Genomic DNA, 121,896 nt, shown 5'->3' with positions numbered 1-121,896 from the left:
TTTTTTTTTTTTTTTTTTCATTCAGTGTTAGCTTGCTTGCACTAATGCTGTGACCGTGGGCCGTGTCTCACCACCCAAGCAACTAGAAATGGGGTACCTTGGATCGGCATGTGGCTGCGACATTCTCTTGGAATAGGGAAATCCTTCTCTGTAACTAGGGAGCCAACAAACAATAGAAGAGGCAGATGCAACCTGACACCCTCCAAGAGCCCAAGAACCAGCAGGCCATGCCTATGGACCAGGGAGCAATGAAATGCATTGTGGAATGTGACAGACAAAAACTGAGGTTATTATGATAGTAGTAGACCACGATTTGGTAGCAGATGTAGTTTTTATTCATAGGAGAATGCAATTTTTAAATTTTATTATTGTTATTAATGGCAGAAATAGTCATGATGACTGGAGGTAGTAGGATAAAATTAAGTATTAATGTGTTTTGCGTAATTTGTATAAGAATCAACACACCTTGTGTGTAAATTATAGGTAATAAGCAGCAATAGAATGGAATAAATAAGGGAATGCTTTCAGGTGTGCCAGTTTCCCCTGAATTTATGCTCTCTGTAATGTTGGCTAGTCAAAATTACAATCTCGACAGTAATGAGCAGAACTTATACACGTGACACACACACACACACACACACACACACACACACACACACACACACAGAGAGAGAGAGAGAGAGAGAGAGAGAGAGAGAGAGAGAGAGAGAGAATTGGCTACTGGGATAAGTCGTTATCAAACAGAGGAAATAAAATAATATGTTTTGTACTGTCAGGTAATAATGAACATTTTATTTGAAATACATCAGGACTGAATTTATACAGTAATACTTCTTTTGTGATGCTTTCTCTGGTAGTGCCATGCAGGCATTCTGGTATGATTTGCGGCGCTGGTTTAGCGCTGCACCTCACTGCATGGGAACTGTTCACATTTTCCCGCTGTCAAACCAACGTCCGAAGCTTGGGTGATCCTCTTCTTGACAGCGTCAGGAACAAGTTCGTTTGAGAATATCTCTTCTTTTATCCTGAAAAAACAGACAATTTTTTTTATACAGTCACTGGTGAGAATAGTTTGTGACAAGGGTTTTTAATGTACTGACTCAGTTGTAAATATCGATTGGTTTAAGACTGCCCTACCGCTGGCACTGAGAACAGTGGATTTTCCTGGGCAATACGTGCGTTTCTTGCGGTGTAAGTGGCCTGTCAATAAAGCCCACAGTTATGCCTTACCCTGCAAATCACCGTAAAGTGCGCGGCATAGAATTCCTTTTATTGTACTATGTATTACGATATCTTCCTCTTCCATTCTCAGGTGGGATATTACTAGAACAAGTGTGTGCATCTCACATTCTTTTTCCCCCTCATTGGTCATTTCATTCCTCTCCTCCCCCAAATTTGGAGGGGCTGGTACCATACATGTTGATACTATTCAGCCGTATAATAATACATAAACGGAAGTTTTTGCGTTAAAAGAATAAAATAATAGGATTAAAATGGAATAATATCATTCCTTTTGGTGATTTAGCACAAACCACAGTTGGTGAAGGCATGGCTGATGCTGAGACAATAATGAGGATGACGATGATGCATGTGGCAAGTCCCCCGAAGTCCCAGTAAATGCTGTAGGGGTAGGAAGGAAGGAAGGAAGGAAGGATGGGGAAATAGGATAGTGACAGATAAGTAGGTTGCTTTGCATGTGGGGGTGGGGGCATTACATTGGCCTGGGAAATGGGATCTGTAAATGAGGGCTGGAACTAGAAGAGGCGCTAGTGGGTCAGGTGGCAGGGGAGGCCTTAATCAAAGGGAAGGATGTGGGGACCAGGGCTATAAGCTGGTGGAATGGGTAATTGTTAAGGGGGTTTCTGCACTGAGAAGAAGGGGGTGTGAATATTGCCTTGGTATAGAACGTAGAGGGTTATATACCCCTCAGCGTGAAGTACTGAGAGAGTTTTTTTGTTTTGTTTTTTTTTTCAACGTCCGATCAGGCGCGAAATTAAAACCACAGTGAAAATCTGCTGAATCTTCGCACATATGTATCACGCAGTGTCTCCAGTATGCCCATTCATCGCATTAAGTAATACTTTTCACTTCTCAGTGAACACGCAAAGACGCCTGGGGAATAGCGTCTTCCGCCAAGTGTTAGGTGCCTACTGAGAGGTTTCGCCTCTTTGCATGCAGCCCACATCACAATTCTCGTCCCCACACTGCAGGAGCAGCCCTCCTCTCTGCAGCATTTTCCATGGGAAGTGTTTGATCACGGTACAGCATGGACTTGGCTCCCTCTGATTTTTATCTCTTCGCTCGCTTGACCGGTGGCTATGAGGACAGCATTTTGGCACAGACGCCGAGCTGCAGAGCAGAGTAGGGAAACAGCGGAAAGCACAAGTAACTACTTTCTATGACGAACGTATAGGGATGTGGGTACCATGCTACGACAGATGTTCAAGTCGGAGCGGAGACTATGAAGAGAAACAGCTGGAAGGTGTAGCTAAATGTTGCAAACAAAACATCTTTTATTTTCACTGCGGTTTCCAATACGCAACCAAACGGAGGTTGAAAAAAAAAATAGCCTCCGTATTAACTTAATTTTCTTTTCAACCTCCGTAAAAACACGCTATATGGCGGGTGAAGAAAATTCGTTGATTTGTTCTGAATACAGTCTCTCACAATCTTGTTAGTAGAGTTCCGCAAATTACAGTGTCAGGTGTTTTGTTACAAGCGTCTTCCAGTAACGATTTTGAAACGTTTCTATACACTTTGTCATGAGTGAAACAAGCTTGTGACCCTTTTGAGCGACCCTTATTTCTATACACTCAGTATCTTCTGTTAGTCCAACCTAATTCATTTGTCTGATGTTAGGATAGAATTCCATTGTGGCAGTGTTTTGTAAGCAGTTCCTTGATTACAGGTTCCACACGATACTGTTGTATCCCACATCACTACCCCTGCTGGGTAGTCTGCAGTTCTGAGGTAGTGGTGTGTCACCACGCCTATATTGAGGCGAGGACGTCGGCAGTTGTCCCCAAGTGCCACTAGGGACGACCACACTATTTCGTCACGCACGCCAGTCGCGCATCATGACGACATCACCCCTCTCGTAGAGCAACAGTCTGGGCGCACGTTATTGACTGCAGCACCAGCCAGTGTGTGGATGCAGTATAGTAATGCGTGAGGCTTTATGACCTGCGACTCAGTGATTCAGCGGCAGTTCATCGGAGGAGCTCATCTTCAGCGGAGCCAAGAATTGATGATCCCTCGACAACCAGCAGCTTATCATCGGCAGCCAGGAGTCTGTCCTGACTAGTCCTCGGTCAGAGGGCATCAGCTACATAGGCTGGTGATCATGTTAGCAAAATGTGGAAGAGAGTTGCCACCAGTCCGAAATCCGCCATCCACATGTAAACTGGCCACGAGGGTAGTGACCACCACAGCCTGGGCAGCGCGTGGTAACTGATTTCGACTGGACAGTTGTTCACTTCTGTAAGTGACTGTACGTTTCTGGAACTTAGTTCTCGGACTGGACAGTCTCAGAGGTGTTTAATCTGAACTGGATACACGTTTGTGTGGGTGGTGCAGTAAACAGATGTTCATGTACTTGTTTTAATTACTTACGTGTAACGTGATGCAAAAATGAAATGTTCGTATGGCATTGTTGGCTGGGAGGCCCCATTCGGGGAAGTTCGGCCGCCAAGTGCAAGTATTATTTCAGTAGACGCCACGTTGGGCTACTTGAGTGCCGCTGATGAAATGATGATGAGAACGACACAACACCGAGTCCGGGAGCGGGGAAAATCTCCAACCCGGTCGGGAATCGAACCCGGGCCCGCTGCAGGGGAGGTAGCACGTTACTACTCAGCTAATCAGGCGGACAACGTGATGCAGAACATATAGCACGATACTGCAGTCGTACGGATTAACTAACCTATGAAACACTCGCAGTCAACCAGGTACTTTGAACCGGGAAGAGCACTCACTGGCAGCCATTGAAGAGGAAATAGAGTGGATCACACTGATGAGCTGTTTCGCGTTTCGAGGGTGCACTGTACAGTGTATTTTCACGTTTTTCTAACTCATGGTGTCGACTTGAGGACAGTATTACAGGGCATTGAGCTCGTTATATTTCCGAACTCGGGAATTTATAAATTTTCTTGATGGACCGTTTTCTTGTTGGAACTTTTCTTTTTGGAACCAACATTCTTGTTGGGTATTTTTCTTGTTGGAACCTTATCTCATTACTCTATCAAGTTGGCTGACAACTGATCTATCGGCAATACATTTCAGATGGCGCAGCAAACTGATTTTACCTTGACAATGTTGAACGTATTCCAGTCTGTTATTTCTACAATGGGAAAGGTGAGTGCTACCCAAGAAAATTTATTGTAACGTTTCCAGGAACGGAAACGACAGCAACAAATTTACGGACGCCATCAGCTGTCCGCCCATTTGACGCGGCAAAGGTACAATGAGTCAACTACGCCGACAGTCTATGACAACACTTTACAGCATAAGGAACTTTAGTTGATTTTATCAAACTTGCTTTTTTATTATCAAGTGCTTCATGCAACAAAACTTTCTGGGGAAGTATCTGAAAGCTGAATGCTTTGAAAATAGGATTCTGGTGGTGGCGGCATGCCATAAATTGTGTAGGGCAAACAGGGTTATTTCGTTTTGATGTTACAAACTTTCAGGGATGATGGAAATGGGTAAGTGTGTCAATTTGAGGTAAGGGACTGTGGTCTGGAAATGACCGAGTCAAAATTTATAAGAGAAAATCGTTTTGGCACCTCTGACAGTGGAGCTCTTCTACTGCAACCCTTCCGTATTATGAGAGATGGTGGCATGGACCAAAACAAGAAAAAAATGTTTATTAAACATGGACTGTAAAGCGGATATCTTAAGAGCTATGAACACTTGTTCATTTTTGCTACTGTGATACACGTCTCTTCTGCTCCCCTTTCCTCTAACCTGAGATAAGCTACCCATAAGCAGTAGTTTAACCGCAGTTTTTAATTTATACAGAATACTGTTCATATAATTAACACACCTTGAAATACTAAATGGGTTATTTAAACATTTAAGATTTAGAAAACTGAATAATTAAATATCAGTGCAAGGTTAAAAACAAAGAATTCCCTGAGATTTCCTTGATATTTCCAGGTAAAATATTCTCGGAGAATACTAGGTTTTCCAGAAACTCGCATAGACAACTTTTTCTTATTTTGGCCCATGCAACCTCTTCTCAGAATGCGGAAAGCAAAGAGCTTGCTGCAGGAGACACCTACTGCCAGAGGTATCAGAACGATTTTCGCTTGTATCTTTCAGCTCGGTCGTTTCCGGACCAGGATCCCTTACCTCAAATTGAGACATTTACCCTTCTCCATAATCCTTGAAAATTTGTAACATAATCATAGAATCACTCTGTATGCTCATTTTTATGCTTCAGGCATAGGAGTGCGCAGTGATTTTATTCGCTTGAGTAATCCCACGTTTGCAGAGTGTTCATCTGTTACTCAAACCTTTGGACAGGCTAAGGAAACGAGTGATTTCTCCAACACAGAGGACGTTCAAAGCGGCACACCTCAGTCACAACGGTCAACAGGACGGCAAAACCTGCCATTGGTCTTAGAACAGCTCCGCTCCTCAAACTGGAGGCCAATCAAAATCCTTAGGACATCAGCCTCCTAAAGTTAAATTTTGTGTTCAGAGGGTCCTGTGTCATGATAGACAGTTGCGTTTTTACAAAAACGTTAAGTACTTATGTTGTCAGAAACAATGTCAAAGGCATTGTTTACAGAAACAAAGACGAACCGTCAAGTGCTTTGCTTGTACTGGTGATGAGTTTGAACCTGATGTTCACTATTTTGAAAACAGTGTTTTCATATTCGTTTTTTACATCAATAAAGCAATGTTAGTAGGCGTTGACTAAATGGGCGCAACATTCAGTTCCAACTTGACACCGGTTTCGCGAAAATTATCATAGCAGTCAGAAATTTGCTTTTATTGGTAATCCGCAGTTATCCAATTTTCACGGCATGCCAAAGAATTATAGTGATCAGACAATTAAAGTCAAAGGTCTTTCTATGGTGAATGTCTTGTATAAAAACAAAAAAGTGCAGGATCCGCTCCTAGTAGCGAAATCATACGTGTGGGACCGCGCGCTGCGGAATTTCAAATCCCCGCCAGACGTCATGTACGCCGAAGACCCCTAGAGGTCTCTGCAGCATTGCGCCGTAAGCTGTGGCGGCGCGCGCCTTCTGGCCCGCATTTAGTGTGAGGGCGCCACAGTGGAACACGTGGTTCCAGCAGCCAATAACGGCGCCCCCGATAGAGTATTCAAGCGCCTGCATCTCTCTCATCCAGCGAGTCTAATCGTTGCATCAGTCTTAACATATCGCCTCGATAAGAGACAGCGTGTTTACCGTTCTTTGTTTTCATTACTAGTGGACGTCTTGGATTCGTTTGGTTGTCTCTGTCATTTCGTTGCTTCTTGCGTGTTGTCGTCGTAAGGTTTCTTTCCATCGTCCGTCGTTGTTTCATGTCCGTCCTTTCCGTTTGTTTGTTTGTTCGCGGGCCGCTCTCCGTTTGGTCCCGCCGCATTTTCTCGGCCATCCCGCGACCGTTCCGGTCGCGGTTACAACAGGTTACAACAATATGCTGTAGCTAATTTCATGGGACTGGACTTTTTCCCGCAGCTGAGCTTCATGGTACAAGATTTGGGCAAATACATCTGCTTCATTGATGAGAATGTGGATCGCGTACTTTGCCTTGGCTTGAGGCAACGGAGCCCTGGATTCAGCTTCAGCTCTGTTACACCATGCCCTACATGAGGACAAACTGGCTCATTCTTGTGGTCTGTGGATACCTACACCAATTACTGCTATGTTGTCAGGATGAACAGTACGGGGACACCTCAAACGATCCGTGCTCTGGAAGAGATTTTCGCCCTGGAGGGTCTCCCTACAGCCATTGTTACAAATTATGCCACACAGTTCATTAGTCAATAATTTGAGTCTTTCTGCATGGCCCTTAATATTCAGCATCTCCACAGTATCATTTCAACAGGGCAAGGTGGCGTGGTTGAACGCTTTATTTGGACATTCAAGGAGAAAATGAAGAAATTCATGGCTGTTATGCTTTGGAGGACTTTCTACAAATTTTCTTTCTTTTTACAGAAACTTGCTCCACAAGGACGCATCTTCAGAGCATATGTTGCATCTTCGGTAGATGAAGTCCGTCCTGCCCCTCGTGGCACCCTGCCAGTGGGGGAATACCGTCATCAGAGGATTTGGCAACAGAAAACGGTCTTCAGGCCAATGCCAAGATCTCATATTCAGAGGTACAGTGGAGAAAGGAAGAATGGTAACTGGGGATGGTGGTTTGCCATCCAAGCAACCCATATACTTTGTATTGATGGCAGATGGAGACACACTGTGGAAACATGTCCACCAGCTCTGGACAAGTGCCAATACATCTCTTCATTCCGAGATCTAGCCACATTTCAGTCCCACGTGCTAGCAATGTGTCTGTCTCAGAAGGGGAAGCTTCAGCAATGGAGCAGCCTCCCAGCCATCACACTCTGCCACCATCTGAGCCCTTGGATGCAGACTCCAGGAAAGTCAACACAGTGGCAGGATGGGGGTGAACTTTGCCCATTACACCACAGCACCTGCCAAAGAAGAAGAGGCTTCTCCTCCCTCTATTGAAGGGGAGGGATGTTGTATCTCACATCGCTACCCCTTTTGGGTAGTCCAAGTGTCATCATGCCTACATTTAGGCAAGGCCAAGGATGGTGAGAGTCACGGCAGTTGCCCCTAGATCCGGCCAGCAGAGAATGCACTGTTTTGCTATACTTCGTCACTTCCACCAGTCATGCACAACGATGACATTACGCCGTTTGCGGAGCCAATGAGCGAGGCACATGTTATCGCTTGCAGTGACAGCCAGTCAGGCGGATTTAGTGTAGGAACCCACACTGCTTTATTACTTGTGAACCAGCGATTCAGCACCAGTTCCTTGGAGGACTTCATCAATGGCGGAGCTAAGATATGAGGAGTCCTCGACAACCAGCAGTTCATCATTGACAGCCAGAAGTCTGTGTTCACCAGTTCTTGGTCACATGACATCGGCTATGCAGGTCTGAACTGTGGTTAGCAACCAGTCTGGAATCTGCCACCCACAGCTAAACTGCCCACAAAGATAGTGATGACCGCAGCCTGGTCAGCGAAAGGGTAACAGGCATTGTGTGTGGACAGTTCTTTACTTCTGAAAGAGACTGTTAATTTGTGGAACTGAGTTCTCAGCCTGGGCAGATTCATATGCGTTTGATCTGAACTGAATGTACATTTGCCTGTGTGTTGCAGTAAGCAAATGTTCATATACTCGTTCTGATTATTAGCACGTAGTAGTGTTGCAGAAGCCATACAACAGATACAAGCATACAAGCTTGTAGTATAGAAACATTACTAATTAAACTATTTCAACTTTTTTGGGATTATTCATTATGAAACAGAAAGTATGGAGTTAGGCGGCCGTGGTTGATAGGAAGTCGATAGCAGTGGAGTTTTAAGAGGAGACTGGAATGCCAGAGAGTCATAGGGTTTTTCGATGTCTAGGGGCAGGAAGAGGGAGAGACGTCTTGTAGCGTCGCTGCTATTATGCGACTGCAGATTTTTGCAGTGTGTTAGGTTATGGCAAGCTGTTTTGGGAGCCTGCAGTATGGCGGCCGGCATGTGGCCTGCCGTATGCGTCATAGCCCCACCTGTCGCTAAAGAGGACCGTGGGAATGCTCACTGTGGCGCGTACTAAAACCACTTATTTACCTCACCTAAGAAACTAAATAACTACGTTAAATATTAGCTGTTTTATTCCAAATTAGGTACATGACCTTTTGTTATTCAGACGAGCTTTGTGTCGAAATTTGATACCGCTACCTATAATAGTTTCACAGATATAAAAAACCTATTAAAAAGTACCTAACTGACACTTACGAAATAAATTCAGATAGTAACAACAGCGGTTTACATTTCTTTTGTTATTTGAAAACAGTAATAGCACTCTTAGTGTGCCGATTTATTTTATGATGATTTTCAATTCTAAACTTTCGATAAGAGTTTAAAAGGTAATATTTATATTTTGTGTTAGGGTGAGAGTAAATGAGAGTGAATGTGAGTGTGTATGTGGGACATAAGTCAAATTTCAATCCTGTGTTGTATTACACCTTACGTAACTAGCAAGTGTTACGCCACCAGGATGTCATGAAAAACTGTGAATCCCCCTAACTGGCGGATGACGTATGTCTATGAGCGTTTGCTTTTGTAATAAGGCAGCCAGAAAGGTAGTAAGATGATAATCAGTTCTAAAGTATATTTCAAGTATAGTTTTCTCTTAGTTTTCGTTTGGTTTGGTTTGGTGGAACATTTGGTTAATACTTGCAGCATGAAATGAAGTAGAAGCATCTGCGAATGTTGATTGGAGTAAAGCAGATTTGAGCGCGAGTATGATCATGAATGATTAATCTGATTGGCTGTTCGTTTTGATCAACCAATGAGAGTGTTCAGTATGCATTTACAGAACATTTTTGGCTTGCATCTTCATTTGAAGAATCCACTGAAAAGGACCGAGTGTGAAACTCATTTCGTAGCAGAGTATTGACTGTATTAACCTCGTAATATTTCGGGTTGGACTTAGCACATTTCTGGATGTCTTGATGTGACATAAGCTTGCATGCACTATAGTTCAGTTCTTTTATCTTGGCGGTTCGCGCACGCCCGCCCAGACGCGGGAGATTGCTACGTTGCCAGTTGTACGCGCCAAGAGAAACAGCGCCGTAGTATAGTTCACAAACTTACATTTAGGGGAGAGCGTGCAGTTTATGAAGTAAAGCCACCACGGCCGCATTAACCCTTTCGCTGCTACAGAGACGTGCTCCCAGCATTTCGCGATGTGCGCGATTTTGTCATCATTGCACTGCTCGCCTGTGCAGACACATGGTGTTTCAACTGCTTTGACACACTTTATCATTCGATTTCACAAAAACTATTTGGCCCAAAAATTTGATTTTTACACATCTTCTTGACTGATACCTTCCCCCCATAAATGACTTAATTTTGTTTCGATGTTCAACGCAGTTATTGTGCAGCATTAGATGTAGTAAACCATTGCACGAAATTTTGAAGAGTTTGCAGAGGTAAAAGTCCATAGCGTATACTTTCCATATGGTCGATTTTAGTTGCCACTAGAAATTTCAAAAAATTGCATTCAAACGAATAAAATTCATGAAGTAAGACACTTCGATATTGTTTTCAAATACAGAAAATATTAACCACCGATCAAGGTTTGAACTCAGAACGTTCCACTTAGCACCCATACACTTTAACCATTACACTAACACAACTTGTCATTCAATGTAACTCCCGGAGGACTTTAAAATACCGCGCAAAATACCGACAAACACTGCTGGTATGATTATGAATTACGTTTCGTCGAAGTATAACGGGATATAAACAATTACCGCTGTTCTTTATTGCGGAAAAGCGGCTAGTGAGAATGATACAAACACCTTTCCTTGGTATCGCCTGAATTAGGAGGCTTATTGCTTGTTTGGTTTAATTAATTAATAGAATATGAAGCAATTGGTATAAAGGATGCTTTTTCCAAACTTTCTATAAAAGAAAGTCTGCTATCAAGACATTGCTTTTGTTCAATTACTTTATTTATGACTGAACGTTTCTAAAACTGAGGACACTCATCCATGCTCTGCACTGCAGTCAAGGTCTGGCAACGTCGTTCTCTGCTCATTGGCTGACTCTGTTTTGTGACGTCAGATGCGCAGAACGTGACTGCTACGGTCGCAGGTTCGAATCCTGCCTCGGGCATGGATGTGTGTGATGTCCTTAGGTTAGTTAGGTTTAAGTAGTTCTAAGTTCTACTAAGTTCTAGGGGACTGATGACCACAGCTGTTAAGTCCCATAGTGCTCAGAGACATTTCAACCATTTTTGAAGCGCAGAACGAACCTAAACTCGGCCGTCATCATAAATGACGCGCACTTTAGTAGTGGTTGCGCTATTGACGTAAATGTGGGCTTGTTGACACAATAGCTAAAAGAGAATAATAAACATTAGTATCGATAAACGAACATTTTCAATGAAGGAAGGAAGGATCCCCCTATGCCCGTTAATACTAGTAATTTGCAGGTTTATTTTGTTACCTGAGTTACGCGGACTATGCAATCGTAAGTATGGACGATGGTTTTCTTCAACGCTGATTTTAACATCGCCTGCATAGTACCTACGAATGCAGAGCAGCGGTTGGTGAACGAACGCTATACTGAGGTAGGCGGACATTAATTTTGCAGCTTGCTTCACTCAGTGCTAGCGAACATAGTGGCGAATCGCCCCGCCCCAGGCTTTTGTTCTATACTAGGTGATGAAGCTGATCATCAGAAGGGAAGCTATCAACGCATGACGATTTTTATTTGTTTGGGTTAAGTCCTTCTACACATACCAAGAATGAAATAGCAAATAACAGCTGAAACACCAAAGAAAATACTTCTACTGAGTTATAGACATCTGGTGAGCCAAAAGGATGTTGGGTGTAGTATGTATGAAAGCTAAGTACTTACACATCCATGACTCGGCGGTCGAGTTCTGGAGCATCGGGGCGCTGCATCTCGCAGACGAGTCGCTGCAGACACGAGGACTCGCGCTGCCCTGAGCAGCTGAGGTAGCTGGCCAGGAGGGAGCGCTCCGCCCTCTCCTGGGGGCCCACCTGGGACACAGGAGAAACAATGTGGCTGAAGCATCGGGTCACCGTCTACTGCGCCCTGGTGCTCCACTTATAACAATCGGGGCGATGGTGGAAAAAGTGAAAAGCAGTCGTGGATCAGTTATCAAGGTCTTGCACGACATTTTAAACATCACAGAAGTCACTGCCCACTGGGTCCCGTGAATGGTCACACCCGTTGGAAGAGACCGTCGAACTGGGGCAGCAGCTGAAATATTGCCAGTCCAGAAGATTTTTCAGCAGCCTAATCACCAAGGACGAGTGCGGGGTGTATCATTACGACCCTGAGACAAAGGAGCGTAGCAAACAGTGGAAACAAGTGGTTCACCACCGCCTAAAATGGCGAAGTCTCAAACGTGATTGGTCAAAGTGCTTCTGTCATTTTTATCTTTTGGGGTGGGGGGACTGCCATGGTGTGGTGGAAACACATTACGCTCTTGAGGGACAATCTCTCACAGAAGCATACTGCCGAAATCTTCTGATGAGGTTTCATGAAACAGTCAAGACGAAACATTGCGGAAAGCTGTGCAAGGTAGCGTTTTTGTTCCACGACAAGGCCCCAGCTCATTCCGCACAGGATAGTCACATAAGCTGCTTCTTTGGGATGTTCAAGTATTCGCCTGTCATGGCATCCAGTGAGATCTTCCCTCGGATGAAGAAACCATACTGTGATAGGCATTTTCAGAATGACATTGAAGTAATTTTCGAGGTGGACCGTTAACTGAACAGCAAAAATACAGTTTTGACAACCAAGGTGTCCCCACCAAGTCATCCATCGTTGGGAAGAACGTCTCGGACTGAAGAGCAAATATGCAGGGAGAGGCTAACATCAAGTTTCATGGTTGTAGCTTGATTTCTCTCGAGGTGATAACTAGAGCTTTGTAACTACCACTTGTAATTAATTTACGAAAGAAGTGGCTTACAAAAACGCTCGTTCGACCTATTCTTGAATAGGGGACAGCATGGCAAAATTGCGCACTTAACACTTAATGAGCGTGTACTCAAGGAAACTTCATCAATTATAATAACACTTCAACTGGCTTTTCTTCTGAATATACCGAACAATGGGGTAAGAGTGCATTTATAGTGGGGTGAACCTGCGTCTGATTAAAAGACAATTTCATTTTCCACCTTGGCTTTATTGTGATCGCAGTCATTTATTTCGCACGGTCAACTGATTTTTGCCATTTTCAAGTGCTTACTCATGTTCGAGATAGCGTAATATTACTAGGATATGCGTAATGAGTTGAAAATGGTGCACCGCCGAGATCAACTGATAATAATGAAATTAATGATTGTGGTCATAACACAGCCAGGGTGGAAAATGGAATTGTCTTTTAATAAATTTATAGCTGTGGCACCAAATAAAAAATTACTGCACGTTATTATTAAAAAGAGAAAACAATAGTGTCCTTCATTTCTTCTTCTACATTTTACTTCGAGTACAGTGCACCTTTATATAAAGTACCTTGTTTCTCATCATATTAATAGTTACTACTAACACAAAATTAGATTTTGTGTACGCTACCGAGACTCGTCAACAAGGCAGAATAAAAAATTCAAAAACCTACGAAAATATTCCTGTCAGAGGAAATGCTATTCAACAAAGATCACAAATTCAACGTCCAGAATCTTCAGAATAAGAGCCGGATGCTTGTCTACATCTACATCTACATGGATACTCTGCAAATCTTATTTAAGTGCCACTTTCACAACTCTCTATCATTTCAATCCTCTGGTAGAACAGCTAATGTTGAGGGCAAGTTTGATTCACATGCCGTGCAATTGCCTTCATTTAGGCATTATACACTCCTGGAAATGGAAAAAAGAACACATTGACACCGGTGTGTCAGACCCACCATACTTGCTCCGGACACTGCGAGAGGGCTGTACAAGCAATGATCACACGCACGGCACAGCGGACACACCAGGAACCGCGAAGTTGGCCGTCGAATGGCGCTAGCTGCGCAGCATTTGTGCACCGCCGCCGTCAGTGTCAGCCAGTTTGCCGTGGCATACGGAGCTCCATCGCAGTCTTTAACACTGGTAGCATGCCGCAACAGCGTGGACGTGAACCGTATGTGCAGTTGACGGACTTTGAGCGAGGGCGTATAGTGGGCACGCGGGAGGCCGGGTGGACGTACCGCCGAATTGCTCAACACGTGGGGCGTGAGGTCTCCACAGTACATCGATGTTGTCGCCAGTGGTCGGCGGAAGGTGCACGTGCCCGTCGACCTGGGACCGGAACGCAGCGACGCACGGATGCACGCCAAGACCGTAGGATCCTACGCAGTGCCGTAGGGGACCGCACCGCCACTTCCCAGCAAATTAGGGACACTGTTGCTCCTGGGGTATCGGCGAGGACCATTCGCAACCGTCTCCATGAAGCTGGGCTACGGTCCCGCACACCGTTAGGCCGTCTTCCGCTCACGCCCCAACATCGTGCAGCCCGCCTCCAGTGGTGTCGCGACAGGCGTGAATGGACGGACGAATGGAGACGTGTCGTCTTCAGCGATGAGAGTCGCTTCTGCCTTGGTGCCAATGATGGTCGTATGGGTGTTTGGCGCCGTGCAGGTGAGCGCCACAATCAGGACTGCATACGACCGAGGCACACAGGGCCAACACCCAGTATCATGGTGTGGGGAGCGATCTCCTACACTGGCCGTACACCACTGGTGATCGTCGAGGGGACACTGAATAGTGCACGGTACATCCAAACCGTCATCGAACCCATCGTTCTACCATTCCTAGACCGGCAAGGGTACTTGCTGTTCCAACAGGACAATGCACGTCCGCATGTATCCCGTGCCACCCAACGTGCTCTAGAAGGTGTAAGTCAACTACCCTGGCCAGCAAGATCTCCGGATCTGTCCCCCATTGAGCATGTTTGGGACTGGTTGAAGCGTCGTCTCACGCGGTCTGCACGTCCAGCACGAACGCTAGTCCAACTGAGGCGCCAGGTGGAAATGGCGTGGCAAGCCGTTCCACAGGACTACATCCAGCATCTCTACGATCGTCTCCATGGGAGAATAGCAGCCTGCATTGCTGCGAAAGGTGGATATACACTGTACTAGTGCCGACATTGTGCATGCTCTGTTGCCTGTGTCTATGTGCCTGTGGTTCTGTCAGTGTGATCATGTGATGTATCTGACCCCAGGAATGTGTCAATAAAGTTTCCCCTTCCTGGGACAATGAATTCACGGTGTTCTTATTTCAATTTCCAGGAGTGTATATTAAGGATGAAATGGTATTTTTCAGTAGCAAGTATCAAAATGTAATTTTAACAAGGGGAAGACATATACATATATATCGTATAAATGGTAGGGTTGAGAGACTAACGTTGGATAACAGGGTTAACAGAAGGTTTTTTGAGGTACAAGGTAATATGGGAAAAGTTAAATTGTGTGTCAATAATAAACTAGGGCGTTTTAGCTGTCAAGGTTCGATTGTAGTGGTGTTCCTTGGAAGAGATATACTGGTAAAAATTCGTATCTTTTGTTACCTATAGTAGACCAGAGAAATCAATGCCTTTGGATAAAGTAACAGATTGGACTAGTATTAAGAGACAATGTGGTGCAGGTAATATTGTATTTCAGATTAATTCATTTTATGTTGGAGTATTTGTTAGTGGTAGTGAACCTAAAGCAGACGATAATGTTCAGGCGGAAGTTAAATATGTATCATTTATGGCTAAAAATATTGTTACGCTAACGTTTTGTAAAAGGGGGGGGGGGGGAATGTATCGTTCTAAATAAAGGCATATTATTCCAGCTTATGTCGGCGTTATTATTATTTTACGAAAACTGGGAGCACACCAGACACTATCCTCATTCATTCCGGCTTGCATTCCAGATACCTGACACGGAGGCACAGATTGATATCCTCGCAAGGATTTTTTATGGAAACAAAATAATTGCGTCGGCTGCAGTTATTGTAATAGAAGAGTTGTGGTACTACAAACCTAATCTAGAACAGTTGTTAAGACAGTTCAGGGACACATATAGAGAATATGTGTTTGTGCCTAATGGTATAAGATGTGCTAATAGTTACTATGATTTTAGACAGGGTCGTTATCGACCTCTGTGGTTTACATATTAGAACCTCTATCTTTCCGTACGAGCTCTGATTTCCCTTATTTGGTTTCTCCCATATTTCGCGATATACAAAACTTGCTGCCCTTCTTTGAACTTTTTCGATGTACTCCGTCGGTCCTATCTGGTAAGGATACCGCACCGCGCAGCAGTATTCTAAAAGAGGACGACAAGCGTAGTGTAGGCAGTCTCCTTAGTAGATCTGGTACATTTTCTAAGTGTCCTGCCTTCCCTACAACGTTTTCTGTGTGTTCCTTCCAATTTAAGTTGTTCGCAGTTGTAATTCCTAGGTATTTAGTTGATTTTACGGCCTTTAGATTTGACTCATTTTGTCACCAGTCCTCTCACTATATACACAGACTCCATCCTTCTGCTGATGTGTTAACTGAGTTTTCACTATAGCCTGAATAGTGATATGCTCGTAGAGTTTTTGTCGATCTTTATTTATTGCTTTGCTTGATCGGAATCAAACGGTTTCCATTTTGTTTTCGTTCTTTTATGTTTTCTTAATTGCGATTACAGCTGATTTCTGAATGGGGTCACTGACGCCATTTGTGACGTATTTCCTTTTTTCTGTATGTTTTGGCCTCCTTTTCTTCTTTTGGAGAAACAGAGGTACCTGGTCCTGTTTGTGGGTTAATTGTAGATGCCTATCAACTTTGGTTCTGGAGAGACCTAGCTAAAGCTCCGGATGCTCAACTAAATCACTGATAGGAAATCTTTCTCGGTGAAAATGTGACATCCGTGAGATAAATCATGAGCGCTTTTCTTGCAGTCGTCATTGTAGCCGTCCTTTGACAAGCAGTTCCAAAAATACAACAATACATTCTTGCGAAAATAAATACCCAGATGGTTAATGAATTATGATCCTTCAATGGCTTGAAAAAAGCAGAAATCCGGTGGTACGTTTTGTGGCTGCTATGTGGACGTTTCGGTAAATCCATGAATACTGAAGTCCCTGCAATAAAAGATAGCGTCCATACTCAAATGTGGTAAGTGATTGTCCAAGATCAACAAAAACTGATTTTCCTCAGCTGGCTGTCTGTATTTCTTAATATGTTGTAACCATGTGAGATACGGATCTGAGTTGATGCATCCAACAATCTTCCATCCTGTTCCGAGGAAATATTACTCCTGGAAGGGCGTGTCCTCCCCCATCCCCAACAGTCCCATAAGACATACAACCATAATCAACTGACCTTTTTCTGTGGCGTCTTCCTGATGCTTGTTTCCTGACTGTTGGAGCCCATCACTAGTTTTGTGTGCTGTCCTAAGGCTAAATACACGAAATCAGAAGCCCACTCCTTCCCAGCCATCTAAATGTTTGTGAAACACATGTTTCATTTTCTTCCTCTCAGAACAATCATAAACTAATTTTCTGAGGTCTTTGAGGGTCACACAATAATATTATCTGTCCCGACATTTGCAGTGTGCCGCTGTTTTGAGTTCCTGCTCATCATTAAAAGTTATTCTGAGTCTTCCCAGTTTGTTTCCTCTAACTCCGTGCGATAAGAAACAGACGTAGGAGTTTTAATTGCAAGCTTGAGTTTACATAAGCAAGAAAATGGGTGTAGCTAGATCTGAAATGGACTCGTATCTTTTTAAGCAGGTTTCTGTGTGAAGCTTCACTTATTTGCACCTCCCTCGTTCTTGTCATTGAGACTTCCCTTTTTTTCAGGACCTGTTTTGCAGCTTTCAGCTCTTGTACAGTCTCCGTTCTGTTTTTCTTTTGTAAATGGAAAAGTTGCCTCCTAGGAGGTACATAACATCCACTGGTAACGCTCATAGACACTTATAGATTTGTACCATGAAACGCGTGCACGATTATGCAAGATTATGCACTGCAGAAGTTTGACACACTTGCAACGCATAAATTTGCCCTGTTTTCCACGTCAGCAGTTTTTCTTTACTTTGTAGGAACGTTGGTGTGTTAATATATCACAAGAATGACATTGTAGCACATGACAGTATGGAGTTAAATTTCGTAAGCACATTATTGCCTGAGCTGTAGCCTATTTTCGGAACACAAAATTTTATATGAAAGTAACGTGAAACTGATCTTGAAGCGTTGCACAATGTTTTGCGCCAGGACAACAACCATACTAGGGACACGAAGAGACAGCCACAGAAGTCCTTTCATGCCCAGAAGAGTAACTAAGTGCTGCGTGATTACAAACTGAGATAGAGGCTTTGCGCAGACTTAGCCGCCACTCAGACGCACCCCACTCTGCTCTACCAGCACACTCAATTCTTTCAAGAATAGATCTCCCATTTATAAAGGAGCTTCAAACGACTAATTATTGTGTAAATGAGTTAATTTGTTAAATTTCTGATGTTAAGCATGTAAAAGCTTTATAGTTGAAGACGAAAAACTCTAATTAAAGTTGTTTTTATTACTTTCAGGTTATTCATTCATATCTCCTGAACAGTATGTCATACAATGATATAATTTTGTAGGCAGATTCAGTGGTACATGGAAACACTGCGCTCAAAATATGTTGCGAACAGAGTTAGTAGTAAATAAGTAAGAACTTAAAGCGACACACCTGATTATGAAATTTTATTGCATGAACAGCGAAAGTGTGTAAGAGCGATGAAAAACTTCCAGATCGAAGGCCGTACAGTACAGAATCGGTATGCCAATCAGGCAAAATCGCCTTGAGCATTGAGGCAATCATCCCGCTGACGCGCCATGTTGAAGATACCCGTTTGGTAAAACACCTTGTCCTGCTGTGTGAAGAAGTCTGCAACTGTCTGCTGCAGATCCTCGTCAGACAGGAATAATCGACCATTCAAGGCCTTTTCTAAGGGACCAGAGGCTTGGCAACAATATGGAGCGGGATCAGGTCTATAGAGCGGGTACCCGAGTGTCTCCCAGTTCAGTTGGCGTAACTTATGGATTACCATATTTGCGATATGGTGACGTGCGTTATCAAGAAGCAGCAGCAGACATTGTCGCTCACCATTCCACAACGGTGGTTTTCTACAAACAAACATGCCGTCCCATACCTATTTGTTGTTCTCCTTTGGATTGTTACCAGTGTTTGTCCTTTGGCAGCTAAGATAAGAACAACAGCACGTTGGCCTTATGCAGACGCATTTGGTAATGACGTCGTCTTAGTTGACGTTTCCACATTTACCGCACGCGCGTCGGAATGTCACGAATGCCACACTAGTCTCTTGGCTCAATGTGGGTGCTTATACAGGGCGTTTCAAAAAAAAAACGTTTACAAACTGACATGGCACCACAACAAGCATCAATAATCACATACGAACCGGGAGTCGCAAACGTCACGAGAGGGCGCTACGGTCACGAGATCGAAGTTTTACAGCGAGTGTCCTCTTCACTAATGTACCTGCGTTCTCACTCGAGGGTGTAATAAACATTTACCACCCACATACGTGGTCGGATGTGAGCCCACATGCTACACGTACGCATGCCTCACAATGTGTGGTTCAAATGCCTCTGAGCACTATGGGAGTTAACATCTGAGGTCATCAGTCCCCTAGAATTTAGAACTACTTAAACGTAACTAACCCAAGGACATCAACACATCCATGCCCGAGGCAGGATTCGAACCTGCGACCGTAGCGTTCGCGCGGTTCCAGACTGAAGCGCCTGGAACCGCTCGGCCACAGCGGCCGGCTTAACTTGTGGGCTGTCATCGTCGGAGACAGTTTAATTTGGCCGTACTTTCTTCCGGACCGACTTGATGGTAGCACCTATCTCATCCTCCTGCGGGACGTTCCTATTCGTCGCCGCATTCGATTTCAGCACGACGGACTCCCCCGCGCATTTCAACAGATGGGTGAGGCCACATCTGCAGGTAACCTTTCCCGACCACTGGATTGGTCATGGTGGGCCAGTTCCATGGTCATCACGATCACCTATTCTGTTCCCAATCGATGTTTTCCTGTGGGGGTATCTGAAGGGCGCTGTATGTGTGTAGCTCTTGTTAGATCGACGGAGGACCTAGTGGACAGGATTGTTGCGGCAGGAGGATGTCTTCGAGATGCACCAGGTATGTTTGAGATGGTGCGTCGTTCAATGCAGTGTCGATGTCAGGCGTGTCTCGATGCATCAGGACTAAGCTTTGAATATCTCCTGTACTGGGCGTCAATGGTTAGCATGTGACTAAATAACTAAATGGCTCTGAGCACTATGGGACTTAACATCTATGGTCATCAGTCCCCTAGAACTTACAACTACTTAAACCTAACTAACCTAAGGACAGCACACAACACCCAGTCATCACGAGGCAGAGAAAATTCCACACCCCGCCGGGAATCGAACCCGGGAACCTGGGCTGACTAAATAACTGCAACGCTGTTTAGTAGCCCCGGATGGCCTTTGCGACCCCCCTCCTCTTGGTTCCTATGTGATTACTGACCTTTGATGTATGTCGGATATGGCATGCCCGTTTGTAAGCGTTTCTTTGGATCACCCTGTACACCCGTATCGTAATCGCGTTACGTTGCATATACGTTGCGGCAACACCTTCAGATGGAAACTTTTTGATCTCCCCTTATTTTAAGCGATAAACTTCTTTCCTTTCATTATTTTGTGAGGGATGACCAAGAGGAAAAGTTCCGAAAACTTTAAAATTGAGTGTGTAATTTTTGGAAGTCGCTACGTGCATTCTTTCTCAAATACAGGATGAATCTAGTCTGCGTAATTAGCGCGCTATGAGTTACACTGGCCCAGAACATATACACAGTTTCTAAATTTAATTCTTGACTTATTGTGTTAAGCCTTGAACGTAAGATTATGCCACTTAATAAGTAGTTTATGACGTCACTTTAAATTTTTTTATTATGTGATATAATGAAAACGACATGTCTGTTGCCGCTAAATAGAAAACGGTCAACTGGAAGCTGGTGACCGTTTTAGACGTTTCTTGACAGTACTTACCGGGTAGAATCAATAGAAGAGGCAGAGAAGATCCAAAGAAGATTGATGTAGTAAGCGCAGGTTGTTACGATGAATGTCCAGTGCCATACTGTACAATATGAGAAGCAACGTACATCAGGGTGAAGTTGGTTATTGAAATTCCGAGAGCGTAACTGTCAAGAAAATCCAGACTGAAAATTACTTCGTTCCACATAAATCTTACGCAATGCTCAAGACGAGAATATAAGAGAAATACGAAGTTCATATGGAAGCATCCAGGTCGACGTTCTTAGAGACTGGTCGAAGGAAAGGGGTAATGATAGTGGTATAAGATGTATCCCCCGTCAAGCATTGTAAGGTGACTTAAGTATTAACGTATAACCGTAGATGTAGGTGAAGAAGACTGTAGAGAAGAGAAAACATGTTAATTTTAGGTACAGAATCCTTAACTGGAGATGGCTGAGTTGAAAGCCTTAAAGAGAAACGTTTTATAGGATAAACTAGCCAAAGGAATAGTAGTACCTATATTTTAACTAACTTGATTGTGGGTTCCTAGCATTATTGCACAGGGAAACACATTGTATTACATTTTCACAACGTTTTATTTTACACGTCATAGGTTTCGAGTAACAAGCCAGTTTTATAGTTTTATTGTTTCATATATCCTGTGTGTAGTATTTTGATACAGCTCCGGACAGAGAGAACTGATACTTTTAGGACCTGAGATATTACATTTAAAAAAGGAGAGAACGGCATCAGAATAACAACCCAGAACTGCTACAGAATGACCAAACGTACTTTTCTTACTAGCTACATCTGGATACTGTAAAGCCAATAAAAGAAAACCTCGTTCTACTTTTTCCCTCTCCCATTCTTCCTGTAATGTTCTGTTAGATTATTTGTACCAAGATCTTGATTCTAGACGCTGTGGTCATTATTCAAACATTCTTTACTAATTGCTCTGTAGTAAGTAGTGTCCCATTGTTAATGTTACTTAGTGAGACATACTTATTTAATCTGTAATCTATTTAACCAATTGGCAATATTGTATAATGAGAGTCTCTATTTTTAACGAGGAATCTGTTAGATTTCACTTAAAACTTCCCGGCTGAGGGCCAATAGTTGAAGCACAAAACTTTCCCCTAATGTTTCACCTCCGACTACGGCAGACATCTTCGCAGGTAAAATGGTGAACTGCAGTTCACCGCTTTACCTATGAAGATCGGACGTGAAACGTAAGGGGAAAGTCTTATGCACTGACCACTTCCTATCAGCCAGGAACTTTCAAGTGATGTCAGCACCGGCCGTGAAAGCCTACACTGTATAATCTGTTAGATATTACAAGAGCAATGATTCGTATTATTATTTAATCTTTTTGTGATAAATTGTAAGGTGATGCATGCTGAATTAATTACGTTTACCAAGAAAGAATAAACACAAAACTCAAGACAGCATTTTCTGCCAAGAAATAAAATTGTTCAATAAATTGTCCAAGAAGAGTAAAGAGCCTACTAAAACAAATTTAGTTTAAAAGGGGGTTTAAAAAGTATCTGTTAATCAATACATTCTATACATTGAAGGATTAATCGGGCAACAAAGGTTCGGTAAAAAAGGAACACATGTAAATACTAATAACGTTAATCAAACATATATCATTTCAGCTACCACTTTCACACTATTTATTGATTCCTTTTACTTTTCTGGAAAAAACATGATCCCAAAGCTATCCAGTGTATAATACGCACGCCTTTTTCTCTTTCTTAAGTTAACATCTAACTCGCTATAAAGGAATGCTTACTCAGTTTTTTCAGCCTACCGAATGGCAGTTGCAGTTCACAAAATGGAAACAGACATCGTCGCTATGACCATGACATTAGCTGATAGTGTGTGTAGTGATATGTTATGAAACAACATGTGTTTAGAGTGTGTAGTGTATGCGGCAACTGGGAGTGAGAAATGAATGAACAGTGTAGCATTGGCTTTTTCTTAATAAATAAATTCTTTGCAAAATGCTATTATATACTAGGGATAGACCAAATGAGGTAGAACTGTTTTAAACATACTGTTCTTACATTCGGGAGGGTGTAACTCCAGTCTTTATCTGGCCATCCTGATTTAGGTTTTTCCGTAGTTACCCTAAAGTACTTCAGCCAAATGCCGGGATGGATCCCAGTATAAGGCCACGGTTAACTACCTGACCTGTGGGTATGTACACAGGGTGTATCATAATTAATGACGCAAACGCATTCAGTTGAAAGTACACGATACTAGAAACAACAAAGAGTAGCAAACATAGACTCTAAAATTCATACCTTAAGAGCTATGAGCACTTCTTCATCTTCTGTACTATGAAACAAATCTCTTCTATTGCAGGCTCTTTGTTTTCCCTACTTTGGGAGGCGGTAAAACACACCAAAACAAGAAAAAAATTGTCAAGCAAACATGGGCTCGAAAATGCATACCTTCAGAGCTACGAACACTTGTTCAGTAGAAGGGATATGTTTCACAGTAACGAAGATGAACAAATGTGCTCATGGTTCATATAGCATGCACTTTATAGCCCAGCTTTATTGGACATTTTCTTCTTGTTTTGGTCTATACTACCTCTTCCCAAAATACCGGAGGAAAGGTGTTCCCACGTGGCGCATCCCAAGTGGCGAATAGGGGCTCCTCAAGAACTTCGCTGGCGGACTTGAGCGAAATAAAATAGCTCTCGCGGATTAAACACACATCGCATCAATCTCATTTTTCATCCTTCCATATTTCATCCGTCACCGTTCCAGATCACATCTGGAATTGTAAGCCCTGACCTTGGAAAGACACTTGAACGTTGATGGGATAATCAAATGAACATGAGGAGCCTTCTATCGAAAGAATTCACCGGTGTGGATAGTCACATCAAGATTACCCAGGTGGAGACACCATTCAGATACGGTGGGGCGTCACCTAGAGGACTAAGGTGAGTCGGAGCACCTAGCGACGCCTTGAATAAACAAAAAAAAATGCAACATATTGCACGCAAGAATAGACTATAACAAACTAGGATGTTTTGCGTATTTTGCAACAGTAAGAAGCATTTCTTTAATGAAAGTCTGTAAGTCGAAACATCTAACAGCTATCTTATATCAATGTAAGACAGTTATAAAAGCCCTTCAGGAGTTATTCGTGCGTAACACTGATCAGGACACGATGAAATCGGGAGGATATCGGCTTTATGAGGGACCACCAGAAGAAAGGGTAATGGGAAATATTCCCCTGTTCGGGGTGGGTATCTTGGTACACAATAGAATATTGGAATCCATTGAGGATTTTTCAACTAATCCCCCATGAATAGAATTGTTAACAATTAAGGTGGACACCAAAATCTACACACTGATAAATGTTCACGCTCCAGCTAATGTTAAAAACAGAACTGATGAGGATGGAACAGAAAAATTTTGAATGAACTTGACTAATTGATGATGATGATAATGAAGTTTGGTTTGTGGGGCGCTCAATTGCGCAGCCATCAGCGCCCGTGCAAAGTCCCAAATTTCGTCACATTCCAATTTTTTACACAGTCGAATCTAGCCACTATCACGAATGATGATAATGATGAAATGATGATGACAACACAAACACCCAGTCCCCTGGCAGAGAAAACCGCCAACCCGGCCGGGGACAATTGATAACAACCGTACCGGAAACTAATATAAAAATTCTACTTGGAGACTTTAATGCGAAGATAGGATGAGGGAAGAAATTTCGAATTGTGGTGAGGCGATGATCAGCACATAAACGTACAAGCAGAAAAGGAGAGCGGTTAACTGAGTTTTGTACTACACATGGGTTGGTTTTGGAGACAACAAGGTTCAATGGAAGACCACGTAAGTTAATGAGTTGGAAATGTCCCAAAGTCGAGCTAGGAGAGTTTCAGATAGATCATGTGGCCATGGATCGGAAATCTCGTACAGAAATATATAATGTTAAAGTCCCCCGTGGGGTCGATATTGATTCAGAGCACTACAGGTAAAAATACAAAATCAAATTGAAGTAAAAAAAAAAAATGGTTCAAATGGCTCTGAGCACTATGGGACTCAACTGCAGAGGTCATTAGTCCCCTAGAACTTAGAACTAGTGAAACCTAACTAACCTAAGGACATCACAAACATCCATGCCCGAGGCAGGATTCGAACCTGCGACCGTAGCGGTCTTGCGGTTCCAGGCTGCAGCGCCTTTAACCGCACGGCCACTTCGGCCGGCTAAATTGACGTCGAAAAAGAAAAACAAACCTCAAAAGTTAGGTTGAAGGAGAACTAATGATCCTAGTTATATTATTAATAATCCGATTCATTACGAGAGATCTAGAACAGCTGTATGTGACAATCTAGCAGTAATTGTCAATGGATTAAAAGTTTTGGTTGAAGACGTTGCTCCCTTACGGAAACGGAAGAGACATGCTTGGTGGAATGAGGAAAGCGATATGGTAATCCTGCGCAAGCATGAGGCTTGGTTAAGTGACCAACAGAAGAAAACTGAAAGTTTCAGGGAGAAATTAATCAACGATAGACGATCCACCGTTATAGAAGTTAGAAAGGTCAAGATGAAATTTCAGCAGGACTTGCCAAAGTCTATCGGGGAGACTTTCATTCGCCATAAGACGAAAGATTACTATCAGGTATTTAAACAGCACCATTCGAAATATACTCCACCTACTCTTATCTACATTTATACTCCGCAAGCCACCCAACGGTGTGTGGCGGAGGGCACTTTACGTGCCACTGTCATTACCTCCCTTTCCTGTTCCAGTCGCGTATGGTTCGCGGGAAGAACGACTGCCAGAAAGCCTCCGTGCGCGCTCTAATCTCTCTAATTTTACATTCGTGATCTCCTCGGGAGGTATAAGTAGGGGGAAGCAATATATTCGATACCTCATCCAGAAACGCACCCTCTCGAAACCTGGCGAGCAAGCTACACCGCGATGCAGAGCGCCTCTCTTGCAGAGTCTGCCACTTGAGTTTGTTAAACATCTCTGTAACGCTGTCACGGTTACCAAATAACCCTGTGACGAAACGCGCCGCTCTTCTTTGGATCTTCTCTATCTCCTCCGTCAACCCGATCTGGTACGGATCCCACACTGATGAGCAATACTCAAGTATAGGTCGAACGAGTGTTTTGTAAGCCACCTGCTTTGTTGATGAACTACATTTTCTAAGGACTCTCCCAATGAATCTCAACCTGGTACCCGCCTTACCAACAATTAATTTTATATGATCATTCCACTTCAAATCGTTCCGCACGCATACTCCCAGATATTTTACAGAAGTAACTGCTACCAGTATTTGTTCCGCTATCATATAATCATACAATAAAGGATCCTTCTTTCTATGTATTCGCAATACATTACATTTGTCTATGTTAAGGGTCAGTTGCCACTCCCTGCACCAAGTGCCTATCCGCTGCAGATCTTCCTGCATTTCGCTACAATTTTCTAATGCTGCAACTTCTCTGTATACTACAGCATCATCCGCGAAAAGCCGCATGGGACTTCCGACACTATCTACTAGGTCATTTATATATATTGTGAAAAGCAATGGTCCCATAACACTCCCCTGTGGGACGCGAGAGGTTACTTTAACGTCTGTAGACGTCTCTCCATTGATAACAACATGCTGTGTTCTGTTTGCTAAAAACTCTTCAATCCAGCCACACAGCTGGTCTGATATTCCGTAGGATCTTACTTTGTTTATCAGGCGACAGTGCGGAACTGTATCGAACGCCTTCCGGAAGTCAAGAAAAATAGCATCTGCCTGGGGTCCTGTATCTAATATTTTCTGGGTCTCAAGAACAAATAAAGCGAGTTGGGTCTCACACGATCGCTGTTTCCGGAATCAAATGGTTCAAATGGCTCTGAGCACTATGGGACTCAACTGCTGAGGTCATTGGTCCCCTAGAACTTAGAACTAGTTAAACCTAACTAACCTAAGGACATCACAAACATCCATGCCCGAGGCAGGATTCGAACCTGCGACCGTAGCGGTCTTGCGGTTCCAGACTGCAGCGCCTTTAACCGCACGGCCACTTCGGCCGGCTTTCCGGAATCCATGTTGATTCCTACATAGTAGATTCTGGGTTTCCAAAAACGACATGATACTCGAGCAAAAAGACATGTTCTAAAATTCTACAACAGATCGACGTCAGAGATATAGGTCTATAGTTTTGCGCATCTGCTCGACGACCCTTCTTGAAGACTGGGACTACCTGTGCTCTTTTCCAATCATTTGGAACCTTCCGTTCCTCTAGAGACTTGCGGTACACGGCTGTTAGAAGGGGAGCAAGCTCTTTCGCGTACTCTGTGTAGAATCGAATTGGTATCCCGTCAGGTCCAGTGGACTTTCCTCTGTTGAGTGATTTCAGTTGCTTTTCTATTCCTTGGACACTTATTTCGATGTCAGCCATTTTTTCGTTTGTGCAAGGATTTAGAGAATGAACTGCAGTGCGGTCTTCCTCTGTGAAACAGCTTTGGAAAAAGGTGTTTAGTATTTCAGCTTTACGCGTGTCATCCTCTGTTTCAATGCCATCGTCATCCCGGAGTGTCTGGATATGCTGTTTCGAGCCACTTACTGATTTAACATAAGACCAGAACTTTCTAGGATTTTCTGTCAAGTCGGTACATAGAATTTTACTTTCGAATTCACTGAACGCTTCACGCATAGCCCTCCTTACGCTAACTTTGACATCGTTTAGCTTCTGTTTGTCTGAGAGGTTTTGGGTGCGTTTGAACTTAGAGTGAAGCTCTCTTTGCTTTCGCAGTAGTTTCCTAACTTTGTTGTTGTACCACGGTGGGTTTTTCCCGTCCCTCACAGTTTTACTCGGCAGGTACCTGTCTAAAACGCGTTTTACGATTGCCTTGAACTTTTTCCATAAACACTCAACATTGTCAGTGTCGGAACAGAAATTTTCGTTTTGATCTGTTAGGTAATCTGAAATCTGCCTTCTATTACTCTTGCTAAATTTCGGCAGAATTTATCTCTGGCTTCAGCCAGCTTCCTCCCTTTTTTTATATTCCTACTAACTTCCATATTCAGGGATGCTGCAACGGCCTTATGATCACTGATTCCCTGTTCTGTACATACAGAGTCGAAAAGTTCGGGTCTGTTTGTTATCAGTAGGTCCAAGATGTTATCTCCACGAGTCGGTTCTCTGTTTAATTGCTGAGGTAATTTTCGGATAGTGCACTCAGTATAATGCCACTCGATGCTCTGTCCCTACCACCCGTCCTAAACATCTGAGTGTCCCAGTCTATATCTGGTAAATTGAAATCTCCACCTAAGACTATAACATGCTGAGAAAATTTATGTGAAATGTATTCCAAATTTTCTCTCAGTTGTTCTGCCACTAATGCTGCTGAGTCGGGAGGTCGGTAAAAGGAGCCAATTATTAACCTAGCTCGGTTGTTGAGTGTAACCTCCACCCATAATAATTCACAGGAACTATCCGCTTCTACTTCACTACAGGATAAGCTACTACTAACAGCGACGAACACTCCACCCCGGTTGCATGCAATCTATCCTTTCTAAACACCGTCTGTACCTTTGTAAAAATTTCGGCAGAATTTATCTCTGGCTTCAGCCAGCTTTCTGTACCTATAACGATTTCAGCTTCGGTGCTTTCTATCAGCGCTTGAAGATCCGGTACTTTACCAATGCAGCTTCGACAGTTTACAATTACAATACCGATTGTTGCTTGGTCCCCGCATGTCCTGACTTTGCCCCGCACCCGTTGAGGCTGTTGCCCTTTCTGTACTTGCCCAAGGCCATCTAACCTAAAAAACCGCCCAGCCCACGCCACACAGCCCCTGCTACCCGTGTGGCCGCTTGTTGCGTGTAGTGGACTCCTGACCTATCCAGCGGAACCCGAAACCCCACCACCCTATGGCGCAAGTCGAGGAATCTGCAGCCCACACGGTCGCAGAACCGTCTCAGCCTCTGATTCAGACCCTCCACTCGGCTCTGTACCAAAGGTCCGCAGTCAGTCCTGTCGACGATGCTGCAGATGGTGAGCTCTGCTTTCATCCCGCTAGCGAGACTGCCAGTCTTCACCAAATCAGATAGCCGCCGGAAGCCAGAGAGGATTTCCTCGGATCCATAGCGACACACATCATTGGTGCCGACATGAGCAACCACCTGCAGATGGGTGCATCCTGTACCCTTCATGGCATCCGGAAGGACCCTTTCCACATCAGGAATGACTCCCCCCGGTATGCACACGGAGTGCACATTGGTTTTCTTCCCCTCTCTTGCTGCCATATCCCTAAGGGGCCCCATTACGCGCCTGACGTTGGAGCTCCCAACCACCAGTAAGCCCACCCTCTGCGACCGCCTGGATCTTGCAGACTGAGGGGCAACCTCTGGAACAGGACAAGCAGCCATGTCAGGCCGAAGATCAGTATCTGCCTGAGACAGAGCCTGAAACCGGTTCGTCAGACAAACTGGAGAGGCCTTCCGTTCAGCCCTCCGGAATGTCTTTCGCCCCCTGCCACACCTTGAGACGACCTCCCACTCTACCACAGGTGAGGGATCAGCCTCAATGCGGGCAGTATCCCGGGCAACCACAGTCGTAGTCCGATCGGGGGATGCGTGTGACGAGCTGGCCGTCCCCGACAAACCCCCATCCGGAACCCCATAGTGATGCCCATTGGCAACAGCCTCAAGCTGTGTGACCGAAGCCAACACTGCCTGAAGCTGGGAGCGAAGGGATGCCAACTCAGCCTGCATCCGAACACAGCAGTTGCAGTCCCTATCCATGCTAAAAGCTGTTGTGCAAAGAACGTCTGAACTAATCTACAGAGAGCGCAAACAAATCGACACAAAATTTAAACGGTTATTAAAATACAAGATTGCCTAGTAAATGCAGTAATGCTGCTACTTGCGCACTGCTGACACACTGGTCGGCGGCGGAAGGAGACTACGCGATTTAACACTATTCAGGTACTAAAACGCGATGCTACAACTCTCAAATACTATAATACGCCCGAAATTTATGAATACTATAATACGCCCGAAATTTATGAATTAGACAATGCAAGTATCAAAAACACGCAAAGAAATTAAGAATTAAACTATGTAACAAATGAGTGAGTATATGAAGGATATGAACGGCAAGGTAGTAAATAACGATTATGACAGTTCAACGATTTTGGCTGAATACTTCAAACAGTTACTAAATAGTACGGAATCTGAATATTACTTGGAATTTGACCCTTACACGAGAAATAAGTTACATCAGCCACATCCAGACGAAATACAAGCAGCGATTAATTCGCTTAGGATTTAGGTGCGAATTGAACAGGATAAGATTATTAAGCCTGGAAGAATGATTCGACTTAACTGTCTTGCATTTGGAGACGATTTTGAGTTGATAGCAAACAATATCGATGAAGCGAAGTTTCAGATAGGAGTATTAGAACCATTAGCGGCAAAGGTGGGGTTACAAATTTCTTTTGAGAAAACAGAAATGATGCCCATCTTTCTAGTTGGCACATCCCATACTATGCTCCATAATGCTCAAAAAAGTAAGGTAGTGAAAAAGTTTAAATATCTTGATGAGATCGTTACTTGGCATGCCAATGAAAAAGCATTAATAGGTAATAGAACATTAAAACTACATCGAGCGCAGAGAACTACGGGGCCAACTTACAAAAAAGGTCTATTTCGTTAAATGCTAAACTTTGGCATTATTCCAACGTTGTTACACCACAGGCAACATACTGAAGTGAAACGTTACTTAAACTAAACACTCGAGCAACAACTGATAAATTGCAGGAAGTTGATAGAAGAACACTCCGAACGATTATCAACAAAAACATCAAGTTAATGGTAAATGGAGATTCTTGTCCAAATCAGTGGTTTACCAAGAAAGTTAATCCGTTGCTGATGCAATGCGAAAAAGAAGGGTTGCATTTTTCGGACACATTCCTCGTTTACCGAATACTAGACTCCTGAAACAACTTTTTAACTACTTCTGAAACAGTAAGACAAAAAACAACTGGTTTAAAGAAGTGCAAAAGAATGTAAATGGAATGAACGCTACCAAACGTCAGATGGAACACAGGGAAGAGAAGCTGCTGCTGAAGAACAAATACATACGACTTACATTTAAAATATCACAAAGTAAGAAGTATGTCACATCTGCAGAAGAGCGAGCCTCCAGATCACTTCGTGTGAAGAAGTTTTGGGATAGGAATAAAATGTTGACTGCTAGGGTATAAACTTATTCGTCGAAGATTCTGTTGTGTAATCTTTGATTTTAGTGCTCCAGTGTCGGCGTAAAGTATGTAAATACATAAACAGGCAAGAGAAGAATGTAATCTCGGATAGTATGTGGAACATGTTATTTTCGTTTCTGTTCCCTCAAACTTTGCAGTTACCTCTACTGTAGAAACTGTATGAATCTATTCGCTCCTGCAGATCCTCGATTTGGTTCTTATTTTCGCAAGATTGTACGATATCAGCCATGGAAAACCAGGGCATTATGTTTTTCAGTGACATCTATGGCCTGTCTAAGTCTTAGGCCAAACATAAAAGCCGCAATAAGTTTTGTGAAAAGAAATTTCTCGAACTTCCCCGACGTGCTCTCATGAGTACACGGCTCGGAATGTAGCTGCGAGGTATTCACGTGAGCTGCGTGTCCATTTTAGAAGGCGCCCAGAAGGTTCGCTGCAGAAAGCACACAGTAGCGGCCTGTGTCACGCGATGAGAGGCACTCTGAGGCCGTCATCTCCGGACCGTGACGTGGGTTTCGAGTGTGTCGCGGAATGGGCTCCACACTCCAAGAAAGTTTCCAACTTTTTATTGCCGGTAACAACCACTTCTCTTGCCGTGGTTGCTGATACCTCACAAAACCTGAATAGTTTCGAAATGGCGACACCAAGGAAAAGCAGTCAAACGTGACGAATATTACGAAACTTTCAAAGACGGACCTGAAGTATAAAGCGCGTGCGTGAGTTAAGCAGTGCTTGCTAAAAGACCGTCTTAGGCCGATACAGGAAGTTTCAGAAGGAATTCGAACTGAACAATGGGCTTTAACGCACCGCCTGTGATGAAGTCATCAAAGACGGAGCTCAAGGTCACACAGGAGAATGTATAGCACGTTAACATTATTCAGCTCCGTAATAAATGAACTATATGACTAACCCTGGACTGGTGAGAACTTATACCACAACTACATTCGACATCCTCTTCTTTTTGTTTTCCCGGTTCTACAACGGGGTCGCCATTGTTATCTAGGTTGAGGCAATGTTAATGCCTGGATGACCTTCCTGACGTCACCACTCCCCCCTCCCATACACTCACAGCGCACACATACCGGGTCAGAATCTATGTGATCCATCTGCCGGCGTCAAGAGTAAATCGATGCTCAAGTGTGAGGACGTTTTCTAAATGTTTGTGTAGCGTGTAACTGCGACGGGACGTGGGTACTAGGTCGGTATTTACCTACTTGGATGTCGGAAACCGCCTAAAAATCACGTCTAGGCTGGCTAGTTCAGCAGTCCTCGTCATTAACCGGTGAGGCGTATTCGATCCAAAGCAGACTCGCCTCCCTGTCTTCTAGAACCGGTGCTTTAACGCGCTCGGCTGTTCTACATCTACATTTATACTCCGCAAGCCATCCAACGGTGTGTGGCGGAGGGCACTTTACGTGCCATTGTCATTACCTCCCTTTCCTGTTCCAGTCGCGTATGGTTCGCGGGAAGAACGACTGCCAGAAAGCCTACGTGCGCGCTCGAATCTCTCTAATTTTACATTCGTCATCTCCTCGGGAGGTATAAGTAGGGGGAAGCAATATATTCGATACCTCATCCAGAAACGCACCCTCTCGAAACCTGGACAGCAAGCTACACCGCGATGCAGAGCGCCTCTCTTGCAGAGTCTGCCACTTGAGTTTGCTAAACATCTCCGTAACGCTATCACGCTTACCAAATATCCCTGTGACGAAACGCGCCGCTCTTCTCTGGATCTTCTCTATCTCCTCCATCAACCCCACCTGGTACGAATCCCACACTGATGAGCAATGCTCAAGTGAAGGTCGAACGAGTGTTTTGTAAGCCACCTCCTTTGTTGATGGACTACATTTTCTAAGGACTTTCCCAATGAATCTCAACTTGGCACCCGCCTACCAACAATTAATTTCATATGATCATTCTACTTCAAATCGTTCCGTACGCATACTCTCAGATTTTTACAGAGGTATCTGCTACCAGTGTTTGTTCCGCTATCAAATAATCATACAATAAAGGATAATGTTATGGGGGAGGTTTTCAGGAAGCTGTAGCTTTCGGCAAATACAGGGTGGCGCAGGGAAACGGGAAATTTCGAAATAACGTCATTTCCATGAATAAATTCATAAAACTAGTATTTTACTAACGAAAGTGAATATATTCAGTATGCCATTATTCAGTATGTCTTTACAATCAAAATGTCCAAAAGTGTCTATTAACTTTTAAAAGATGACATCGGAAAGATGTGCTCCCATTCGTCGTTCACACTCTAACAGCCTGTTATGAAAACTCTGGAATGCGCGGTGTAGCAAATCTTGGGGAATGGCAGTGATTTCGTTTTCAATGTTCTCCTTCAGTTCGTGGATTGTTGCAGGACGTGTACGGTACACCTTGCCTTTAAGATATCCCCACAGGAAGAAGTCGCACACACTAAGATCAGAGGACCTCGCAGGCCATGCAATGTCACCTTACGTGAAATAATGCGTCTTCCAAACAATTGACGAACTGCTGCCATCGATTGTCGAGCTGTGTGTGACGTGGCTCCGTCCTGCTGAAACCACATGTTTTCATCGTTAAGATTAAGCTCGTACAGTCTCGGTGTAAAGAATGTTTGAAGCATTTCAACATATCGAGCGGATGTTACTGTCACTGCTCTACCATCCTCACGTTCAAAAAAATAAGGGCCGATAACACCATGACATGATACAGCACACCATATAGTGACCTTGGTGCTATGTGGTGGTCGCTGGCGAAACTCACAAGGATTGTCCTGTGCCCAATAACGAAAATTCTTTTTGTTCACGAATCCGTTCAGGTGGAAATGGGCTTCGTCTGATATCCATAAGTTACCAAGGAAATTCGCGTCCTCGTTGATTTTAGCCAATATCTGGCTACTAAAGTCCATACGTGACGCTGGGTCTCGTTCATGTAAGTGTTGCACAATCTGCAACTTATAGGGATGGAAGTCTAATTCGTGCAGTATTCTTTGTAAGCTTCGTCGCTTAATCCCTAGCGAAGATGCATGCTGTCGAACGGAGCGGCGAGGACTTATCTCGATTGCAGCTCTAGCAGCTGCAATGTTGTCTGTGGTACGTACCGTTGGAATGCCACCTGGAGGTTTCTTTTTCAAGGCAGATCCTGTTTCTTCAGAATTACGCACCCACGTTGTAATCGCATGCGCAGATGGGACACGTCCATGACGTCCAAGCTGGTATTGCTGTCGAAATGTTCTCTGCGTGGCAGTCGCACTATCACCATTTTTGTAAAACGCTCTCACAGCTACTGGACGTTCCGCACCAGTCCAGTTCTCCATGATTACTAAATGGCAATGCGTTCACATCAATTGTGCAAAGTTTCGAACATCTGCCGGCGCTAGAGTGCTGCCAACTGTAACGTTCAAAATTTCCCGTTCCCCTGCGCCACCCTGTATTACGGGTATGACATGCTATGTTGAATTAACATGTGGTCTTGATCAATTTCTGTGTTATTGGTCAACTGAATGTAAATCACGAGGCCTGACTTATGAAGACGAAAATTTACAATTACCGACATAGCGAACAGATTAAAATGGATACAAGTTTGAAATATCCACAGATACATAGGAAGGGTTTACGGATGCGGTTAAGGGACTTGACAATGTCATTTCACTTACCTGCGCAGATCTATAACTCACAGGTGCTGATCAGTAGCCCACTAAGGCGGAGATATTTACCGGTGGGTAACTTGTTATTTTCGAATATGGTTTAGTGCAGCTTACATATCGCGGAAGTGGACCTTAACTAGCAAATCACAATGGTTTTGCAAGGGTGTCACTAAGTATCTGCGGCCGGACGACTTGTCTGTCGTAGCGATAATTTTATTTATGGGGTTCAGAGAGCAACGTTAGGCAACTGAATATAGTCATTTTACTTATACTTCTGCCATTGACCGCTAGATGGCAATGACTTTTCATAGCGCTAGTTGTCTTTAATTCGTCGTAGGTCAGCCAATTCGCACGAAATCTTGATAAATTATATACACAAACCTTTCTTGTCAATCAATCTACCTGTTAGTAAAGACCATGTCATAATCCCTGTTTCCCCGATTTCCTGAGATTAGCCTGAACATACGCATAAGATTTAGGTTTATTGTTCATATGTAGAGAAGAAAAAGAAGAGGAAGATTTCCCACCCCTCCTCACCGACATCGAACACCTGCACATCTCCTATGCTGGTTTCAAACTAGATTCCAATAACCAATTGTTTCATCTCTGATTTCCAACCCTGGTATATTGCAGCGTCTTCACAAACACATCCTTCTGTCCCTACACCTTGTAATGGTACTTGAATTGCGTAACCATTACGGCACCTCAACTCAACCTCTCGATACCAGCAATGTTCTACTGTGTTTCTGTAAAGTAGTTAACATATTTCTGACACAACATTCAGATTTGATTTCATTAATGTAGAGGTACTTTAATACATCGATATGTTTATGTTGCAATCATATTATTCTTATGTGTATCCTTTCTTTTGTCACTATGATCTTTGACGTAATTGCAACTCTGATTTTTGGGCGCGTAAGCGATTATTAGTTAGTAGTTAGAGAGTCGGACCTTGAAAAAGCCAAGTCTTGGACGTCATGTGGGAAAGACGCATATTGTAGTCAGCTTATAAAATGTGAACTTTAACAGTGAGGAAGATGTTTTCAAGTGTGTTTTGTATTGTGAAGTGATGTTTTGTGTGTTACATGATATTGCAACAAAAGCAATAAAAAGGAGGTGTAACTTAAATTCGGAGTGCTGATTATTTTTTTAAATCACCATTGTGCTAACTTTCAAAGGTTTAATCTTCAAGAATGGTTTGTGAAACACATCTATAAATCTTTTGAATATCGCAGAATAAAACCTAGGCCTATTTGTATCCGAGCTTGGAATCATCACCACCTAGATTTTTCACGATTGAGCCATGATTTTACAACGAGACCAGCGTGGGAAGCATGAAAAGATGAGTGCCTAGTTTATTCATTGTTACATGAAATGACTTTATTAACTGTGCTCCTCTAATGACACCTGCCACATAATAACTTTGCTGTTGCCCGAAAATGCAGTATTTAGCAGCATGAGCAACACCACAATCATTATTAAAATTTGACCTTTGTTGTGGTAGGGTTGTTAGAACCTCCACACAATCCATATCCTACCCCAACGCAGCTTCAACCATCTCCCTCTCCCTGAAAATGAGATCCGCTCCTATATTTATACCTCCTACGAACTTTTCCTCTCCATCCATCCCCATCTGCTGTAGCCACTACCCTAACCACGCAGCACACTACTCCTCACGCTCTGCCTTCTCCACCGACTGTATTCCCCACTATCCACCTCAATTTCTGCCTGTTACATTCATAGTTTTCCTGCCTGATAGGACCCTATCTTTTTATCCACACCCCTCGCCTCTATGGAACATACTTGCTCCTCCGACAGTACTTCTCACCCAGTGCAGCATTTGACCCTCGTGGAGTCATATCACTTGCTCCGTTCGCCGCCACTGCCTACCGTCTGGAATTAGAGTCTGAGGATGGTCAAATACTGACCGAAACTGGTTACCACCGAAAAAAAGTTTTTGTGGTCGAGACTGTTTGTAATCCATTTTTAAAGTACTTTTAGCCAGATACCTGTTTCTCCACGAGATATGTTCTCAAAAATTACTTCACATTTTAAGCGAAAGTACAGTGCTTCAGTGCTTTTTTTCACAAGAATGTCACCTTCCTGGAACGCGTTTTTAAAGTATATATTTTCGGTTTTTAACTGATAGCCTGTAACACCATAGCTTACACACTATATACTCTTTATTGATTCATTTACCTTTCTGTTTTGTTCAACATCCCATCGTTGAACTTCTGTAATTAGTGTATGATTAATTCGATACTGCAATGAAGTGTAATCTCTGTAATATGCACAATATGAGCAAATGATGTGTTTTGTCTTTCTCACATAATCTCTTTGGTTATCTTTAAGGTTGAATAATTTTGTTTACATAATTTTTCATAGAAATGTCAATATGTGAAAAGGTTCTGTTTTATTTAATATGTTTGGTTGCTGTTATGTAAACTGCTGACCTTCACTTATTATTTTGTATGTAAAAGGTGTTGTGGTTCCCCTCGGGAACGGAACTGTGTAGCGCGCGCAAATTGTGGTTGGCCTAGGTAGAAAAGGTGGAACCAAGAGTCAGTCGGAGACGAGCTACCAAACTATCAACTACTCATGTAAATTGTATTGTGTTGGTTCCGAGAGACGCTTTTCCTGACACTTCCCAGTGCCTCAGATGGATGGATAAAGAGCTGGAACTATTCTGAAATGGGTATCTATCATCGCCACCAAGAAATGACAGAGTCCAGCAATTCTAACTGCAGGTCCACCTACCAACATGCAATCGTCACCACATTGCGCAATCACTGTAAAGGAACACTACAGTAATGTACAGTGGATAAAGATCTGGAACTATTCTGAAATTGGTATCTATCATCGCCACCAAGAAATGACAGAGTCCAGCAATTCTAACTGCAGGTCCACCTACCAACATGCAATCGTCACCACATTGCGCAGTCACTGTAAAGGAACACTACAGTAATGTACAGTGAAGGATCAGCTCATAGGATGTTATAGTGTACCCAAATATAAGGTAAAATTTGACTTAACTCTTGTACCTACCGTGATTTATCCTCAGTCACATATCCACTTAGGGCCCCTCCCACGCTAAAGTGTTTACCGAGTGTCCTTTATTGAAGGCATATTAAAATTAATATGGCATTAGAGTGTGCTAAAATTAATATTGTTTGTTGAAAGAATCTTACAAATATCTCAAATTTGTGTTTCACTGCAGTAAAAGTTCAGAATTGCAACTGTTGAGAATTATATGTTCATGCCTGCTAAGTACTTGTTTCTCTAGTGTATTGAAAGTGTGTTTAGTTTGCTCTGTTACAGTGGTCAAGATCAAGGGCCCCCCTCCTTTGAAAGTAGTTCAAATGCACAAAGTTACTTAATTATAGAAAGTTTTAATTATTCTTGCTATTCAAGTCAAATTCTGTACAATATTGGGTTCCTCCTTTGTATTGAAAGTGCATATTGCTAGTGTAAAAGGATCCCCAGTTTATTCTTTATGCTCATGATAAATAACAATTTATAAAACGATCACTATCTATGAAAACAGTAACTTTTTTTATTCAAAATTCAGTGAGAAATTGTTTGTTAGTGAAATACATTTAACTTTCATTCCACATAGAAAAGTATTTAGCTGAGAGAGACTTAACCTATGACCAGTTCATAATAATGCAGTAAACTACATTTACAATTTTTTGTCTGATAGGAAAATGTTTGAAATGTAATACTGAACCTATGTCCAATTTATGATTCTACAGTGAATATTAATAGTAATGTTATAAAGACCATTCAGTTTGAATAAGCCCTGAAAGTAATAGTATGTATGGTTATCTGTTATATTTATGTAAATAGTGTGTTCTGCTCTGTCAGATCCAACCTTACCGTGAACATATGCAGGTGTCAGAGTTCATTGCACTCTCGAGTGACAAAAGTATAGGCTGTGTTTGCCCATTGAAGTTAGTTATTTTCAATTCTTGAATAAGAATGTTACTTATTGTTATGCCTAATTAGGCTGGCGACCGTTTCCTTTCTTCTTTGAACAGTGTAGATAGGTAAAACGTTCTTTGTTACTGTTTAAACATTTACGTAATTTTGACTTTCACTTCCGATAAGCCACCTCCGTTAGGTATAACACGGTCAACATAACAAAATTCCTCTCAGAGGGTAACACTGCTCTGCTTCTTTATACTATAATTGCTTGAATAAAAATAATTTCTTTATGCAAACTGCCTCCAGCTTTGAGATTGTAGTACAGCAGTAGCGGGCGGTGGTGTTATACGTGGCTTTTCCGTGACATGACTATTTGTTCTGTTGGGGCACAGACAGGATAAACCAAATTTTGTATTTGATTGCACAAGCTACGTAAATCCAGTTGCAGTGTTATAAGCCCCAAATTTTGTTTCGATTCCTCATTATAATTTTTTTTATACGCTTGGCTGAAGAGCGGGGACTTGTGCCGCTGACAGCCAAACCCCAGCGCATAAGGGGCGAGGGGGATGAACCAACAGTAAAGAACAAAAAAAGAACCAGAAGAGGGAGAAGAAGATGCGAGCAGCGCAAGTGTCATCAATACGGCGCCAGCGCAGAGAGTTGGCAGCCACGGCCGGCACTCACGGAGGCGAGGAAGTCCTCGAGCAGCCGCAGCTGCTGCAGGCGGCGCTGCGCCTCCGCCCCCGCTGCGGCGTCCCTCCGCCTCCGGCGCCGCCTCCCAGAGATGACGCCTATCTGCAGCAGCACCGGGTTGGCCGCCAGCGCCGCCGCCGCCCCCAGCAGCGCCGCCCCCGCCAGTGGGATGAGCAGGCCCTTCAGCACGGAAGCCTGGGCCAGCACGCGTAATAACACTCTAAGGTAAACAGCTAATTTCTGATCTTTGTTTTCTGACTTACCTGTATTGCTACGACGCAGTCTCCGATACACTCGTCCATTCGTGACCCGTAGTGTCTTAGTATAGAATTCAGACTGAGAGTAAACCAAATATGTGAAACTAACGATAAACTCAACATAAAAGTGGGGGACCATATCGTAGACGAAGTGATGGAATTCTGGTACCTTGTAAGCAAACTAGCCCATGACAGAAAAAGGAAGCGTGGAAATAAGAACCATATTAGCACAAGTGAAAGGACATTCCTCGCTAAAAGAAAAAAAAAACCATAGGTCTTAATATGCAGAAAAAAATTCTTATAATGTAGGAAGGCTAATTGTGTTAAGGTCGGATCGATCGAGAAATGGAAACCACAATGATATCAAAAATGTATTATTTACAACATTTAGCTATACCTTCCAGCTACTTCTCTACATAGTCACCACTCCAACTTGGACCTCTGTTGTAGTGTTGTACCAACTTTCCAATACTCTCATTATAGAAGGTAGCCTCCTGTGCTTTCTGCCCTTTATCTAGGCTGGTCTTCAGCTCATTGTCTGTGACAAAACACTTACCTCATAACCAGCAGTTCACGTGAGCGAAGAGATGAAAATAAGTGGCAGTAAAGTTCGGGCTGTATGGTGGGTGATCAAACACTTCCCATCGAAAACGCTCCATGAGTATCTTGGTTGCAGCTGCAGTGTGCGACTGAACTGTGTCATGAAGGCGGACAATGCGTGATGGCAACATTCCTTTAATGCCCTCCGTAGACGATTTTCTCGAAGCGCCTGATCCACGCGCTGAATGGAATCATTAATTGACACTTGCATTCTTCCCTGACTGCCTGCATTATGAACCACTGTTCGTCTTGCTTGAAAGTTCCTGTACCATTGCCACACTTTGCCGTCCCGCATGACGGTCGCGCTACGCGGGCTGAATAAAATCAGGTGAAACCCGTCAGAATGAAGCAATCGAGTGACAGCACGCACGTCACAGTCGGCGTGGGACTCTATTGCGCTGGGTTCAAATGGTTCAAATGGCTCTGAGCACTATGGGACTTACCATCTGTGGTCATCAGTCCCCTAGAACTTAGAACTACTTAAACCTAACTAACCTAAGGACATCACACACATCCATGCCCGAGGCAGGATTCGAACCTGCGACCGTAGCGGTCACGCGATTCCAGACTGAAGCGCCTAGAACCGCACGGTCACACCGGCCGGCTATATTGCGCTGGGCATTTTTACATGTTCACTGTGGGCTCACGACTGAAAAGTGCGACGACATGCAATCGACGGACATACTAGGTGCACTGCACAATCCATCTGTGTAAAACATCGGCTTTTCAATGTTTTTTTTTCATTTCGCGAATGATCGGAGCTTCAAACAAAACATAGTCGCCGCACGTCTGGAGCATAGCATTGGATCGATATGACTTTGTGGAAAAACCGGGAAACGAAGAGAATCGAAACCTTTGAGTTGTGGTGTTGGAGAAGGACGCCAAAAGTCGAGTCAACTTATACCAGAAGAGGACATCCTCCGCGTAATCGGCGTACGTATGAAACGTACGATAAACACAGACAGCATGAGAGTGCATGTATTAAGACATGGAATAACTTACATGATTTTAGAGAAAGTTGTAGAGGGCAGAACCGTAGAGGAAGCCAGAGAACAGAATGTAAATATTCTAGCGCGTTGGGTGCGGGTTTACTCTGAGATGAAGAGCTTGGCACAGGAGAGGAAGTTGTTGAGGGCGGCATCTAACCAGTCAGAAGAATTATAAAAAAATTTAAAAATACATCTATGAAATTTGCCCCTGCCACTCCATCCTTTATTGACGTGACTTGTTTCGAAAGGGTAATCTTCTATCCGCAGACATTTGGGTTTGGACAATTATAGCTACATTGGGATACGGTAGATGGCATTATTTTGGACGGGTCGTATGGAATGCTGCACTGCATAACGATTGTACTGTCTCCTCTCTCTGACAGCACGGCAAACATAATTGTAGACATGGAACACATCCTATGACATGTGCTTAGAATTATGCAAAGACACGTGCCTAGAGATGCAAGTGTAATCTTCCGAAAACGGAGCCTTTAGTAGAGGGAAGTGTGCAAGAGGCAAATTCTAATTATTGTGTGTTCTGTGCTCCCCGGTAAAAAATTCTTTCTCGAAGTCCTCTGAAACAACAGTCCGTGATCATTAGAGTTTACAGACTCGAACAAAAGAAAATTAAAGACCACTAAATTGGTGGATTCGTGACAATAAAAGTGTGGTGTCACCGCCAGACACCACACTTGCTAGGTGGTAGCCTTTAAATCGGCCGCGGTCCGTTAGTATACGGCGGACCCGCGTGTCGCCACTGTCAGTGATTGCAGACCGAGCGCCGCCACGCGGCAGGTCTAGAGAGACTTCCTAGCACTCGCCCCAGTTGTACAGACGACTTTGCTAGCGATGTTACACTGACAAATACGCTCTCATTTGGCGAGACGATAGTTAGCATAGCCTTCAGCTACGTCATTTGCTACGACCTAGCAAGGCGCCATTACCAGTTTATATTGAGATTGTTATTAATGTACCGTCAAGAGCGATGTACACCAATTATGGATTAAAGTTAAGTATTCCAAGATCTTCGTACTTTATTTGCAATTCTCAAGACATTGTCCTGTTCCAGACCTCACGCCAGTCTGCGTGAGCTTAAACGCGTGCCTTTCGGCTACCTCCGAGTGGCTTGGCTGTCTTGCCAAGTCACTAAGAAAAGGTTTTCTGCAAAAGGTATTTAGAGCTGCTATAAATAATGTTATGTGAGAGTACACAGTTCACGGGAACATTACGCCTGCTACGGGCAATAGCGGAAGAAGAATTGAACTTATAAGAGACACGAGGAAATTAAACAGAATTGATGTCAGAAGCAAAAATTACGCTGTCCGATTTTACAAGGTTATGTGAAGAGTGGAAGTGGGAAACGTTCTAAGTGCCAAATCTCACATTTATCGAGAGGATCAAAGCACAATGCGTGGCTCTATGTACATATTTGTATCCAAAAAAACGAGAAAATATTCTGATACCGAACAGTTTTGCTATCTACCTCATCACTGCAAAAACTAATGAGGTAAATTATAAAACAATTCATTTATTAAGACCGTTCTAAGTATCTTGGCAGTAAAGTGATTGGTTTTAAGGGCCAGTAAGAGACTTTTTGTTTCAAATGCCGTTAATGCTGAGGCATTACATTTTATTTGTGATAATACAAGTACAGGAACACGGCAGAAATATTTGAACTAGTAGTACTGTAATGACAAAAATCATTTTTCATTTCTTTTACATTTTATGCAAGAAATTAACAGAAGTAAGTTCATGACAATACTTCCTTAGTATTGACTTGTGTTTCTTGTGCAACTCTATTCTTGGGATCGAATGTTACAAATTTCATTGTACAACTTCCTGTGCTGTTGAGGAAGAAATCGCAAAATTGTCAACAGGTCTTTCTGTTTAGCAGCTGATAAACACGACTTGTCTTTCAGATTAAGTACGGCATGACAAACATCTGTCATGGTGTTCCCTCTTTTGAATTCATTGACGTTTTCCCAGTCTGCTGTTTCAGAGTAACAACTTTTAATAGCTCTTCTGATGGATAAGTACGACACAATTTCATCTTACTGCATTTGGAGATCTTACTTGCGTGCACTGACAAGAAAAGGCCCTATTTCTGCAGCATCTATAAAATGAAAGTAGCCACTTGTGTGCATGGGAATGGCATTTGAAACTCCCGAAGGACGCACTGCTTGGCACAGAGGCCACGTACCTTCTGGTACGGAATCTTCGAAATATTTTCTCGATGATTTGACATTTGGAACAAATATAGGGACATGCAACAGTGTACCGAGAACACGGCAGCATTCAAAACACGTTTTTGGAAGAAATGGCTCTGAAATGTTCTCCATTTCCGCTCTTCATATCTTCTACATGTATGAAGATGCAGGGGTGGACGAAGATATAGAAAACCAACGAGAAATGCATGCCTGAACATAAATGTAGATGCTAGCCAAGCCTGCATGTTGCACTGTTGTATTTGACCACGAACGAATCCTGTACCACGTCCTCGAACGTGAGCAAATCGTTGGTGTTTTTACAGTGCGTGCTTCCGTAACCAAGGGAGCCGAAATGTTTGGTGTTTCATCAGCGCCGTATCTAAGATTCATACCGCATACTGGGGTAGTAGAAAAACATCATCCGCTAAGTCACAAGACGGACGAAAGTGTGTGTCGAGCGATCATCACAGACGGCCATTGTAGACAGGATTTCGTGAGGGTTCCTCTCATCCCTGGTTGCTGCGGGGGTTAAGTAGGGTTGCTGTTCCTCCCATTATCTGCTTGTTGTGTGGAGTTTCTTCACATTGCCTTGTGTCAGTAGATGTTCTCAGGTTCATATGTCTTCTCTTTCCCAGCAATGCCGGCAAGGAGTTGCGCTGTCTTCAATGCTCCCCACCACAGCGGTTGGCGCTCGGAGCACACGCGCCCCTGCCGCCTGCAGATCTACATCTACATCTACATCGATACTCTGCAAATCACATTTAAGTGCCTGGCAGAGGGTTCATCGAACCACCTTCACAATTCTCTATTATTCCAATCTCGTATAGCGCGCGGAAAGAATGAACACCTGTATCTTTCCGTACGAGCTCTGATTTCCCTTGTTTTACCTTGGTGATCGTTCCTCCCTATGTAAGTCGGTGCCAACAAAATATTTTTGCATTCGGAGGAGAAAGTTGGTGATTGGAATTTCGTGAGAAGATTCTGTCGCAACGAAAAACGCCTTTCTTTTAATGATGTCCATCCCAAATCCTGTATCAGTTCTGTGACACTATCTCACATATTTCGCGCTAATACAAAACGTGCTGCCTTTCTTTGAACTTTTTCGATGTACTCAGTCAGTCATATCTGGTAAGGATCCCACACCGCGCAATTCTAAAAGAGGACGGACAAGCGTAGTGTAGGCAGTCTCCCTATTAGGTCTGTTACATTTTCTAAGTGTCCTGCCAACGAAACGCAGTCTTCGGTTAGCCTTCCCCACAACATTTTCTATGTGTTCCTTCCAATTTAAATTGTTCCTAATTGTACTACCTAGGTATTTAGTTGAATTTACGGCTTTTAGATTAGACTGATTTATCGTTTAACCGAAGCGTAACTCGTTCCTTTTAGCACTCGTGTGGATGACCTCACAGTTTTCGTTATTTAAGGTCAACTGCCACTTTTCGTACCATTCCGATATTCTTCTAAATCGTTTTGCAGGTTGTTTTGATCTTCTGATGACTTTACTATTCGATAAGCGACAGCGTCATCTGCAAACAACCGAAGACGGCTGCTCAGATTGTCTCCCAAATCGTTTATATAGATAAGGGACAGCAAAGGGCCTATAACACTACCTTGGCGAACGCCAGAAATCACTGCTGTTTTACTCGGTGACTTTCCGTCAATTACAACGAACGGTGACCTCTCTGACAGGAAATCGCAGAGCCAGTCACATAGCTGAGACGATATTCCATAAGCACGCAATATCACTACGAGCCGCATGTGTGGTACAGTGTCAAAAGCCTTCCGGAAATCCAGAAATACGGAATCGATCTGAAATTCCTTGTCAATAGCATTCAGCATTTCATGCGAATAAAGAGCTAGTTGTGTTTCACAAGAACGATGTTTTCTAAACCCATGTTGACTGTGTGTCAATAGACCGTTTTCTTCGAGGGAATTCATAATGTTCGAACACAATATGTGTTCTAAAATCATGCTGCATATTGACGTCAACGATATGGACTTGTAATTTAGTGGATTACTCCTACTACCTTTCTTGAATATTGGTGTGACCTGTGCAACTTTCCAGTCTTTGGGTACGGATCTTTCGTCGAGCGAACGGTTGTATATGATTGTTAAGTATGGAGCTAATGCATCAGCATACTCCGAAAGGAACCTAATTGGTATACAGTGTGGACCAGAAGACTTGCTTTTATTGAGTGATTTAAGTTGCTTCACTATTCTGAGGATATTTACTTCTGCTGGTGTCTACTGTTTGCCTGCGAGTTTTTCTCCTTAGTGAGGTCGACTCGCAGGCCGTCAAGCGTGCTGTCACGACAGCGCTTTCTGGCGCGCAGACGGCGTGTTCTTCCACTTCCTGGTGCAGATGCGGTGTCGACGGCCGCGCTGTCCGTCTTCGCAGCGTCGGTGTACGCTCTCTCCACAGCCTGTGAGCCTGGGCGCGGACGTCGTTCGGAGCGGGCAATCCTCGGCTTGTGCGGCTCGCTGCGTTGACGAGCCGCTGCGGCTTGCAAATATTCACAGCCACAGCCACGCGCACGCCGCCACTTTGGTTCGTGCGCCCTCGGAAGCGGACATAATTTGCTGATGCGATTGCCTGCGCACCTAATATATGCGTCGGGCAACGAACAGTGGTGAGCCACATGCCCCGCCCCCTGGCAGTGAAAGTACTGGACAACTCATTTCTGTCTTAGTGGCCCCACAGTGTGATTGCCCTGCGGGTCTTCTCGTCAGCTGGAAGAGCGTCCTGTTCTCCAAGTTGTCCACAGCTATAACTAGGAGAGACGGCGACTCTTTCTGTGATTGAAGATCCTTGACGCGCGAGACAGTAGGGAGCATGGAGCCGAGCTCCTGCAGTTGCCCATTGCGGAAACGCCTCGTAAATTGCCTTGATCAGTCGTTGCGGCACGGTGGCGTGTGTGTAGATAGGCACCAAAAGATTCGACATCTCCTTCGTCAACTACTGAAAATCTTAACTCTTGGACATCTGTATCCTCACTGTGTACAGCCCTGTCGTCTTCACAATGAAGTCTGCTGTTGATCGCTGTTTCAGACGAGCCCGAAACCCTTTGTAATCGTTTTTGACTTCCAGGCAGTAGTTTCAGCTCATGACCCCTAGTTTCTGTTGGCGGTTAGGAGGTGCTCAATTCTTCATTTGCAGCTGTGTTTTTCTACTGGTTTTGTGGCTGTTCCAGAGCGCGATGTGGATCCGTCAACGCAGTAAAGCAATTGGCAGACTTCTTTATTGATGCATCAGTTTTCGTGGCTGGCGCGGAACGAGCCGCACACCCCTTCTTCACTTTTGTCCAGCCATCTTCACTGTACCGTACTTGCAAGATGTGGCGTTATTGGCTACCACAGACGTCCATGCTAGCCCCACCACGGAATATCAGACCAGCTGTGTGGCTGGATTGAAGAGTTTTTAGCAAACAGAACACAGCATGTTGTTCTCCATGGATAGACGTCTACAGACGTTAAAGTAACCTCTGGTGTGCCACAGGGGAGTGTTACGGGACCACTGCTTTTCACACTATATATAAATAACCTAGTAGATAGTGTCGGAAGTTCCATGCAGCTTTTCGCGGATGATGCTGTAGTATACAGAGAAGTTGCAGCATTAGAAAATAGCAGCAAAATGCAGGAAGATCTGCAGCGGATAGGCACTTGGTGCAGGGAGTAGCAACTGGCCCTTATCATAGACAAATGTAATGTATTGCGAATACATAGAAAGAAGGATCCTTTATTGTATGATTATATGATAGCGGAACAAACACTGGTAGCAGTTACTTGTGTAAAATATCTGGGAGTATGTGTACGGAACGATTTGAAGTGGATTGATCATATAAAATTAATTGTTGGTAAGGCGGGTGCCAGGGTGAGACTCATAGGGAGAGTCCTAGAGAGATCCGAGCGGGCACGGAGGCTTTTCGGCAGTCGTTCTTCCCGCGAACCATACGCGACTGGAACAGGAAAGGGGGGTAATGACAGTGGCACGTAAAGTGCCCTGCGCCACACACCGTTGTGTGGCTTGCGGAGTATAAATGTAGATGTAGATGTAGATGTAGACCACTCTCGTGTCCATCACTCCCCACTTCTTCCCACTAGTCGTCGATAACGCGAGCGGTCATGGCTTCTTCCTGGAGGAGTGTGCTTCCGTCCTCCAGTGGCTTCTCTACTCCTGGTCTAGGCAGAACAGCGATGCTGCTGCCTTTCTTTTCTTTCACACTTCCTCGGAAAGGCTGCAGCTGCGGCACGGCCCAGGAGGAGGGTCCTCTGCGTTGCTATTCATCTCAGATGAGTCGTCCACGTACATGACCGCGTTAGCAGGACGCACCGTCTTGGCTGGCGATTCAGATGGTCCCACGACGGAGCAAACCTCGCCGGTAGGCGATCTGCCACACCATTTAGTTGGTTCAGCACCCCTGTAAGCATCGGTCGCACCGACACTACGGCTGAGTCTGGACGAGTGGGAGCACACTGCGGAAAGCCACGTGCCGCATCGTAGGTGTTGTCGCCTCGGCTGAAACCACGTCCGCAGTCGTACGCTTTGCTCCCGAACTCATTGCCACTCAGGTGTTGGGCCATTATAGAGGGATGTGACGAAAAGAAAAGGTCGCCATCTGCAAAAGTTTTCTGCAGAACTGGGTAATACACTCGGGTTCTCTGACAGCACCAAAGCAACGCGAAGGCATCTCCATAAGCAAGGAAGTTCAAGGCGAGCTGGAATTGCAAAGCAACTCATCAGTGATGCAAACGCCCGTAACAGGAGAACGTGGTGCCGAAGCCATGAAACCTGGGCTATGCAGCAATGGAGGAATGACTCTTGTGTCGCGCTGGTATCAGTTTTGGGACGAGTTTGCGCCCCAAGAGCATAACATGGCGGGGTTCGGTTATGAATTTGGCAGCCATATCGTGGTAGTATGCGTGCCCCACGGTTACTCTGCAAGGCTGCATTACTGCCAAGGGCTATGTGGCCCATTTGGTTGATCAGTTGTACACATCTACATCTACATCTACATCTGCATCCATGCTTCGCAAGCCACCTGACGGCGTGTGGCGGAGGGTACCTTGAATACGTCTATCGGTTCTCGTTTCTATTCCAGTCTCGTATTGTTCATGGAAAGAAGGAGTGTCGGTATGCCTCTGTGTGGGCTCTAATCTCTCTGATTTTATCCTCATGGTCTCTTCGCGAGATATACGTAGGAGGGAGCAATATACTGCTTGACTCCTCGGTGAAGGTATGTTCTCGAAAGTTCAACAAAAGCCCGTACCGAGCTACTGAGCGTATCTCCTGCAGAGTCTTCCACTGGAGTTTATCTATCATCTCCGTAACGCTTTCGCGATTACTAAATAATCCTGTAACGAAGCGCGCTGCTCTCCGTTGGATCTTCTCTATCTTTTTCATCAACCCTATCTGGTACGGATTCCACACTGCTGAGCAGTATTCAAGCAGTGGGCGAACAAGTGTACTGTAACCTACTTCCTTTGTTTTCGGATTGCATTTCCTTAGAATTCTTCCAATGAATCTCAGTCTGGCAACTGCTTTGCCGACGATCAACTTTATATGATCATTCCATTTTAAATCACTGCTAATGCGTACTCCCAGATAATTTATGGAATTAACTGCTTCCAGTTGCTGACCTGCTATATTGTAGCTAAATTATAAGGGATCTTTCTTTCTATGTATTCACAGCACATTACACTTGTCTACATTGAGATTCAATTGCCATTCCCTGCACCATGCGTCAATTAGCTGCAGATCCTTCTGCATTTCAGTACAATTTTCCATTGTTACAACCTCTCGATATACCACAGCATCATCCGCAAAAAGCCTCAGTGAACTTCCGATGTTATCCACAAGGTCATTTATATATTGTGAATAACAACGGTCCTACGACACACCCCTGCGGCACACCTGAAATCACACTTACTTCGGAAAAATTCTCTCCATTCACAATGACATACTGTGTTCTGCTATCTAGGAACTCTTCAATCCAATCACACAATTGGTCTGATACTCCATATGCTCTTACTTTTTTCATTAAACGACTTTGGGGAACTGTATGGAACGCCTTGCGGAAGTCAAAAAACACGGCATCTACCTGGGAACCCGTGTCTATGATCCTCTGAGTCTCGTGGACGAATAGCGCGAGCTGGGTTTCACACGTTCGTCTTTTTAGAAACCCATGCTGATTCCTACAGAGTAGATTTCTAGTCTCCAGAAAAGTCATTATACTCGAACATAATACGTGTTCCAAAATTCTACAACTGATCGACGTTAGAGATATAGGTCTATAGTTGTGCACATCTGTTCGACGTCCCTTCTTAAAAACGGGGATGACCTGTGCCCTTTTCCAATCCTTTGGAACGCTACGCCCTTCTAGAGACCTACGGTACACCGGTGCAAGAAGGGGGGCAAGTTCCTTCGCGTACTCTGTGTAAAATCGAACTGGTATCCCATCAGGTCCAGCAGCCTTTCCTCTTTTGAGCGATTTTAATTGTTTCTCTATCCCTCTATCGTCTATTTCGATATCTACCATTTTGTCATCTGTGCGACAATCTAGAGGAGGAACTACAGTGCAGTACCCTGTTTATTATACTATTCTCTAATGGTGTTGCTGTGTTCGAAGAGGATATTGCCCCTGTTCGGACTGCCCGCATCGTATAGCACCGGTTGTGTTCACACGATGATAAATTTTCGTATGTCCCCTGGGCACCACAGCCACTAGACCTCAGTGTTATTGAGTCTTCGTGATCTAATCTGGAGAGAGATCTGAGTCATCGCTATCTACCTCCATCATCGTTACCCGAACTTGTCACTATTTTAGAGGAAGATTCCCTTGAAAACCATACAGGATCTGTAGTTATCCATTCCGAAACGATTGGAATCTGTGTTGACTACCAGTGGTTTGGCTACATTGTATTAGGCATGATAACGTGTCGTGTTTTGCTGTTTCCGTATTTTTGTCCAAGCCTCGTAGAAACCTGCATAAATTTTAACTCACGCATTTAAACTAAAACTCTGCGTTGGCCCCGCTTGTAAGTTACCAGCTCCTGCGGTTGCCACTAGGAATCTCCCTGGTGCAGCTAGCTGACTTGTTCGTTACCCATTTTGCGTCAAGTCGAGACCGAGGTGACATAACAGCAAAACGTGTTTTGCGTTCGCCGTTTCGACGGGTGCAATTCTCGATTTTAGTGGAGAGTACCGCACTAAAGCTGTGGCTGTTATGGGCGCACAGATCTCGCATAGCATCAGTAGCCTTCATGGTCCTAATTGCAAAAACAATCCGAAGGTTGTATGTGCATACACATAAAACATATGCTCTTGTAAAATCAGATGATTCTTTTGAAAATAAGTCTTTGTACTCCTGTACGTAAGTTAAAATTACATCACGTTTCTATTTACATTCATGTGAAATACGCACTATTGTGAATCCGGATGGTTCTCTTTGGAGCAACGCGTAACTGTTTTTCGACATCGACAAGCAGTGATGAAAGGAGTGTTTAGCCTTTGCCACTGGTTCAGAAGGCTACGTTCCTACATCAGGGGTTGTGGAATAAATAATTAAACTATAAAGTACATGTATGAATTTATGGGAATAGTTGAATTATTCTGATGACCGGAGCTAGTATGCTGAAACAGGTAGTGTGAAGAATTGACATGTATGTTAAAAAAAGAGCGATTATTTTCGCATATCGAAATCAGTGGGAAAATTTTAAAGGTATTGAGAAAAATAGAATGAGACAGCTGATACTCCACTTTTCATTCAGAATCTTTTAAATAAACAGGAACATATTCTAATTTTTTGTGCTTCAACAGGAGCATTTTTCCCCTGGTATATTTCTTATTCCATTTTTAATTTTTATGTTCTGTTCTCTTTTTATGAAATTATAACAATTACTCTGTAAAATAAAGGTTTTCCAAATGTGAATCATGTTCAAAAGTACAGGGTCATGTACCTAGGAACAAATATTTTGTTGCAATTTAAAAACTTTGCAGTAGAGAGAAAACCTTGTCAATACGGTATTTAATACTCTACTTGTAACATTATTGCTCAACTACACACTAACGATCAGCGAGATAAATCAAATTGAGCAGAAGTATCATCAAAAACATGTTACAGGATAAATAAATTTTGAAATAGGAGCTGTAGGGAACTAACACAAACTTCCATTTTCAAGGATGGTAAGATTCTTAAGACATTAAAGAAACTGATTTCTTTCGAAGTATCATATGCTCCACAGTAAGATCTTCGTCTGTTCGAAGGTACAAGAAGGCGCATGACGGACGAGGTATTGATAAACCGACAACATATCGTATAAATTAGTTCTAAAATTACTAACATAGCACTATAAAACATGTTGTTGCTGTTGTTGCGGTCTTCAGTCCAGAGACTGGTTTGATGCAGCTCTCCACGCTACTCTATCCTGTGCAAGCTTCTTCATCTCCCAGTACCTACTGCAGCCTACATCCTTCTGAATCTGCTTAGTGTATTCATCTCTTGGTCTCCCTCTACGATTTTTACCCTCCACACTGCCCTCCAGTACTACATTGGTGATCCCTTGATGCCTCAGAACATGTCCTACCAACCGATTCATTCTTCTGGTCAAGGTGTGACACAAACTCCTCTTCTCCCCAATTCTATTCAATAACTCCTCATTAGTTATGTGATCTACCCATCTAATCTTCAGCATTCTTCTGTAGCACCACATTTCGAAAGCTTCTATTCTCTTCTTGTCTAAACTATTTATCGTCCATGTATCACTTCCATACATGGCTACACTCCATACAAATACTTTCAGAATCTATACTCGATGTTAACAAATTTCTCTTCTTCAGAAACGCTTTCCTTACCATTGCCAGTCTACATTTTATATCCTCTCTACTTCGACCATCATCAGTTATTTTGCTCCCCAAATAGCAAAATTCCTTTACTACTTTAAGTGTCTCATTTCCTAACCTAATTCCCTCAGCATCACCCGACTTAATTCGACTACATTCCATTATCCTTGTGTTGCTTTTGTTGATGTTCATCTTATATCCTCCCTTCAAGACTCTGTCCATTCCGTTCAACTGCTCTTCCAAGTCCTTTGCTGTCTCTGATAGAATTACAATGTCATCGGCGAACTTTAAAGTTTTTATTTCTTCTCCATGGATTTTAATACCTACTCCGAATTTTTATTTTGTTTCCTTCACTGCTTGCTCAATATACAGATTGAATAACATCGGGGATAGACTACAATCCTGTCTCACTCCCTTCCCAACCACGGCTTCCCTTTCATTTCCCTCGACTCTTATAACTGCCATCTGGTTTCTGTACAAATTGTAAATAGCCTTTCGCGTCCTGTATTTTACCCCTGACACCTTCAGAATTTGAGAGTATTCCAGTCAACATTGTCAAAAGCTTTATCTAAGTCTACAAATGCTAGAAACGTAGGTTTGCCTTTCCTTAATCTAGCTTCTAAGACAAGTCGTAGGGTCAATATTGCCTCACGTGTTCCAACATTTCTACGGAATCCAAACTGATCTTCCCCAAGGTCGGCTTCTACCAGTTTTTCCATTCGTCTGTAAAGAATTCGTTTTAGTACTTCGCAGCCGTGACTTATTAAACTGATAGTTCGGTAATTTTCACATTTGTCAACCCCTGACTTCTGTGGGATTGGCATTATTATATTCTTCTTGAAGTCTGAGGGTATTTCCCCTGTCTCATACATCTTGCTCACCAGATGGTAGAGTTTTGTCAGGGCTGGCTCTCCCAAGGCTATCAGTAATTCTAACAGAATGCTGTCTACTCCCGGGGCCTTGTTTCGACTTAGGTCTTTCAGTGCTCTGCCAAACTCTTCACGCAGTATGATATCTCCCATTTAATCTTCATCTACATCCTCTTCCATTTCCATAATATTATCCTCAAGAACATCGCCCTTGTATACACCCTCTATATACTCCTTCCACCTTTCTGCTTTCCCTTCTTTGCTTAGAACTGGGTTTCCATCTGAGCTCTTTATATTCATGCAAGTGGTTCTCTTTTCTCCAAAGGTCTCTATAAAACATAGCACTATAAAATTCTGCAACTGAAGAATTAACTGTATGTACCCAATTGCTTTAATATGCGCTGAGGTGTCAAAAGTTATGGGATAGCTCCTGATATCGTTTGGGACCTCCTTCTGGCAGTCGTAGTGCAGAAATTTGACGTGGCATGGACTCAACAAGTTGTTGGAAGGCCTCTGCAGACGTATTGAGACATGCTGCCTCCATAGTCGTCCGTAATTGCGAAAGTGTTGCCGGTGCAACATTTTGTTTACGAATTGACCTCTCGATTATGTCCCATAAATGCTCCATGGGATTCATGTCGGGCGATCTGGGTGGCCAAATCCTTCGCTCGAACTGTCCAAAATGGTTTGAAACGAGTGGAGAACAATTATGGCCCGGTGACATGGCGCACCGTCATCGATAAGAATTCAATCGTCCATGAATGGCTGCAAATGGTCTCCAAGTAGCCAAACATAACCATTTCCAGCCAATGATCGATTTATTTGGACGAGAGGATTGAACCCATCCACTGCAAACAAATCCCACACCATCATGAAGCCACCACCAGCTTGCACAGTGCCTTGTTGACAACTTGAGTCCATGGTTTCGTGGGGTCTGCGTTACACTCGAACCCCATCATCAGCTCTTTCCAACTGAAATCTGGACTCATCTGACCAGGTCACGGTTTTTCAGTCGTCTAGGGTCCAACCGATGTGGCCACGAGCCCAGGAGAGGTATTGCAGGCGATGTCGTGCTGTTAGCAAAGGCAGTTGCGTCCGTCATCTGCCGCCATAGTACATTAACGCCAAATTTCGCCATACTGTCCTAACGGATACGTTCGTCGTACGTCCCGCATTGATTTCTGCGGCTATTTCACGCATTGTTGCCTGTCTGTTAGCTCTGACAACTCTACGCAAAGGCCGCTGTTCCAGATCGTTAAGCGAAGGCCGACAGCCACTGCGTTGTCCATGGTGAGAGGTAAGGCCTGAAATTTGTTATTCTCAGCACAGTCGTGATTTGTTCATCTCGGAATATTGAATTCCCTAACGATTTTCGAAATGTTATGTCCCATGCGTCTAGCTCCAACTACCATTCCGCTTTCAGAGTCTTCTAGTTCTTGTCGTGAGGCCATAATCATGTCGGAAACCTTTTCGCATGAATCACTTGAGTACAAACGACAGCTCTATCAATGCACTGCTCTTTTATTCCTTGTGTACGAAATGCAACCATCATCTGTATGTATGTATATCGGTATCCCATCACTTTTTTCACCTCAATATGTTATACATCACTCGAGAATGTAAAGCGGAAATAATTACAAATGCTACACAAAACACAACCTCATGTCTAACAGAAACAAAAACAGTAAAGAAATGGTGGAAACTGCTTATGGTGGTACCTAGTTCGCATTCTTTCATGTGGTTCTAGAATCAGTCACTAGACTGAAGTACTGACCAGAAAACATCATGTGTTCCTAGGCACACTATCCTCTAGATATAACATTCTTTCCTACTGCCGAAATCTCTTGTCGCGATAACGGGAGTGTTACACGTCTCGACAGCACCCCAGCCCATTCCACAGTGTTCTCTTGACATGGTACCTAGCGCCTTCTCTCTATTTCTCAGGGTGAAGAAACCTTTGCGTCGCAGGCATTTCAAGAATGACGACGACGTAATTTGGAGGTGGAATGTTTCCTGAACCGCCAAAATACAGACTTCTGCAATGAAGATCGCTGCCATGTCATCCATTGTTGGGAAATATACGCTGCACTGACGGGTGCCTATGTGGAGAAGGACTGACACCTTCACCAAATTTCATTGTTGCTGCTTGATTTATTAGAGGAGATAATTAAAACTAACGCATTCTTTATGTTACTCGAAGAGAAGGAGGGCGCTAGACGCTACAGTGAAAATATGTCTCTACCCATCTGCTATGAAGTGTATAATACCCAGCAGTCGTGATTTATCGAAATTACGCTTTTCCGGACTGACATCAGGCGAATACTAGGGTAGTTCCTTTCACAAGACTCCGTCCGTATTTGTTTCCCCATCCTCACCCTGCAGGTCTAGTGCTCCTTCCGTACTGACATCCATGTCAATGGGACGCAAGATCTTGCTATCCGATTCTCCTAGGCATGTTCAAAGTGTTAAATGGGAAAAATTCTTATTATTGCAAGAACCGAATTCCTAGTTGCCCTTGCGTTGCAGCATACACTGATGATACAAAACTTAATGAAAATCTTAATGGCGTGTTGGTTCATCTCTGCAACCCAATACAGTCGACGCCCTGCGTATTCGGCAAGTTATTGGTAGGCCTCCAGAGGTACGTGGCACCATATGTGAATGCACAGGTCACGCAGTTCCCGTACATTACGAGCTGGTAATTTGTGGGGGCAGAGCTGGTGTGCATTAGTGGTCCACATGTCCAGATGTGATCCACTGGGTTCAGATCAGGTGAATTTGGTGGCCAAAACACCAACATGAGTTCACCGCCATGCTGTTCAAAGAAATGCAGCATGATTGTGGCCTTAGGACACGGCCAGTTGTCTTCTCGAAGATCCCATCGGTGTAGGGGAAGACATCAAATAGGTTATCCATAATAATGGTACATAGTCCACAACTGTCGTGGTCCGCACGTAATGTGAATTGACGGTTCTATGGTGTATAGTAATGAGCTTATGTTATTTGCGTCATGCGAAAGGAAAACGATGCTTTTTTTATTGAATGTGCATATGCAACACAGACTCATATGTATCAAACAATGGAAAATCCAGGATGTAATGTAATTTAATTTACCTGCGAAACCAGTCATGTGGTCTACAAGCTAAGCTGCAACCACTGTGCTGCATTCTATGTAGGCATGACAACCAACAAGGTGTCTGTCCGCATGAATGGCCACCGACAAACTGTGGCCAAGAAACAAGTGGACCACTCTGTTGCTGAACATGATGCCAAACATTATATCCTTCATTTGAATGACTGCTTCACAGCCTGTGCCATATGGATCCTTCCCACCAACACCAGCTTTTCTGAAATACACAGGTGGGAACTTCCCCTGCAATACATCCTATGTTCCCGTAACCCTCCTGGCCTCAACCTTCGGCAGTCACTGTCCTCACCCATCCAGCCCCTTCCTTGCTCCCATTCCAACACTATCATTCCACTGTCACACCCCGTCTTTTTCTCTCTCTTTTTTAATTATTTTTTATTTTTATCTTTTTTATGTTTTTCTCTCTCTCCTTTTCCACTAGTTCCTCCACCCTCCTCACCTCTCCCCTGCCCGCTGTCCAACCTACAGCACTTCACTGTCCGCCATCCCCACCATACATCCCTCCCCCTTCTCCCCCCCCCCCCCCCCCAGCCTCCTTTCCCCAAACCAGTCGCCACTCCCATAATGCGCTGGTGCTGCTGCTCGCAGTGTGGTTTCAGTTGCTGGAGACTGCAGTCAAGTGTGTGAGTTGCGTTTGCGTGAGTGTGTGTGTATTATTGTTGACAAAGGGCATTGGCCGTAAGCTTTAAGTGCGAAAATCTTTCTATTGTGCCTATCTGCGACTCATATGTATGTTGTTATGGTTGTGAATGAAAAAAATAACAATGCAGCAGAACGGTTAATTAATATTATTGTAATATTACAGCTGCGAGTGCCAGCGATGATGTGCTACTGTAATTGAGATAACAACGCTCTTTGCTGTGAAAAAGAGCATCTATGCCTTTTGTAATTTTGGAGATAAGGAATGGCGATTGGACATTGTTTTTTGGGGGTCAGATACGTAGTTTGCATCTAGATGTAATTTGAAGTGCAGATGAGATACAACTTGTAATCGCAGTTACCAATAATAAAAAATTTATTTTGTGAAAAAGAAGGTAAATATCATCTACGAACCTTTATTCGATGTTCGATCCCCGGACCTTCATAAAACGATTGGTGTGTTTTGCAAACCAGTGCATAGTGATTTCTTCACAAATTAACAATAATGGGCAAATTTGCAACGATCACACTCCAAACGACGCGAAATATTTCGCCGTCAGTTTGTGTGTTAAAGACGTTCCCTAAGCGACCAGTTTGTAAGCAAAAAGATATCATACTGCTACTGTTGTTCAACCTTCTCATTCTGAAAGTGTTTCCAGAAAATCTTATGGCGACTGCGAGCACTTTAACTGCCACGAGAGACGGGGTTTTCATCGCGAGTTGTAGCAGTTTTATCCGACTTTGTCTGGCGTTCTCTGAGAACCAGAGAAACGGAAATCTCCGACCGCCAACTCATCCTATACCTAACCTGTTCTCTCCTTACAGCAGCCATAAAAAAACATATAGGCAATTTTTTTTTCACAGGTTCTTATATTAGACACCTCAAAATTTTAAAATCTATGCATCTAGGAAAAAAATCAAAAGAGAGTTTAAACGCAGTAGCTGTCTTAACTGTCTCAAAGTCAAAGGTCAAGTTATTTAATTATACCTGTGAAAGCCCAAGTGAATGTCCCCCATGGCATAATACTGCCTCCACTCTGGGGCGCTTTCCACGTTTCGAGCAGCCATTCGCCAGGATAACGGCGTCTCAAGATACGACCATTGACCTGGTATAACAAGAGTCAATCGTCTGAACACAGTCCAGTCTCGATGACCCCGTATCCACTGCAATCACAGCTGACGAAGTCGTTGGATTGAGCATAATACTCTCTCGTCAGATATGACACAGATCGCCGCCTCTCCTGCATTACAGAGCAGGCATGGTCCGACCTCCACGTTCTGCAATGAAGCGTGGACATCCAACAACCTGTCATCTATTCGTGGTTTCACCATCTTTCAGCCTCTTTCTATAGGTGCTGTCTACCGTAGCACGTGAACAGTCGACCAGCTTTTCCGTTTCCGAAGTGCCCGTTTCCAGATGCCGGACCATAACGGTCTTCCATTTGTCGAAGTCTAATATGTCAGTGGATATCTGGTTTGTGGCCCGTATCATCGCTAGAATGGTTCTCCACTGGTTTCTGCTCTGCTTGTATAGTTTCCTTACCGCATCATGTGCTCGAGGCAGTATTCAGTCTCGCGATGGGCCATAGCCATAATGTTTGAAGCTCATAAATGTATCTCCTACTGTATCAACAAACACACATGTATAGTAGAGTATCTGAGAGGAGCAAGGACTAAACTAGTTGAAGTGTCGCTTACCGGGTAGTGGGGGTGATGGCTCGGGACATGAGGATGCGGCAGCGGCAGGGGCTGGTGGTCAAAGCCCCCATGCACGCTGCCTCCGCCCTCAACACCATACGAGCCATAGGAGCCGCCGACCAGACCGGCGCCACCGTAGCTCACACCTATTCCCGGACCACTGACGAAGGAGCCGCCGTGTTCCAGCCCGCCGCTGCCATACGCCCCATAACCGCCAGATGCTGTAACATCAGTACATCGAGTATAGTCAGAGCCAGGTCCATATTCAAATAGTGTACATTTCGAAAAATGAAGAAACTGTAGGACAACTGCTTAACCCACAATCTATTATTGTTTACACTCCATCACCTGGTGTAGAAAAGTGTTCCGAAACTAGTCGTGTACACAATAAAAGATTGTGGACTAAGTGACTGTCCTGTAGTTTCTTCATTTTTCAAAATGGACTTGTACAGTAGCGGCTGCCCCTTAAGAAGAACACTTCGAGCAGTGTGCGTTTGGGACAGCTGCTGTGCTGGGCAGGGCCCTAGTGGAGGTGGTTCACCATTGCTTTCTTCTTGCGAAATAATTGTGTATCTGTATCATGAGGATGACTTGTAGTGCAACTGCAAAAATTACAATTAGTACCGTATAAATGTTTGTCCCGTTTCACAAATATTGTAAAAGTGTATATAAAAGTGTATGTATGTATGTTCTACATCTCATAAACCACTGGATCGATTTCAACTAAATTAGGTACACATATTGCTAACTGTCGGAAAAGAACTCTTGTGGGGGTAAGTACCACCTACCTCACCAACCTCTCAAAAGAATGGAGCTGGAGGTGAAAAGAACGTAGTTCACGGCGCGCGGATAGTCAGGCTATATTCATGAAATATTGGAGAATAAGAGCACCTAATGACTCCCAACAAACTTCACGCACAATTTCAAACATTTACGAGACTTTTTCTCGTTGACACCCTTCACGAAATGATGAAATGAAATGCGCGTATGGCATCGTTGGGCGGGAGGCCCTGTAACGCCGGAAATGCATATCCTCCTATTTCCATCTATTGTATTATAAATTCTTTTCCTTTATTTGTTACTTGAAGATATGACATTTCTGTGTCTTTATATATATATATATATATATATATATATATATATATATATATATATATCGATGTATAATTGGTTTGCTTTGTAAATATTATTTGTATTTTTACGCTGGTTCTTGCCTAGGGAAAACTATGCTATCGAGCGATTACATCGATAGGTCGTGTGGAGAACCAAAGTGTTTAGGATCTTTGGTAGTGTTAACTCTGTCGCGTGGAGCGCGGGCAGAGGAGGAGTCTGGCTGGAGTAGGGCGGTGGAGGAGGTGTGTTGTGTGACGCTCCCACGAGTTGCCGCGCTTTTGGGGTTTGGCAGCATGTAATTGCGCTCGACTTGCTATGACAGTTTCTGACACGGTGTCGCGGACGGGAAGCATTAGCTGGCACACATCAAGAGCCCGTTTCGCCTGGTGACCATGTCGAGAAGAAGGCGCGCCAACATCCAGCTTCTGCAACAGCTACGGCCGACAATGAGTGATTGTCGCCACCTCCTCCATCGACGACTTCAAACCTTCAATCAACCAACAAGGAAGACTGAAAGCACGTAAAGATTTAGAACTGTATGGGAGACCTCAGCTTTTCAAACTATTCCATTATTTTAGTGAAAATACAGCAACTTAGCATGAACCTTTGTTGTTAATTGTCCCAATTGCATTACCATGCAGGATCCCTTCCTTTTCCGGAATGAACCCTAGTGTCGTTGAAATTCAAATGCCAGCATTAAAGTAATATCATTCCATTTCACTGCTTTAATTTCAAAGTTCAGTTAAGGTATTCATAGCTGGCTACAATATTTAGATTACACAAGCACAAATTAAGAGTGCGAGTTTCGTTACCATATTTTAGCTTACCTGTGACTGCAGCTCAGCTTTGTACGTACTTAATTTTACTGTTGGTAATTGTTCAGAATCATTTAATTCAAGTTCAAAGTTAAATCTCTTATTTCTAAATTGCGTAGATTCAAGTAGCTTTTGAAATGGTTGTTGAGGTAGCCCAAGACTAACCTTATTTTATTGAATTTCGTAGTGCTTCAGAAACAAAGTTCTCTATTAAATTCAATCACTAAATTAACTTTCAATTTTCCGGTTTTATTAATTCTTTTGCTAAATTAGGTCAGAGTGTAGCGAAATTTATTACTTCTGAAAAACATTCAGTTTTCACACAACACGTGTCAACCTTCAGTTGCCACGCTTTTAGTGCTAATTATATGTGCATTAATCTTTCATTTTCAGTCATTATAGTAGTTGTCCATAGGACTGGCGACCGTAATTTCCCCAAATCTCAAATATCTAATTAACGCCAATTAATTGTTAACGTAACGACCGCACATTTACTCTCTTTATTAAATTTACCCTTTTCTCAAAATTCATTTCCACCAATTTCATTTGCATTTTTCCTTTCATTTAGATGTAACCCTTTCCTCCCTCTTTACCGACAGATTAATTTCGGTGACGATTGCTTTTCCCAAATTTCCATTAGGTACACGCGGTTTAATTTTTCACTGTCATTAAGGTCGATAAGTGAGGGGGAGGTTACAGCCCCATCCGGGGAAGGTCGGCCGCCATGTGCAGGTCTTATTTGAGTCGACGCGACATTAGGGGACTTGGGCGCCGGTGATGAGGATGAAATGATGATGGAGACAACACAACACCCAGTCCCCGAGCGGAGAAAATCTCCAACCCGATCGGAAATCGAACCCGGGCCGTTTGCATGTGAGGCGAGCACGTTACCACCCAGCTAAGCTGGCGGAAATGTGACGATGAAAGGAAAAACAAAATTATCGCTTACTACATACTCGCTGGTTATACAGCAAAGCTGTTCTATCAGGCATGACGTTTTAATTTATTACTTCTTTACCACTAACTCCATTCGGAAAAAAAATTGCAGACGGTATTCATATATACCACGGACTGTATTCATGTCATATTAGAGAATGAGAGAACTTAGTGGCTTGCAACAAACTTCACACATAATTTCAAACCTTTACGAGACTTTTTCTCTTTTCCTCTACAAAATGATAAAAGGAAAGAAATATTGCTATATATATTTTCACTGTTCACGCAGTAAAACTGCTGCACCAGGCATGACGTTTTAATTTATTACTGTTGGACACACATACATACAGACATGCATACATGTATACATACGCACACTACTACAGTCGAGTTAATTTAAGGAAATCCTTGACACCTGACAGGATTTTTCACAGGTTTTAACTGCGAAGCGTGAATGGCTCTATGCGAAAACGATAGCCATCTATAGAGCTACGAAGGGGCGTTGCCATAGAGACGTTTATAAAATCGCGTTGTAGACACGCGAGGCAGCTGCACGCAATATACAGGAACTGCCCGGGATCGTGTTCCTTAATATGGTTACTGTACTTATGCGTTTATAACTAACGCATATTTCTTGTATGACCGTTTCACAATTTGAAAGGTGTCTTCACGAATACATTGCAAAGAATTTTTTTCGATGCTTCACTACAAGCACTGTTCACCTTTTGTTTTCGTTCCTAATGGAAAACTGGCATCATGAATCCCCGAGCAACGCTGGGTTTGTCAGCTAGTGATCAAATACGTTCAGACATCCTCGGGGGCAGTTTGGCGTTCCTCGATTGCCGCTGCATTATCGCCGTGCTGCCGGAAAGCTCGCTGTTGCTTCCTGGGTGACAGCATAGCTCTAACAACATTCTGAGACAGTTGTAACACCTTAGACTCTCTCCCTTTCCGGTAGTTCGTTGGCCTCTCAGCAGTCCTGTTATTCAAAAACCTGGGAAGTAGATTGCGTACTCAGACATTAAAAAGTAGGCCATGACGGTCGATATAAGCGATTTGTCCCTCCTCTGGTGCAAGGACTTCTGGACCGCTCGAAGAGATTCTTTCCATGTCATTGCACATGCTGCAACGAGGCGACGTTTTAAATCTTCTTGGATCGTCAGAACTTGTGAAGAGACTTCAACTTTGAGTTTACCCCAGAATAAAAGTCGACTGGCGTCAAGTGAGGCGACCGTGTAGGCGAACTTATTTTGCCTTTATGTCCTATTCAGAGATCAAGAAAGGGCTGGGTGAGCTCTTTGCCAGCCACAAGCGAGTAGTGAGCCGGGCACCCTTCACCCGTCGAACTGGTACCACAACCACGTACATCAAGTATTTCAAGTAGTACTTCCTCTAGGATAGCCGGTAGCACTTCGGTAAAAAAAATTGTGCCTCTCTTTTAGCCACTAAAGTTTCTTCAAAGAAGTAATGACCAGTTGCGTAGTCTCCAACAACCCTGTGCCAAACATTCAGAATACACTGGCTGTGGTGTTCAAACTCCTCAGCTAGTGTGGATTCTTAGCAGCCCATTAACGCATATTTCTTATATTTAGCTTTCCATGATTTTCATCGCTAAACAGAAAGAACCTATTGTCCTGATGTCATATCAGAACCGAGCGACAGAATTCCGTGCATCTTCTGTAGTTACGATGGTTAAGCCCCTGGTGAAGTGACCCGTGACACGGACAGAAGCAGTCTAAGTGCAAAATGCAACAACGATGGCCTGATTTTGTCCAGAATCACTCGCCGATTCTCTGGAGCTAACATATGGTATGAGCAATAACTGCCGTAACGACTATTTTCTTCGCTCCGCTCGTTACAGGCTTTCTCCTTAGCCTCAACATTGTGTTCCAGTGCTCTTCCAATAACAATTTCCAGAACGTTCGATGAATTGACACCATCTGTCGGGATGTCTTTTTGCGTACAACTCAACTGTTCTCTTGGCGTTTCGTTTGCGTTCTCCATAAAGGAGTAGCATGTCTAGTTTCTCTTATTTTTTTTTTTTTTTTTTTCAAATTAACCAGCAATCGACACACGTGAACGATACAGACAGCTCAGTTTTCTCTGTGTACCTTTTATGCCGGTATCAGGGTGGAGGGGCACTCTGTTTCCTCCTTATCCGTCGTGACGTATTTCCTTATTTAGGTATGAAATGACGAACTTCTGCATAAGCTGGCAATCGGTTTCATCATAAAAATAATTAAATCCCATGTTTTAAATGGTGTACTTACTATGAAACTAGCAACCGGTTTTTAAAGAGTGAAGCGCTGTTGAATTCGTATCTTTCCGAATAGCGAAACTAGCAGCAGAAATTATCTAAGTTCCACTTGAAAATGTGATATTGATACCGACATCTCCTTAATAAATACGGCTATGAAAAAAGATTATACGTCGTTTAGAGAGGAGTTTCTCACATCTCAACTGGTTGAAAACAAAATTACGCTTATCTTAAGCGATTGCAGAAATATTCTGAGGTGAACAGCTTAGCTATATCGCCTTGTATATACAGATCTAACACTCTCTACTGAAGTCCCGCGACGAGGCATACAAATCAGTCATCTACATGTCCAAGACGGTTAAAATAAGGCCCACTGATGTGTACTCTTTTTTCGAGCCAGTTCAGTAATTTTAAAACAAATCTTCCAAGATCTTGTGCAGAATATCTCCCTGTATATTGGGCGTGAAAAGTAGGTGAAAATGTTAACGCCCGGAGTGCATTAATGAATTCGACCAAGAGGAGGTAGCAACGCCTACCACTGTGGTTACAACAGAAGATAAATTTCATGCATTATCTGACGGTAGTGAGCTCTGGTTGGAACCAGCACGCAGAAATCGATGCAACTATGCACAGCTAGAACGCTGTTCGAATTATTGTTCATTCTATAGCAATGAAACAGACGAAGGTGAATGGGACCCACAGAGATTATCCTACATGTTGTGGTTAATATTCACCGTTAGTCATGGTCCCGCAAATTAATAACCACCCTGAATTGTGCATTTTAATGGGAAAGATTCGTCACTTGTGCTCCGAATTGAAAACTCACTTCAGTCTGGTTCTCTATTTGACAGTAGGTTCTAACAGAACAACTCACGCACTTCTGGCTCGTTTAACATGCTGCAACACGGTTAAAAATGGTTCAAATGGCTCTGAGCACTATGGGACTTAACTTCTGAGGCCATCAGTCCCCTAGAACTTAGAACTAATTAAACCTAACTAACCTAAGGACATCACACACATCCATGCCCGAGGCAGGATTCGAACCTGCGACCGTAGCGGTCGCGTGGGTCCAGACTGTAGCGCCTAGAACCGCAACACAGTTAAACTTCACTAGTTTTAATATTCTAGTATTTTATACTTGATGATGATGGGCAGTTCAACTAATGTACTTTTAATGAAGCTGACATCGGGTGTAGAAGACTACGAATTTATACAGGATTATTCAGCTTCCACTACCGCTGTCGTTTCATGCAACCGCAACGTTGCAGCTGGCCTTCATGAACCACGTGCGAGATCCTCATATTCTGTCACTCGCTACGCACAAACTCTTAGTTCTTCAGAAAAAATGAAGAGGACCTTTTGGAGGAAATTTGACGTTGTTAACTTTTGTACTAGGATACTTTTCCGCTAGAGGCCAACGTTTCCGGGTAATTCAGGAAACACGTGCAAAAGTGACCTTCAAACTTATTTCTACCCCACATTCAACCCCCACCAGTCAGGATTTCTACTACGTTGTTCGCGGCACTCCCTGCTACAACTGTACAAAAATTTTCGGCTGCAGAAACTATTTCCGTTATTCGATCCTTTTGGTCTTTATTCATTGAGCTATTAAGCCACCAGTATAGTTGGCTGCTTCGTTAACATTATTAATTTTAATGTGCCAGTGAGTGTAATGAATGAAAGAACCACTTTTGTAAACGTTATGCTAAAACTAATTACGTTGCCAGTTCGCTCGAGACTTAACCCTTGCAAGCGCAGTAATTTCGTAGTCAGAAGGTCTTCCAAATAAAATTAAGTAATTGTTTATTTTATGCTGTTAAAATTGGCAGAATTGTTAGATACAATTTACACAAACGTCAATTTTACATTTTCTAAGTGCTCGACTATGCCGGTGACATAATAAGAGCAGACAATGAAGACTAAACAGGTCGAACGTGGGAAATAATTCGCGCAGTCGCAAATATTAGTACAGTCATTGGAGGGAGTGCCGTGAACAACATACTAGAAATCCTGACCGGTGGGGACTGAAGGTGGGAGTGGAGGTGCGTTTGAAGGTCACTTGTCACTTTTGCACGTTTATCTTGAATAGCTCGAAATCTATGGCCTCTCGCGAGTTTTCAATTTTACCGTATTTTATTTATTTGGTTCGCTTTAAACGTTTCCGTCCACTGAATTCACGTAAGAACGAATTCTACATGGTGCATTTAACTCGAATGTAAACAATAATGTGTCGACAACGGATAAAGATTATAGGATAAAAAATTCGTTGTTACTTTATCTTTTTCTCTTCCTTCGTACAAAATTTGAACCGGTTCGTACAAGTTTAAAGTATAGAAGTTGCACGCTTCAAAAACCTCTCAGAAAAATGCGTTTTATGCACGTAAAATCCAAACTAAGCGAGATTTTTTTAAACAGTTATGAGTTATCTTAGACCAAAGTCCGATACACAGTTGGACCAAATATGAACTCTCAGTCTCACCCCAATCCGTAGTTATTTAAGGGCGACTGTTATCGCATGTAAAATCCGAACGAGAGTGACTGTTTTTGCACTCAAAATGAGAACAATGTACATACACATAGTGCTCTTAGCTGAACACAGCAAAAGAAATTAATCAATTCGCACCATTTACATGGGTGCCAGCTCCGGTTGGTCGTTCAAACCTTGCTTAAAATACTGTAATACAGCTACAGTAAAACAAATGTTCGAACGGCTGTAGAAATGGCCGCTGGTCCGGGCCAAACCAAAAACTTTTTGCCTCGTCTTCCTTGCTCAGAAGCTGAATACCAAGACCCCTACAAACTGCGATTCTACACGCAGCCTTTTCAGGCATATTTGTTACAGCGCTTCCGCGCTGAGACTATTATAAATAACTGCGCAATCTGTGAGAAGTCTGAGGATAGCATTAATATTGTCTTTAAGGTCAGTAATATGCAATATGAACCGTACTGGTCCCTACACACATCTCTGGAGCACAACTGAAGTTACTGTTACACGTGTCGATGATTTTCCATCCAAGGGAACATTACGTGTATTCCACGAAATCCTCAGTTCAGTTACAAATTTCGCCTTATATCCGACTTGACCGTGCTTTCGATAGCTCGAGGTGCGCAGATATTCATGGGCGCTTGCAGAATATCTACGGAGGCCTGGCGGTAAACAAAAGCACGGTGAGTTGGTGGGGAATGAAACATGGTTTCATAACTTCGAAACGTAAAGAAAACGGCAATCCATGGAGTGAGGCTGCATGACGTCTCTTCGGAAAAAAAAGTTCAAAGCCGCATCCTTAGCCGGTAAAGTCGTGGCGATTCTCTTCTAGGGCTCTGAAGCGGCTATTCTGTTTGATGTCCTCCCTCAAGTTGCAACAATTATCTCTGAAGTATATTGTGATTCCTTCAGGAAATTGAAGAAACGACTTCAACGTGTTCACCGCCAAAAAATGCAAACGAAATTTTCCTTCAACATCTACATCTACAACTACATTTATAATCCGCAAGCCACCCAACGGTGTGTGGCGGAGGGCACTTAACGTACCACTGTCATTACCTCCCTTTCCTGTTACAGTCGCAGGAAGAACGGCTGCCGGAAAGCCTCCGTGCGCGCTCCAATCTCTCTAACTTTACACTCGTGATCTCCTCGGGAGGTATAAGTAGGGGCAAGCAATATATTCGATACCTCATCCAGAATCGCACCCTCTCGAAACCTGGACAGCAAGCTACACCGCGATGCAGAGCGCCTCTCTTGCAGAGTCTGCCACTTGAGTTTGCTAAACATCTCTGTAACGCTATCACGCTTACCAAATAACCCTGCGACGAAACGCGCCGCTCTTCTTTGGATCTTCTCTATCTCCTCCGTCAACCCGACCTGGTACGGATCCCACACTGATGAGTAATACTCAAGTATAGGTCGAACGAGTGTTTTGTAAGCTAACTCCTTTGTTGATGGACTACATTTCTAAGGACTCTCCCTATGAATCTCAACCTGGCACCCGCCTAACCAACAATTAATTTTATATGATTATTCCACTTCAAATCGTTCCGTACGCATACTCCCAGATGTTTTACAGAAGTAACTGCAACCAGTGTTTGTTCCGCTACCATATAATCATACAATAAAGGATCCTTCTTCTCTATGACAACGCAAGGCCTCACACGAGTCAGAGCTCACAAAATTTCACTGCACCGTTCTTCATCACACACCCTACAGTTCGTATCTCACACCTTCTAAATTCCAGCTCTTTGCTCCAATGAAGAATGCACTCCACGGGAGTCAAATGGTTGAAATGGCTTTGAGCACTATGGGACTTAACTGGTGAGGTCATCAGTCCCCTAGAACTTAGAACTACTTAAACCTAACTAACCTAAGGACATCACACACACCCATGCCCGAGGCAGGATTCAAACCTGCAACAGTAGCGGTCGCGCGGCTCCAGACTGTAGCGCCTAGAACCTCTCGGCCACACTGGCCGGCCCCGGGAGTCAGTACGTGGCTGATGGGAAGGTTATTGATGCGGTAAGACCTTGGCTCCGACGTCGACCAGCACAGTGGTACCATTCCGGTATACTGGCCCTTCCAGTAAATGTAAATGTCGTGTGACTAGGGCCTCCCGTCGGGTGGACCGTTCGCCGGGTGCAAGTCTTTCGATTTGACGCCACTTCGCCGACTTGCACGTCGATGGGGATGAAATGATTATGATTAGGACAACACAACACCTAGTCGCTGAGCGGAGAAAATCTCCGACCCAGCCGGGAATCGAAACCGGGCCCTTAGGATTGACATTCTGTTGCGCTGACCACTCAGCTACCGGGGGTGGACACGAAGTAGATGAAGTTAAGGTATTCTCCTACGTAAGCAGCAAAATCGCCCATGATGGTTGGAGCAAGGAGGACATCAAAAGCAAACTAGCACTGCCAAAAAGGGAATTCCTGACCAAGAGAAGTCTATTGGTATCAAACATAGGCCTTAATTTGAGGAAGAAATTTCTGAGAATGTACTTTTGGACCAGAGCATTGTATGGTAGTGAAACATAGACTGTGGGAAAACCGGGACAGAAGAAAATCGAAGCATTTGAGTTGTGGTGCTACGGACGAATGTTGAAAATTAGACTGGAGAAGCCATTGGTTAATCAGGAGGTAAAATGACTTAGGCGGATTCGGAGGGATTTCTGGAATGCAGGATAGAAGGCGACGAAAGCGGTATCATCAGCGTACTGAAGGAGGTGCGCTGGTGGAATTGGTTTGGGCATATTAGCTTCATGAAAGGGAGGAGAGGAGAGGAAAGGAGAGAGGATGGAGCCTTGGGGCACGCCTACAGTGGGAAGGAAGGTGGGGGAAATGGCTCTGAGCACTATGCGACTTAACTTCTGAGGTCACCAGTCACCTAGAACTTAGAACTAATTAAACCTAACTAACCTAAGGACATCACACACATCCATGCCCGAGGCAGGATTCGAACCTGCGACTGTAGCGGTCGCTCGGCTCCAGACTGTAGCGCCTAAAACCGCACAGCCACTTCGGCCGGCGAAGGTGGGGGAGTTGTTGTTAACTGTGACAGTGGATGGGTGATTAGAGGGAAACAATCTAATAAGATTCACATAATTAATTGGAAGTGTGTAAGTTGGGTCTTCGAAAAGGAGTCCGGAATGCCATACATGGTCGTAGGCATACTCAGTGTCGAGGAAGACAAAAATAACAGATTTATGGGTGTTGATCTGGTAGGATAGGAGATGGGTGATGTGCAGGATCTGGTCATCAGAGGAGAAGGTGGGATGAAAACCACACTGGTTAATGGGAAGGAGGTGGTGTTGGTTCAGGTGTTGATGAATGTATCAGACAAGTTTCGAAGACCTTGCTGAACTCTGAGGTGTGACAGATGGAGCTGTGGGAGGAGCCATCAATAGGGGTTTGCTCTGTTTGAGGAAAAATAGGATTTTTAACGTTTCCCACAGTTCCGTATAGTAACATGTAGCGAGGACAGTGGTGTAAAGGGTTGCAATGGTAACTAAAAAGCAGACAGGGCATTCTTTGAGGTGTCAATAGGTAATGTGCTCATAGCCAGGGACTGTGCTGCGTTTTCTGTGAAGTACTTGTCTTGTCTCATGTGCTTGATTCAGGAGTTTAATTCTCTTTGTGGGAATCGAACCCGGTCCCCTTAAGATTGACATTTTGTCGCGCTGACCACTCAGTTACAAAGGGCGGACGCCCTTCCAATAAGGTGGCGTAAGGCCGTCGCGTTGAACGGAGATTCTAAATCTACATCTACATTTATACTCCGCAAGCCACCCAACGGTGTGTGGCGGAGGGCACTTTACGTGCCACTGTCATTACTTCCCTTTCCTGTTCCAGTCGCGTATGGTTCGCGGGAAGAACGACTGTCTGAAAGCCTCCGTGCGCGCTCTAGCCTCTCTAATTTTACATTCGTGATCTCCTCGGGAGGTATAAGTAGGGGGAAGCAATATATTCTATACCTCATCCAGAAACGCACCCTCTCGAAACCTGGTGAGCAAGCTACACCGCGATGCAGAGCGCCTCTCTTGCAGAGTCTGCCACTTGAGTTTATTAAACATCTCCGTAACGCTATCACGGTTACCAAATAACCCAGTGACGAAACGCGCCGCTCTTCTTTGGATCTTCTCTATCTCCTCCGTCAACCCGACCTGGTACGGATCCCACACTGATGAGCAATACTCAAGTATAGGGTCGAACGAGTGTTTTGTAAGCCACCTCCTTTGTTGATGGACTACATTTTCTAAGCACTCTCCCAAGGAATCTCAACCTGGTACCCGCCTTACCAACAATTAATTTTATATGATCATTCCACTTCAAATCGTTCCGCACGCATACTTCCAGATATTTTACAGAAGTAACTGCTACCAGTGTTTGTTCCGCTATCATATAATCATACAATAAAGGATCCTTCTTTCTATGTATTCGCAATACATTACATTTGTCTATGTTAAGGGTCAGTTGCCACTCCCTGCACCAAGTGCCTATCCGCTGCAGATCTTCCTGCATTTCGCTACAATTTTCTAATGCTGCAACTTCTCTGTATACTACAGCATCATCCGCGAAAAGCCGCATGGCTTATGTTGAGAATCAGGGTTTTGCAGCATAAGAGTGGGGAATAGTATGGTATATTGAATTAACCCAACCCGCTTTCAGGAAAAAGAGTTGCATTGCTTATTGAACATCTCTGAATGTGTTCATTAGAATTTTGCCAACAGAACACTTCGTTGTTCCACACTCGGACCAGTCTACTGAAATGCCACGTACCTGGGAAGGCGGAAGCGCTCCTGTGTGAGGAGGGGAGCTGCTGCAGTTGGTCCTCGGCAGCCGGGGGTTCGCTCGCGGAGTCGTTGGCTGCCGCGCCGGCCACGATGGCGCGCGCGGGGCTCGAAGCCAGTAGTGCCACTAGCAGCAGCGCCGCCGGCAGCTTCCCAGCAGCCATGGTGCAGCAGAAGCGCTCCCGCGGCGCCAGGTGGCCCTATATACACGACGGACACTCTCTCTGCCGCGACAAACAGAGCGGCACCGGCCGCCACAATGCACAATGGCAGACGAGGCGCTCGCGAGACGCACGGCACGACGCCGGCCGCTGGGGCCACGCGCTTCCGTGTTCCGCAATCTGCTGTCCTCGGTCTCCGTCACTCACCGCACCTAACCGTACCTGGTACTTCCATGTACCTCTCTTTTCTACTAATTTATTTTATTTAACTTTGTGATCATGATTACTTCCTGTCATCGCTGTTCTCAGTTAACCTACGAGAGGTAATCAGAAAACTTTAATTATCGTCTCGAAAATCATGCAGCAAACATGAAACTTGGTGTTAGTGCTTTTATACAGGGTTATTCCGTGATGATGGTACAGACTTTCGGGAATGATGAAGAAGGGTAAATTATTTGAGGTAACGGACCCTAGTACGGCAACGATGGCTCTGAGCACTAAGGGACTTAACATCTGAGGTCGTCAGTCCCCTAGACTTAGAACTACTTGTACCTAACTAACCTAAGGTCATCACGCACATCCATGCCCGAGGCAGGATTCGAACCTGCGACCATAGCAGTCGCGCGGTACCGTACTGAAGCGCCTACAACCGCTCGAACACAAGGCTAGCAGTACGGCACGTACCAAGTCGAAAGGTACACGACAAAAACTACGATACTGGCCATTAAAATTGCTACACCACGAAATTTAACCGACAGTAAGAAGATGCTATGATATGCAAATGATTAGCTTATCAGAGCATTCACACAAAGTTGGCGCCGGTGGCGACACCTACAACGTGCTCACATGAGGAAATTTTCCAACCGATTTCTCATACACAAACAGCAGTTGACCGCCGTTGCCTGGTGAAACGTCGTTGTGATACCTCGTGTAAGGAGTAAAAATGCGTACCATCACGTTTCCGACTTTGATTGAGGTAGAATTGTAGCCTATCGCGATTGCGGTTTATCGTATCGCGACATTGCTGCTCGCGTTGGTCGAGATCCAATGACTGTTAGCAGAATATGGAAAAGTGGGTTCACGAGGGTAATACGGAACGTCGTGCTGGATCCCAAGGGCCTCGTATCGCTAGCAGTCGAGATGAAGCATCTTTTCCGCATGGCTGTAACGGATCGTGCAGCCACGTCTCGATCCCTGAGTCAACAGATGGGGACGTTCGCAAGACAACAACCATCTGCACAAACAGTTCGATGACGTTTGCAGCAGCATGGACTATCAGCTCGGAGACCATGGCTGCGGTTACCCTTGACGATGCATCACAGACAGGAGCGCCTGCAATGGTGTACTCAGCGACGAACCTCGGCGCACGAATTTTTTCGGATGAATCCAGTTTCTGTTTACAGCATCATAATGGTCGCATCCGTGTTTGGCGACATCGCGGTAAACGCACATTGGAAGCGTGTATTCGTCATCCCCATACTGGGGTATCGCCGGCCGTGATGCTATGGGGTGCCATTGGTTACACGTCTCGGTCACCTCTTGTTCGAACTGATGGCACTTTGAATAGTAGATGTTACATTTCTGATGTGTTACGACCCGTGGCTCTACCCTTCATTCGATCCCTGCGAAACCCTACATTTCAACTGGATAATGCACGACCGCATGTTGCAGGTCTTGTACGGGCCTTTCTGGATACAGAAAATGTTCGACTGCTGCCCTGGCCACCACATTCTCCAGATCTCTCACCAATTGAAAACGTCTGGTCAATGGTGGCCGAGCAACTGGCTCGTCACAATACGCCAGTCACTAGTCTTGATGAACTGTGGTATCGTGTTGAAGCGGCATGGGCAGCTGTATCTGTACACGCCATCCAAACTCTGTTTGACTCAATGCCAGGGCGTATCAAGGCTGTTATTACGGCCAGAAGTGATTGTTCTGGGTACTGATTTCTCAGGATCTAAGCACCAAAATTGCGTGAAAATGTAATCGCATGTCAGTTCTAGTATAATATATATGTGCAATGAATACCCGTTTAACATGTGCGTTACTTATTGGTGTAGCAGTTTTAATGGCCAGTAGTGTAGTTATGCTCCTCTTTAGCCTCGTGCAGCACTCAAACAGAGGACTCCAACTTCGGAACCCTGATTATGACTTACATAATTATCGCTTAATACTCTCCAAATACCCTCAGATAATTTGCCCTGCTGATTGTCTAGTAACAGCGCGCGTAACTTGTTAGAGTTGAAAAATTCTTTGCGTACGGTATATTAATAATTAATTTCATTTAACTGCACAAGTTTCAAAATCTGCAACATCTACAACAGTTGTTGCAAATGGCGTTGCCTTGCGTCAATGCATGCATGGAGTCTTCGCACGAAGTGGCGTAGTACCTGTTCTTATATCTCCGGCGTCGTTTGAACAGATCGCAGACAGCGAGAATTCTTACCAGTTGATCCCCTTCAGTCTCGACAGGCGTCTCGTACGGAAGACTTGTCCAGTGCCTCCACGAGAAGAAATCAAAGGCGCGCGGAGTGGCCGCGCGGTTTGAGTCGCCATGTCACGGACTGCGCGGTCCTTCCTGCCGGAGGTTTGAGTCCTCCCTAGGGCATTGGTGTGTGTGTTGTTCCTAGCATGAGTTAGTTTAAGTAGTGTGTAAGTCTAGGGGCCGATGACCTCAGCAGTTTGGTCTCTTAGGAATTCAAACACATTTGAAGAAATCAGATGGGGTGACATCAGGTGCAAGTGCTGGCCACGGAATAGGACCTCCTTAGTCTGTTCACTTTCCAGGGAATGTCTGATTTAGGTGCTCACGAACCCTCGGTCCAAAGTGAGGTGGGGCTGCATCGACGAGTAACATATGGGAAACGTTCCAGGATCACATCTACCCTGCAATCTTTGCACCAACAGTATCGGTCGTGTATTCCAGTGTCAGAAGTATCAGAAATATTTTCGCTTATAACTTCCGATTTGGCCGTTTCTGGACGAAGGTCTCTTACCTCAAATTGATACACTTCCCCTTCTCCATCATTCGTGAAAGTTAGTAATGTCATCACAGAATCACCCTCTACATACTCGTATTTACCCTTACATGCGACATGAAGTCATCTATTGCCGAGAAAAAATCTGTGATGGATGACTTGGTGGCGACATCGAAGTCAGCTTTGTGGCTGATCAGGGAAAGCTGCACATCAAAAATTACTTCGGGGAAGGAGGAAGCAGTCGCTGGGTGCTATGGCAGGAGAACACGGTGGCGCTGGGGAGTTTCGCAAAGATCAGTAGCCCAAAAAGCAGCACGTTTGACTGAGCAGAGCGAACTGGGGCTTTGTCGTCGTGGAAAACCAACTCCTTGGAAAGCTTCCCGCGACACTTCGTCTTGAAATCCTTTCTTAACCTCGTCAAGAGATTTCCGTTCCGCGCTCCTGTGATTGTTTGCCTCCTACAAGCTCAACCTGCAGCGCCGCACCACGGTAGCCCCATAAAAATACTCAGTGTCAGCTTGCTCGATGCCTGAACCGTCGCGTTTTTCGGTGATGGTACATCCACTTACTGTACTGCTTACTTTGCTTCTTCGTTTAGTCGTGGTGATAGGCAGCTCTAGAGGTCATCAGGCTGAAACGCAACATTTCCGCTGCTGCCTCGTATGCGGGCTTTCTTTGAAAGTGTGTCAGCAGTCGCGGAACCCATCGAACGGCGACCTGTCGCATGCTCAAAATGTCTTTTTAGATGCCGATACACAACTGATTTTCACTTTTTTCCACCATCACCACAATTATGACACGTCACTCTTCGAGGTCCTGGGTTTCCAAAACCTCTTGCGATTCGAGATTCTACCACAGCAGTTCTAGATTCTGCCACATCACTCTTCGCCATTCAGACTTGTCTCATCACAGTGAACTGACTGTGCCACCCAGCCACTGTAACATTTGATTTTGCGTTGTTGTTGTACATTTTTATCAGTTCATGGATTATTGGAGCGTCGTCTCCCTCCTCGTAGGTGAGTGAGGACTGCGGGAATTTTGCACAGCGCTAACACTTTCGATTTAAGAATCATGAAACAAGGATGTATGTGCCAGAGAGACCTAGAGACACCGGAAAGTTTCATATTGATTACATAACGGTAAGACAGAGATTTCGGAATCAGATTTTAAAATGTAAGACGTTTACAGGGGCAGATGTGGATTCTGACAACATTTTAGTGGTTATGATCAGTAGATAAAAACTGAAGAACTTGCAAAAAGTCAGGAAATTAAGGAAATGGGACCTGGATAAGTTTAAGGAACCAGTAGTTGTTGGGACTTCCACAGGGGCATTGTTGTTGTTGTTGTGGTCTTCAGTCCAGAGACTGGTTTGATGCAGCTCTCCATGCTAATCTATCCTGTGCAAGCTCCTTCATCTCCCAGTACCTACTGCAACCTACATCCTTCTGAATCTGCTTAGTGTATTCATCTCTTGGTCTCCCTCTACGATTTTTACCCTCCACGCTGCCCTCCAATGCTAAATTTGTGATCCCTTGATGCCTCAGGACATGTCCTACCAACCGATCCCTTCTTCTAGTCAAGTTGTGCCACAAACTTCTCTTCTCCCCAATCCTATTCAATACCTCCTCATTAGTTATGTGATCTATCCATCTAATCTTCGGCATTCTTCTGTAGCACCACATATCGAAAGCTTCTATTCTCTTCTTGTCTAAACTATTTATCGTCCATGTTTCACTTCCATACATGGCTACACTCCATACAAATACTTTCAGAAATGACTTCCTGACATTTAAATCTATACTCGATGTTAACAAATTTTTCTTCTTCAGAAACGCTTTCCTTGCCATTGCCAGTCTACATTTTATATCCTCTCTACTTCGGCCATCATCAGTTATTTTGCTCCCCAAATAGCAAAACTCCTTTACTGCTTTAAGTGTCTCATTTCCTAATCTAATTCCCTCAGCATCACCCGACTTAATTCGACTACATTCCATTATCCTCGGTTTACTTTTGTTGATGTTCATCTTATATCCTCCTTTCAAGACACTGTCCATTCAGTTCAACTGCTCTTCCAAGTCCTTTGCTGTCTCTGACAGAATTACAATGTCATCGGCGAACCTCAAAGTTTTTATTTCTTCTCCCTGGATTTTAATACCTACTCCAAATTTTTCTTTTGTTTCCTTTACTGCTTGCTTAATATAGAGATTGAATAACATCGGGGAGAGGCTACAACCCTGTCTCACTCCCTTCCCAACCACTGCTTCCCTTTCATGCCCCTCGACTCTTATAACTGCCATCTGGTTTCTGTACAAATTGTAAATATCCTTTCGCTCCCTGTATTTTGCCCCTGCCACCTATAGAATTTGAAAGAGAGTATTCCAGTCAACATTGTCAAAAGCTTTCTCTAAGTCTACAAATGCTAGAAACGTAGGTTTGCCTTTCCTTAATCTTTCTTGTAAGATAAGTCGTAAGGTCAGTATTGCCTCACGTGTTCCAACATTTCTACGGAATTCAAACTGATCTTCTCCGAGGTCGGCTTCTACCAGTTTTCCCATTCGTCTGTAAATAATTCGCGTTAGTATTTTGCAGCTGTGGCTTATTAAACTGATAGTTCGGTAATTTTCACATCTGTCAACACCTGCTTTCTTTGGGATTGGAATTATTATATTCTTCTTGAAGTCTGCAGGTCATAGCCAATATATTGTGGTCAGAGTCCACATCTGCCCTGGAAATGTCCTACAATTTAAAACCTGGTTCCTAAATCTCTGTCTTACCATTATATAATCTATCTGATACCTTTTAGTATCTCCAGGATTCTTCCATGTATACAACCTTCTTTTATGATTCTTGAACCAAGTGTTACCTATGATTAAGTTATGCTCTGTGCAAAATTCTACCAGACGGCTTCCTCTTTCATTTCTCTCCCCCAATCCATATTCACCCACTATGTTTCCTTCTCTCCCTCTTCCTACACTCGAATTCCAGTCACCCATGACTATTAAATTTTCGTCTCCCTTCACTATCTGAATAATTTCTTTTATCTCATCATACATTTCATCAATTTCTTCGTCATCTGCAGACCTAGTTGGCATATAAACTTGTACTACTCTAGTAGGCATGGGCTTCGTGTCTATCTTGGCCACTATAATACGTTCGCTATGCTGTTTGTAGTAGCTTACCCGCACTCCTATTTTTTTAAATTCATTATTAAACCCACTCCTGCATTACCCCTATTTGATTTTTTATTTATAACCCTTTATTCACCTGATCAGAAGTCTTGTTCCTCCTGCCACCGAACTTCACTAATTCCCATTATATCTAGCTTTAACCTATCCATTTCCCTTTTTAAATTTTCTAACCTACCTGCCCGATTAAGGGATCTGACATTCCACGCTCCGATCCGTAGAATGCCAGTTTTGTTTCTCCTGATAACGACGGCCTCTTGAGTAGTACGCGCCCTAGATCCGAATGGGGGACTATTTTACCTCCGGAATATTTTACCCAAGAGGACGCCATCATCATTTAACCATACAGTAAAGCTGCATGCCGTCGGGAAAAATTACGGCTGTAGTTCCCCCTTGCTTTCAGCCGTTCGCAGTACCAGCACAGCAAGGCCGTTTTTGTTAGGGTTACAAGGCCAGATCAGTCAATCATCCAGACTGTTGCCCCTGCAACTACTGAAAAGGCTGCTGCCCATCTTCAGGAACCACATGTTTGTCTGGCCTCTCAACAGATACCCCTCCGTTGTGGTTGCACCTACGGTACGGCTATCTGCATCGTTGAGGCACGCAAGCCTCCCCACCAACGGCAAGATCCATGGTTCATGGGGGGAGGACAGGGGCATTAGGCAATGATTTACAAGAACCGGGAAAAGGAATACAGTAGAAGGCGGACGGGTAGCTTTAAGAGATGAAATAGTGAAGGCAGCAGACGATCAAATAGGTAAAAGGACAAGGCCTAGTACTAATCTTTGAATAACGCTGGCGATATTGAATTTGATGAATGAAGGAAAGAATGTAAATGCAGTAAATGCAGGAGGCGGAAGGGAATACAAACGTCTAAAAAACTGAAATTCACTGGAAGTGCAAATGGTTAAGCAGGATGGGCTAGAGAACAAACACCAGGATTTAGAAGCATATTTCTCTAGGGGAAAGATAGATACCGCCTATAGGGAAATTAAAGAAGCCTTTAGAGAAAAGAGAAGCAGCTGGATGAATATCAAGAACTTAGACGGAAAACCAGGCCTAAGAAAAGAAGGGAAAGGTGAAAGGTAGAGGCGTATATAGAGGGTCTAGGAGATGTACTTGAGGACAATATTACAGAAATGGAAGAGGACGTAGATGAAGATGACATGCGAGATATGCGAGATATGACCCTGCGAGAAGAATCTGAGAGAGCACTGAAAGACCTAAGTCAAAACAAGGACGTGGGAGTAGACGACATTCTGTCAGCTGCTGAGATCCTTGGGAGAACACATCATGACAAAACCTTTCCATCTGGTGTGGAAGATGTATGAGACAGGCGAAATACCTCAGACCTCAAGAAGAATGTAAAAATTCTAATTCCAAAGAAAGCAAGTGTTTACAACTGTAAAAATTATCGAAATATCAGTTTAATAAGTTATGGTTGCAAGACGCTAACGTGAATTCTTTACAGAAGAATGGACAAATTTATAGAAGCCGAGCACGGGGAAGGTCAGTTTGGATTCCTGAGAAATGTAGGAACACACCTGGTAATACTGACCCTGCGACTTACCTTAGAAGACAGGTTAAGGAAAGACAAACCTACGTTTTAACATTTGTAGACTTAGATAAAGCTTTTGACAATGTCGACTGAATTTTTTTTTTAATTCTGAAGGCCGCAGCGGTAAAATACAGCGAGCCAAAGGCTATTTTTCATCTTGTACAGAAACCAGGCGGTCGTTATAAGAGTCAAGGGTCATGGAGAGGAGGTCGTGGTTCAGAACGGAGTGAGACATGGCTGTAGCCTATAGCTGATGTTTTTCAATCTGTACAATGAGCTGGAAGCAAAGGAAATCAAATAAAAATTTGGAGTAGGAATTAAAGTTCAGGGAGATGAAATAAAAACTCCGATGTTTGCCGACGACATTGTAATTGTGCCAGAGACAGCAAAAACTTGGAAGAGCAGTTGATCGAACTGGACAGGGTGTCCTGAAAGGAGGATGTAAGATAAACATCAGCAAAAGCAAAATAAGAGTAATAGAATGAAGTCGAATTAAGTCGGTGCTAGGGAATTAGATTAGGAATCGAGACAGGAAAAGTAATAGATGAGTTTTTGACAGCAAAATAACTGGTGATGGCCGAAGTAGAGAGGATATAAAATGTAGACTGATAAGGGCAAGAAAACCTTTATGAAGAAGAGAAATTTATTAACGTATAATATAAATTTAAGGGCCAGGAAGTCTTTACTCAAAAGGAGAGTAGTATGGAAGTGAAAAGTGGGCGACAACAGTTTAGATAAGAGGAGAACAGAAGCGTTTGAAATGTGGTTCTACAAGAAAATGCTGAAGTTTAGATGGATAGATCAAGTAACTGATGAGGAGGTACAGAACAGATTTAGGGAGAAAAGAAGTTTGCCACACAACCTGGCTAGAAGAAGGAAACTGTTGATAAGACGCATTATGAAACACAAACGATCAACTGTTTAGTACTAGAAGGAATTCTGGGAGGTAAATATCGTAGAGGGAGACAAAGAGATGAATACATTAAGCAGATTCAGAAGGACGTAAGTTGAAGTAGTTATTTGGAGATGAAGAGGTTAGTACGGGATAGAGTTGCATGGAGAGCTGCATTAAACCAGTCTTCAGGGAATTGCTCGAAGACATGAACTGCATAGAAGTTTACAATACTTCTGACTCAAATGGAAAATACAAAGCATTAATTAATAAAATTATCTCCACTTTTGAAAATTGTTTACCCATAAAAGTAAATCACACAGAAGTCAAAAAATAAAATGTGGGCTACACAAGGAATAAAGACATCATGTGGGACAAAAAGGAGACTTTATCTACTATCAGCTCTGATGTTAGAATTGTAATGCATTACAAGGAATACTGCCAAATATTGAAGCAAGTAATCCAGAAATCAAAGCAGCTTTATTACGAGAGAAAGATAATTACATCAGGCAACAAAATAGGAACTGTATGGGATGTAGTGAAGACAGAGACAGGTGGGGCCGAAAAGGACAAGGAACAGATAGCTCTAAAAATAAGTGAGACCTTAGTAACAAGTATATGTAGTATTGCAAACCTCTTAAACAAGTACTTCATTTTTGTTACTGACCATCTCTGAAGCTGTGATGGCCCATGTTCCCACCAAACCTATCCACTCCCACCGTCCTACCCTTCCTCCACAGGCCATCCTGTCCTTCCCCATGAATCCCACTGGCTTTGCCGTTTCGTCCTCTGTACTCGTGACTGGGACACATTCGAAACCTTCTGACAGCATAGAAACGCCAGGAATGGAGCCATACATGCACATGATTCAACGCCACCCTCCCTGTCAACTCCTCCAAGTACTGGTGTGTCTTCCCCCACCTTACTTGTAGCCATCCTGCCCCACATTACCCACTCCTCCATGACAACTGCCCCTTCCCTGACCTCAGTAAGGCTAACCATTTTGCTTCCCACCTTTCCCAAGTCTTTCCCATGGCCAATGACTCTCACTTTGATTACTCCCTCTTCCCTGATGTCCTTGACCACACTGATACCACTGTCCCGCCACTGGTTCTTACTTGCTGGTACTTGGACCAGTTATCACTCTCATAACTGAGCACTCCTACTACAGCACACGACAGTAAACTCATCCTACACTCCAAATGCAACATCGCCCATGGTCACAACTGCATGACCTACCGCCACCTCAAAGAATGCCCTCTCACCTTCCTCGTCACCCTTGCCACTCTGTAAAACACAATCCTCTCCATTGGCTTTTATCTTGACATATGGAAGATCTGCATCCTGTTGTTCCTTAAACCCAACAAATTCCTTTCTGACACCTCCTCCTATCGCCCCATACGCCTCACCTGTGTGTTCACCAAGGTCTTCGAATCCATCCTTTCCTGCCATATCCATCACCACCTAACTCCACACCACTTTCTTCCTCTTACTCAATGTAGTTTCCGGTCCTCCTTCTGTGCCAACAACCAGCTCCCTAACGTTACCCATCTCCTCTCCCTCTGCCTAAACTCCCGTCGTTCTGCAATTTTTGTTTTCCTCAAAATCCAGAACGCGTATAACTATGAATGGCGTTCTGGGCCCCATTTCAAGCTTCAGACCTACACCCTTTCTATCAACTTTATCTGCCTCATGCCTCCTTCCTCTCCCACAGTCCTTCCTATGTCACTGTCCATAATACCAATTCCCATAGCTTCTACCCTATTACAGGTGTGCCCTAGGGGTCCATCCTTTCTCCTCTCCTTTATCTCCTGTACATTTCTGATATGCCCAAACTGCCCTCACCCGTCAATCTCCTTCAATATTCTGATAACACTGAATTTCTTGCCCTCCATCCTACTCTTCAATGGCCCCAGTGCTCCCTCTAAACTGACCTAGACAGTTTATCACTTGGTGCAACCAGTGGCTCCTTCGAATCAATCCTTCCAAAACCCAGATAATCGTTATAGGATGCATTACCTCTCCTTATAGCTCCATAATTTCTACTTCCCCATCTATGACTGTCCTATACAACTTACTCCCATCTTGAAATACTTTGGCCTCAACCTTGACCATCATCTCACCTCTACTCCCCATCTCCTTAACCATCCAACGCAAAGCTCACAATAGACTCTACCTCCTCAACCTCCTGTCTGGCCAGACATGGGGATTCCATCCTTCCACCATCCTTCACAACTATAAATTCTTGAACTGTTCCAGCCTTTTTACATCAGGGTTGCCTGGATCTCTGCCCCCTCCTAAATTGTATAGAGCCTTCCAAATCCTTGAACACCATGTGCTCTGTCTCCTATCCCCCGTCAGGATCCTCTGTGACCTCATCCCATTCCCACATCTCCTCCTTTTCCTTGAACACGTTTGTATCCTCTACACCATCATCGATCCCCCTCACTCCCTGGTGTCTCCTTTCCTCTCCACTCCCTGCCTGCTGCTGCACCTCTACTGATGTGTCCCACCCTCTCTCAATCTCCAGAACCTTCACCTCCTCTCCCAAAGAAAACCTAGCATCTCCTCATCCCAGATGATGTGTTTCATGGCAAGAAGTCACTGTTATCCAGCTGAAGTCCTGAAACTTCATGGAATACACTTTACACTGGGAAAATTTCAAGAATAACATCATTAATGGCTGCCCACTGTTATACCACATGACAACCTGTTACTGCAGCGTTTAATCCTTTGTGGACGACAACTTCTCACCAGAGTAGAGACATTACTTACAACGAATAAAGTGTCACTATATAAATATTTATTTAAATAGAGAACATTTCAGCAGCTGAACAAATTATGATTTAGTCAAAATGTTTGCAGCCTAATGTAAATATTCTATCATATGCCTGGAATGTAAGCCATGAGTGTACGTGTGTGCATGATTGATTATGTCTTTTATTTACTGGAATAAGTCTTACTATAATTTTCATCGCGACATGTAGAGCCCACAAAGAATAGCAGAATACCATGGTCTGTAGATGCGCAATCGGCAGGGCATGCGCGGGCAGAGCGGCAGAGGAGGAGGGGTGGGGGGGTGAAGGGTTACTGACAAGTACTTAGAGGAAATGCTGAATGCTGGAGGGGAAGTGCCTCTTTAAACTGAAACCGCCCCTCACATTTTTTCTAGATGTTAAGTGGAGCCCCTCCACGCCCACGCTTTCAGCTATTTATTTTCGCGTGAGTAGTTAACCATTTGTAACTTTCAGAGAAGCGTCATGAGTGGCGAATTTGGAGTCTCGGTCCGGCACACAGTTTTAATCTGCCAGAAAGTTTCATATCAGCGCACACTACGCTGTAGAGTGAAAATTTCATTCTAATTAAATGATGATGCTAACAGGATTAAGGGCACTGTGGTCTTTAGTTCCCCTCCAAATCAAAAGTAACGCAGCTCTAATTCACATGATGGTGAACGAAGCAGTTGTGGCAGTTGTGGTCTCCCTCAATTGATTTGGGAAAGCCACATAAACCTAGATCTGTACAGCCGGACTGCAAGAACTGAGCTGCTTTCCTACGCGATATACACTGAAGAGCCAAAGAAACTGGTACACCTGCCTAATATCGTGTAGGGCCCCCGCGAGCACGTAGAAGTGCCGCAGCACGACGTAGCATCGATGGACTAATGTCTGTAGTAGTGGTGGAGGGAACTGACACCATGAATCCTGCAGGGCTGTCCAGAAATTCGCAAAAAAACGACGGAGTGAAGGTCTCTTTTGAACAGAACGTTGCAAGGCATACCAGATATGCGCAATAATGTTCATGTCTGGGTAGTTTGATGGCCAGCGGAGGTGTTTAAACTCAGAAGAGTGTTCCCGGCGCCGCTCTGTAGCAATTCTGGACGTGTGGGGTTTCGCATTGTCCTGCTGGAATTGCCCAAGTCCGTTGGAATGCACAATGGACATGAATGGATGCAGGTGATCAAACATGACGCTTACTTACTTGTCACCTGTCAAAGTCGTATGCAGACATATTAGGTATCCCATATCAATCCAACTGCACACGCTCCACACCATTACAGAGCCTCCAATAGCTTCAACAACCCCTGCTGACAGGCAGGGTCCATGGATCCATAAGGTTGTCTCCATACCTGTACACGTCCATCCGCTCGATACAATTTGAATCGAGACTCGTCCGACCAGGCAACATGTTTCCAGTCATCAATAGTCCAATGTCGGTGTTGACGGGCCCAGGTGAGGCGCAAAGCTTTATGTTGTGCAGTCCCCAAGGGTACACATGTGGGCCTTCGCCTCCGAAAGCCCATATCGATGATGTTTCGTTGAATGGTTCGCATGCTGACACTTGTTGATGGCCCAGCATTGAAATCTGCAGTAACCTGCGGAAGGGTTGCACTTCTGTAACGTTGAACGATTCTCTTCAGTCGTCGTTGGTGCCGTTCTTGCAGAATCGTTTTCCGGCCGCAGCGATATCGGAGATTTGATGTTTGACCGGATTCCTGATATTCACGGTACTCTCGTGAAATGGTCGTCCAGTAAAATCCCCACTTCATCGCTACATTGGAGATGCTGTGTCCTGTCGCTCGTGCGCCGACTATAACAGCAAGTTGAAACTCACTTAAACCTTGATGGCCTGTCCTGTAGCAGCAGTAATTGATCTAACAACTGCGCCAGACACTTATTGTCTTATAGAGGGGTTGCCGACCGCAGCGCCGTATTCTGTCTGTTTATATACCTTTGTATTTGAATACACATGCCTATACCAGTTTCTTTGGTGCTTCAGTGAGTATCGGATCCACTGCTTTTTCTGTCAATACAACGAAGAAATAAGCTGATTACTTAGCACGCAAACGGGAACATGCGAAGGTATTGCACATCAATATCAGGATCGAATGAATAGTACATATTATTATTATTAAAGAGGATTCAGCAGAACTATCATTTATTAAAACTTAAAAATATGTTTTATACTCACAAATAATGATTTTTTGGAGTCAGAATAGTACCTACAGTGTGATTCTCTGACAATGTTACAAACTTTCACGGATGATGGAGAAGGGTAAACGCATCAATTTGAGATATGGGATTCAGTCAGCCTCTGACAGAATCCACGCAGGATATAGTGGTCGATGTGCAGTGAGCATTTTTCTTCCAAAGCGCTGGGCGAGTTCATTCGTTTGTTTGGAAGGGGAGGCAATCAGTGTTTGCCATCTTTCGGCCGGTCAGCGATGACAAAGTCGAATGCACACTCTGCAGTCTTTCTCAAACGATTTTACAATAACTATTCTGCAAAAAATTTCATTTTTACGTTACTTCTACCTTTATATGCCAGACTCATGAATATGTGCCCATCATTTCGTTAATGGTAATTGTTATTGAGATATAAATGTGGAAGTAAGGCACTCCGCGATATTTGATAAACTTTGCAGTGAAAAGTAGGAGTCGCTATGATTTTCCGTTTGGTGCATATTGTATAATATGTTGCTGTGTATGAAATTTAGCTAAAATACTGAATTTTTCTTTAGAATTGGGGGGATGTCTGTATCTATCACCAATCTCGAGAAAATTAATGTGATGTAGCACACTAATTTGCCATCGCGCTGCGCTAGCGATAAAGCTGGAGTGAAATATTCACAACATTCTTAATATTTCATAAACAGTTTGAGATACTGAAATGAGATTTTAGCACGTGACAGCACACAAAGAGGAGAGTATTTTGCCATATGGTTATTATGCAAAACTTAATTACCTAGTGTGTTACTTCACGAACTACTGACTTTTTTTGATGAAAGAATTAATTTTTAAGGGTCATCGATACCTGTTGAAACGAAAACTGCTAAGGGGTTTTGAAACAACGTAAGTAAAGACTTAATTTGTACCGAGGTTGTGCCGGCCGCAGTGGTCTCGCGGTTCTAGGCGCTCAGTCTGGAACCGCGCAACTGCTACGGTCGCAGGTTCGAATCCTGCCTCGGGCATGGATGTGTGTGATGTCCTTAGGTTAGTTAGGTTTAGGTAGTTCTAAGTTCTAGGGAACTGATGACCACAGATGTTAAGTCCCATAGTGCTCAGAGCCATTTTTTTTGTACCGAGGTTGTGCTTTTTCATAAGCGACTGACCTTACATTTCCTCAGTTCCTCACTTAATAAACCACTGTTTCAGAATTATCTCAGAATGGCAGCTGCACAACATCTTAATGAGGTGAGACTGTGTAAACTCCATCATTTTGGCAAAAGAAGCAAATTTTAACATGGCAATAAGAGATGGACGTGTACAGGTATGGAGACAACCTTATGGATCCATGGACCCTGCCTGTCAGCAGGGGTTGTTGAAGCTATTGGAGGCTCTGTAATGGTGTGGGGCGTGTGCAGTTGGATTGATATGGGATACCTGATATGTCTGCATACGACTTTGGCAGGTGACAAGTAAGTAAGCGTCATGTTTGATCACCTGCATCCATTCATGTCCATTGTGCATTCCAACGGACTTGGGCAATTCCAGCAGGACAATGCGAAACCCCACACGTCCAGAATTGCTACAGAGCGGCGCCGGGAACACTCTTCTGAGTTTAAACACCTCCGCTGGCCATCAAACTACCCAGACATGAACATTATTGCGCATATCTGGTATGCCTTGCAACGTTCTGTTCAAAAGAGACCTTCACTCCGTCGTTTTTTTGCGGATTTCTGGACAGCCCTGCAGGATTCATGGTGTCAGTTCCCTCCACCACTACTACAGACATTAGTCCATCGATGCTACGTCGTGCTGCGGCACTTCTGCGTGCTCGCGGGGGCCCTACACGATATTAGGCAGGTGTACCAGTTTCTTTGGCTCTTCAGTGTATATCGCGTAGGAAAGCAGCTCAGTTCTTGCAGTCCGGCTGTACAGATCTAGGTTTATGTGGCTTTCCCAAATCAATTGAGGGAGACCACAACTGCCACAACTGCTTCGTTCACCATCATGTGAATTAGAGCTGCGTTACTTTTGATTTGGAGGGGAACTAAAGACCACAGTGCCCTTAATCCTGTTAGCATCATCATTTAATTAGAATGAAATTTTCACTCTACAGCGTAGTGTGCGCTGATATGAAACTTCCTGGCAGATTAAAACTGTGCGCCGGACCGATAATCGAACTCGGCACCTTTGCCTTTCGCGGGCAAGTGCTCTACCGACTGAGCTACCCAAGCACGACTCACGCCCCGTCCTCACAGCTTTACTTCTGCGAGTACCTCGTCTCCTACCTTCCAAACTTTACAGAAGCTCTCCTGCGAACCATGCAGAACTAGCACTCCTGAAAGAAAGGATATTGCGGAGACATGGCTTAGTCACAGCCTAGGGGATGTTTCTAGAATGAAATTTTCACTCTACAGCTGAGTGTGCGCTGATATGAAACTTCCTGGCAGATTAAAACTGTGTGCCGGACCGAGACTCGAACTCGGGACCTTGCCCGCGAAAGGCCTTCACTGAAACATTCTGAAGGGCCCTACACACAAATGAGGGTCGCAGCGATCCGTCGCATTGGCGACCGATATACTCGTAGATCGCAGCAATCGATCGGTGATCACTGATCGCATGGAATTCACAGGCAATCTGATGAATCACATGCGTTTCGTGCACGCAGACTGGCTGGCTCGATGGTTAGCAGCGGTTTGTGGCAATATGGCTGCGACTGGTTTCTCTATTTATTAATCGTGAATGTGCAGTTTCGCCCACGTCGAGTAAGAAATTTACGTTACGATGTATAGTTATCTAGAGACCACGAACTGCTCTGAGTTGTGAAGTGGAAGGAGGAGTTGCATTATAAAATGTAGTACAAGATGCACTCTACAACTTCGCAATGGTTAGCATTTTGAAGATTGTGCTATAGAAGTAGATTTGATGGAAACTTCATAGTCGTGATAAAATGGGCTCGCTATTATGATTTTTAATTATTTATGAAATAATTATACAGATTATTAAGGTTTTTAACTTCTATACAGAATGACATAGATACCCACTGTAATGTTTAGAGGATATTTTAATTGAAATGTTAAGGGAAAATCTATTACACAGCTATACTCATGTCTTTTGTTATTTCATATAATCTGGTCCTCCTTCATGCAATTTATAACAACAGTTGTGGCAATCAGTTGTGCTGCTATTGATATCATCTCTGTAGACACATCGAGCAAATTGTGTAAATACTTGCAGTTAAATTAGAAGACTAATGAATAAAAACAGGAATTGAGGACTAATAAACGTAGAATAAATTGTATTGGCACGCTTTAAAGATGTACACAACCCATTTGCCGTCAAAGAAGAACGTCATATATTCTATAAAGTAACCTACAGATCCCGAGAAAAATGTTTCAAAACCGGATTAATAAATCACAACTCTCGTTTACTTCTAATTTGTGTTTCGCAAGTATTCTTGGGAATACGGAAATCAGCTGCAACTGATACTAAACGCAGAGATTCATTTTACATAGCGGAACTTCTCGACTCAGTGACATTTATTATACATTTTGAAAATGCTTGGAAAATTGCTAGTGTTTGGGATGTCGAGGCTAAGGACTGATTGCAGGCGATATCGCAGGCGGCGAATCGCTGCGATCCGTTGCTCGTGTGGGGGCTCTTAAAGGCACATACACGCAACGCCTGTCAAAGATGTTTTATTATTCGCGCAAGAACAAAGTGTATTGTATCTATGACTTTTCGCTCGTTGTTTGTTTACGTCACACTGTTATAACAGAGCTGAGCGATACATCGTCCCCTTTACAGCGGCTGTTGCGACTGGTCAGCATGTGTGGACACATTTAGTGAAATAGCTATTCCTCTCGCCTTAAAAGGTTTGTCAAAATACTGCAATAGTTCTACAAGTAGATGTAGGAGGCCTCGTTCAATCTATTGTATTTGTTATGAAACTGTAGTAAACAGTTTCACTGATTGCTTCGTAACGTAACGTAGGTGCTGTGTGCACGTTGGCGATTATTCAGTAACAAAATGACAGGTGCTGGAAGAAATAACGCTCAATGGCTAATAATCAGGAAGAGTTTGTGAATACATTATTATTCGAAAGACTTCACAGGGTGCTGAGAAATAAAGCATGACGCACAAGAAAACTGTGGTTTCAAATATCGAAAAGTTAATCGACTGAAAGACAACAGTAACAAAGATGACGAGAAATCTTACAAACAATAAAGGTAATACTATGAACATTCTTATCTAGATACAGTGAAATAGTAACTAGATATACACATAAATCTAAATGATTTAATAAATACGAATAGCTAACAAAACATGATCAATATTGAATGCACCTTACATTGAGTTTTAGAATACTGAAATCGTTAACTTCTTTTCACAATCTGCTTGTTGAACAATAAATCTGGCCAAATGTGCAATAGTATTCGTAGTTTCAGATGTCTGGCGACGAGTCTTTCGTTTTACGTTAAATTTAAGTATGCTCTTGGCTGATTACTGTTCCACTGCCACGAAAAAGCAATTGATAGGCAAGTCTGATTTAATGAAAAATATTTCTTAAGGACAATAATAATATAAAATACATCTCTGACATCGTTTGGTGAAGCCGGGCTGTTGAGGTACCATGTAACAACGTTCTCCGCCTAGGATCAGTAGCAAATGTGATGAGCTAAGATACGATATTGCTTATTAAACACGAAGGACAGTACACTATGCGGTCGAGATGCAAAATGACAAAGCATATCTCGAAGGATTCTGGAAGTTATCGATGCATTTCTCGTAAAGCATGCCTCCAGAGACTCGGGAACGTAAAGAGGCTACTAACGTCAGGATTCTGGGGTACTTTTTGAGAGTCTGTGGAAACAATAGGGTCGAAATATTTGTGAAATAAGCAGGTACACTGGGACGTAAATGTTGCTGTGGCCTTTTGTCCACAGCGAACAGCATATATTTAATCTGAAAGGCCTGCCTGTAACGCAAACACACATGAAAAAATAATGCGTTTATTTTTAGCAGCATTATTAATTATATGTGAGTAGGAAAGAGCTGTACTAAACGCTGTACTGTACATGTTGATGGCAATTATGGGTTTGTTAATATTTCACGCATATGTCGTAAAATAAAGTGCAGAGTCATATTTGGTCCTGGCGTACTATGTTTTAAAATCAAAATGTAAAGGGCATTAGCTCTTCTTTGCAGGTTGCTAGAGTAGGTACAATTAATAACAACTGTATGGTACAGCCTACTCATTTTCTGGGGTAGAAAGATATTATTTTATGTTCTTTGGGGATAAAACCATTTGAATGTGTTGCCATATGTAACACAGCATGTATTCGATTGCCTTTGTGGTGTAATATATCTCATTTCAGTCTTCATGAACACTAAGTATAAAATGTATTAGTCAGTTGTATGTTTCTTCGATCATTTTAACGATTCTTTTACCGAAACAGCTTAAAGAACACATAATTTTTATGTCCTAATTATGAAACTACAACCTAATAACTTGTTGTTTCACAGTCTACCATTGATAAGATAAAAATTCGTCTGTGGAATAGATGAAAATGTCTAGTTAGATTAATGTCGGTTAGATTAAAAACTTGCTTTGCAACCTATCAGACATTTTATGGTACTGGGCAAATGATAAAAAAATTTTGTTGCTGCTTATTGAACTCATTTCTGATACAGTGGTAGCTTTAATAATAATTGTTAATAAGGGTAAGTATTTACTTTGGTGTTGTAGATACTGCTCAAATTGTGATGCATTGTTTACAATGAGCTTCATTAGGGAATAGATGTGTTGTGATGGTGTAGTTAAAATGCCTGATTCATTAAAGTGGTGCCTACATGACGACAGCGAGTGAACACCACATATTATTCTTACTGCTTGTGTACATACATACATACATTAATCCTTGGTCCATAGATCATGAATATGACATTTTGTAATGATGTTGAACATGTCACTTTAACATAAGTTTTTTTTACACAAAATAATGAATGAATGAATTAAATTTTTTTACAGTTACTACTTCATATCTATGAATTCATCTATTGAGTAGAAGGAGGTGTCATTCATAAATTCTTTTAATTTGCTTTTAAATGTTGGTTGGCTATCTGTCAGACTTTTAATACTATTTGGCAAATGACTAAAAATTTTTGTGGCAGCATAATTCACCCCTTTTCCCCAAAGTGAGATTTAATCCAGAATAATGAATATCATCCTTTATTCTAGTGTTGTAGCTACGCACTTCACTGTTATTTTTTGAATTGGAATGGGTTATTAATGACAAATTTCATAAATGAATGCGAAGGTACTGTGAAGATCCCAAGTTCCTTAAATAGATGTCTGCAAGGTGATCTTGGGTGGGCTCCAGCTATTATTCTGATTACATGCTTTTGTGGAACGAATACTTTCTCTCTTAATGACGAATTGCCCCAAAATATGATGCCATATGAAAGGAGTGAATGAAAATAGGCATAGTAGGCTAATTTACTGACATGTTTATCACCAAAATTTGCAATCACCCTAATAGCATAAGTAGTTGAACCTAGGCGTTTCAGCAGATCTCCGATGTGTTTCTTCCAACTCAATTTCTCATCAATGTACACACTGAGAAATTTTGAGTATTCTGTCTTAGCAACAGACTTCCGTTCATAGTCTATATTTATCAGTGGTGTTATGCCATTTACTGTACAGAACTGTAAAAACTGTGTTTTCTTAAAATTTAGTGAGGGTCCATTTGCAGAGAACCACGTAATAATTTTCTGAAATACATTATTTGCAATTTCCTCAGCTGATTCTTGCTTTTGGGTGTCATTACTATACTTGTATCATCAGCAAAAATAATTAGCTTTGCATCTTCATGAAAATAGAGTGGCAAGTCGTTAATATATATTAAGAACAATTAGCAACCCAAGACTGAACCCTGTGGGACATCATTCTTGATGCCTCCCCAGTTAGAGGACTGTGCTGATTTTTGCAGACTGTCTGTACTGTTAATTTCAACCTTCTGCATTCTTCCAGTTAAGTATGAACTAACCATTTGTGCATTGTCCCACACATATCACAATGCTTAAGCTTATCTAGAAGAATTTCATGATTCACACAATCAAAAGCCTTTGAGAGACCACAAAATATCCCAGTGGGTAATGTTTGGTTATTCAATGCATTTAATATTTGATCAGTGAAAGCATATATAGGATTTTCTGTTGAAAAGCCTTTCAGAAAACCAAACTGACATTTTGTTAGTACTTCATTTTTACAAATATGTGATGCTAGTCCTGAATACATTAGTTTTTCAAGAATTTTGGATAAAGCTGTCAGAAGTGAGATTAGGTGGTAGTTGTTAGCATCAGATCTATCCCCTTATTTAAGTAATGGTTTAACAATAGTGTATTTCAGTCTGTCTGGAAAAATGCCCTGTTTCAGTGAGCTACTACATATGTGACTGAGAATCCTACTTATTTGTTGGGAACAAGCTTTTATTACTCTGTTGAAAATGCCATCAATTCCATGAGAGCTTTTACTTTTGAGTGAATTTATTATTTTCCTAATTTCAGTAGGAGGGGTGGGTTGAATTTCAATTTTATCAAATTGCATAGGTCCTGCCTCTTCCATATACTGCCTTGCATCTTCTAATAAATACCTGGATCCTATTTTCTCTACAACACTTACAAATGATTATTAAAATGTTTTCTACTTCTAACTTCTTGTTAACAAACTTTTTATTGTGTTTGATAGAAATACAGTCTTCCTTTGCTCTCATTTGCCCTGTTTCCCTCTTCACAATATTCCAAATTGTTTTAATTTTATTGTCAGACATGCTACTCTCAGACATAATGCAGATACTTCTGGACTTTTTAATAACTTTTCTTAGCACAGTCCAGTAGTTTTTATAATGTTTGACTGTTTTGGGATCGTTATTCCTCCTAGTTATAAGATACATTTCCTGTTTCTGTTTACAAGATATTTTTATCCCTTTAGTAAACCATGGCTTTTTACATGGTTTCTTACAATTATATTACACTGTTTTCTTAGGGAAACTGTCTTCAAATATACTCACAAAGGTATCATGAAAAAGGTTAAATTTTAAATTAGCATCATGTTCCCTGTAAACCTCAGCCCAGTCTAACTGTTGCAAGCTTTCTGTAAAATTTTGAATTGTTAAATCATAATGGAATGCACTGTTTTGGAGGACTGTTTTGCGTTACTGTATGGAGCTATATCATATACTGTAACTAGCTTTGCATCATGATCAGACAGACCATTCTTAACAGGAAAAGTTTTTATTTGATTAAAATTGTCTTGGTCTATGAAAACGTTATCTATCAGAGTGCTGCTTTCCTGTAGCACCTTAATAGGAAAATCAATAACTGATGTCAAATTGAAAGAACTAAGTAATACTTCAAGGTCAAGCTTTCTATCAGACTCTTTCAGAAAATCTACGTTGAAATCCCTACAAATTTGCTTTCCTAACGATGGGTAGTACAACAAAGAATCAAAGTTTTTCAAAAGTAGTTGAAAATTTCCCAGTGGAGGTCTATACATGGCTACATTTATAAAAGTGCCATTATTTAGTTCAAGCTCAAATGCTCTATGCAAAATTTTTTAGTTTCCAAATTTTTCACACTATGACTGATTTTAACATGTATGGCAACTCCTCCTCTCTCCATACTGTCTCTACTTACATGTGCTGAAAGCTTATATCCACTTATATTTACCATTTCCATACCTCTGACTATATGTTGTTCAGACAGGCATACTACATCTATTCCACCCTCAGTTTCTAAATCTTATAACAAACAAGAAGCTCATCTACTTTGTTTTTTAATCTCCTGATATTCCGATGCAATATATCAACATTATTTTTCACTGAGCCTTTATGTGAATCTTGTGACATACTAACATTATTTTTCACTTTACTTTTATGAGAATCTTGTGATATTTTCACATCTCTAGTACCTGCCTGTCTGAACTTCTCATTAAGCTTAATTCCAATCAATGTAGGATGAGTGGACACTGATCTTAGCCTAAAAAAGTACTCCCATGAGTTTCAGTGCCTCCTTAAAGATTTTGCCATCATCCCAGACAGTTTACTCTTCCCTTTCCTGTTGAGATGATGGTCATGTCTTGTGAAGTCCCAACTACCAATACCATCAACAGGAACCAAACCTATGCCTGACAAAGTAGCCGCCCAAAGCAGCTGATCTAGCCCCATATTGACCGTCCTGTTCAGTTAGAGGACTGACGTTGTTCAGTAGGGGCCAGTCATATCGCATGAAAGCAGGAACCAAGCCAACATTTGTATGGTTCGTTGCAGATGCTATTTTCACCAGGTCACACTCAATATTGTAGACCTGATCCCTATCAATACTGTTTCCCCCTCCACCCACTACCACAACATGATCCTGCTTTGTAAAACCCTTGCACAATGATCCTACATCCTCTACCACTTGACTAAGACATACACTGGGCTTGGAAATACTCGTGACCTGGTACCTGTCAGCTACTTTTTCCTGTAAGATCTGGTCAACACCTCTTCCATGGCTATTACCTAACAACAGAATGTTCCTCCTATTTTCTACTTTTTTGCAACAGTTCGTTTCCTAGTGAACGTCTGTTGAGTGCTGACTACGCTTACAACTACATGAGCCTCTTCCCTAGCTGACTGAGGTAGCAAGGCAAATCTATTATTTGTGCCAATGATGAAACTGTCTGATTCTGTTCTCTTTCATGCAATCAGTGCTTTCTTTTTAAGTGATGAGTTACCCCAGAAAGTTATTGCATAAGACGTGACTGTGCGGAAATACGCAAAATATATGAGGCGGTTCATTCATTGGTTTACAACAATAGGCAACTATAAGAAGAGTTAAAGTACCTGAGCTCAATTGTTTGAGCAGCTCAGTAAAATGCTTCTTCCAGTTCAAGTCTTTCACCACATGTACATCTAAAAATTGGACCATTTTGCCCTATTTACTGACATCTTTTCATGTGTTATATCAGTTGTTGGTGTTCTGCTATTTATTGTATAGATCCGAAACAGTGTGTTTTCTCAAAATCATGGGAGATTCCGTTCACAAAGAACCACTCAACAGTTTATTGGAAAACTCAGTAATAGTCTCTTCTGTTGCTTTCTCTGTAATAGGATTTATTGCAACACTAGTATTGTTTGCAGAATAAGTCAGTTCCGCTTGATGAGCTTTAAATGGGAAGTCAGTCATCTATACAGGGTGTTACAAAAAGGTACTGTCAAACTTTCAGGAAACATTCCTCACACGCAAAGAAAGAATATATGTTATGTGGACATGTGTCCGGAAACGCTTTCTTTCCATGTTAGAGCTCATTTTGTTACTTCTCTTCAAATCACATTAATCATGGAATGGAAACACACAGCAACAGAACGTACCAGCGTGACCTCAAACACTTTGTTACAAGAAATGTTCAAAATGTCCTCCGTTAGCGAGGATACATGCATCCACCCTCCGTCGCATGGAATCCCTGATACGCTGATGCAGCCCTGGAGAATGGCGTATTGTATCACAGCACGAAGAGTCTCTACATTTGGTACCGGGGTTGCGTAGACAAGAACTTCCAAATGTCCCCATAAATGAACGTCAAGAGGGTTGAGGTCAGCAGAGCGTGGAGGCCATGGAATTGGTCCGCCTCTACCAATCCATCAGTCACCGAATCTGTTGTTGAGAAGCGTACGAACACTTCGACTGAAATGTGCAGGAGCTCCATCGTGCATGAACCACATGTTGTGTTGTACTTGTAAAGGCACATGTTCTAGCAGCACAAGTAGAGTATCCCGTATGAAATCATGATAACGTGCTCCATTCAGCGTAGGTGGAAGAACATGGGGTCCAATCAAGACATAACCAACAACGACTGCCCAAACGTTCACAGAAAATCTGTGTTGATGACGTGATTGCACAATTGCGTGCGGATTCTCGTCAGCCACACATGTTGATTGTGAAAATTTACAATTTGATCACGTTGGAATGAAGCCTCATCCGTAAAGAGAACATCAGCACTGAAATGAGGATTGACACATTGTTGGATGAGCCATTCGCAGAAGTGTATCCGTGGAGGCCAATCAGCTGCTGATAGTGCCTGCACACGCTGTACATGGTACGGAAACAACTGGTTCTCCCGTAGCACTCTCCATACAGTGACGTGGTCAACGTTACCTTGTAGAGCAGCAACTTCTCTGACGCTGACTATCGTCAACTACACGAAGAATTGCCTCGTCCATTGCAGGTGTCCTCGTCGTTCTAGGTCTTCCCCAGTCGCGAGTCATATGCTGGAATGTTCCGTGCTCCCTAAGACGCCGATCAATTGCTTGGAACGTCTTCCTGTCGGGACACCTTCGTTCTGGAAATCTGTCTCGATACAAACGTACCGCGCCACGGCTATTGCCCCGTGCTAATCCATACATCAAATGGGCATCTGCCAACTCCGCATTTGTAAACATTGCACTGACTGCAAAACCACGTTCGTGATGAACACTAACCTGTTGATGCTACGTACTGATGTGCTTGATGCTAGTACTGTAGAGCAATGAGTCGCATGTCAACACAAGCACCGAAGTCAACATTACCTTCCTTCAATTGGGCCAACTGGTGGTGAATCGAGGAAGTACAGTACATACTGACGAAACTAAAATGAGCTCTAACATGGAAATTAAGCGTTTCCGGACACATGTCCACGTAACATCATTTCTATATTTGTGTGTGAGGAACGTTTCCTGAAAGTTTGGCTGTACCTTTTTGTAATACCCTGTATAAGAAATAGGAGTGGATCCAGAACTGCACCTTGCAGGACTCCCTTCATGATTTCTCGCCAGTCAGTAAAATTTTCTCTCCTTTCAAAGTTGTTTCAGTTATTCAGCATGCGTTTTCTCATTCCGTTGTTAAGTATAATTCAAACCAGGTGTTGTGCAAATTCTTCAGTTAAGTTTTTCAAAGTTTTTTTTTTAAGAGAGTAACATGAACTACACAATCAAACACATTGGCGAGATCACAAAATTTATTATTTATTATTATTTAAGGATTGTAATATTTAGTGAGTGAATGTATACAGAGCATTCTCAGTAAAGCAGCCCTTCTGGAATCCTAAGTGTGATGTACTTATTAAGTCGTATCTATTTAAAAGCAGGACTACAATACTTTTGTAAAAATACATTGGTAAGGAAACTGGACGATAATTATTTAAGTCTTTCTTAGTACCTTTCTTATAAGGAGGCTTAACTGTTGTATCTTGTAATCTGTCTGGAAAAATTGCCTGTGCCAGTAATACGTTACATATACTGTATTACTGATGACATTACTTATCAATTTAGAATTCTCCTTCAAAATTATGTCTGAAATCCTATCAACACTGTATGAGCTTTTGTTTTTTTAGAATTTCTACAATTCTTTTAATTTCAATGAAGAGTGTTGGTGTTTCTTATAGTTGTTAAAGTTAAGTGAAACGATATTTTTAATATATTCTCTTGCTTTGCCAACTGAATCATTTAATCCTATTTTTGCAGCTACATTTATAAAATTATTATTAAAAGTGCTTACAACTTACGAGTCATCACTGATAACTTACACTAACTAGCTGTCCTGTTTCCCATTTCACAATAACCCATATAGTTTTGATCTTAATACGTGTATTATTAATTTCTTTGCTTATTTCTGGATGTTATAATGACTTTCCTTAAAGTACCACAGAATTTTTATAGACTGCTAGTAATTTCGGATCTTGACTTATTCTGCCCTCTGTACAAATTCCCCTTTTCCTCTTACATTAAGTTTTAACACATTTAGTTATCCATGGTTTAGTTGTTTTCTTAATGGACTTTCTCGATATAGGAAAGCTGTTTCCAAATACTGACTCACATATTCGATGGAATATACCGAATTTCACATCAGCATCTCTTTCTACATATACCTCATTCTGCAGTACCTCTTTTAACTCATTCTTGAAACAGTGTACCCTGTCCTCATTAAAGCCTCATTGCATTGTATGAAGATGTCTCACTGCTGTAAAGTAACACATTGTTTATTTCCATTGACTGTGCATTATGATCAGATAGCCCATTAGCAAATGGGCACACATTAATTGTTTCAGTCTGCAGACTGTGTAAAAAAAGTTATCAGTTGGGGTTCTGCTATCTTTCTGCATGCGAGATGGAAAATTTCCAACCACTGAGGTCAGACTGAAACGGTCAAACAATGATTTTAGTTCATTTCCTTGTCACAATCTTTTAAGAAATCTGTAATACATTGAAATCTCCACATACATCTAACGATTTTTTCTTGTCTGGCAGCTCAGTAATATATCTAGATTTCTCATAAATAACTGTAAGTTTCCTAGAGGGGATCTATAGACTGTTACAGTTACAGTGGGAATACTCTACAGTAACAGTTCACAAGCACATGCTTCTAGGCTCTAATCTACACAAAAACTGCTTGTATTAACATTTTTGGCCCTGTGTCCAACTTTTACATATGTTGCATTTAGTCCCTTTTCCCACGTTCACTCTACACGAAAATGATGCTAGTCTCTAAGCTTGGTAGCTCTTCAGAGCAGAATTTTCCACATCTTCGAGACATACAAGGAGCTCATTTACCTTGTTTTCAGTCCCCTAATGTACTGTTGAGACATACTAATTTTACTTTTCTGGAAACTGTTACATACAGGGTGTTTCATAATTACAAGAACAGACTTCGAGGGGATGTAGAAGGTGTCTCGAGGGACAAAATGAAAATAGGAACCCGTGTCCGGAAACATCATCCAACGCTGCTACAGAGTGTCGAAGCTATAGGTACCGGCTCCTGTACGTGTGTGCATATACAGGATGATTCCTTGATTGTGTTACAGACTTTCAGTTATGATCGGGAAGGATAAATGTATGAAGCTCAAGTAAGGGACACTGGTCCGGAAACGAATGAGTTGAAAGTTATAAGCGAAAATTGTTCTCATACCTCTGACAGTGGGAAAAAAGGTAACGGTACTGTTGTTGCTGAGATTGTAGGTCAGGCAACTTTCGGAGGCGGTAGTATGGGTCAAAACGAGAAAAAAAGTCCAGTAAACATGGGCTCTAAAATGCATACCTAAGGAGCTATCAACACTTCTGTGGAACACATCTCCTGTACTCAATAAACGCTCATAGCTCTTAATGTAGATGAAAGTTTTTAAAATGTTCCCCAAATTTTCAGCATGTTTAAATTAAGAGACAGTGGAATGTCCTGAGCTGTTTCCGAGTGTTGTACTAGATCAGTGGTTCCCAACTTCTCTGAGGCCATTTCTCCTGAACTAGATCATACAATAGTCAATACCGCGCAACAGAATTTAGTATCTTATTAAATTTTACACTGAAAAAAATATTTGAACAGTTCTATTTTTATAATTACTGGAAACAGATAATATTTCATTTTCAACATCGTAAATGGTGTACCAAGTTCAATCGATTACCTGCTTTTTTTCTTTGCCACTATAGCCGCAAATCTACTTTCGAACGTTTAAGTCACGGCGAATAGAATCACTAATCTTAAGGCTGTTTCTGATAATAGTGCATGCTCTTCACCAATATTTCTCCTAAATGTTGCTAGTTCTGTTTTTGATAAATCTGTTTTCAGTCTCTTGTCTTCACGTAGTCCAAGAAATTCTGTTTTGGTTTGAACTTCAATATCTTAAGACCGAGGCAATTATTTGTCGATTCTCCAGTTCATGAAAGTAGTTATCTGTACTGATAGAATTTCTTACTGCTGATAAGTGATGATTTATTTCATGCGTGACTGAGCATGTTCCACTGTGTGAGCGTCGAGCATTGCAATCAGTACTGGGAAAATCGAAATGTCCTGAACTTCAGCCCTACGTTGGTAAAGCTCCAATCTACGGCGAAAATTGGCAATTTTGTCCTGTACTGTCAAAATATTCATCATTTATCCTTGAAAGATATGTCACTTTGGAAATAAATATGTTATCTGGTGTTTTTGTATGTGAATCTTTCTGCTTTTTCGACTTCGCCCTTTCCAAAAACAAAGAAATTTCTTGTCGCAGCTCGAGCACTCTATGATATATCTTGCTATGTGATAGCCATCTTACTTCTGTGTGAACCAAAAACACATTTTGGCACCAACTTCTTTGCACAACTCTTTCAGAACTCTTGTGGTTACTATAGTACCTCGGCCGTAGTTTACAATCGACACTTCATGAGTGAGTACGTTCAACAGATCAGGAGGAAGTGTTTTCACTGCCAAAGGTCTAACGAAATAATTTTATAATGCACTGGCTGAATGCAGTGTTTGGTAAAACTTCTTCAATCAATATGCGTAATCTAGAGTGAACGTCCCACATGGAAGGTGCTTCGTCTGTACATACACCTACCAAATTCGACCAATGTATTTCACTTTTCTCAACAAAATTCCAGGCAGTCGTCTTTTACGTGTAGAATGTAGACAAGTAGCAGGGAACAAGTAGCTCAATTCAAGTAACAAATAAGTGACCTGATCTTATTTCGTTGAGTATGTGTTCGAAATACCGAATCTCTTGTCTATGATACCACTTCTGATTGTGTTGCTAGAAAGAAATCCTTGTGTCTTGGCATTCGATGCAAAGTGGCAAGCCCTCTGAGCCCTTCATACACTTATTCAGAACCAAAAAACCAGCCTACCTTGCATTTCTAAAACATGAATTTTCATACATGCATATTAATGTCATTTCGATATCTTATTATACTGTCACACAAAGCGTGCAGGAGGTGGGAGGATGTCCAGTCACTGAGATTTTGTGGTCAGAGTCCCGACGTCTGGCTAGCGTCTTTCTCTTTTGATGTCTGGTCTCAGGGGCCAGAGAGATGGAAGCTCGCTATTTAACAATGGTTAACAATGGCTGTGGGCAGTTTTCTCACGAATGCCTCATTTTTTGCACAGGAAAGCGCCAGCTCGATGCCACGGCTGTGCTGTTGTCTGGGACGCTTCAGAGAAATGGTTGCCGAACACCATGGGATAGCCGACAGAAAGGCGCGACACAGAGCACCTCAAATACCACATTTCGTTGACACCCGTCGTCAAAATGCTTTCTGCGCAAAGTCCTGGCGGAGGCTATGATAGGCCTTTCGACGTTACGTCAGCATACGTTTGCAGTCATTGTCGGGAATTGGTAGGAAGGTACGGCTTGGTGCCTAGTCTGGTGGATTACGGTTGTGGGAATCTAGACAGTTTATTGTAAGGCCATAACTGGCGAAAGTTTAGTTTATTGGCGACGATTGGCCGAGTTCTGGCACAAGCAGAGAGCGCGCTGTCTAGGCTGTCTGGCTGCCGCAAGAGTCGGTCCCGTGCTTTGCCACCCTTGTTGCAGAGTAATTTCATTCAGGTTTCACTTGTCCGGCCATCGCGACAAACACTCATACTTTTTTTCCTTTCGCGCTCGTGCTTCGATCGGTCTCCAAGGCGGAGACCATCTCCATGCAGCGCAGCCGACGTCAGGTTGCAGCCGTCGTCAGCACGCCGCCTTGCGCCATACTGTCGGTAACACACGCAGCTCCGGCCTGTAGGATTTCAATTGATCTCTAAAAACTCGAATTGAGATTCCTCAGCGATGGCAATCATAGAATCACTGTGCCTCCTTAGGTCATATCGTGGTACTGCATCCGATTACCCACTTATTTAACATTTCACTGTTTATAATGGTTATACATTTAACTTGAAATGTTATACATCTCACTTGTTCGCTTTGCTCCCCCATCTCGCAGTAGAGAAGCACACTAGATTCCATTCGGTGTCGTTTGCACTAGTTTCTTGCCGACACCTCTGTCAAGTAAGGACTGTTTACATGTTGGTTTTACTTTAATATACATGACTGTTCATTGTACGAATTCAATTTTGTGTTCTGTTAGAGGAAAATAAATGTAATTCTAAATTCTTAGAGCAGCTTTTATCTGTTAAACAGTCACATTCACCAGAAAGCTTTCTCTCGTAATTTCTGAAGTGAAACTTCCATAATTTAATTTAACGAATAAATTATATGAGAGGCTAGCCACCCCACAAAGGATTTGTATCAGGGCCTTTATAAGACTTCATTTCACACCTTGTGCAGATTCGATATAAATCCACTTGGGTGTGACTTGCATAGCGTTGTGATTCTCCCCCCTAACTTGCGTATCAGTTAAGGGTCCCACGACAGTAAACACGCCGCTAGTTTCCAAGGAGAGACGGAAAAAGGGCTTAAGGTCAGTTTGCAATCTCCGAGCATTTAGGAGCAAATGCAGAAAGATGGACTTCCAGTGATGGCATGTTGATTGCTTGTACATCACGAATCACTGCCGCAGGGAATGCGTGGGTTTTGGGGCTCGATGGGATACTCGCAGGAGACTCAGAGGACTCAAGTATTTATTTCCTTCAGACTAACTACCACATTGTAGACTAATTCTAAGCACTAATAAAACAAAGGATGCAACTGGTTGCATATCAGGAGTCAGTGTTTGAGACGCTGAGGTGAGAGTTAACAGAAGTAGCATTCACTAGCAACACAGTAAAGTACAAATATTGAAAGCATCACTTCATATGAGAAAACAGGTTTGTTGGAGCTTACCCCAGGCTGGCGACGAGTGACCAGGAGTGGACGTCCAAACGATCTGACTGATAACTCCTCTGAATAAAAAAAAGGCCATTTTTAAAGGACTGTGGCGACGCAGTATTTCTGCCTGTCTGTAGACGACCCGCCAATCCACCGGCACTTTACAGTCATTGGCCAATCTGATGTACGGCTCTGCACCTCCCTTGTACCTCTGGCCAAGCATATTCAGATCGCCTACTCTATAGATGGGGATGTTCCTGGCTTTTATATTAACAAACTAAAAGTTTGGTAGCAACAGCATTCAGGTGAAATCTAGACATCACTATCCGTTCTATTATGGCTGGCAGCACTATTTTTTTACGTCACTTGGCCCCATTTGGAGGCCTCTCGTGAGTGGATACAGCTGTTTCAGCAGCTTTACTCATTTTCTATCTCTCTGTAATCTACTGACGTCGCGGTTTTTATGAGCAAGTACCAAGCTTGCTGCCTGTGTTACGACGTAGCTGTTTGAGACCTTCTTGTAATGTTAAACCTTACAACAGCGACTAGGCAGTGTATGAAGTTACCAGTTAATTCTCTGAAGTGAAACTTCTATTTTGGAATAGCTGCCGGGACCGTCTGCAACTTCGCAGGCTTCTACCGTTACCGTTTACCTCTGATAATCTAACCGCTATCACGTTTTCCTGCTCTATGCTTTGTGTCTGATTCCCCACCTCGGAGTGTCTTCGTTCGTTTCGAACAGCCTAAAGCTTAATAATGGGTAAGTCAAGAAGTCATCAGTACATGAGAAGACATCATGTTTATTTATTCCACATGTTGCTCTCGTGGAACTAACTTCACTGTATGTAGTAAGGAAAGCTTGTTGAAATCCTGTCCTATTGTAAGAGGTTTCTGGGTTTCAGCGTCTTGAAAGCGATGAAGCTTCAAGACCACCTTCCTTTGACTGGAAAAAAATAGCCCGAAGAATCCATGCGTGAACTTTTCAGTGTAATATCTTTGCTTTCGAAGAATTCAATGTCTTCCCTGCAAACTCTGCATGACTTCTTGTTTAATTTTTTTAATGGTTGCGTTTCATACTCTCTGTTGTTAGCACTTCACTGCACAGAACATGCAGAGGTTTCTCATTAGCTTTTATAAACTATCATGGTAAAATCCCGTGACCGAAAAGTATCTTCCTATGATATTTTTACCAGGTGACATGACTCCTGAAAGAAGAAAAAGCTGTCTGAAGCGAGAATATTCAAGAGCAAGAGGCACATCACAACGCATTTTTGAAAAAAAAAAAAAAAAAAATTCGAAAAATGTAACATTACGAGCGTTAGTCAAGAATACGTTATGTCTATTTGCGACTGAATTAATGTAATTTATATTTCTCAATATACATTTCTTCTCAGTTTATTATGAAGCACGTTCAGTAGCATGAAATTTATATGTATTTGTGAGCTGCTCACGTCACTTATTTAGATTACGTGAACATAACTTCAAATCATCAATATAGTATTGCTATACTTTATTCAGAGTAAGTTTAACACGGTTACCAATATTGCGCTATGTTTTACCAGGCAAAGGCACCATGTTTATGTCCGACAAAGAGATAGACGGAGATTATGAAAGCGTACCCTACAGTAGTCTGAAGCCCGATTCGCACTGCGACGCAAAGCTGCGACTCACTGTTGCAGACCTGCGTATAGACTGCAACCCAGATGAGTTCGTGACATTGCATATTCAATCTGGTTTTTGCGAGACAATGTTTCGCATGCGTTTTGAATCCTACACGGAATTAGGTTCTCAGAGTCAATGCTACGAAACAATGCCAAGTCCAACCAGAATCAGTGTCTATTTCGTAATCTGTTCCATGGCTATAGGCGTAGAGGGATTGGCTTCCTAGTGGCATCTGAATAATACCTAGCTGAAGTAAGTAGACTGCTTATGGCCTCGGGTGCCGTCTTTGGTTCTGGCAGTGATACTGCTTGACTCAAAAATATTTAGTGACTTGAGATTGAAGCGCTATTGACATTCTTGGCACTGACGGTATGGTATGGTAGGCAGTCAACACAGCTACATAGTTTAGGTACTAATGGGTTGTAACCTCCCAAGAGATAAATTCCGTAACCTCCCAATAAAAAAGTAACTGATCTCCCAATAAAAATGTGACACATATATAACCATTCAAAAGAAACCTCGTAATGTAAACTTTCAATAATTAACTGACTGTGAATCTAAATTGGTAAATCTGGACGTCAGCAGTGCTGCGACATGATCCAGAAAAATCATTAGGAATAAACTAAAAATTCTTACCTCAATGATGTCGCCGGGTAACTCGTATATATCTGCTCCTATAAGAAATTTTTCTGGCACAGCCCAGTGCAATGCTGACCACTAGATTTTGTTATGTATGAAAAACAACTGATTTTCTTTACGATGATCGGCATGACTATGGATAGGAGAAATAAGTAAAAACTTTAAATTTAGATGACTGACTGTCAAAAGTTATCTTTATAAGAAAGATTGTTATTGAAAGTTTTTGAAAACATTTACATGGGACTTTGATATAACAATAGTACAGAAATCAGTTGTAGCAATTAACATATGTGTGCGGCAATAAAGAACAATAATATTTAGCTTTTACCGTACACTACATCGCTCAGGCACCGCCATTGTTCTCCACGACCGGCCTTGGTAATTCTATAACTCTACTGCTCTTCTCGAGCTACAAAACACCACTACTGTACTGCATTGTCCGAACTCCAGCATACAAGCGCTCTCTGTGAGCTATACAAATCGACAACTGCTCTCTACGAGCGATCTGACCCAACCGCCCGACTGCGAACTAATACTACTACTGCTGCCGACACCGCTCTCTGGTCTGCGGTTCTATTGTGGCTTACATATCGCAGGCAGCGCGTGAGCAATCCATTGAAGTTACATCTGCTCGAGTGCGCTAGCAATAAATTCCTTAGTCATGGTCCTCCTACAGGGTCTTATAATTACATTTCTAACTTAGGATGTACACTCCTAGAAATGGAAAAAAGAACACATTGACACCGGTGTGTCAGACCCACCATACTTGCTCCGGACACTGCGAGAGGGCTGTACAAGCAATGATCACACGCACGGCACAGCGGACACACCAGGAACCGCGGTGTTGGCCGTCGAATGGCGCTAGCTGCGCAGCATTTGTGCACCGCCGCCGTCAGTGTCAGCCAGTTTGCCGTGGCATACGGAGCTCCATCGCAGTCTTTAACACTGGTAGCATGCCGCGACAGCGTGGACGTGAACCGTATGTGCAGTTGACGGACTTTGAGCGAGGGCGTATAGTGGGCATGCGGGAGGCCGGGTGGACGTACCGCCGAATTGCTCAACACGTGGGGCGTGAGGTCTCCACAGTACATCGATGTTGTCGCCAGTGGTCGGCGGAAGGTGCACGTGCCCGTCGACCTGGGACCGGACCGCAGCGACGCACGGATGCACGCCAAGACCGTAGGATCCTACGCAGTGCCGTAGGGGACCGCACCGCCACTTCCCAGCAAATTAGGGACACTGTTGCTCCTGGGGTATCGGCGAGGACCATTCGCAACCGTCTCCATGAAGCTGGGCTACGGTCCCGCACACCGTTAGGCCGTCTTCCGCTCACGCCCCAACATCGTGCAGCCCGCCTCCAGTGGTGTCGCGACAGGCGTGAATGGAGGGACGAATGGAGACGTGTCGTCTTCAGCGATGAGAGTCGCTTCTGCCTTGGTGCCAATGATGGTCGTATGCGTGTTTGGCGCCGTGCAGGTGAGCGCCACAATCAGGACTGCATACGACCGAGGCACACAGGGCCAACACCCGGCATCATGGTGTGGGGAGCGATCTCCTACACTGGCCGTACACCACTGGTGATCGTCGAGGGGACACTGAATAGTGCACGGTACATCCAAACCGTCATCGAACCCATCGTTCTACCATTCCTAGACCGGCAAGGGAACTTGCTGTTCCAACAGGACAATGCACGTCCGCATGTATCCCGTGCCACCCAACGTGCTCCAGAAGGTGTAAGTCAACTATCCTCGCCAGCAAGATCTCCGGATCTGTCCCCCATTGAGCATGTTTGGGACTGGATGAAGCGTCGTCTCTGTTGCCTGTGTCTATGTGCCTGTGGTTCTGTCAGTGTGATCATGTGATGTATCTGACCCCAGGAATGTGTCAATAAAGTTTACCCTTCCTGGGACAATGAATTCACGGTGTTCTTATTTCAATTTCCAGGAGTGTATATACGAGGGCTATCCACAAAGTACATTACGTAAGTTTTGGAATTAAAAATAAATAAAGTATTGGAAATTTTTTTTATTATATGCAGATGAAAGCCACACTTAAATACTACTTTTCTACATAGTTGACATTTAAATTAAGTCACTTATCGTAGCCATGTACGAGCTTGGAAATTCCTTCGTCGTAAAATTCGGCCGCCTGCGCCTTCAACCACGTGGTTACCTCTTCTTGAAGCTGTGCGTCGTCATCAAAACGCTGCATAGCCAACCACTTCTTCATTGCTGGGAATAAGTGGAAGTCGCTCGGTGCCAGGTCGGGACTGTACAGCAGATGAGGAAACAATTCCCACTTAAAAGATTCGAGAACTTCACGAGTGGCATTTGCCGTGTGTACTCGGGCGTTGTCGTAAATCAGCAAGATCTTTGAGCCCAACTTTCCCCTGCGCTTGTTTTGTATTGCTCTCCTGAGGTTGTGCAGAGTTTAGCAATACCTTTGAGAGTTTATTGTAGTGCCTCTGTCCAGGAAATTCATAAAAATCACACCTTTTCTGCCCTAAAAGACAGTCGCCATCACCTTCCTTGCCGACATTGTCTGCATGCATTTCTTGGGTTTTTGGGGGGAATTTGTGTGCCCCCACTGCATTGACTGCAATTTTGTCTCACTGTTCACATGCTTAACCCATGCTTCGTCACCAGTAACGATGCCATCGAGTAATGAGTCGCCATCTTTCTCGTAAGCGTCTAAAAACGTTAACGCTGCAGCCATTCGCTGATTTTTGTGAATCTCTGTCAAGATTTTTGGTATCCATCTTGCACAAAACTTGTGGTAACCAAACTTTTCGGTAATGATTTCGTGCAACAAACTTCGTGAAATTTGTGGTAAACTCATAGAGAGTTCCGTTATTGTGAAATTACGGTTTTCACGGACCGCGACATCGACTTTTTCGACAAGTTCGGCAGTCACTATGCTGGGTCTTCCACTTCGCTCTTCGTCGTGAACGTTAGTTCGGCCATTTTTAAATTTTATGATCCATTGACGCACTTCACATTCAGTGATTATGTTGTCCCCATACACTTCACAAAGCTGCCGGTAGATTTCTATCGGTGTACAGCTTTTTGCAGTCAGAAACATTATTACAGCACACACTTCACACTTCGCGGCATTTTCAATTAACGCTGAGATTTCAAACTGTCACAGTAACTCACAACACGAACCTCTCACTAGCACGGCAGGATGCCGACTGAGCGGCGGAATGCCATGACACCAAGATGGCCGCGCTAGCCCCGCCCCTAACGGACACAAACGAACACGTAATGTACATTGTGGATAGCCCTCGTCCTTTAATCACTGGTGTGAGCAGTGAATGCACAGCATGTAATATAGAATATTACGCCTACAGGAGAGTGAGTGTTAATGTGTTAGTGCGAAATAAAAGAGTAAAGGATACATATTAGAATGTATGGAATGTTAAAATCCTTGAGCAACTCTGTTATCATTTTAACTAATTTCTCCGTCGGTTTTTCATAGAACAACATGATTAGAAATGAAGTGGCACAATTTTGTATATGTTCTACGGGATTAATTTATTTAGTTAACCGGTTTTCGACTTACAAGTCCATCATCACATTCTAAGGTTAAAGTATGATGTTTGTCTTCTAATCCGAAAACCGATTAACTAAATAAATTAATTCTGTAGGACATATCCAATGTCATTTATCATTTCTCCTAATATTTTCAAATATAACGCAATGTTCTGGCTGACTGTCTCTTTATTGACCAGCCCAAACTCCTTAGGATAGAAACCTGAAATTTTCGAGGGGCGTTAAGCTTATAGTGCAGGCGTCGTTTAAGAAGGAATTTTCCGAAATTCCACCCCTAATGGGGTGAAACAGGGGATTGAAGGTTTTTTAAAAATATGTCGCTTTTAAAGCAATATTGAAGAAATACTTACGAAAATTGGTATTTGGTTTCTCGCTAATAAATGAAGAAATACGTGTTTGAGCATTTTTGGAATTTTAATCTCTAAGGGGGTGAAATAGGAATTGAAAATTTTTATGGAAATTTTTCATTGTAAGAGCATTTTTGAAGCTAAATCTATCAAAATTGATACTTGACTTTTCAATTAGAAATCAAAAAATACGTGTTTCACTGTTTTTGGTAATTCAACCGCTTAAGCGATTGAAATAGAGGAAGAAAACTTTTATGAAATTATTTCATTATGAAACCATTTTAGAAGCTAAATCTATGAGAAATTGTATTTGGCTTCTCTGTTAGAAATTAAAAAATACTTTTTTCGCTGTTTTCGTAAATTCATACTTTAAGGTGATGAAATAAAGGATAAAAATTTTAAGAAAATATTTCGTTATATTAAAAAAATTTTAAAGCTAAATCTATTAAAATAGGTATTTCATCTCTCAGCTAGATATAAATAAACATTTGTTAAGGAATGGAAGTTTGTATGGAAATATCATCATGAGAACGCAAAAGACATGATAACAAAAACCTTTGAGTGTAGCTACAAAAAAAAAAAAAAAAAAAAAAAAGGTTCAAATGGCTCTGAGCACTATGGGACTCAACTGCTGAGGTCATTAGTCCCCTAGAACTTAGAACTAGTTAAACCTAACTAACCTAAGGACATCACAAACATCCATGCCCGAGACAGGATCCAAACCTGCGACCGTAGCGGTCTTGCGGTTCCAGACTGCAGCGCCTTTAACCGCACGGCCACTTCGGCTGGCACTGTAGCTACAAGGATCACTTTTTGGTCAGAAGTACATTCGGAAAAGACCATGCTCCTTTGGCCTTAATTAGTGTCAAAAGCTTAGAAGGTGTTGCAATTTGTGACCAACATAAAAATTCGATTAAAGGAAACTGAAATCGACACAGTCTACAAGAGTGAAACATTGGGCGCGAAGCTGGTGTAAATATAATTAGCATTGAATGAATCATGATGCAAAACAAAAATGGTTGCTGATTCAAGACTAGTCTCGTGGTTATGTTCATAATCATAAGATTCATCCATATCCACAGTTGATTCATAGCTTACCTAGTTTTGCCCCATAAACAATACACCTAATTCTGCAAAACATAGCTACACATAAATTATTTCCTAATGGTGTTGTTACACACGCTATCGTATGCCGGATATCACTTCTGGGTCATCCCATGGTTACGGACTTAACATTTGTACAATTTACAATGAATTATTAACATAGAAATAAAAATCACACATCTGAAATATGAATATGACACTGTAGACACCGACTTTTTGATGAACGAGATTTGTTGATCTGTCACTGAACAAAGGGACTCGATGTCTTACAGACCTAACAGAACCTTCACTTTTCATAGGGTGACCCTTTCGCACTTTCACCTTTGTTCTGTTTATACTACGTTAAGCAGAATATCCATTCTTTTTTCTAGTTCGCTTAAGAACTCCTTGCTTCCCCAAGAAGGATCTGTAGATCTTAGCATTATCGTATGTTTGATCTGTCATTATAACAGTTATAATAATTGTTATGGTTTCTTACATAGGTTCACAAAACGTTTATTTCGTTCCATTAATGTGACTATACCGACCTTAAATCGAGTGTGTACTATAGTCGGTTGAAAAAGTCGTAAATTTTACGCTTTCTTAAATAACTTATTCATTATGTTACAAATTTTACGAATATTTTTCATGTAGTTCATAGGTGCAATAAGTATGTGATAAATGTCTCGCCAGATTCCTGTAATTCAGTTCTTTAGACCAGTAAGTGAGAATCTCATGGTATTAGTTTTTCCTTTTTGTTTTTGGATGGCAGGAAATATTAAAGAATAAATCTTTTAGTTAAGCATAATTTCATTGATTGAAAATTAATTTTATCAGCATAATATTAAAGTTATTTTGTTGTTTGCTTAATAGGATGAGCTCAGGAAGGAACACGCCACATATCCAGGAGGAAGGTAAGCTCTAAAAAAAAGTAACAACTATCGGTTTCAAGAGTGAGATTTTCACTCTGCAGCGGAGTGTGCGCTGATATGAAACTTCCTGGCAGATTAAAACTGTGTGCCCGACCGAGACTCGAACTCGGGACCTTTGCCTTTCGCGGGCAAGTGCTCTACCATCTGAGCTACCGAAGCACGACTCACGTCCGGTACTCACAGCTTCTTTCAGGAGTGCTAGTTCTGCAAGGTTCGCAGGAGAGCTTCTGTAAAGTTTGGAAGGTAGGAGACGAGATACTGACAGAAGTAAAGCTGTGAGTACCGGACGTGAGTCGTGCTTCGGTAGCTCAGATGGTAGAGCACTTACCCGCGAAAGGCAAAGGTCCCGAGTTCGAGTCTCGGTCGGGCACACAGTTTTAATCTGCCAGGAAGTTTCAACTATCGGTTTGTATGTTTCTTGCCACTCTGCTGCAATTAAGTGCTACGTCGAGCTGAAAATATTCTGAAATTTAAATAAGTGTTATTACGTGCGTCACGTGGCATATATTGCTTTGATTAGTTTTGTGCGTCCTTGGTAACTGGTCATTCATGCTTGCTTATGTGTTCCACATAAACAGATGAAGGTGATATCGAACCTGATGCTAGAATACATAACCATCTCATGAGGAGTGTAAGGGAAAATACAAAGCACTTAATATAAGAGTATCGTTGGGCTAACTGCGCACTGTTACATAACCACACCGATGGGGTTGTAAACTGGACACAGTGCATAACGACTGCCCACACACTTAGCGGATTGGCTCGTCATCCAATTACAGATGTTGTAAATGGATCAAAGAGTCTACCACTGTCCCTATCAGGTGTGGCGTTTGCTATGTAGTTTAGTTTCGGTCAGCATGCAGTGATGCGTCTCTACACCTGCGTATCACAAGGATGTCTTTCTTCTGCTGGTTGCTTCAAGCATGTCCTTACCTCTCTCCTCTTGTTGCCAATTGTTCTGGCTTATGACTAACTATCAGTGTATCTGATTCAGCTCTCGAATTATGTCAATATTTAAAGAATATCTGGAACACTTGTACAATTTTCTCTTCTTTGTTAATTAGTTACTGCCATCTTGTCTGATGACATGTGGTTCTTATGAACCAAAAAATCTGCTTTTTGATTTTCATACTCTTACTGTTTTTGACTTGAAACTTTCATTCTCTCATTTCACATTATTTCTAAAACATTACCGAAGAGTTTTGTTCAGTTCAGTATCGTCTTACTACGGTTATTTTGAAACTCACGCGTTGTCATTGAAAGACGCCACGTTTTATTTGAAGTTTGCTTTTCTTCATACCTTCAACATTTTTTGCACTTTTGGATGTCCTTTTTGTCTCTTTAAGACGCTAAGTTTGTTGCTTAATTTAATATGGTTTACGTTCTTATTGTTAAATAAATTCCTCTACTCCACATTTTTTACTTCATGTTTGACAAGTATATATGTTTCCATCTATTTTACGCTGCTTCTCTGTATCCATTTTTACTCTGTGATCTCTTGGAGTTTCTGACGTGGTTTGTGTTGTTACATTTTTTCAATTACCGGTACTCTATTGTTTGATAAAATGTAATTAGTTCCATTTTCAGTTTCACTTAGTCCTATCCAAGTTACCTTCTTTTTATTTTCTTCCAGGCGACGAGCTCACGATGAAAAAACGAAAATGACTTTTGAATATAGGAATATACACGATATTTCCACTAAACTGAATATATCACCTACAGAAAATGACACATTCGAAGTGGGTGTTACTATATTCTCTGAAACGAAGCGGAACGGTAATGGGGAGGAAGATCTTGATGAACACGTACATATTTTGAGACAGGACATGAAACACTCCCAGGATCAAGGCATCCTGATAAAGAAAATATGGTGAAAATAATCAAGAATTTACTAACATACGTATTGAAACTTCCTGGCAGATTAAAACTGTGTGCCGGACCGGGACTCGAACTCGCGACCTTTGCCTTTCACGGGCAAGTGCTCTACCGACTGATCTACAAAGTTTTGATCTGCCAGGAAGTTTCATATCTGCGCACACTCCGCTGCAGAGTGAAAATCTCACTCTGGGAACATACGTATTGTTATACACTCATGCTCATAAATTAAGGATAATTACATAATGTGGCACTACGCAAAACTGGCGCTAATAGCGTAAGCACATAGGGAACACACACGACACAGATCTGTAAGTCCACGTTATTGGTGATAAGTCGAGAAAACCGTCTCGAAACAAATGTGCTACGAAACGTCACTGTTTCCTGCGCATATACCCTGACATCAATATGGGATATGATCACCATGCGCACGTACACAGGCCGCACAACGGGTTGTAATACTTTGTATGAGCTGGTCGAGCAGCTGCTGGGGTATAGCCTCCCATTCTTGCACCAGTGTCTGTCGGAGCTCCTGAAGTGTCCTAGGGGTTTGAAGACGTGCACCGATACGTCGACCGAAAGCATCCCAGACGTGCTTGATGGGATTTAGGTCTGGAGAACAGGCAGGCCACTCCATTCTCCTGATAACTTCGGTTTCAAGGCACTCCTCCACGATGGCAGCTCGGTGGGGCGGTGCGTTATCATTCATCAGGAGGAATGTGGGACCCACTACGCCCCTGAAAAGGCTAACATACTGTTGCAAAATGACGTCTCGATACACCTGACCTGTTACAGTTCCTCTGTCAAAGACACGCAGGGGTATACTTGTACCAATCATAATCCCACCCCACACTACCATACCACGACCTCTATACAGGTCACTTTCAAGGACATTAAGGGTTTGGTAACTGGTTCCTGGTTCACACCAGGTGAAAACCCGGCGAGAATCACTGCTCAGATTATACCTGGACTCGTCCGTGAACATCACCTGGAACCAGTGTCCCAATGACAATGTACTGTGTTCTTGACACCAGGCTTTACGGGCTCTCCTGTGACCAGGGGTCAGTGGAATGCACCTTGCAGGTCTCCGGGCGAATAAACCATGTCTGTTCAGTCGTCTGTAGACTGTATGTCGTATGTCTGGAGACAACTGTTCCAGCGGCTGCAGTAAGGTCCCGAGCAAAGCTACCTGCAGTACTCCGTGGCCGTCTGCGGGCATGATGGTGAGATATTGGTCTTCTTGTGGTGTTGTACACTGTGGACGTCCCGTACTGTAGCGCCTGGACACGTTTCCTGTCTGCTGTAACCGTTGCCGTAATCTTGAGATGACAATTTGTGGCACACGCAGGGCCCGTGCTACGACCTGCTGTGTTTGATCAGCCTCCAGTCACCGTAGTATTCTACCCCTCATAACGTCATCAATATGTGTTCTTTGAGCCATTTTCAACACACAGTTATCATTAACACGTCTGAAAACGTCTGCACCGTACTCTGACATGCACCAACACACCTCTGCGTATGTGGACTGCTCCCAGCGACACCGTGCGACGACCGTAGGTTAGATGCATCGCATGGTCATACGCCGAGGTGATTTAAACTCGCAAACCGCCCACCAGAGCGTTGTTTCACCATGTATCAGCATTATCCTTAATTTATGAGCATGAGTGTAGTTGGAATGACATTGTTCACCATGGAAGTTATCATTATTGGAACAGAAGAATAAATGAGTGATATAAACGACTTAGAAAAATACTTTCCGGGCAACTACCATATTGTAAAATTCCCAGGAAGGAAAGAATTGATAGTGGTAAGGGATAGGAATGCAAGAGTAGGAGCAAGGGAACCATTTGGGATAGTGGTCAAAAACGGAGTGCCACAATATAATGACTATAGAGAATGATTAACTGAAATTGGTGAACAGTTAAATTTACAAATTGCCAACACATTTCTCGAATACGAAGACATTCGTAAATATCCTTGACAGCAGGATTCCAGAGAGCTACAATCAGTGATAGACTATATTATCAGTAAACAAGCAAATACTTTCAAGGTAAATGTCGGAGCATCTTACAGAGCAGCCCAAAGTGGATCAGACAGCTATCTAGCAAAACTGAAATGTTTTTGGGCGTGGAAAAGTATAAACAGTAATAATGGTAACATTGTAAAAACAGACTGCACTGAGATGGATCGAAATGATTGTTGTAACATTTGACAGTATACAAGATGAAAATATGAGAACGTCTTCACTACTAGAATGTAGAGGATATAGAAAGAATCATCTGAAGTAAATACAGCGGCAGTTTTTGAATACATGAAAGCTATTGTTAAAAACATAGCATTTGAGGTGCTGATTGTGAGTGTAAAATAAAATATCTACAAGAAGACAGTAATGTGTGGCCAAGGTTGTTTCAAGCAGAAACAGAAGTTTCGCGGGGAAGATCGTACGCATTCACCATACAGTTCCGATCTCTCCAACTTCGATTTCCATATTTCTGAAGCCCTGAAAAAAGCCATTCGTGCCAGTCGAATCGCTGCAGACGAAATGGTGAACGCCAGAATACAATCACGGTTCCGTAGGCGACAGCAGAAGTTTTCCATGAAGGCACTGTATCACATCGGGATTAAGGTACTAACAGTTTTGGCGATTACTTTTGAAATAACAGTCTACTTACTTTTTTCCATCTGTCTCTTTTTCATTTGACTGATCTTATGAATGTGTCCAGGTTGTTGTCTATTTGACTAAACTTGGTGTGTAACGTAGTACCCTCAATTCAACGCATCTAGATCTATAATTCGCAAGCTACGTTGTGGTGTGTGGCTCGGGGAATATTGTGAACCACTTTCATTTGCCCACTTTCCTGCTCAAGTCGCGAATGTTCTAGCGAACAACAATTGTCAGACCTCCGCGTGATCTCGAATCTGCCTAATTTTACCCACAATACCTTTTCGAGAGATGTGTGTTAGACGAATAATATGTTTCTTGGCTCTTCCGACCTCAGAGTCTTCGCAGTAAACTACACCGTGATCCACAATGCCTCTCCTGCAGCGTCTGCCACTGGAGTTGGATTAGCATCTTCGTGGCGCTTTCGCTAAATGACGAAACTTGCTGCTTTTCATTCCCCGTTTCCTTTATCGATTCTATCTAGTCTTGATCTCAGACGGGAGACCATTATTCAGATGCCAGTGAAACGAGGTTTGTGTAAGCTACGTTAGTCGAACGAGGATTTTATAAACTACCTCCTCCGTGGGTGGACTACACTTCTTGGAGATACTTGCAAAAAATCTGACTGGCTGACCCTTCCTATGATTAGTTTTATGTGGTCGATACACTTTAAATCGCTCCTTTCGAATACTCCCAGACATTTGATGGACGTGACTGCTTCCAGTGGATGTTTTACTATTAATAATTATATTTTAATGGTTCTTTCTGTCTAAGCGCAAGAGGTTACATTTGTTTATGCTGAGGCTCAACTGCCAGTCCATGCACCGAGTGTCGATTCTCTGTAGCCTTTCCTGTATTTCTGTACAGTCCTGTGGCGTTGCAATTTGTGTGTATGCAGCAGGATCATCCGCGATAGACCTCATGGAACATCCAGCTTCATTCACTAGGTCATTTGTAAATGTAATAGCCCTATAACACTTCCCTGGGTACATCCAAATATCATTTTGCGTCCGAGGATTTCTCTCGGTTGAGAATAACATGGTGTGTTCTGTTTGCTAGGAACTCGTCAACCCAAGAACAAAACTGATCTGATATTTTAATCATCAAGCAACAATGCGGAACTATATCGAATGCCTTATTCAAATAAAGAAACACGGCATCTATTGCTATCAAGATCGCCGGGACGAATGGTGGTTTAGTTTACGGAATCCATAAAGAATTCTAGAGAGGAAATTTTTAGTATCCATAAATGTCATACATAAGCATAAAACCCTTGAAAAATTCTACAATATAGCGCATGATTCAAAAAGGAAGAACACATTTTAGTTATTTATTATAGACAAAATATAATAGATACAAACACATTGTGCATGTCCCTGGATAGAGGAAAGTTCAAAGCTTTTTTCTTTTCGAGAAACACTACTGAGAAACTAACTGCAGAACGATTCTGTTGCCTTCAACATACATTACGCGTAAGGACCACAAAGATAAACCACGAGAAATTAAGACTCATACGGAGGCATATAGCCTAGATAGTCGTTTTTTCCTCGTTCTGCTTGCATGTAGATCAGAAAAGGAAATGACTATCAATGGTACGGGGCACCCTCTGCCACGCGCCGTAAGGTGGATTGCTTAATATCGATGTAGATGTCGATGTAGAGTTGAACCTGTGCTAAGGAAAGGTAATGCAGAAGATGTAAAAAAATTACTGACCAATTTACCTGCTGTCACCATTCTCAAAAATAACAGAATCAGCTATGAAAAACGGATTAATGAATTGCTTGAAAACAGACAACCTTTTAAATGAATCACACTTTGGTTTCCGAAGTGGTATATATACGGAATCAACCATAGCAGAATCCACAAAAGTGGTACATGATGCTCTTGACAAAAATGGGCATGTCATACGAATAGTTTTAGAATTTTCTAAGGTTTTTGATAATGTTGACCATAAGATTTTACTAAATAAGATTGAAACATTAGGAGTAAGAGGGGTAGTTTATGATTGGTTCCAGTCATGCCTAGCAGATAGGGTACATAGGGTTGAGATAACACATACTTCAAACAAGTTTAAACTTTTAATGAAACACTTATTAGAACCAAAATATATTAATGAGCGAATTCCTCAGGGAAGCATTTTTGAGTCAGTACTGCACATGATATACACCAATGAGTTTTGCAGTAGTGTTAGTCACAAGGAAAAAAAATCTCTTTTCTGATGACACCTAGTCACTGAGAAAACAAGAGAACTTATTGTAGAGAAAACAGTTGAAACCATTAAGGAAATTTACAATTGGTCAAGAAGTAATGATGTGACATTGAACATAAAGAAAACAAATGCCACGAATTTCAGCTTCAAGAGGGAAAATTACACTGTTAAATTAAATGTAGATGACACCTCTAGAGACTGCGTAGCAAACGCAGAATTTCTAGAAATAAAAACTGATTCTCAGCTGAGGTGTTAGGAACGCAAGAAGATACTTACAAACAGAATGTCATCAGTATGTTATACTCTTAGAGCTTTGTCATCAGTGTTTAACAGCCAATGTCTCTTAGTTTACATACTATTCATTTATCACTCAGATCTTAACTGTGGCGTTCTTCTCTGGGGAACAAATGCGCAAAGCATGAACACAATTTTCAAACTGCAGAAAACGGCCATAAGAATAATAAAAAGAAATAGTAGTTCAGAACATTGGGAATTTTAACTGTACCATGTGAATACATTTATCAATCAATTGTACATATCAAAAATAACCTTAATAATTACTGCACAAACAGCTCTGTCCATAAGCTTAGAACAAGATCTAGGCTGATCTTACATTTGCCAATAAAGAATAAACATAACAGTCAAAACAGTTTTCTGCCAAGGAATAAAACCGTAGAATAAATTACCAAGGGGGATTATAGAAATTGGCAGAACAAACTTAAAAAGACAGTTAAAAGGTAGTTGTTAAGCAATACATTATATGCACTGAAGGGTTACTGAGCTAAAAAAGAGTATGGGTTTGTAAAAGCTGTAACACAAATAACTAGTAATTACGATAATAAAACATTTAGCATTCCATATAACACTTTCACACTAGCACCATATTTTTCCTTCTTTTTACTTTTCTGGAAAAGCTTACTCCCTAATCTAACACTTTATCCTCTTTTTGAACGCAACACCTCACTCTTTATAAAGGAATGTTGACTCAGATTTTCAAGCTAGCAAATGGGACGTTGCGGCGCACAAGATGGTCCTGACATCAGCTTATAGTGTGTGTGTAATGTTATGTAAAATGTGTACACAGGGTGTGTAATGTGTGCAGTGACTGGGAGTGAGAAATGAATGAGCAACGTAGCATTGGTCTTTTCCGTTATTAAATAACTTATTTGTTAAACGGTATTGTATACTAAGGGTAAACCTATTGTTTTGAAGAGAGTAGCCTTGTAAGGGGGAGGGTGGAGGTTCCAGTCTTCATCCAGCCATCCTGATTTAGGATTCAGGTGGCTTTACTAAATTATTTCAGGCAAATGCCGGAATGGTTCCTAATATAAGGCCACGGCTGACTAGTCGTCCCATCCTTGTCATGCCTGTAAATGTTTGTATAACATACACTCATGTTCAGAAAAAACAGAACACCTTGAACGTCTAGAGATGGGACGTTCATATTCACAGGACATGTACATTAGTATGTTCTGCAGAAATGATTAGCATTTGAACCATGTCGGCCCGCAGTTCAAGGCCAACATCGATATCGCGGCGCAACTGGTAAAATGTGCCTGTGGCTCTCGTTGTCGCTATTAACTGAAGGTAATGGATCAGTGTGACTTAAGCAGACGTGTAGCATACCTTGCAGACAAATGCGAGAACCGTACCGTCAAATCAGTGGGTTTGACAGAGGGCGCATTATTGACATGAGAGAATGTGGTGCATCCATGAGAAAAATTGCTGCTCGAGTAGGACCGAGTGTTTCGGCAGTGCAACGGGTGTGTATAGAATGGTTCACAGAAGACCTTAGAACAAGACGAGATGGGTCAAATAGCACCACCCAGACACCTTTGAGAAGATCGACACCTCATACGAATGGCATTGCAGGATAGATCTGCGTCCTCTTTGGTTCTGGCGCAGTAGTGGAACAATGAAACACATCATACACTATCAGGGTTGGCAGTTCGTCGCCGTTTATTACGACATGGTTGGGAGACGTGTGTATACAACCTCCAAGATGGTGTCTCCCGGGCAACGGGCTGCGTCAGCAGCACAGCAGAAAGTTTACACAAACGGCGACCGAACTAGAAGGAGAGTCCCTCACGGTCAACAGCAGAAAGTGCATCCTCAGCGAAGAAACCGTCTGAGCGCCAAGACAATTAATATCAGACCATCAGTCCAGTTAAACATAGAAAGCATCAGTCGCAGTAAATGTGAGCACCTAGGTAGAATGGCTAAGGAACATCAAGTTGATGTAATTGCACTGCAAGAAACACATTTAGCTGAGGAAACAGATATCTTAACCAGGGCCAATATTCAAGGATGTACAGTGGTGGAAACAGTTCTCTCAGAAACGTATGGGTCAATCATATACATACGTAATGGCATCAATAACTATGAAGTGGTAAAGAAGTCTAACACCTGCAATATTGAAACGATAACAGTAGAACTTCCCAAGCTAGACTTGATGTCAGTATATAAACCACCAAACACAACGTGGCCAAATCCTCCACTGCAAGTTGAAGATAAACCAACAATCTTCCTTGTGAACTTCAATAGCGCCACACAAACTGGGGATACAGTACTAATGACCAGAATGGTGAAGCTTTACAGCAGTGGATCGAAGAACAAAATTTATACCTCAGCTATGACGCTAAAGACCAAAAAACCTTCCACTCAGCACGCTGGCAGACAGATACTAATCCTGACCAACGTATTGTGACCACCAACAATGAGGGAATTCCTATAGTCCACACGAGAAAGGTACTGCCCGGTTTTCCCAATACCCAACATCGTCCAACCTTAGTAAATGTGGGCATAGAACTCCCACTGATGGAATCAGTCAAGAAGCCAAGATGGAACTTTAGAAAAGCAAATTGGACAACATATAAAAAGTAATTGATACCAACATACGGTTTATTCCAGCAAAGAGAGATAATTATGCAAGATTTGCTGGTCTTATAACAGCGACGGCGAAGGGAAACATACCAAGGGTATATAGAAAGCAGTACATACCATGCTGGAACTCTGAAACTGAAGAACTGTACAGAGAATACCAGGAAACAAGTAACCCACAACTAGGAAGCCAATTGCTAGAGTCGCTCAATGAACAAAGAAGAGAAGATGGGAAGAAACCACTGCAAATATGAACTTCAGGCATTCTAGCCGGAAAAGTTGGTCATTGTTAAAAAGTCTGGGGGCAGCTACTCATACCATCCCCGAAACCACCAATATCACCAAACTAGATTGCCTCACATATAAAAGAGAGAGCTTAAAATGTTATGTTGAGTCAAGAGAATAGAACATCCGTTAAAGAGTCACTCAAAGAAGTAAAGAGCACCCTACAAGAAAACAAACAGTTTTCAAAACCTTTTACTATCAGGGAGGTAAACAAACGTATAAAAACCCTAAAACTACGAAAAGCAGCTGGAGCTGATAATATATTTCCTGAATTTATAAAAAATCTGGGACCAATAGTAACAACCTGGCTTAAAGACTACTTCAATGACATACTAAAAACTGGAGATATCCCGAAGGAATTTAGAATGTCTCTTACTCTGACCATCCTTAAACCAGGGAAATCTGGTGAAAACCCTGCAAACTACCGCCCAATAGCATTATTGAGCATTTGGTGTAAGTTGCTGGAGAGACTCATCTACAATAGGATATACCCAACGATAGATAAACACCTGCCTCACGAACAAGCCGGATTCAGAACTAATCGAAGTTGCTGCGAACAAGTATTAGCCCTCACATCATACATAGAATCGGGATTCCAAAAAGGATTGAAAACATCAGCAGTCTTTGTCGACCTCAGTGCAGCTTATGATACGGTATGGATAGATGGTCTTATCCTGAAATTTGCCAACATGATTCCATGCTTGAAATTGACAAACGTGTTGGAAAAAATGCTGAAAGTTCAAACATCACTCCGCCTGAAATCCGTAGACAGCAGGCAACAATTCAGGAATGGCAAAAAATAAATCGTGCAGATAAGGCAAGAGTACTACCGATACACCAAGTACTAGATGACCGCTGTCGATATCGCCTTAAATCAAAAGCGCCTATATGGGACGACAGGACACTTGCCCAAGGAAATACCTATGACTGCCACAAATCCTGGAAAACCAAGTGGAACAATAGTGACATTAACCGACACAATATAGATGACCCCAGCCAACAACTCCCAGGAATGCAGCTTCCTCGTAAAACCTGGTGCCAGCTTAACCGTGTGAGAACTGGACACGCGAGAACTAAATCCATGCTGTACAAATGGGGCGCCAATGATAACCCAATGTGTGACTGTGAAACTGATGAACAAACATTACAACATCTAGTGCAAGACTGCCCACTGCGAAGATTCTGTGGTGACTGGAGAGACTTCGTGGAGGCCAGCCCTGCTGCCATTAAATCGCTGTCACATTTGGACGAAACTTTTTGACGAATTGTAGCTGTGAGTTAATAATGCTCAGATTTAATAATGACTGGTGTTTGTTCTGTTTATATTATTATGTATGTGTGTATTTTTATATTTGTGTTTATATGTTATGTTATGTAAATTTACGATGTCAATACCGCACTTGCACTGGTAAAGCCATACGATAAATAACGATAAATAATAACGTCATGACATCTCGTGGAAATCGGGTTTTCTGCCGGATATCAGCGTCTTCCAAACACGATATTTCGACGTCATTACTTGACGTCTTCATCAGGTGTTCCCT

General features: G+C 42.8%; 1 protein-coding gene across 1 annotated transcript; it reads right to left on the bottom strand.

Moving 5' to 3' along the window:
- Positions 1-895: 895 nt before the first annotated feature.
- LOC124606372 lies at positions 896-71,093 on the bottom strand. The gene is made up of 5 exons (XM_047138356.1): positions 70,919-71,093; positions 58,529-58,749; positions 39,274-39,477; positions 11,622-11,767; positions 896-1,025 (listed from the first exon to the last, which is right to left on the bottom strand). The coding sequence occupies exons 1-5, from the start codon at positions 71,091-71,093 to the stop codon at positions 896-898; spliced, it is 876 nt and encodes a 291-aa protein (XP_046994312.1).
- Positions 71,094-121,896: the final 50,803 nt, after the last annotated feature.

This window comes from Schistocerca americana, chromosome 3 (genome assembly GCF_021461395.2).
Source record: "Schistocerca americana isolate TAMUIC-IGC-003095 chromosome 3, iqSchAmer2.1, whole genome shotgun sequence".
In the NCBI taxonomy this organism is placed as follows: Eukaryota; Metazoa; Arthropoda; class Insecta; order Orthoptera; family Acrididae; genus Schistocerca; species Schistocerca americana.
The sequence above is the reverse complement of the archived record's forward strand: the minus strand, read 5'-3'. Positions and strand labels throughout refer to the sequence as shown.

Excerpts from the sequence above, each read along its gene's own strand:
- LOC124606372 (XM_047138356.1), bottom strand. The coding sequence starts at position 71,093 with ATGGCTGCTGGGAAGCTGCCGGCGGCGCTGCTGCTAGTGGCACTACTG. Across the intron at positions 58,750-70,918 it reads GAGCGCTTCCGCCTTCCCAG|CATCTGGCGGTTATGGGGCG; the intron begins GTACGTGGCATT and ends CTGATGTTACAG. Across the intron at positions 1,026-11,621 it reads GACCGCCGAGTCATGGATGT|GATAAAAGAAGAGATATTCT; the intron begins GTAAGTACTTAG and ends CTGTTTTTTCAG.